This window comes from Canis lupus, chromosome 11 (assembly GCF_011100685.1).
Source record: "Canis lupus familiaris isolate Mischka breed German Shepherd chromosome 11, alternate assembly UU_Cfam_GSD_1.0, whole genome shotgun sequence".
Classification (NCBI taxonomy): domain Eukaryota; kingdom Metazoa; phylum Chordata; class Mammalia; order Carnivora; family Canidae; genus Canis; species Canis lupus.
In genome coordinates, this window is record NC_049232.1 from 57079739 (window position 1) to 57208945 (window position 129207).

At 39.9% G+C, this 129207-nt stretch overlaps 1 protein-coding gene and 1 long non-coding RNA gene across 5 annotated transcripts; one reads left to right on the forward strand and one right to left on the reverse strand.

Moving 5' to 3' along the window:
• Positions 1 to 28668: 28668 nt before the first annotated feature.
• On the reverse strand, positions 28669 to 62458 carry LOC102153773. The gene is made up of 4 exons (XR_005367051.1): positions 62358 to 62458; positions 30327 to 30446; positions 30137 to 30235; positions 28669 to 29322 (listed from the first exon to the last, which is right to left on the reverse strand). It is a non-coding gene; the product is annotated as an uncharacterized LOC102153773 (long non-coding RNA).
• A 2152-nt stretch (positions 62459 to 64610) lies between these two features.
• On the forward strand, positions 64611 to 104815 carry NR4A3 (nuclear receptor subfamily 4 group A member 3). 4 transcript variants are annotated; one of them, XM_038552931.1, is made up of 9 exons: positions 64611 to 65069; positions 68345 to 68518; positions 69424 to 69495; positions 70809 to 71863; positions 75784 to 75913; positions 76370 to 76542; positions 86648 to 86847; positions 89340 to 89518; positions 101555 to 104815. In XM_038552931.1, the coding sequence occupies exons 4-9, from the start codon at positions 70811 to 70813 to the stop codon at positions 101800 to 101802; spliced, it is 1983 nt and encodes a 660-aa protein (XP_038408859.1). In that variant the 5' UTR covers positions 64611 to 65069; positions 68345 to 68518; positions 69424 to 69495; positions 70809 to 70810; the 3' UTR covers positions 101803 to 104815. The 4 variants fall into 4 exon arrangements, with proteins under 4 accessions (XP_038408859.1, XP_038408856.1, XP_038408857.1 ...); XM_038552928.1 differs by lacking the exon at positions 69424 to 69495; XM_038552929.1 differs by lacking the exons at positions 64611 to 65069; positions 69424 to 69495 and adding an exon at positions 66626 to 66808.
• The last annotated feature ends 24392 nt before the right edge of the window (positions 104816 to 129207 follow it).

Below are 129207 nucleotides of genomic sequence, written 5' to 3' on the forward strand. Positions count from 1 at the left end.
CAGCCATGATCTGCTTCTCTCCCAAACTGCATCTCCACACTTCCTACTTTCTTCAATGTGGCTTTTTCTCTCCTTTTAGTTGTGGAGGTTGTTCTGCCAGTCTTCAGGTCAATTTCTGGGGGGTTTTAGGATGATTTGATAGTTATCTAGTTGTGTTTGTGGAACAAGGTGGGACTAGGGTCCTCTCACTCTGCTACCATCTTCCTAACTCCCCTATCTTATTTTTTTTAATGCATTTCAAAGTAACTTGCAAAGAACACTTCCCTCAAAATACTTTGTCATACACATCATTAACTAGAGCTTAATATTTGTTTACAGTTGTTTGTGAGATAAAATTTATGTAGCATAAAATGCAAAAATAATGTTATAGTTGATGAATCTGACAAATGTGTACCTGTGAAACCCAACCCCTATCAAGTTGTAGAATATTACTTTAACTCAGGGAGTGCCCTTTGTTCTTCCCCTGTTAATCCCAGCCCACACTCCCCTAGAGGCAACCATAGTTCTTTTTTTTTTTTTTTTTTTAAGTATATACTAGTTTTGCTTGTTCTGGAATTTTGTATAAATAGAATCACAAAATATTTGCTCTTTTGTATACTTCTTTCACTTAGTATAGCTTTTTTTGGTGTTTGGGAGGTTTTCATTTGTTTCATGACGTTGTGTATATGAGTATTTTGTCATTTTTTTGCCCAGTAGTATTCATTTTTTACCATACCATAGTATCTTTATCCATTCTCTTATGGATGGACTCCTAGGTTGTTTCCAGTTTTTTTAAATTATTGTACATTATCCTTGTACGAGTGATTTTGTGGTCTATTTTTCACTTTTCTTGGGTAAATACCTAAGTAGAATTTCTGGGTCATAAAGAAGTTGCATGCTTAACCATTTAAAAAACTTTCAGACTGTTTTCCAAAGTGGCGATACCATTTTACACATGCACCAACCAACAATAAATAGTTGTACTAGTTGCTCCATATTCTCTTCAACATTTGGTGATAAAAGGCTTTTAAACATTACACATTCTAGTGTGTATTAAATGTTACCTCATTGTGGTTTTAAATTGTATTTCCCTGCTGCTGAATACATTTTCATGTCTTTATTATTTAATGGCCATTTGTACATCTTCCTTTGTGAAGTATCTCTTCAAATATTTTGCTTATTTTTATTTGGTTGCTTTTATTTTTTTTGTAATTATGTCTTTGGTAAGATCCAACTTAAATGAACTCCTTTAAGTCCATAAAGCAAGATATCTGAACCATGCTGCACCAAGTCACAGTTTTGGTCATTGTATGATGACCAAAGTATAAAAACTTTAATTTCCCATTGATAAAAACTAAAACTTAATTTTTATCAGGTCCTTTTTAAAACAAATTAACATTTTCTCCTCCTCATATTGACCTTATATATACAGTAAGTAAATACAAGTGCTGAACTTCTTGATAAATGTTAAACTCCCTGGTCTATGCACACATTTCTGTAAAATGATATATACCACTCCCCCGTCCACTCTAAATCAGTGCTTATAATCTTTTTTTCTAGGTTCTCTGAACTTCTGAGTTCAAACCCTAGATCTCTGCATAACTTTCTAGACAACTGGGCAGCCCCGGTGGCTCAGCAGCTTAGTGCTGCCTTCAGCCCAGGGCATGATTCTGGAAACCCAAAACTGAGTCCCACATCAGGCTCCCTGCATGAAGTCTGCTTCTCCCTCTGCCTGTGTCTCTGCCTTTCTCTCTCTCTCTCTCTCTCTCTGTCTCTCTCTCTCTCTGTCTCTATGAATAAATAAACAAAATATTTTTTTTAAAAAGTGTAAAAAAAAACTTTCTAGACAAGTTTCTGGTCTCTTGTTTTCTAGAAAACAAATCTTGACCAACCTTAGATGTGAATCAGCCCTTCCAGACTACTCTTCTAGTTATTCTTAAATTATATATTACTTATTCTATCTGATTTCCTAATGATATTGCTTGCTTTGAATACTCAGTACACACTCAGCAAAGATACATGTCATCTAATATCTTAAGGACATTAATAAAAGAACAGTAACAAAATGAATCAAACAGTTATCTAGAGAAAAAGATGAGAAACGTGAAATGGCTAGAACTCCTTAGGTTGCAGAGTAACAGAAACCCAGCTTGAATTAGATTAGGCAAATGAGGAAATGTATTGGTTTGAGTGTTACAAGAAGGGAAGGACTACAGATGGACCTCAAAGATAGAGATTTGAATATAAGCAACTTTGAAACTAGAAATCTAGGTCCCACCAGGATTTTCTGTCTCTTCGTTGTTTTTTTCTCTGAAGGTTTATTTTTTTTTCTTTTAAACCAGTTGCAAGTATATGATGAGGAAATTGGCTCCCAACAACTACCATACTTCATCTCAGCTTTACCACCAGAGAACAGTCTATGCTCTCTGGTCCCTAATTCGAAACTTCAAATGATGAGTTCTGACCACTTTTCAGCCATCAAATGTGTCCTGGTTCAAAGTCTATCAAAGGAACATGACAGCTCACATCCAAATCAACTGTCTAAAGGGCAAGAAGGAACATTTTCCCAAAGGGGTGAATAATGTTCCCAGGAGAAAAGTCAAAACTGTAGACAGACAAAATAAGATTCACTACAAATAGCATAACCAGAGACCCAAAAGGCCTTCTCAGTGAAGGAAGAGGAAGATGCTGAAAGGAAGAGAAAGTCTAAGGGAAATACTTAATGTGGGTTGATGAGAGCAAAAAATCTATTTATGAGGGGGCACCTGGGTGGCACAGTCAGTTGAGCATCTGGCTCTTGGTATCAGCTCAGGTCATGATCGCAGGGTCCTGGTACAGGGGGCTCCATGCTCAGTGTGGAGTCTGTGTGATAGTCTCTCTCCCTCTCCCTTTGCCCTTCCCCCCACTTACACACACACTCTCTCTCACTCAAATGGATAAATTTTTTTTTAAGTTCGTGAGGAGACAGATTTCTTTCAAGTGCCTTTTGTCAGATACAATCTTTTATCTTATTTTCAAATACAATCTTTTAGATAGACATGCAATACTAATCCTAAAATGTCTAAGATCCTCACTTCCCGTATCTAATAAAAACACCCGATGTAATACAGACCAAATCCTAATCCACTTAATCCAACTATCCCCAGTGTATTTGTGTGCTGTTCTTTCCCAACTAATATGCCAAAATACTACACTAGATTTTGTGCTGTCCAATAAGCTCAATCTCCTACTTTCTGACAAAATTATAAGTAAACAAAAAGACAGAAATCAGTCACAACATTAAGATTCATTATTTGCTTAAAACAAAAATAATCGCCTTTAAGGTGGGTTGCATTTATTCTTAAACAACACCATTATATCACAGATGATTTGGAGAGAAAATTCAGGAATAGTTGAACAAACAAGAATTCGGTTGCATTTGGCTAAAGCTTAGTAATTTATCCCACTCTACATGGCTAGGTTAAATATCCAAAATAAATTTTTTTCATTTTTATTTTGTTATTAATACCCAAAACAAATGTACTCATGTGCTGAATCCAAAAGTCACTTAATTTTACTCTTATTTCTCTGTATTGCACATCCTCAGCAAATGATTGTTAAATAAGTAATACAGGATTCACAGAGGCAGAGAGAGAAACATAACTCATCCTTGAGGGAGGAGGTCGAGAAAAGCTTCATGAGTTCACTAAGGGGATAAGGCAGTTAAAGGAATAACATAGACAAACACAGAGGTCTGCACAAGCATGAGAAGCCAATTAGTTCACTGTACTGAGAAGGAAGACTACAAACAGGAGAGCAGGAAGAGAGATACAGTACAAAAAGTTGGCAGAGGTCAAATCCTAAAGGGCTTTATAAGCCATGCTAACAAATTAGATCTTCATTCAGTAAGTGATAGGAAGCCCCTTAAGATTTTTAAGTTGGGAGTGGGTGAAGGAGAAGAAAAAAATAATCATATTTTCAGTTTTCACATTTTACAAAAAATCACACTGAAAGCATTAAGGAGATAAATGGAAGAGATCTAGGCCAGCAGCTTAGGAGAGCAATTAGAGGTAAGTATTATATTAATTCATGGGGTAAATGATGAAAGGTCTAAATTGAGAGATTCCAAAAGAACTTCATCAAAAGAAATAATAGGATTTGAATCTTGGAAAGAGAATAAAGGGCAGAGACTAGAAATACTATCAAGTCCTCAGCCAAATATATGTTTGTGTCACAATCCAAGAAAAAATGCATACTAGCTTAAAAAATTGACATATGACATAAAGGGATGATTTGTTGCATGAAAAATATAAATAGCTAAGCATATATGTGTGTGTGTGTGTGTGTGTGTGTTTGTATATGTGTGAATACATATACAATAGAAGTTGTGGTTGATTCACTTGGAGGAGGATCCAACATTTGACAGAGCAAACCCCTCAAAGGACCATGAGTGGAAACCCTCTGCTATCAACTCAAGTGGGTAATGAGTATGGGAAGAGAAAGGTGGCATAACTCACATAGGGCCAAGTGAAGGCCAAGTGGTAACCTGAATACTTCTTGGTATACCACTTGGTATACCACTGGCTTTGATAACTAAAGAATGTCCTGAAGGCTTTTCTTGAAGAGCCTGCATTTTGCTCAGGTCATGAAAGACATCCATGATGCAGTGAGTCGACGGAAGGAGCAGAGCCAACAACTGCTGGTATGGAGCTGAATGCCATAGGAGAGCAGCAAGTTTTGGCATGAGAATTCTATGACAGTAAGAAAGATCCTAAAACTTACTGTGGACGAGTAGCAAAATAGCTTGAATGGCAATGTAGAATTGTTTACACTACGTAACTGTAACACTTAGGAATGGACCCATTTACTGACATATTTCTTGACTTGGCAAATCTCTGAAGAGAAAAATAAGTCTCACCCTTGGGCTCTCAAATACACATTTCTTAGAGTTGATCTAGAGATACTGCAGGAGACCTATAAAACCTATCCAAACCAGGGACTTATATGACAGTAAGTCATCAAAATATGTCATGTCATACTTTGATTCCTCAGTCCTCAGCATTCACCTAAGATGTTGTTCAACAGGTACTGGAAGATGGCCAAGGAGTGTAGACACCAAACAGTCTTAGAATATATTCAGACTTATCAAAACAGGGGCGCATAGGTGGCTCAGTGGTTGACCGTTTGCTTTTGGCTCAGGTCGTGATCCCAGGGTCCTGGGATTGAGTCCTGCATCAGGCTCCCTATGGGGAGCCTGCTTCTCCCTCTGCCTATGACTCTGCTTCTCTCTCTGTGTCTCTCATGACTAAATAAATAAAATATTTTTTTTAAAAAGAATATATTCAGACTCATCAAAAGATGCCTGGAAGGGGGCACCTGGATGGTTCAGTCAGTTAAGTATCTGACTCAGTTTTAGCTCAGGTCATAATCTCAGGGTTATGGCTCCTCTCTGGACATGAGGCTTGCTTAAGATTCTCTTTCTCCCTCTCCCTCTGCCCCAGTCCCAATCTCTCCATCTCAAAAAAAAAAAAAAAAAAGGATGCCTAGAAGGATAGTATTTGTTTGCCACTTTTTCAAGAACAAAGTTGTAAGTATCCTGGGTGTCAAATTCCATAAAGATCTCAGCTTGTGTTCAGGAAGACCAGTAGTAACAATGATGATAGCTAGCATTTATTGAGTACCTACCATGTGCCAGGCTCTATGGTAAGGACTATACACATATTAGTTCATTTAATTCTCACAACAGCCCTGTGATAAATAAAGAACACTTACAACAACTTCTCTTACAACAACTTCTATAAAGTCACATAGTAAAAAGTAGTAGAGCCAGAAGTCAAACCCAGATATTATTGGTTCCATTGATTATGTTCTTTATTTTATGCTACCTTGTCTGTTCTACTGAGAGCTTTGTATGGTTATACATGATGAGCTTACTAAAGTCACAGTTATCTTGCTAAAAAAGGTAAACACCATTCTTTTTCTTATTAAAGAAAACCAAGATAGATCCGGTGGGAGACATGGAAAATCGATCCATCCTCCACCATAAGTATTGCTGTACTTGAAAAGAATTTGAGCCTTTGGTTCTGTAGCAGTAGAAACACCAGCTTTCAGCTCCATAATACACCATCCTTGTGATAGCACAGAACATAAAGGGCCAGGGAAGCTCTTCGGCCTTCCCATTGGAGAATTCTTATCCATATATGGTAGAATTTTTCAGAATTCCTGGCAGAGGTAGAAAATGGGATAGCATATAGCCAGGTACCAAGAAAATATTGGTGGAAGAAATTTGAAGTGAACTAAAAGGTGTCTGGAACAAATTTAGGGAGAAATTAAAATAGTTTGGACATCTAGTGAAAAGCAAACCCCAGGCACTCTTGGTTTACTCTTCAGACACAATTTAAGGGGGGGCATTCTCTTTAGAATGTTGCCTTGCAAATAAGGACATCTATGGATAATGTCCAGGCTTTTGAGTCATAGAGAGCTTGGCCTGCCAAACCCAGGCTTCATCCACAGAGCTGCCAATACTTCATTGTGGAAACTGGATTCTTTGGCTAGGAATACCTCTGAAATGCAGAACACCTTTTCCTAAACTGAGACCTAAGAGGTAGTAAGGGTCAGAAGTCAGCTGTCCCTTTGTGGAGTTAAAAGTGTGGACTCCCAGCAGCAGTGAACACATATATACACACTCACACTCATACACACACATGTATACACACACCCTAGAAGAAACAGGTGTATCAGTAGCATTGCCTCTAACCAGAGGACAAGTTCTACCAATTCAGAAAAGTGATAAGGGTTTCGGTATCATTTCAGTGTGAAAGCCTCGCCTGAGGCCTCCTTGGAATTTAGCCAAGAAAACTGAGTCATTCCATTCCATCTCCTGGGCAAGAGGCCAGAATGATCACTGACCCTCACCTCACGCTGAAGCCTATGGACATCACTGATGGCATTCCCATCTGCTGTCACAGCAGGATAAAGAATAACCAACAATTACAATGCACTTTGAAAACACAAAATATCTAATAAAACTTGCATTTTTTTCTGGAATCACTTTCCATTTCAACAACCAAAAAAAGATACTCTGCCTATGTCTGTGACAATTCTGTCCGTGCAGTCTATGACTACTAAACCTGCATGTGAAAATGACACCGAAAGGCTGTGATCATTTTATTTGGCCCCTAAAGGTCACAGCTGAAATTCAATATAAAGTGCATATTTGATCCCATTCACAAAGATACATAAGAATATTATTTCACTACTACTTTTCTTAGAGTTCTGCTCAAAAATGAATCCTCAGAAATGCAAAGCTTCATCTTTAAAACGATTTATAGAAACTTGAGGGACTGTCTTGAGACCTGGAAATAAATTAAATATTTCTTAAAACATTTCAAATAATGTTCTCATTCCATTTCCAGAAATGATTGATTACTTTTGAATGTAATAATTTTCCAGACTATCTTCCACAACAATAGCTTTCACACTAAAAACTGGACCTTCATTATAGAATGAGCACAGTGACAACTGAGTTTCTATTAGATAAGTTAATTGGCAGTTATTTTGTATAAGTCAGACATTTAAATATTTACATGAAAAACCAGAATTGCTTAAAAATTTGAAAAAGCATTTCTTTTTTTAAAAGATTCAGATGGAGGGGCAGAGGAAGAGGAAGAAGCAGACTCCCTACTGAACAGGGAACCTGATGCAGGGCTCAATCTCAGTCAGCACTCTGGGATCACGACCTGAGCGGAAAGCAGACGCTTAACCAACTGAGCCACCCAGATGCCCTCAAAATTTGAAAAAATATTCTTATACACACACACTATACTATTACTGAATCATTTCCTATGACTCACTGGCCAGCTATCGTATTTATTCAACATACATAGGCACTGATCTTTGGTTGGGTCAATTTTTTATTTTCCAGATTCAGTCAAATTTCAGATTTAACCAGTTCCCTAAACTAACCTTACAATCAACTGTCACATCTCATTTCATGCAGAAAGAAGGGGGGAGGGAGACTCCAACAGATTCATGAGTAAGTTGCTTGGAATTAAACTCTTTATTTGTAAAATAGCGTGGGTGGGGGAAGGAGGAACTCTGTGAAATTCTTTTGAGTACTACTACTTGAAATAGTTTTCATTTTCTTGATTCATCTCTCACCTTCCCATCCTTATTTATCTCTATTACCACTCAAACATCCTCTTATTTACCTCTTATTAATTCCCTGTTCCATTCTCTTTAGTGGCCTTTTAAGACTTTCTCTTCCTCTATGTTCCTAAAATCCCCAATCACAAGACTTCACTTCTAGCCTGTTACTTTTCTGAGAAAATAGAAGCCATCTGAGGTATTTTTCTTTTTACTCTTCCCCTCTGAATTCCTCTGTATTGTAAATTGTATTCTTCCTTCCAATCTTTGGCTCCAGCATGAAATGTCTTTCATTCTGGTTAACATTATGCTCTTTGGCTTTACACTTAATCATAAACCCTCCTCTCCTTACATCCTTGCTTCTTCAATTCTCTTCCGTGATTTTTTTATCTTACTTTTAATCTTTTAAAATTAAAAAATTAATGAAAGACATAGAGAGAGAGGCAGAGACATAGGCAGAGGGAGAAGCAGCCTCATCTCAGGGAGCCTAATGCAGGACTCAATCCCTGGACCGGGATCACGCCCTGAGCCGAAGGCAGACACTCAACCACTGAGCCACCCAGACGTCCCTCGATTTTTTTTTCTTTTCTTATCAGCCCTTCAACACACAAATAATTAGAAGAGGAATTTACATTTGTTTCCTATATGTCTTCATTAGCCCTTTACTCACATATGCCTCTAGAATCACAATGAGCTCCATGTGAAATCCAACTTCATTCTCTCAAGCTCTTACATTATTTAACACTGCAGATGAACCTTGGTTCCCTTGGTTTTATGACCTTATAGTACACTGTTTCTCCTAAGCATGTCCTGGCCATGCCTCTTCTTGTCCTTCCTTCTCCTGCCCTATAACACCAAGTATTTCCCCATAGTTTGACCCTCAGTCCTCCTCTTTATACTCTCTCACTCTATCCTTTAATAATCTAGTTCTTTGGGGGGTTCTTTTGACATCTGGATCTCCAGTCTACAAGTTCTCTCTCAAGCTGTTCCACACATACCTCTACCGGGAAGACAACGTCATCCATAACACCAGGGACTCCTCAAAGGCACAAACCAGGTTTTATTTATTTTTGTACTTCAATCTCTCACCTCCACCATAGAAAGGCAGAAATAGGGGAGTAGGAACTCAATAAAAGCTACTTAAGCTGAACAAAATAGTTTTCCCACCTGCACCTGAAACTGAACAGACACTGACAAAACAGCTGTCCGGCCCTCTATAACCCAAAACACCCAGCCTCTTAACTTCCCTATTTCTCTTAACTTCTAACATCCAGGCCTTAAAACCTCAGCTCCAACTCTGACATGTTCCTTTTCCTTGTCTCCTATATCCAATAAATTATCATATGTCATTGATTCTTCCTTTATGATGTTTTTACATCTGTTTACTCCTTTACCTTCTTTCTGTCATACCTTCAATTCAAGGCCTTAATTACACCCTACCTATCTTATTTTAACAGATTCCCAAATCAGTTTCTTCATTTCTTCTGCATACCAATTCTAGATTACTCTTCATTTAATACACTTCTAATACTAGTCTGCATCTCAGAAATGGTTAGGATTGATCCTTTGCCCAGCAAACTACAAATGTCTTGCTCTAGCATGGAAAGTTCTTCCTAATATGATCCCAAAATACCTGTATGTTTGGAAGCACCAGAGATCTACTCAAGCTACTTTAAGAGAAGAAAACATTAAAAAAAAAAAATTTGTCTATCAACTGATAGCTGTCAGAAAACGAGAAAGATCTAAAACTGAGCCACTCTCTCTCTCTCTCCCTACCCATGTCACTGCTTCTCCTTTCAGTTTCTCTTCTCTCTATCGCCCTGCTCCCTCTGCTTATTCAGTTTCCATTCCCTCATGGTTTCAGCTAGCACACAGCACAATATGACCACTCCCAGACCTTTTCTACCTTGGCCATTCTCAACACTTCCTTGTAGTTTCTGCCCATACTGCTAATTGGTTCAGTCTTTGATTTCCCAGTTCTAAATTTTAAAGAGGCCAAAAGGCCTAGTCCATCTTTTCATGTTGACCACAGCTATGCCACAGAACAGCCTATGGACTGTCTATCCTTGGATCAGATGCCCATCCTCTTCCCATCAGCTGTGAACCAATGACATGGGGGAAGGGCAGGATAACAGGTTCAGAGAGTGGACCCTTTGGAAGCAGACCTGTGGGCAGAAATTCCTTTAAAAGGAATCCTTTTCTGCAGGGCAGGCAATGATCAACATCTCTAAGACATTACCTTTCCCTGCTCTGTTCTACATACACACCCTGATCCTATCACAGGATTTACCATTTCACACTCAATCCATAATTGTATAATTGTATCTCTTTGCTCAAGTTGTTACCTCCACTTAGAATAATCTCTGCTATCACCTTACCATCTTGAAATCTACCATCCAAAGGACACAACAGACATAAAATAAATTCACAAGTCAATACACAACAAGAAAAAGAAGCTATGAAAAATTATTTGAGCACACAAAAAAATACTCAAAATAGGTGCATTTTTTGTCAAATGAGCAAAAATAAATATTGAATGCTTAATGTACCTTATGATGACAGTTTCTTGTCTTCCAATAGAATATAGCTAAAAGGAAACACATTTAATTCCTGTCAAAATTTCACAAAGATGTCCAACTATAAATAAAAAGAAGAAAAGCACACCTAATATCAAGAATTTTAAAAATAATAGCGCTAGATGAAGTAATGTTAAGAACACAATAAAGCTGTTGGCCTTAAAAATAGCTGATGATATTGCAAAAATACTAGGACCCTCTTAGGAAACAATTGACCAACTTGATTCACTCTGGAATATACAGGAAAACTAAATTACTTTTCATTACTGTCAACTAGAGAAAAATATTTTTAATATTTTGGTTTGGGTACATATCCTTCCATACCTTAATATGTATATATTTTTCTTTTTTGAAAAGCTTTGGGTCAAACTAGATATACTGTTAGATATTCACTTTGTTTTTTCTTATATCATGAGCCTCTGTCTATGCTATTAACAGTCTTCAAAAACATTATTTTTAGGAACTCCTAGGTGGCTCAGCAATTGGGCACCTCCCTTTGGCTCAGGTCATGATCCTGGGATCTGGGATGAGGTCCTGCATTGGGCTCCCTGCATGGAATCAGCTTCTCCCTCTGCCTGTCTCTGCCTCTCTCTTTCAGTCTGTGTCTCTCATGAATAAATAAATAAATCTTTAAAACACACACACATACACACACACACACATTATTTTTAATGGTTGCATAGTAGTCCATCATATGAATAGATAAAAATAGATTTTTAACATAAAAATTCCTTAATGCTAGAATTCAGATTTTGTCTCCTTTTTCATAATTACTAATAGACTGAAATGAATATCCTTACATATAAATGTCTTGTACATTATCTCTGATATTTTCTTAAAATAAGTTCCCAGAGATATACTTGATAAGGCAAAGAATATAACCATTAAAAAGGTTTTAATAAGGGGTGCCTGAGTGGCTCAGTGGGTTAAACATCTGCTTTCAGCTGAGGTCATAATCCCAGGGTTCTGGGATGGAGCCCTGTATCAGGCTCCCTGCTCGGTGGGGAGTCTGCTTCTTCCTCCCCCTCTGCTACTCTCCCTACTTGTGCGTGCTCTCTGTCAAAAAAATAAAATCTTTTTAAAAAAAGTTTTAATAAAAGAACTTCCAAGTATCAATTTAACCAAAACTGTAATATGACAACAAGGAATGGGGGATGAGAAGGGAAGGGAAGGATGGTATAAGAGAGCTAAAGCTCCATCATCCACAGCAATAACCACTGCTACATAAAATGGGGGAAAAAAATTTAACTAGTGTAAGGGTATGATTTAGAAACAAGGAGGTAAAACAGCTAATAATGCAGAATAGTGGATAGGAATCAGATGTAAGAAAATATGACACAGAACATTGTTTTCATTATAAGTTTTGTTCTGACCTTTTAACCGTTCATTTGTATTGGTTTGATAAAAATACAAATTAAATCAAAAACATAAAACCAACAGTATAATTCAGCTGTAAAAGATGTAAAAGACAACAGATACACACTTCAGCTTCAGACCTCATGATTCTCATCATTAGGTAGAAAAAATCCTTTTTTTTTTTTTTTGAAAAAATCCTTTTATGTATATATTGTCTATAAAAACCGTAAAAGTTACAATTTTGTGAATTCTTATTCAGAACCCTCTGTAAACAAAGCATGTTGACTAGGTGCTGTGGGAGGTCCTAAGAAATACTCCATCTTTCCATTCTCTCCAGAGAGAAGACAATTATTGTCAACACTAGAAATATTCTCTCCATATGACTCAGCTATGGAATGTCAGGAAACTGCCCATACAGAAAAGATCAAGTGTTCTCCCCCAAAATTTTAAATATAGAGAAAAACTAAGATTCCAATTCCTCGAGGTAAAGTTTAAGAAAGCTATATATTTTTCTTCAGGAAAAATACTTCCATTTTTCCATATCCCAAACACAATAGGCATCCCTCACTAAAATGTGTCAGAAAAATTGGAAAAATAAAAAGGAAAATTAGGATAGTGGTAATAAATAAAGTGTTAGAAATCTTCATTCTCCGGCAACTTCCTCACAGATCTTGTCATGTATACTTGGTAAATGTTTGGTTCTTCTTAGTTCATTTCATTGTAGGGCCAGAAATTTCCTCAGAATATTAGTACCTTCAGAAGAAATCATCATAGTGTCACCACACCAGTTCCCCTTCTTGATTCAGCTGATTTGAAGAGCATGTGTGCAGTACATAAGGAATCGGATGAGTCTCCACTGTCAATGGTTATTGAGTATCTCCCTCCCTCATATTATCTCCTACTAGTACATAAAGTGGAGCTAGTAGACCAAGAGTCCTGTCCCTTGCTCCCTCCCTAAAACCTTTCTCTGCCCCTTCCCCTCTTCACTCTTCATTTCTCCTTAACTCACTTTCTGTCTCCACTTCTCTTCCTCAAGCCTCATTTCTGGGTTTTCCCTCTCTCTCTCCTACCACTCTCCCACCCTTACCTTATCCACTCCAAACAACTGAAATGAAGAAGGAGAACCTTTCTTTTTCTTCCTCTATCTCCCTAAATGAAGTAGAACCATAAATTTTATTTATAGGTGATAGAAGTCCAGTAACAAAGACATCCAACAAAATCCAGCTAATATTTTAAGTATAATTCAGACTAAATTATTTGTAGGTTTATCAGAACTGCATGAACAATTTTCTCTTTGCAATTGAATGACTACCATTTTGGCATATTTATTTTTATTTACAATGGCAAACTAAATGTGTAGCTGCATTCTCTATGCCTATAGTTAATATGCTCCCTTCAAAATGTTTTGTCTAATGACCATTATACAACATCAGCATCCACTTACATATTGCTTCCTTCCCCAACTTTTACCAAAATCTACCCCTCTCCCCCAAATAGTGGGTATTTGGAAGGGAAAAAAGTGACTGTTTCCTATCTTCATCCAAGCCTCTATACTGGTCAACATGGATCTCTGTGCCAAAGAGTAAATTATATAATGTTCATTTCTTGGGAGTAGCCACTTCCAAATATCATACTGAGTAAAGTTCAAGTTCACATACTACATGAACCTTTAAACTCTGAAAAATGTGGCTTCGCATCCCAACAAATATGACTTTTGGAATGAACATTCCATCTTCCAGACAGAATGGAGATATTACAAGAAGAGCCTGGAAGGAGAGGATGAGATTAGTCTATCTGATGAATACATCAACTAATAAATGGGAGAAGATGCCAGAAATAGTTGGCTAAAAAGTAATACATCAAGCATTTATATTGTACAAGCTAGTCTTTACAGATAATCTAAATTTCAAAAAAGTATGTTCAAAATTATATTTGAAGTATAACAAATCCCAAAAATACCACCTTGAAACAGTCCTATAAAATAGGATGGCGCCCATGGGTCTAGGACTAAGGCAAAACCCATAGCCAATATTTGTTGATACTCCAAACTGTTGAATAGACGTAGTACATAAGAGCATAAGTACCAGAATGACCGGGACAAACTGCTCCCACTTGGTTTTTCTAATTCTTTTTCAGTATTATGGGCTAATGAATTCACAATTTATGAAAAAAACTTATTACAAGTCCACTATATGCTAAGCATCATGCTAGAGAATTTAGGGCATTTCTCTGCCATAAATGATCGGACAAAATATTAAAATTCTAAGTAAAGCCAGGATTAGTATCACCTTGGGCTCCAATAGGAGTAGGCACAGTACTATTACTGATCCTATTTTTATTCAATATGTTGGCATTTCATTCATCATGGATTTTTTGCATTATTTTTTAATATTGCATTAAAATGTTATTTAATCTTGATTACTGAGTTTTTCAGTGACCCTTTAAATTTTGCACCCTGGGCAAGTGTCTCACACTCCTCATCCTAATCCTGGTCCTACCTAGAGTTTACAATCCATGCAAGGGGTTGGAAAACTTTTCTATAAAGGACCAGATAGTAAGTATTTCAGGCTCTATGGGCCATGTCGTCTTTGTTAGAACTATTCAACTGTGCTATTATAGAGCTAAAACACCACCAATGATATGTAAATTTAAAAATGTGTTTTGTTCCAATAAAAATTTATTTACAAAAACACGCTGCAGGACATATTTGTCCCACAGACTGTAGATTGCCAACCCCTAATCTACACTAAATTCTCATTTAGTAGTCAAGCAATTCTCATTAATAAATTATCTGTAAATAGCTATAGCTTACCTTGAAGAGCCAATGGTAATAATATAACCAGTTTTGATCACAATTTTCCTAAAATGAACTAAAAAACTTATTTTTAATGTTTTATAATGCAGAAAAAAATTTAAAGAAAATTGAAAGCACCCATAATGACACTATTCCACAATTATCACTATTATAATTTTGGTGAATTGTCTTCAAGTCTTTCCTAAACATATTTTAATAAAGATAAGAGTATTGAGCAGGACAGGCATGAATATGCTGTGGTGACAAATTAACCCCTAAGTCCCAGTGGCCTAACTCAATTAAGGCTTATTTTTCACTCATGTTACCTGTCTATCATGGATCAGCAGAGTCCTTAGTCCATCAAGGACACAGACTGATTAGGAAATTTCACAATCCTGTAGCTACACCTGGAACATATGACCTCTTCAGTCACCTTGGGAAACAAAACAATATAGCTGGAAGATCTCACACCAGCTCTGCTATGCTTCAGCCCAGAAGTGACACACCACTTTCACTCACAGCCCATGTTCTACAACTAGTCATGTAACTATAGGTGGAAAGATAGAAATGTCAAGGACATAAAGTGAAATGTTTGATGGCCACCATTGTCCTTGTCACATTAAAAATCACATTACAGATATATATAAAATTTTATTCCCTTCTTTGCCCTTAAAATTATATCATAAGCTTTTTCCCCACATCATTAAATCTCTTCATAAACATATAGATATAATCCTTCATTACTCAGTCAGTTTTACTATCATAGCTTCTGCACAGCAAAGGAAACAATCAACAAAACTAAAAGGCAACCTACAGAATGGGAGAAGATATTTGCAAGTGACATATCTGATGAAATACCCAAAATATATAAAGAACTTAAACAACTCCATACCCAGGGACACCTGAGTGCCTCAGTCAGTTAAGCTTCCAACTCTTGATTTCAGCTTAGGTCATGATCTAAGGGTTGTGAGATCAAGCCCCATGTAGGGCTCTACATGGGGCATGGAGCCTACTTAAGATTCTCTCTCTCCCTCTCCCTCTGTCCCTCCTCATATCTCTAAAAACAAAAACAAAAACTCAACACCCAGAAAATGAATAATCCAATTTAAAATGGGCAGAAGACATTAATAGACATTTTTCCAAAGAAGACATTCAGATGGCCAACAGACACATAAAAAGACACTCAATATCACTGATCATCAGGGAAATACAAATCAAATAAAAACTACAATGATATATCACCCCACACCGGTCACAATGGCTAAAATTAAAAACATAAGAAATAACAGGTGTTGGCCAGGTTGTGGAGAAAGGGGAATCGTCTTGTACTGTTGGTGAGAATGCAAGAAAATAGTATTTACCCAAAGTATTGACCCAAAGAATACAAAAATACTAATTCAAAGGGATGCATGCACCTTTGCTATAAACAGCATTATCTACAATAGCCAAATTATAGAAGCAGTCCAAGTGTTCATCAATTAATGAATGGATAAAGAAAAAGTGGTATATATACACAATGGAATGTTAGTCATAAAAAAAATGAAATCTTGCCATTTGCAATGACATGGATGGAACTAGAGAGTATTATACTAAGCAAAATAAGTCAGAGAAAGACAAATACCATCTGATTTCACTGATTTGTAGAATTTAGAAAATAAAACAAACAAGCAAAGGGGGAAAAGGAGAAAGAGGCAAACCAAGAGACAGACTCTTAACTATAGAGAACAAACTGATGGTTACCAGAGGGGAGATAGGCGGGGGTTGGGTAAAATAGGTGATGGGGATTAGTGAGTGCACTTCTTGTAATAAGCATTGAGTGTTGTATGGAAGTGTTGAATCACTATATTATACACCTGACACTAATATTACACTGTATGTTAACTAACTGAAAATTAAATAAAAACTTTTTAAAAACTATTATAAACATTGCTATGTGAGGTAATTTTCCTAAGTACTTTATGCAGATATTGTCATCTAATTCTTGTAAGTAGTTTATGAGGGAAGTCTAATAGTACATCTACTTTACAGTTCTGCAAATAGAGGCCTAGTGAGTTGAAGTAAATTTTCCAAGCCACAGAGCCAGTAAGGGGTAGATCTGAGGCATATATAGGACTGTCAGACTTCATAGCCCATGCTCTTAACCAATGAGTGTGAACTAAAGGGCTGAGCTACAGTTCAAGTTTGAAACACAGCACTGCTGTGCTAGGCTATTGACCAGGAGGCAGATCATCACAGAAGTGGAAAAGGGTGCGTGAGACCATAAGGATTTGTTGTTACCGGTAATGTGGACAATAGAACAATGACAGATGAAAAATGGGACCCAATAGGATACTGGTCAAATTTTCTAGTTTTCTTCCTTTCTCTGTGAGGTATTTGGAAAAATTACTGATTTCTTTGAATTCATCAAGGTCCCTGGATTCTTAAACCATTTATGAGGGAGGGGGAATAATAAAGATACAGTGGACTCCACTACTCTGGCAATTTGGAGTTTATCAGATTTTAATTAAAAAAAAAAAAGAAAAAAAAAGGAAAGCTGGCAGCCCTGATGAGATGCCACAAAGAACACAGGCAGGGCAGAAGCAGGGGAAGAAAAAGGGAAAAAAAAAACAGAAGAGTTATAAACATAAGAGTCTTCTTTAAAAATTTAACTATATCTAATCTATCTTTACTTAATGTGTGTTCTCTCCTTAAAGCAAGGATTGATATGTACAGATTTCTGTTGTACATAGTTTTTTGTATTCTTCATACATTTATGTCTTATCATAAAAATTCTAAAAATTGAGGGACTTGCTATATATAATCATGTATGTTAAAATTCTTAATGAACTGAAAGGTTTATATTTAAAAGGCACTATCAATATAATCATTTAAATATTACCACCAATAAATAAATAAGAATTAATTAATTAATTAATTAATATTACCACCACAACTGTGTCTTAAAACTAAACCACATATCAAACTTAAGCATGCTGTCTTAGCCTGCTCAGGATGCTAAAACAAATATACCATAGACTGGGTAGCTAAAACAAAAAACATTTATTTCTCACAGTTCTGGAGACTGGGAAGTCCAAGATCAAAGTGCTGGTAGGTGTGATATATGGTTAGACCTTCTTCCTGCCTGGTTTATAAGCAGTCCTCTTTGCATGGGACCTCACATGATGGAAGGAGTGAGGGAGTTCTCTGGGCTCCCTCTATAAGAGCATTAATCCCAGTCATGAAGGTGGAGCCTCCCAAAGGCCCTACCTCCTAATGCTATCACATTGGAGGTTATGATTTCAACAATAATTTTGGGGGGAACACAAACATTCAGTCCATAACACACACTAAGTTCTGTTTTAGTAATAAGTCCATTCCTAGACTTACTATAGAGCAGAAAGACACATGAGAAATTTCTATTGGTCAAGTTTTATGTACTTAGAAGGTGTATTAGATGCCCAGGGCCACCATAACAAATTACCACAAACTTGGATGGTTTAAAACAAAATTTATTGTCTCCCAGTTCTGGAGGTTAGAAGTCTAAAATCAAGAAGTCAGCAGGGCCGTGCTCTCTCCGAAGGCTCTAGGGAAGACTCTCCTTGCTTATTCCTTTGTTTGGTGCTTGCTGGTTGGCACTCCTTGTCATTCCATAGCACATAGATGCATCACCCCAATATGTGCCTCCATCATCACATAGCATTCTTCTATATGTGTCTGAATTTCTTTTTATAAGGACACCAGTCCCTGGAGTAGAGCCCATTCTAATGTACTATGTCCTCATCTTAAATTGATTACATCTGCAAAGAACTTACTTCCAAATAAGGTTATATTCAAGGGATCTGGGGTCAGAATTTCAACATGTTTTGCCTGGAGGATACAATTCAATGCACAACAGAAGTCATAAAAGTGTTGTCATGTCTTCCTTGGAAGTATAGGTGAAGATGGCAGAAAGAGAATTACTCTTCACCAACTTTAGTGGAAGGCTCTGTGTTGAGTCATGAGAAATGTTTACCAGTAGATCCATATTCAAACAGTCTATCATATGCTTAACACATAGATTTTCAATCTTGAGTGGGTTTGGGGGAGCAAAACTGGGTACTTTTATCCCATATATAACAGTGTTTACCTAACAATCAATAAAAAGAGTTCCAGGTTCAAACAAACCATCTTACAAAGGAAATTTGGCAACCAACCCATTTGAAAGTTAGGAATTGCTTAGAATTTTGGCCATTACTCATTTTTCTCTCTTTTTTCTAAGGTTACGAGCTCTGTTATTTGATAACTACTATTTGTAAATGCTACTGGAACTTATAATAATCCCTGAACTAAAGGGTTAGCGACAAATATTAACAAATAATGATGATGATAATCATAACGCTGTTGATAATGTTAGCAATAAATCTAAACAGACATTTTTATGAATGTAGTAGCCTTCTGTTTTTATCATAAGTAAATTGTTAAAAGTAGATAACTACATTCAAGTGTTTATTATTTCTTACATAATAAGTACAGATAGAGATCCGGAGCTTATGTTAAAAATAAAAAAAAAAAATTAACCAAAGCTCAAAATAAATATATTCAGTAGGGAACAATAGTCTTATAACAATGTAGCCTTTCGCAGAGCACCTTAGAGTGATGAATCATTGTACTTGATGATCTTAAACAAGTTTACATATAATTAGAGAGGCATGGAAGTTAGGGAGCTGGTATTGTTGTTTTACACAGAAACCTAGCACCAGACATCTAATAAACATTCAGACTTTGTATTTGAATTATGTAAGACTTACAACAACCTTAACAGAAAATAAAAATCCCTGGTCAAACTGTAAAATGATTTTTCACTTCCGTTTCTGAGTCACTTATTGCAAAAAGCAAGACAAAAATAAAGCACACAATCAGGAAAGGAGTCAAGCTAATTTTGTGTGATAGATAGATAGATAGATAGATAGATAGATAGATAGATAGATATTGTGTCTTAAGTGTATAATACACACATGCTTGTAATTTGAGTAATCTGGGGGAGGAATACTCACAAATATGTTGTGATATTGTAGTTTTTAAGCTTTTAATCTGCATTACTAACACTTAAAACTTTTAGAGACCAAATTTTATTTTAAATTATCCAGAAGAAAGAAAATTATCCAGGAGAGGAATCTTTGTGGTTTTAGTCATTTAATATATATTATGCTTTTCTTCTAAAAATTAAAATCTTGAATAAGATTGTTGTCTTCCAAGGTCCTGCCTTCTTATTACAAGTACCCTATCTTCATTAGGGTATTCTGCTATCTGGTTGTCCCTCCTCCACCTAAATACTGCAATCCTTACTACTTCAAACCCTTTATTTTTTAGTCTGTAACCCAGGACTCTCATCCCAATGCTTCTCTCCTAGGATGTGACACTATTAAGGCCTGATCTCAGCTTCAACGGATCACACTTCCAACAGAAGAGTGCTGACTAAGCCCTTAACAAAGGAGGAAGAACCAAACAAAACAAAAACCTTTCCTTTACCATATCAAACATGATTATAAGATTTGAACTTACAAAGTGATCCTTCAGCTGCCTCCAGCCCTCATACTTCCCCTCCCTTCAGGCTTTCTCTACCAGCCCTGAGAGCCTAATCACAGTTACATTGCTAAGACCTGGGGACCATTCTCCTGGGTTGCTAGGTTGCTACTTCTCATCCTCATGTCATTCAGCTGTGTAACAAGTTCTGTTTCCTCATCTGTCCTGAACCTACAAAAGAAAGACCTCTCATTTATAGATGAAACTATAAAAGCCTCTCTTCTTCATGAATCCTAGATAGCAAAGCTCCAGAATATGTGCCTATTTCTCCTTAAATCCTCAAACTCTCAAACAACTCTATCTCAACTATCAATTCTCACTGGTTCCTAAACTCCATAAAAATCTGCTTTTTTTCCACAGGAACCTTCTGTTGCTTTTCCTGTAACCCTGCTGGTATGAAACAGGAGGTAGAATGCTTTGATGAATTGGTCAAGTCCAGAAAAATAGGTGTACACCATGCCAGGAACCTAAGCTCAGAAAATTTAAGACATAATCAACTATTTGTGATGCTCTACTTAATAATAATAGTAGTAATAGATTGATTATGTTTCTTTGGGTCCTTCAGATGTAAAAGAACAAAACTCTAAATGGAGGCAGAAATCAGCCAGGATAGACAAATCCCAAGAAAGACATGATAGCCCTAGAGCCCTCATCTTTGAGCCTGAGCCCCCCGCCCCCTCTCCCCGCCCAGCATGATCTAATATTTACAAAACTCAAATGGAGCAGACTGGGCAGGCAGGACCTTTGCCAGAGACCAACATATTCAAATGGGTAAGGTCACTTGATAAATAATATCTGGAAAATGATTCCAATTAAAATATTCCCCCCAAAATCTAAATATGCTCTAAATACAGTTCTATATGTAGATAGACATATCACTGTTAAAATGAAGACATAAACCACATTGGTGAAACTAAGCAAGAGAAATCATTAAGTCTTTGCCATGTTCAGTCTCACATTTCTGGCCACTTGCCTTGTGATGAACGAAGCTGATAATGGAAGAATTATATCCACAACCAGGCATTATACCCATGAGCTTGATACAAGGGCAACTTTGCTCACTTGGAAAATTAAATTTGCTGAATTAACAGCCCACCAGCCCAGTTGGAATGATAGTGTAGAAGGGCATTACTTAAAATAACAAATATGACATAATAACAACTAATGGCCCTATGAATGATATAGATGCAGATTTTCTTTTTTAACTCACCTCTCCCTGCTAATGAAACTGCACATAATAGGCATTGTATCTTCTCAAAACCAGTGGTGTTGAGCTTTGGCCATATGTGGAAAGAATAATATTTATAAATAAATTTGAATGAACTATAGCACTACTTGATAATTACATTCTGAAACACTGAGTTTATACTACCATGGAATAATCATGATACACAAAAAGAAATGCCTTAGGTAAATATACAAGAGGCTCAGTATCCATGTTTCCATACCCAAAAGCACTACGAAGCAAAAATCCCTTTGACATCCTTCAAATCAACAACAGAATTTACACATGATTATACTTATTATGTATATAAGTTTAATGTATGATAAAGATCACTAATTAGTGCAGAAAAGAATACACAATAAATGATGCTGTGATAAATTTGTAGCTGTATCTCATAAATAAATTTCAGATGGATAACAGATTTAAATGCAAAAATTTAACTTTATAATGCCTAAAGGAAAATATAAAGAATTTTATGTAAAAAAATGTACATTGGAAAAAAGTAATGGGAGTCATCTTAAAAGTTGTAAAAGTTTTTAAAGTGAAAGATTGATACATCTTTTTTCTTTCCTTTTTAAAAAATTTAATTGTGGCAAAATATACATAAAATTTTCCATTTTAACCATTTTTAAGTGTATAACTCAAGAGAATTAAATAAATTTATACTGTTATAAACCATCACACTATTTTCAGAACCTTTTCATCATCCCAAACAGAAACTCTACCCATTAAGCATTAACCTTCTTTTCTCTCCCCCCTGCCTCTCAGCCCCTGGTAACCTCTATTCTACTTATTATCTCTGTGGATTTGCCTATTTCTGTCTACTTTACATATATAGAATCATGTAATATTTTTTGTCTTTAAATATTATTTAATATTATTAAATATTAAATAAAAAAATAAAATTTTTTTATTTTATTTCACTTAGAATAATGTTTTCAAGGTTCATCCATGTTGTAGCATTTCAGGGTTTTCCTATTTTTAGTGGCTAAATAATGTCCATGTTATATAAATATCATACATACAGTGTTAATCCATTCACCTGTTGATAGACACCTGAATTGTTTCCATCTTTTGGCTATGGTGAATAATGCTGCTATGAACATCAGGGCACACATACCTGTTTTTTTATTATTTCTAGTACGTAGCTGGTATTGGAATTGCTGGATCATATAATAATTCTGTTTAATTTTTGAGGAACTACCAAACTGTTTTCTATTGTAATATCTTATTGTTTAACCTTTGCATCATCTGAACATACATCCCCTATTTTGTTATTTTTTCTTTTTTAATGTGTTAATATTTTTCCAATATTTTTATTTTTTAATTTTTTCTTGCAAAATACAAATAACATAAAATTTATTTTCTTAATGATTTTTAAGTATACAGTTCAGGGGTATTAATTAAGTACATTACACTGTTGTGCAACCATTACTACCATCCATCTCCAGAACTCCTTTCATCTTGCAAAACTGAAGTTTTGTTCTCATTAAACAATATCTTTCCATGAGCCCCTCTCCCCAACCCCTGGCAATCACCATTTTACTATTTAATTTTTTTAAAGCCTCACCCTCCCTGCATGCTCCAATCATTGGTAACCACCATTCTACTCTCTGTTACTATAAGGTCAGCTTTTTTATTTGTTTTTTGTTCTTTTTCACTTAGAATAATGTCCTCCAGTTTCATCCATATTGTCACAAATGACAGAATTTCCTTCTCTCTGAAAGCTGAATAATATTCCACTCTAAATATCACATTTTGTTTATCCATTCATCAGTCAACAAACATTTAGATTATTTCCATATCCTGACTATTGTGAATAATACTGCAATGAACATGGGAATGCATATATCTTTTAGAGATACTAATTTCATTTCCTTTGGTTATATACCCAGTAGTGTAATTACTAGGCCATACGGTAGTTTTTTTTTAATTTGTTGGGGAACTTCCATACTTTTTTCCATAGTGGCTGCACCAATTTACATTCCCATCAACAGTGCATAAGGATTTTTCTCCACATCCCCACAAACACTTGTTATCTTTTGACTTTTTGAAAATAACTATCCTAACAGGTATGAGGTGATATGTCATTGTGATTTTGATTTGCATTTCCCTGATGATGAATGATGTTGATCACCTCTTCATGTACCTGTGGCCATTTGTATGTCTATTCAAGTCCTTGGCCAATTTTAGAATCAGGTTACTTGGGCAGCGCCGGTGGCTCAGTGGTCTAGTGCTGCCTGCAGCCCAGGGCGTGATCCTGGAGACCCGAGATTGAGTCCCACATCAGGCTCCCTGCATGGAGCCTGCTTCTCCCTCTGCCTGTGTCTCTGCTTCTCTCTCTCCTCCTGTGTATTCTCATGAATAAATAAATAAAATCTTTAAAAAAAAAAAAAAGAATCAGGTTACTTGTTTTTTTTACTATTGAGTTGTAAGATACTCTTGTATCTAAGTGTCCCTTATATATTTTGGATATTTGCTCCTTATCAGATATATGGGTTTGCAAATATTTTCTCACATTTCATAGGTTGCCTTTTCATTTTGTTGGTTCCATATATGCCAAAAGCACAAAATCAAAAAGTAAAAAGAAATGGAGAGAAATACAGAAATATGATGGACCAAGAGTCAATATAGCAAGAGCATACAAAGATTAAGAAAAATCCTAAAATTGTAATAAACCAATTACAAATGGCATAAGTAGATTCACAAAATTATAAATACAAACAGCTAATATATATGGTGGTGTATGTTAAACACGTATGATCAAAAATTTGAACAAGATTATTTTTGGCCTATCCAATTAGCAATAATTTTTTTAATGTTTGATTCTACTTCACCTCACCAGAGTTAGTAGAAAAGAAGGAAATGAGATCTGCTGATCACAAAGAAAAAATATTTAAAGATCCTTCTGGCAAAAAGAAAAGTGCCACAGGGAATTACCTCATCTCATACCCCAAGCAGCACTGCTGTCAGAGGCCCTGGAATGTTCCAATCCACAATCCCATGTTGCCCATCTTCTGAGATGTGTTCTAGACTTTATCTTTCAAATCCATAACTACCAAGCTTTCTTCTTGCTGAGATATGCCTAATTTTCAGTTATTTACATTCTTACTTTCACTCCTGATCTTGTATCTCCCAGTCTTTTAGATGGAGTCCCTAACTTCTGCTGTCTGTTGTCCTGAACTTGACTCCTTTTCCTGCTAACATGATAGATGCTAAACCTCCTCATATCTAGTAGAATTCCCAGCCTTTGCCTCCCCTGACCAATCTAATATCTTTTTATTCACACTGAAGTGGAATCATATAATCATATTGATAATCACTATCTATACCAAAGATAATAAAAGGAGCTAACTTTATGATATACTTCCTATGATCCAGGCATTATGTTGAATGCTTTACATACATTCTTCAATGGAGACTTCATAACCCTCTGTAATGGATAAGTAGTAGTATTTTTATTTTGCTTTGAGGAAGATGTTAAGTGACTCACCAGCCTCATATAGCTGCTGACTCTGGTCAAGTCAGCTTGATCCCTACATGTACTATACTGCCTCCCTCGGCTTTTATTACATGGAACACTTCTTGAAGACGATGGTTTGACTTACAGAAAGAAGTTCCTATTATAATAAACAATGTATATATAACATCCTACTGCATTTACAGCATCTAGCCAGGGAAATAAAATATTTTCTGGGAAACAAGTGAGTACTGAAGTAAACAGAGCCTTATATTACTTATCATAAATCATTATTTTCTATGATTTTTCTAGAAATATGAACTTGATAGATACAAAACAAAACTAAAATAAAACCATTATACCATCCCATAACAATAAAAGGCCACTAAATGACAGGAGAACATAGTCATATATAAAACCAGATATTAGTATGCCAGGATGTTGAATGGAACTTTTCCTATGGCCCCAGTACTGGCCCTAGAGTCTGCAGATGAAATCTACAGGCACTAGCCTCCCATATCTAAAGGGACAGATGCCTTTCCTCAAGGCTTAATAAGTAGTCAAAACTAAGACTATGACTAGGAGCCATCAACCCAACCCTCACACTTCTTCCCAGCTTGGGCAGGAAGAGGAGAGTGAATGGAATCCCCCAGCCTTGTTTATTATAAGGAAATTTTCTTTTCCCTCTCTTACAAAGCCAAGTTTGTTGGAGAGAGAGATGTGCTGCCCTAAAAACTCCTGGCAGACTTGGGGGCAACTACAGGAAAGGAGACCCACTATGCATCTCACCATGCTGTGAGTGGAGCACAGAAGAGCCTGGCATGTGAATTGTAGGGTGGGTTTGGCCTGAAGATGGGGACATGCACCTGTACACAGGGACTTGTGCCCACTTTTCCCTAGATTTCTGAAGGCAAGAGGCTTACTGGAGTAGCCTTGCAGAAGCACAAGGAAATACAGAGTAATAATCCTGGGAAGGGAAAGCTGTGTGGCACCTCCACCCCAGTTTCACGATAGAAGAAAACCCCAGTGGTTTCCCTTGGTCCACAGAAAGGACTATACAACAGATGATGGACAAAGAGACAAAAAGGGCTATCTGGACAGCCAGAACAAATGAGGTGACAATCTACCAGGGAGAAGGGAGGAGGTATGAACCATGGCTGAGTTGCCCCTCTCTAAGAAAGTCCTCACTGACAGTGTGGGCCAGGTTGAATAAGAAACCATCATATGGAGACCATTACATTAGCAAAGACTGCTAGAAACTGATAGAACCAGAGTGACCAGAGTATGTATGGGTACCTTTCCACAACTGGCAGGTAGTCAAGGGTGTAAGATTACTGTTACCTCCTCTATCCAAGAGCACCTTGCCCTAGTCATGAATTATCTACAGGACAGAGAGAGGGGAGGAAGTGTCTTAGGAGCTCATTGTATCTTTCTATCTATATCATCTATGTATTTATCTCTATGTCTATTTCTTAACACCTCTCTCGGTCTCAGGCTCTCTCCCCCACTCCCTCCCTCTTTTTCCAGTCCCTGCTTCCAACCCACTTTTTGGGTCCCTCGAGCAATGGGTTGGGGGAAAGTTTTAAATTGTATTGGACTGAACTTTATTCACCCAAAATGACCATTAGGTTTTGATACTTACTTAGATTCCATTAAAGGAAGGGAAAAGAAGGTTCTTTAGAGTTTAATAGAAAGAAGTCTCTGGAAAAAAGTTAAAGTGCTTAGTATTTACCACTGAGTTGTCAATCTGTAGATTATATTATACTACACTATACTGGAAGAACTCTTGCCAGAACCTTACCAAAAGTAACCCAATTTCCAGGACAATGTGCAAGAGTGACTGAGGTGAGCTCTAGTTTCTAATCTTTTTTGAAAAAAAAAAAAGTCATTTAATACAATTTCCATTCCATGGCATTCTATCACTAGAAATCAGGGCACCACAAGTAAAAAAATCAAATCAAAGACATAAGTCACATTTATGCACATCAGATAAACCTGAGATGGAACCTGCAGTCCCTCTCTGTGAGTCATCTCAATACTACAGAAAGCTGTGACCCTGTGTTTCCAGGAGGACCAGTCATACAGTTCTGCTGTGCAGATGAGTCATAAGAAACCTGGCCAACCGTACTTGACATCCTCAAAACACCTCCCTAGGAGCTGGCCATTTTCTTTCCATTCACTCTTATTCTTTTTTTTTTCCCTCATATTTCTTTCCAGAAGCCACCCTTATTTGAATTAGTATGACAAGAATATCCTACTTGCTGCCCTATGGAAAGGACAAGAAGACTTTCAAAAATCAGTACAACTACAAAATGATTCTACTATAGGATCCTTACTTATAAAAGTAAAATCGTTTTTTTTTTTTTTCTCCACCAGAAAACGGTCCAGATTCTCAACAGTCTCCAGTCTCAGCTTGGTACCATAATTGCCATAAATAAACTTCTTACGCACTAAAACCAGTTTTGCCCTTTTCCCAGGAGGCTTTTGTAAAGCTCAACATAAATTCAGCTATCTCATATGATGCAATTGTGATTTAGGAAAAGCCAAGACCATCATCAATACACAGTTCCATCCTCCCACACCAACAGCCCAATCTAACTGCTGCCAAGTCCCCAAACCCTGAAACTCCCACCCACAAGCTGCCAAACCCTCTGGTTGCCCTATCACTGGCAGATGCTACGATGCTCTGTCAGTAAAAGGTTTGTGAGAAACTGAAAAGTGTACAAAATCAAACAGAATGCAAAGACATTTTTACTGAACTCAGTATTTCAGGATTCTGGAATACTTAATGCTTAAGAATTAAGAGAGATTTGGGGATTCATAGCCCTGTGTTTCTGTCTGTCCAACTTTAAAATGGCTACTACCTGCCTACCCCAAAAGAAATCAGAGATGGCAGTTTGTAAAGACTTTCAACGTGTTCCCTGAAAAGCATCATATACATACAACTCTGTCAATGCAAAATATTTCGATCATGGGGAGACTCGGATGTGCCATAGTCATTATTTCTACAATAAAGCAATACAATGAATACTCACCAGTTGAGCCAAGTTATTCTGCTAAGGGGGAAGCCATATACCACTGTCATTTACATGTACCACATTGAGCTACGTCTAAAGACACTGACTAAAACCCAGACTCCTCGAGTCCTAGCCTTGTGCTCTTTCCATTCCTTTCTTCTGTGTCCCAGCCTCATACAAATCCACTCTCCCCACATATATCCTCCCACCCAAGTCTCACCTCTGTGCTATTACCCATGCACTTCAAGTCCCCAAACTCCTCCTCTGACTGCTTGAGCTGACCTTCTCTTTTCCTGATGTTTAACCCAATCCCTCCTTGGCATGGCACCATACTTTTAACACCATGCACCTAAAACTTGGGCTTCTCATGCTTCCCAATCACTACCTTCTGTTTCAGATTTCACTCTACCCAGCCCCAAGACTACTGTCTGATTCCTGAGCCCCAGGCCTCTCTCAGCTAATTCTCTGCCTGAAAGCTTATGTACTGCAGTAGTATGTAGGTTTTCTGTGGAATTCATTCTACTGTGCTATAAACAAATGGCTACAAAGTCAGTGGCTTGAAATGACATAAATTTATTATTTTATATTTCTGTAGGTCAGACATTTGATATAGGTCTCACTGGACTAAAACCAAGATGTGCTCCCTTCTAAAAGTTTTGGAGAGAATTAATTGACTTGCCTTTTCCAGCTTTGCAGAGGCCACCCCCGTATATTGACTCATGGCCCCTTCCTGCACCTTCAGAGCCAGCAACCTAGCATGGCTCTGAGACTGCTTCTTCATCACTTCTCTTTCCCTGACTCTCTTCTTCTGCCTCCCTCTCCAACTTTTAAGGACCTTTGTGATAACATTGAGCCCACCAGGAGATCCCAGGATCTTAAGAATATCTCAGGGCATTGAGGTCAACTGATTAGCAACCTGAATTCCATCTGCAACCTTAATTTGCTTTTGCTACATGATCTGATGTATTCACAGGTTCTGAGTATTAGGACATGGACATTTTTGGGGGTATCGTTAATCCTTCTTCCCTTCAGCATCTGCTGCTCATTCATCCCTTGACACTCTCCACCCCAACAGAAGAATGGGTTCTTGATTGACTGAATCCCCAAATGACTATTAGGCTCATCTCACCCTCTATGCCCCAGTGATCTTTTGAAGGCTCTCCAGACCTCTCCTCTTCAGAGGTCTGGGAAGGGCATCAACCAGGCCAATCCACACTCCTCTGTCTACATAGAGCCAAGTGGGGCTGAACCTAGAAATAGAGAAGAGAAAGGTGAGAACTAGCATGGAATCCAAGAACCCAGAAAGAGCAGTACATGCAGTGCTATTGCTAGGGTTGGCCTTGGTGCTGATCAAAATCAATGTAAACACATAGGACACTGAATGTGTAGGTTGAGCTTTCAAAAGGAAATTCTGGGGACCAAACCTCATACTAGAAATTATGAAAAACCACTACATTGTGAGGTAATCTACATTGTGCTTTAGGGAAAAAAAAAAAAAAAGCTCCAACTCAACTGTAGGAGACATTATGGAATCAGCCCTATGGAGTCCTGTTAACCACCTTATAAAGACTTATTTTTCAAAAAAAAAAATTTTGAAACAATTAAAGATTCACTGGAAGTTGCAAATATATAACAAAGAGATCCCATGTCCCTTTACCCAGTTCTCTCCCCAATGAATGCATCTTACGGAACTATAGTACAAAATTAAAACCAGGAAATGACATTTATATAGTACATGTGTATGGTTCTATGCCATAAGACATATATATTTTTTAAAGATTTTATTTATTTATTCATGAGAGATGAGAGACACAGGAAGAAGGCAGAGACATAGGCAGAGGGTGAAGCAGGCTCCTCGCAGAGAGCCCGACACTGGACTCAATCCCGGAGCTCCAGGATCATGCCCTGGGCTGAAAGCAGACACTCAACCGCTGAGCCACTCAGGTGTCCCAAGACTTATATTTTAAAAATCATAACTGGACAATTGAATATAGGTCTATATTCACCACTCAGTCAGAACCCTACAAAGATGGCAGTAATACTCCATGGAGCTTATGGACCTACCTTCTACCACCAGACCTGGACTGGGGAGCTTCTGGGAATCCACACAACCCCAACGTCAAGTGTGCAGTGAAGCACAGAGAACTTGACATGGGCTGACATCTGCAATGCAAAACCATAGGGAACGCTCAGTCCTTGAGACACAACCTGCTGAAAACAGGAAATGTTCTTGAAGCATTTTTGTATGGTTTACCTCAGTATATGGGGATTGTCTTAAAACTTCAAGGATGCCAGCCATCTCTCAGAAGAGGTGGGAGAGCTGACTGAAATCCCATCCAGGGTCTCTCTTCTTTCTCTCCACTCCAGGAAAGAACTTAAGAAAAATCCTCTGAGTTAGCACCACAAACTATGGCAGAATCTTAGACCTACCAGGGTCCCCAGGGACTTTATAGTTTGGTCCTATTCTTTACCTTACATATAAGGAAACTGAGACATAGAGGGGTGGAGGAGAGATTGCTCAGTCATATAGGTGGTTAGTGATTGTGCCAGGATTAGAACCTGAATCTTCTAACTCCCAAACTGGCACATTTTCTAGTATCTACATTATCTACAAATATATGTTTCAAATACATGCTCCTGAAACTTTGACATGAATTTAAGAATCATGTTATTTCCAAGAAAGGGAATAACATAATAAATGAGTAATGCTGTGTGGAATGAATTTGAGTGGGTCAGAAGTTGATACAGGAGACTGGTGAAGAGGCTGATGGAATACATTGAGGAATCTATACCATGGCTTCAACGTAAGTGATGGCAATAAAATTAGAGGAAAGCAAAAGGATTCAAGATATATGTTAGAAGGAGAGTCAGAGTTAGCCAAACTCTTTCATGTGGGTCATCAGTAGCCATTTTCTGCTTCATCCAGGGAGGCCTAAGGATCCAGACTATAAACATGAAATTGACCAAAGCTGAGTAAACTATATGGAAGCTACCCCTGAGAACCTGGCCTCATTGCCACTGTCCCTAGTAGGACTCACCAACAGGTACTCAGTTCAGATGGTTCCACTTGTCTTGGCAAGCAACACCTACTTGGTTCGCACATTTATAGACCTCACTTCCTACCACTTAGCTTCCTGCCTAGAAAACTGACACCCAAACTGTGGCCCAGAACTAGGTTCAATTGTATGCTTGGGTTTGGGTACTGACATCTTTGTCAATATCAGCTCTACCATATCTGTGGAAGTTTTTCTACTTGCAAGTTCAAGTTAGCCCAAGTTTAGTGTCGTCTTAAGAGCTTCCTACCCTGTGTGTCCCGAAAGGCAAAGCAACAGCGATCCTAATGCTGGTGTAACCATTAGATGAAACCTAAATCATCTAAGCATTCAGCATATGGCCAGCTCATGAATCTATCCCTTCTACCCAAGAGCCTCTGGTTCCCTGAAGAGCTGGAACCAATTCACCTGGGAACCTGACCTCTTATCTAATGTCTGTAAGCACTTTCCTGAGACTGGCTTTCCGCACACCTCTGTCTCCCACACTCCTCTGGGGCTTGCAACCCAGACACACACAGACACCAAAAACAACTGTCAACTCAAAACCTGTTGTTCTCTGCATGTTTCTCTCGGATTGGATGCTGGTCCACATGAGAGTTGGTTTTGCCACATTCCCCAGTCTTAGTTTGGATCTTTCCATAGGGAAAAATCTGCCTTGTTTGAAATGTACAGTGGTAAAGGGAAAAGAGAATGGGCAACTCTCAAGTATTCGTGATTTAAAAGCAAATTCATGCAACCACTTTGATGAAAAATTTGGCAAAGTCTTGAAAAGTTAAAGATGCAGATATCCAGTAACCCTACTTCTAGGCATACACCCAAGAGAAAGGGATGATATGCCCACTAAATAAAACATACAAGGTTGTACAGAGCCACTTTTTTCTTTTTGTGTGTTTGTTTTGTTCTGTTTGTTTTTTAAGTAAGTTCTATGCCCAACATGGGGCTTGAACTCACAACCCTGAGATTAAGAGTCACATGCTCTACAACTGAGCCACCAGGCACCCCCACAAGCCACTTTATTCTTAATAGCAAAAAACTGTAAATAATCCAAATCTCCAACAAAAGAATAAACAAATTGTGTGATAATCATTAAATGGTATATCACTAAGCAATTTAAAGAAAACATACTAATATATATAATATGAATGGATCTCATAAATACTATGTTAAACCAAATAATCTAGACCAAACAGGTACATACTATGTGATTCCATTTACAAGAAGCTCTAAAAAAGGCAAAAACTAATCTAATGTAGGTCAAACTAGTGGTTATCTCTAGTGGGACATGGGGAGTGGGGCTACTGACTGGCAGGGGCCATAGGGAAACTCTCTTGGGTCATAGAAATAGTCTAGATTTTTATCTGCGTGGTGGTCACATAGATGTATACATATGTGAAATGTCATCAAATTATGCACTTAAAATTTGTCATTTTACTGTTATCTAAATTATACCTCAAAGGTATAAAAACTACAACAAATAACAATAACATGTTATCACTATAAAATGTTTTAAATAAAGATAAGCAAAAGTGAATCTATCATTCACTTTGCACCACTCAGATCTGACTACTCTTAAGTGCCTTTTGTAGCCATATCTTTTTAACTTACAATTCATACTGCTTTTTAAAGCAGTTGTTTTCTATTCAAAGTATTTATAATTTAATTGTTTTATTAAGGAGTGATCTTCAAACATTGTTGTAGCAGGAACTTCTTATGGGTACCTTCAACATACAAATATTGCTCTGGTAAAAGCATATTTAGGTAGGCATGCCCTGTCTGCCAGCCCTTCACCGCCCACGTCTGGCAGCCCCTGAGTCCTCTTAGGAGTACTCATGCAGCCTCAAACCACTGTCTTGGTTTCTTTTGTGACGAATGCATCCCAGTTTGCAAATGACCCACAGTTTGTTCAACTCTGGTGGTGACAGAAGTACCAAGACCTGAGTATCCACAGCCTCTTCTCCTTTAGACCCACAAAGGAAACTCTGCAGTTATCTATTGACCCGATTCATGGAGTTCATTCACTCACTCCTCTCTCAACATCCCTCAAAAAAAGATGGCTTCATCCAACCCAGTAATAATAAGGCCATTTTGAGGTAGATAGGTGCATGAAGAAAACAAAAAGACTTGTGAGGTCTTACACTGACTGGCAAGGGAAAGAATCATCAGCTGGAAAATAAACCCAGGAAAGGGGAAAATGGGGAGGAAGAAGATAAAGCTAGGCCCAAGAAAGAATATGAGAGAAATTTTGGACAAAGAGGTAATGGAGCAAATTGGAAGTAGCTGCAGAGGATGGGGAAACTGGGAGTTAGGGGAATTTGACATTGTGAAGAGGTGGGTCAGGAAAACCCCTAAAATGCCTTTTCTAACATAAGCTTACTAGTACCCCAGCCAATGCTATTTTTTTAATAATACAGCATTTTTTCTGTTGACCTAAAATTTGTAACTTCATTATATACTAATATGTTATATATACTTGTGACTGTTTCTAGACCTTTGATTCTCTTGTTAGGATCTGATGATCTATTTCTGAACTCATTCCACACAAAACAAATCATCACAGCTCCATAATGTGCTTTAATAATTTACAGGGCAATTCTCCCTTCATTTTTTCTAAAATGTTTTTTAGAGATCTTTCAATGTTTGTAATTCCATTTAAACTTTAGAATCATGTTGTGGCATTCCCAAAACCTAATCTAATTTTGGTTAAAATTTAAAGAATAAGTTAGAGGAATTTTTATAATGTTGTAAAATTTTATAATTATAATTAGTTTTATAATTTTGAGTCTTTTCATCCAGAAATGTGGTCTGTATCCACTTATCCAAGTCTTTTCTCATCCCTTAGGAAATTTTGTTGCTTTCTTCATACAGTCCTATTTCTTGACAAATTGATTCCTAAGTCTCTGTATATTTTTATTTTAACTGTGGAAGGGATCGTTTTTTGCGATTATGTTTTAGCTGGTATATGTTGGTTCATATATACATGTGAAATTAGCATGCATATATGTACATATATGTATGCATATACATGCATGTGTATATGTCATATATGTGTATATGCACACGTACTCTAACTAGACTACTAAAAATTCATTTTAGCTCTAGAAGTTTTTCATTTGATTCATTTGTTTTCTAAGTACTTTCTAGGTAATAATAATTTATCTCTTCTGTTCCAATATTTAGCCTTAATTTATCTTTCTCTTTTTAAAACAATGGCTAGGATGGGGCATATGAGTGGCTCAGTCAATTAAACATCCAATTCCTGATTTCAGCTCAGGTCATGAATCCGGACCATGAGATCAAGCCCCAAGTCAGGCTCTGCACTGGGCATGCATAGATCCTGCTTGAGATTCTCTCTCTCCCTCTCCCTAAGCACCTTTCCTATGCCAGTGTACATGCTCTCTAAATAAATAAATAAATAAATAAATAAATAAATAAATAAATAAATAAATAAATAAATAAAGTTACCATCCATGTTGTTTGTTTGTTCTTCACTATAATTTTTGCTCAACTTCTTATTTTTAACTGTCTAGGTCACTGTTACAACAGCATATAGTTAATTAACTGTTGGTTTGGTTTTTCTTTTAAGATTTTATTCATTTATTCATGAGAGACACAGAGAGAGAGAGAGAGAGAGAGAGAGAGAGAGAGGCAGAGACACAGGCAGAAAGAGAAGCAGGCTCTATGCAGGGTGCTCGATGTGGGACTCGATCCTGGGTCTCCAGGATCATGCCCTGGGCGAAGGCGATGCTAAACCGCTGAGCCACCGGGGCTGCCCTTGGTTTGGTTTGTTTTTTTGTTTGTTTGTTTGTTTTGTTTTTTTAATTTATTTATTCATGATAGTCACACAGAGAGAGAGAGAGAGAGAGGCAGAGACACAGGCAGAGGGAGAAGCAGGCTCCATGCACCAGGAGCCCGATGTGGGATTTGATCCCGCGACTCCAGGATCGTGCCCTGGGCCAAAGGCAGGCGCCAAACCGCTGCGCCACCCAGGGATCCTTTTGGTTTGGTTTTAATAGAGGTAAAATATACATACTATGAAATGTCTAACCTTAAGTGTACAATTCAGTGAGTTTTGATAAATATACATACCCATATAACTACCGTGGTCCCAATCAAGATATCAAATACTTCCATCATTCCAGCAAGTTACTGTGTACCCCCATAGACAACCACTGTTCTTATTTCTATAAACACAAATTTTGCCCCTTCTATAATTTTATATAAATCGAATCATTCAGTACATATTATTTTGTGTCTTGTTTCTTGCACTCAAACGATGTGTTTGGGATTTGCTCATGTTGCTGTATAAATCAGTAGGTCATTCTTTTTTCTTGCTGGGTATTTAAATGACTTCTAACATAATTTATCCTTCTGTTGATGGATATTTGGGTTCTTACCAGTTTGGGGCTGGAATAAATAAAATTGCTGTGAGCATAGGTCTTCATTTCTTTTGGATAAATAGCTAGAAGTAGAATTTCTGAGCCACAGGTGTACAACTAATTTTATATGAAACTACCAGAAATTTTTCCAAAGTGACTATGTAATTTTATACTCTCACCAGCAGTTTCTCTACATCTTCACCAACAACTGGTTTTGTCTTTTTAATTTTAGCTATCGTATTAGGTATGAAATGGTATTTCATACTTTTGTGTTTTCCCTGAAGACTAATGGTACTGAGCAACTGCAGGTGCTTATACATCTTCCTTCATGAACCACCTGCTCAAGTCTTTTGACCATTTTGTATTGGGTTTCTATTAATACTGGTTTATAGATGTGTATTGTAAATATTTTTCCCAATACATGTCTTCCCTTTCTGTTCTTGCCATGGTAACTTGATCAGCAAAAATGTTTCATTCCATTTTATCAGGTTTTTTTCCTTCTGTTCAGTGCCATTTGTGCTCTCTCTAGCTTTTCCTAACCCAAGTTTGTGTTTTCTTCTAGAAGTTTCATAGTTTTTATTTTATGTTTGGATCTCTGATCCATCTCTTAAGTATTTTATGTTTGGAGGAGCTAATACAGAATTATATTCTTAATTGTGTTTCCCAATTGTTTGCTGCTGATCTATAAAAATTCATTTCACCTATGTTCTGTGTTCTTTCTAAATTCACTTATTAAATTCCCTATGGCCTTTCTAAATTACTTTGTCCTCTTAAAATTCATTTATAAGTTCTAGTAGCTTTTTTTTTTTTGCTTCCTTAAGATTTTCTATATAAAGAATCATATCCAGAAGAAATAGAGGGTTTTACTTCTTTCTTTCCAAACTTTATAGCTTTTACTTCTTTTTCTTGCGTTATTGCAATGGCAAGAACTCCAGTGCAGTATCAAATGGAAGTAGTGAGAGAGGATAGCCATACTTTATTCTCAATCATGAGGAAGGCTTTCAATATTCTAATGTTAAATATTATAGTACTATAGGCATTTTGTAAATGCTCTTCATCAAGTTAAACAAATTTCTTTCTATTTCTGATTTGCTAAGTCAAGAATTGTTGAATTTGTGAAATGCTTTTTCTGCACTTACTGAGAGGATTATATGGGCTTTTTTCCTTTATTATACTAATATGTGAAATACATTAACTAATTTTTGGATTAAACAATTTTGTATTCCTGGAATAGACTCCACTTGATTATGAGGTATTAATTTTTTTATATTGCTAGATTCAACCTCCTAATATTTCATTAAGGATTCTTCTTTCCGTCTCAGTTCACATTGCTATAACAGAATACCATAGACTTAGTGACTTTAAACAACAAACATTTATTTCTCTCAGTTCTGGAGGCTATGAAGTCCAAGATTAAGGCACCAATAGATTCGGTGTCTAGTAAGGGCCTTCTTCCAGGTTGCAGACTGTTAACTTCTCCATCACACTTGGGCATTAGGATTTGAACATATGAATTTTGTAGGGACATTCAGTATAACACAGTGGCTATAATCACAAGGAATGCTAATCAGCAATTTTCTTTTTTTTTTTTTTTTCTTTTTTTGAAATATTTTTCTCAGCTTTGGTGTCTGGGTAATGCTTACTTAAAAAAATGAGTTAGGGATTGCTCATTTCTTCACTTTTCTAAATCTGTTTAGCATTCACGTTGTTTTTTTCTTTAAATATTTGATAGTATTCATCAAAGAGACCATGTGAATCTATAATTTTCTTCATGGGAAGGCTTTTTTATCACAAACTCAATATTTTAGATAGATATCTGGATATTCAGATTTTCTATTCCATCTTGTATTAGCTTTAGTAAGTAATGTTTTAAAGTAATTTGAAAACCTCTAATTTGTTGAATTTAATATCATAAAATTTCCATATTATTTTTTCATTATTCTTTCAATGTCAGTATGATCTAGTGACATTCCTATTTCATTCATCATGTTTGCAATTTTTTTTTCATGTTGATAATTTCTGTTTTCTGTCCTTATCAATCATGGTAGAGGTATATCAATTTCCTTTTTCTAAGGACAAACTTTGTGCTTTGTCAGTTTTCTCTCTTAACTGTCTCTTTTCTATCTGGTTGATTTCTGCTCTTATCTTCAACCTTGGGTTTAATTTGGTCTTCTTTTTCTAATTTCTTAGACAGGTAAGAAAAGTAAACTTAAAGTAATATTTTTTAAGGAGGTTTGGAGACAGAGCAAGTAGTAAACAAGATTTGATGTGAAGCACACCAAATTCAAGCCTGGATAACACTTTCGCTTAAGTCTTAGAGATTACTTCCAGGTTGTAGACACATACACATACACATACACATACACATACACATACACATACACACACACACAATATGCTTGGGCTTCAGAAGATGTTCATCCTTGGACACACTGTTTCTGCATATTGCAGTAGGAGATCCAGGGCCAATCAAAGTCCTGAAGGACTAAGTTCACTGCCTTAAACATGTCTGGATAGTCTACTGGTGTGTCATCATGGCCCAGACTAAACATGAGTCTGAACTTTCAAGCAAGGATAAGATCCTAAAGTTTAAGCCTCTTTTTCACATCTCTAAATGTTTTCCTAGGAAACCAGGAAGAGGTTTGGCTCAGCACTGCCATCTACATAAATTTGAGTTCATATAGAGACCAGAATTACAAAGGTTATTTATTTTGAGCCATGGGCCCTGGATATCTTCTATTTTCCTCAGATTATTTTCTCCCAACCCTTCTCTAACAGCAATATGTCTCCTATGACTTGTCAATTTCCATGTGGACTTAAATTTGTGGAAACTTTTCTACTTGAAGTCATGCAATTGCAAAAGAATTTGGAAAAATAGCATATCCCATGAGACAGACCTGCCTCCAACCTGGAGATCTCCTCCCTCATTTGTGAGGCATCCATTCAGTTCCTTACCACCAGAGCTATATTCAGGGCAATAAATCTTGAAGTTGTGTGAGCTCTAATGTGGCAGTGGAGTTGAAGGTGGGGCCTGCTTGCTAAAAACAATCTGTTCCCATAAAATTTAAAGAAAGGCAATATTTTTGCACACTTTTCCGTAATTGAATATCATTAAGGTACTGGATATACAATGCATCTTGCCTTTCTTTTATTCTTTCAAAAACTATTTATTGAATGCCTACTATATACCAAGCATTGTGCAAAGGATAAAGGGATAAAATGGTGAGCACAAAAAAAAAAAAAAAAAGAGAGAGAGAGAAAAGAAAGCTAAAAGAGGTTATGACTGGAAAGAGTAGGAATGGAGAAGAAAAAGTGAATTGCTGGTAATCCTCTATTACCAAAGACTTTGTATGTTCTTGGGTCCTTGAATCAGAAAGAAAGTAGTTATGCTGGATCCCTCTGACATGTATGGCAAGGAGTGTGGTGTGTGTGTGTGTGTGTGTGTGTGTGTGTGTGTGGTGCCTTTTGGAGAAAATGAGGGAGCATAAGGAGAATACCTCAATTTCTGCCCAATCGAAGTGGGAGGATGGAATCACTGATGTTCCAGAAGCTAAGAAAGGAAAAATGTAAATTATTTTCTTTACGCATGTGGTTTGCACAACATCCTCCAACATAAGACTCCCACTTGGGTCCTAAAGTTGGAAAAATCTAAGGAGTATGGAGAAGAGGAACAGCTACAAAACTTGACATTGTAATACCAGGTGCCAGCACTAGCAGATAAACAACTAGAGGGAGACCTTTGTAAGACATCCTCTAGGTTCATTAGCCATGTGCATTAGGAATCTGGAATTAATATCATCTACTTAAATTAGAGAGATATACTACTCACATAAGTCCTTTATGTGCAGAAAGGGTAGCAAAGGAAGAGTTCTTTAAGTGGGGGTAATTTGAAGAGCCCTAAGAATTCCCTACCCCAAATGGTATTTCCCATGTTGACTGAAATTCTTCATTTTGTTTCACTGCTTATAACCCATCTTTACTCATCTCACTATAACTACAGAAGTAGTTATAACATAGAATAAATAGTAATTAAAGATTCTGAAATCAAATTGCCTTGTTTATCCTGGGCTTCACCACTAATGTCACCAATGTGACTTTGGGTAATATTTCTTAATAATAGCTAAGAATTATATTCACTGAGCATGTAATCACTTAGTAATGATAAGGTCAACTACTTCCCATGTATTTACATGTATCATTACTCCTCACAATACCCTATGAGGTATATCATTATCATTATCAGTTTACAGACAAGGAAACTGAGGCACATGTGTAACTTTGAGGTCCAAAGTTAGCAAGTGGAGGGGCTTAAATTTAAACCTAAGTAGACTTAACTATTATACTGCTCCCCTCACTCAAACCCTCTAAGCCACTGTACTTACCTCAGAGAGTAGTAAGGATTAGATAATTCTAAATTAATTATCAAATAAAATAATCTAAAAAGATTTAATAGAGTGCAAAAGGGTTCAATACTATTACTGTTATTATTTCAGATAAACAAATCCTTGAAAAAAATAGAGCAGCACCCAGTAAACTCAGTTCAATTTTACTGGGCTTCCAGTATTAAGCTCTGTATTAGGTGCTAAGGTGGTATCATGATGTATACTACTTGATTCCTGCCTTCAGGAAACACAGAATTCAAAGCTTCCTTACATTGTTTCCACCATAAAATCCTTCAAGGGCTCTGTATTGCTTTCAGAAAGCTCATGGCCCTAGCTTGGCACAAAAGTCCCATCACAATTCCACCATGACTTGCTTCCTTGAATGAATCTCCTGCCACCTCCCCAATCCACACTCCAGCCTGAGCTACTTATTCTTCATATATGCAAGACATTTCACACCTCAATGACTCACACTGTGCTGTTCCATTAATCTGGGAAATTCCTTTCCCTACCTCCATTTCTCCAACTTCAATAATCAACTCGAATCTCTCTGGAATTCCCCAACCCCTGCTATATTTGATGCTCCCTCTCTGTGCTCCCACAGAATCCTGCACACACTTCACTTACTACATTGCACTGAAATGGTTCTGCTCATTTGCCTCTACCACCATTTTGTAAGCTTCCTGAAGACTGTCTTTAGTGGTCTCTTAACCCAGCTCCCACAAGAATGTATGCACAGTAGACACTCAATGAATGTGTACATAATGAACAAATTAACAAATAAACTTTAATTAGTGCTCTAATGAGGATATAACGATTTAATGGAAGAATGAGCAGAGTGAAATTGACTAAGAAGGTCTGTGATGACTTCTTTGAGGAAGTGGCATCTGAATTGGCTCTTTGTGAGAAGGCAGTATTTGAATGAATGGACATATGTAGAGGACCGCTCAGTAAGAAAAGGTTTGAGGAAAGGCCCTAGAAGGACTAGAATGTAGGGGAGAAACAGAGAGAGTAAGGCAATAAAGTGGCAAGAGATTAATGGCAATAAAACTGGGACTTGGAGAGAAGCCAGACCATCAAAGCAATTCTCAAGTAATTTTCAATGAAAAAACAAAATTTACTGCTGTAAGTAATGTTATTAGTTCCTAATTCTTCTATTTGTATTTCTTCCCATTCATTCATAATTGACCCCTGATAACCATATCAGAACTACAGCTATATGTACAGGGATAGGTTGTAGCAAGAGGATAGAAACAGGAAAAGGAAAATAGTATGGAGAGAAAAATAGGAGGAAACAGATATAAATTAACATACCAAGCCCATAGGCGTGTCTCACCTGTAAAACAGGAGAGACTATGTCATCAGCAATTTGATTATTCTTAGATTTTTAACTTTATGTCATGTTTTATTATATATATTTCTGCAATCAATCCACATTAACTAATCTAAGATGCAGAGACAGAGATCTCTAGAGGCAACCAATATCATTTTAGGAAGGAAACCCTTTGGCCCATGTGCTTTGCACTGCACCTAATAAGCCCCTGGCATCACTAAAGAATGAATCTGGCACAGTATTGAATACAGGTTGCATCAGGTAACAACAAAATGCACAACCACTTTACTCATTGTGCTCCCTGCTTCAAGCACCGACTCAATATTTACTGCACACCTGTTATGAGAAAGACACTGTTCTTGGCACAGATAGGGAATCCTCCATGAATCTGGTAAGATCCAGGCCTTTAAAGAATGTACAGAGTACATTCTGGTGAGCCAAATGTGTACATGATAATGCAATCCGGCGTGTGATGAATGTATGAAAAATGTAGCATGGAAGCAAATAAGAGGCATAAGTTGAAATGGGGAAAGAGTTCATGACAGTGTTAACTTTAGGGACTACGAGGAAAATTTTTCATTGTCTTTCTTTTTAATTTTTATTCATATATTTTAATTACAAAGGTGATATACGTTCATTATAAAAAATTTCTAAATACAGATAAGCAAAAGATCACAAATAAATCACTATATTTTATATACACCATTTAAAAATTTATTTATTATAAAAATGAAACCATACTGTACATTCCTTTCAGTAAATAGCTTTTCCAGGCAACAATATATTACAACCATCTTTCCATGTAATTTACATTTTTCTACAGCTGACTTTTATATTTAAGAGGGTACATACCAAAAGGTATAAAAGAGTATACAGTAAAAACATGTCTCTCTACCATCCCATTCCATCATTATCTTTTAGTTTAAACCAGAAACAACCACTGTTACCAGTTTCTTGTGATTCTTCCACAAATATTTTACTTCTGTGTATATATTTCTTTTTAAAAAAGTGGTAGCCATACACACAAAATTTTATACCTCATTTTTCTCTCCTCAGGCAATACATATATCACTGCCTTATTCCTCTTGGTAGCTAAAGCGTTCCATTGTATGGAAATATAATAACTTGTTCATTCAGTCCCCTTCCGTGGACATTCAGAATATTTCTAATCTTTCACTACTACAATATTGTTAGATGTATCCTTAAAATGTAAATATATCTACAGGAAAAATTGCTAGAAGTGGAGTTTAACTCAAAGGATATATATTTTAAAAAATTTTAAAGATATTACCACAGTGTCCTCATTCCGGTGATCCTCCTGCCAATTACAAATGAGAATGCCTATCCCTTTCCCTTATTTGTGGTTGCCCAGTCAGAAACTATCTCCCATTCTCCCATGCTCCCCCACCCCCAACATACAAATATACCTTAGAGACAGCTGAGACCACCTATCTATCTGGCCAACCAATGGAATGTGAGAATGTGAATACAAATGATAGGCATCATGTCAAAGCCAAAGTAATCGAGAGTGTGCATCCTCCAACATATCTTTGTTTTTCTGCCAGCTGGAAAGAGATGATTTTCAAGGCCCTAGGAAATGGTAAAACCACATGCAAGGGACCTGAGTCCCTGAATCTATACAGAGAAAAACTGTCTATCAACCAAAAACATCCACATGAGACTATTACATGAGTGAAAAATAAGTTCCTCTTTTATTAAGCTGTTGAAACATTAGTGTTTGTTAAAACATCTTGCTTTATTGTAACTAATATACCAAGATATCCTTTTTCATGTAAGATCCCAGATCTCAGGGCACCTGAATGGCTCAGTCAGTTAAGCATCCAACTCTTGATTTCAGCTCAGGTCATGATCTCCGGTTCATGAGATTGAGCCCCTCATCAGACTCTGCGCTAGATATGGAGCCTGCTTGAGATTCTTTCTCTCCATCTATCCCTCACCCCCTCAAATAAATAAAATCTCCAAAATCCCAGATCCCTATGCACTAATAGTGAAGCAACAGAAAGAGAAATTAAGAAAACAATCCCATTTACAACTGCACCAAAAATAATAAAATATTTCAGAATAAACTTAACCAAAAAGGAGAAAGACCTGTACTCTGAAAACTTTTAAAATGCTGATGAAAGAAATTGAAGACAACACAAATGACTGGAAAGACATTCCATGCTCATGGATTGAAAGAACAAATATTGCTAAAATGTCTAGACTACCCAAAGCAATCTGTAGATTTAATGCAATCCCTACCTAAATGCTAATGGCATTTTTTATAGAACTAAAACAAACAATCCTAAAATTTGTATTAAACCAAAAAAACCCCAAATAGCCAAAGCAATACTGAAAAAGAAAAACAAAACTGGAGGTATCACAATTCCAGACTTCAAGAAATATTACATAGCTGCAATAACCAAAACAGATTGATACTGGCACAAAAATAGATACATACATCAATGGAACAGAATGGAAAACTCAAATATAAACCTACAATTATATGGTCAATTAATATTTGATAAAGCAGGAAAGAATATACAATGGGAAAAGACAGTCTCTTCAACAAATGGTGCCAGGAAAACTGAACAGCTACATGCAAAAGAAAGAAACCAGATCACTTTCTTAAACCATACACAAAAATAAACTCAAAATGGATCAAAGACCTAAATGAGAGACCTAAAATCATAAAAATTCTAGAAGAGGGGTACCTGGGTTGCTCAGTCAGTTAAGTGTCTGACTCTGGATCTCAGTTCAGGTCTTGATCTCAGGGATGTGAGTTCAAGCCCCACACTGAGCTCCACATTGAACATAGAGCCTACTTAAAAAAAAAAAAAAAAATCCTAGAAGAACACAAGCAAAAATTCCTCTGACATCAGCCATAGAAATATTTTTCTAGATATGTTTCCTGAAGCAAAGAAATGAAATAAAAATAAGCTATTGAAACTATATCAAAATAAAAAGCTTCTGCACAGTAAAGGAAACAATCAACAAAACTAAAAGGCAACCTACTAGAATGCAAGAAGATATTTGCAAATGACACATCTAATAAAGGGTTAGAATCCAAAATATATAAAGAACTTATACACCTCAACACCCAAAAAACAATCCAATTAAAAAATGGGCAGAAGACACAAACAGACATTTCTCCAGAGAAGACATCCAGATGGCCAACAGACACATGAAAAGATGTTCAACATCATTGATCATCAGGGAAATACAAATCAAAATTACAATGAGATATCACCTCACACCTGTCAGAATAGCTAAAATCAAAAACACAAGAAACAAAAGGTGTTGGTGAGGATATGGAGAAAAAGAAACCCTAACACACTGTTGGTGGAAATGCAAACTGGTGCAGCCACTGTGGAAAACATATGGAGGTTCCTCAAAAAGTTAAAATTGAAAAAAAAAAAATAGTTAAAATTGAACTACGCTATCATCTAATAATTGCCTTACTGGGTAATTTATCCAAAAAATACAAAAACACAAATTAAAAGGGATACATGCACCTCCCTGTTTATAGCAGCATTGTTTATAATAGCCAAATTATGGAAGCATTGCAAGTGCCCATTGACTAATGAAGGAATAAAGAAGATGTGGTGTGGGGAGATGCCTGAGTGGCTCAGTCAGTTAAGCGTCCAACTCTTGGTTTCAGCTCAGGTCATGATCTCATGGGTCATGGACTCAAGCCCCACTCAGTGGGGCATCCAGCCCGACACTCAGTGGCACAGAGTCTGCTTGAGATTCTCTGTCTCTGCTCCTCTCTCTGCTCATGCGTATGTAGGCTCTCTCCCTTTCTCTCTCAAATAAATAAATAAAATATTTTTAAAAAAATGAAATCTTGTCATTTGCAACAATATACAGGGGGCTAGAGAGTATAATGCTAAGTGAAATCAGTCAGAGAAAGAAATACCATACAATGCTCATATGTGGAATTTAAGAAACAAAACGAATGAGCAAAGGAAAAAAGAGGGAGACAAACCAAGAAACAAATTCTTAACTAAAGAGAAAAAACTGATGGTTATAGAGAGGAGGTGGGTGGGAGGATGGGTTAAATAGGTGATAGGGATTAAGGAGTGCACTTGTGATGAGCACAGGGTATTGTATGTAAGTGTTGAATCACTATATTGTACACCCAAAACTAATATAAGACTGTACATTAACTATACCGGAATTAAAATTAAAAACTTAATTTAAAAAGTATCATTTAAAATAGCAACAAAAAAATAAAATAAAATAGCAACAAAAAACGAGACAGAGCTAACAAAATATATGTAAAATATGTATGATTAAAAAACATAAAACTTAAAAGAGATAAATAAAAAAGACCTAAGTAAAAATGGCACTATATAAAATATTCTCGGATTGAAAGACTCAATATTGTTAGAATATCAAGTCTTCTCGAAACTGAAGTATATATTCAATGCAATCTCAAAAATAATTCCAGCATAGTTTTTGGTAGAATTTGGCAGGCTGATTCTAAACTTTATATGGAAAAGTGGAGGACCTAGAATGGTAGAACAAGTTTGAGAAAGAGAAATAAAGGAGGATTCACATTACTTGATTTCTATACTTAAAATAAAACTAAGCAATTGCAGGGTACCTGGGTGGCTCAGCCAGTTAAGTGTTCAACTCTTGATTTTGGCTTAGGTCTTGATGCCATGGTCATGAGATTGAGCCCCGTGTCAGGCTCCATGTCCAGCATGGAGCATACTCAAGATTCTCTCTCTCCTTCTCCCTCTGCCCCTTCTCACCCCTTACATTCATGTGCACTCTAAAAAAAACAAAAACAAAACTAAGCAATTAAGACAACATGGTATTGGTAAAATGATATACATCAATGAAATAAAACTTAAAAAAAAAAAAACTAGATCCATAGTTCAAAGGACACACTTAGAAAATGTTCCTTATGTATTTCAATGCTAAATATGACAATGGCTATTAGGAAAGTATCCTCTCCTAGATTACCAAAAACTGGTTTTTATTACTTTGCTTTATCACAAATGAATATTGATGTACAAATACTGCTATAATATCTGTAGAAATGATCCTAAAATTGTTTTCCTTCAATCTATTAAGGCAATATATTAAACTAATATTTCCTAATGTTGAAAAGGCCTTGTACATCTCAAATAAACAATGTTTACTTGGTTATGATATTTTTATATACTGTTGACTGTAAGGGGATAACCAAGAAAAAAATAATAGACTGGGAAATTCTTTAAACGATTCATAAATTTCAATTTTCAACTGAGGAACTTAAAGAGTAGAACAGACCCTTTTGAAGAATAAATCTATTATCTGGAAAAGCAAGTGAATGAGCTATCACACTATCTAGACCAAAAATAAAAGAAATGGAATTCCTGAATGAAAAGAAAAGACAACTAGAGGGCAGGTCTAGGAGGCCTAACTGCAAATAAAAGAAATTCAAGAGGGACCACATTGGAGAAAGCAATAATCAAAACACAGTGCAAGAAAACTTCCCTCACGAGAAGACTAGAGTTGTTAGATCAAAAGCACTCACTGCATGCCAGCCAGGATAAATGATAAAAGGCAAACACAGAGATATATCCTGGAAAAATTTCTCAAGTTTAATAAAGAAAAAATATAAACTTTCAAAAAGAAAGAACAGGTTACTTACAAACAAATGAGCGTGAGGCAGGCATTGGTACATGACTAAGCATGCAGGCTCTGAAGTAAGACTATCTGTCTTCAAATCTTAAACCTGAGCAAGTTGCTTAACTTTGTGCTTCTGTAAAACAGGGATGATGACAGTACTTAACTTCTAAGGTTGGCTGGAAGCAGTATTTGAGATAATCCACGGAAGATTCAGCACACAGTTAATTATAATCAGTGGACTTTGACCTGTTAATACTGAAAGCTGTATCAGAGAGTGAAAACTTCGTAGACTTTTGAGAAGGCAAGAGTCTAAACCCTCCCCAGAGCTAAACATTGAGCACTAATGATTGGAAAAGCTGTAGGATGATACTGCCTTAATGTTACCTGAGCAGAAAGAATCTCATTCATTAATTTTTATTAATGTGAACAAGGCAAGGATGACAGTTTTTTTTAGCCCGGAGCTCAAAGATTATTAGAGATGAAAAAGTTGTAGGCTCTGTCAAGAGTAAATGGACTCACAGTGGACTCTGAGTCATTGAGGACTCTCCTACAATGAATAGATCTTATTGTTATTGCCATTCAGGACCCTCCAAAAAGTGAACTAGTATGGGATTTGTGGCTGCCTGAACTAAGTGTCATAAAAATACTATTTCATTCATACCACAAGTTGTTTGAGCACATCTCTGTTACGTGTCAGGAAATATACTGGGGATCTGACTGTGAACAAGACACATCAAGTCCCTTCTCTCAAAGAGTTTACATACATGAATCTTGATTTATATGACCCAAATTAGAATGTCCATGTGATATGAGAAACCGATCATACTAAAGTCATTAAAAAAAAATTCAAAACATACATAGACTCCCTCCTCTAGCCTAATTACACAAGAAACAAAGATTAAAAGTCAGCTTTCAATAGTTAATCAGGAATAGTTGAATGTTACTTGAACTTAATTTTTCCCATTTTTTATAGTTCTGTGAATGCAAAAGCTAGCATAACAATTTGGTGGAACTCTTATATTAATTAGTTCAATTCTACTTACTAATCATGTAGCATCAACCAGAAAAAAATTTAGATGTTCCTCTCTAGGTACTAGCTAAAAATTCCCTAGTCTACCACCTATCTTCAGATGGAAGATTATTTCTTCAATCCAAAAGGAAGATATAAAATTAAGCTGCATATAATGAATGTAGGGGGCTGAATGGTAGCTGCTAAGGATATATTCATACCCTAATATCTAGAACCTGTGAATATTACCTTATTTGTATAAAGAGCCTCTGTAAAATGTAATTAAGGATCTTGAGATGAGGAAATCATCTGGCTTATCTAAGTGTGTCCTAAATCTAATGACAAGTGGAGTATTAAAGTCAGTCTTTATAGAGTTCTTTTCAGAGAAAAGTGAAAGGGAATTTTGAGACAGAAAAGGAAAAGACATGGAGCAGGAAAAAAAAGTAAGCTATGAGAACACAGAGGCAGAGCCTGGAGTGATGCAACCAAGTCAAGGAATGACAGCAGCCAGCAGAAGCTGGAAGAGGCCAAGAATCTTTCAGACTTCTGGCATCCCAAACTGTGGGAAAATATATTTCTGTTGTTTATCCCTCCCAGTCTGTGATCATTGGTTACTGCAGTCCCAGGAGGAAGTGAACAAAGGTATTTTGGTAAGGAGTCCTGGGTTCAAATCCCACACCAAGCAGTTAGTCCCTATTTGCTCCCTAGCAAGTCCCTTAGCCTCCCTGAGCCTCCACTGCCTTATTAGTAAAAATGGGATAATCAGACCTCTGCTACTATGCCCAGAGTTTTGATAAGACTAAAATGAAATGCCTGTGAAAATACTCAGAACACTAGAAAATTCTATGTGAAGATGTATTATTATTATTATACTTTATCTTGAATTTCAAATGAGGTTTCGAGCCTAGACTCTTTATTCAAACCCACTTGCTACAAATCTTTATGCAAATCAATACATGCCCAATTTTAACAATGCCAACATTTTATCAATTCTTAATATCAAATTTTATTTATAGAATTAAGCTATCACTAATATACATGGTACCTCTTTAGTGCTAGGATTTAATGAAGGTCTAATTATCACTAACCCTATCATCTATTTTATTTCCCTCCAGATATCTTCTACTACTGTCATACTAATTTAGTAAAGAGACCATCTAATTGGTTTATTGCCCCCATATATATTAAAAAATCAGTTCTAGCTGATTTGCCTTCAACAATATCTGTGAACTCACTTAACATAACCATAATTCTTTCTCTAGCTGACCTTCATTATCCCATACTGAATTTTTCTCAGCAAAGAATGAACCATTAATAACCTCTTCCTCCTATTTCTGGTTTTCCCCAATAGGTAGATCCTGATCTACTGCCAGACCTAGTTCTTCTTTCCTAAAATCAAGTATATTTATGAAGTATAACCATAAACTAAGGATATTAGTTCCACAAGTTATGCACAAAAGTTAATTTCATTTCTATAATCTTACTTTATCCATATACAAGTTTATATTTTCTAGAGAACTTTTCCATTTTTACTTCATATAAAACATCTTCAAATACACTCTAAATTATTGAGAGGTTGGTTCTACTGTAAGCTGCAAATGTCCTTCCTTCAGGGCAAGGCAGTTTGACATTAAAAATAAAAAAAAAATGGCACTTTGATAATGCAGTCTCAGAGTAGAATTTATTTTCTTGTGTCTTAATCATTCTATTCTGGATTGGAATTGAATGGCATTCAAATCTTCCTTAGATCTAACCCAGAGTACCATAAAAATTTTATTCTCTGAAATGTAGCCTCTTCAGAGATTTTTAAGTAAATGTAAAAGAATTTTTCCCAAAAACCAGCTGAATAAAAACTTCAATGGATTTTGAGATTTGTAAATATAATAATCACTTGCAATTATTATCATCAACGTACATCCTTAAAATGAAATGTCCTTTAAGAATGCTTTAGGTGTTCCTACCATGCTACTGAATTGTAATATGTTATTTTAATATACCTAACTTCACTACCTTTCCAGGGAACAATTAAATCACCTCCAAGATGCAAGCTAAACATTCAGTTCTCAGGACGGCCACTAAAAAATTTCAAATCAAAAATTATACTTAGGAAATCCACAGCCATTATTTTGTATATATAAGTGAATACTACCATATGGGATTATCCATAACTTTAAATATAGGCTTTATTCCCCCATAAATGTATTTATAAAGGTACTTACTGTGTCATCTGAGACCAATAAGAAATTTAGTAACAATAGTCTAATTTTCATGATCTCTGGCCTACAAAAAAGTAAACTGGGAGTCTCTTCCAAATGTAGCGTCTACATTTTTTGATCAATTCCACATGAAGCTGACAAAATGCTACATATTTCGTGGAATGTGTTAACTCCCCTGATAAGGAAGATCTTCTTCAAAAGTTCTAACTCTAGATCCTCTGGAGTCTTCTTGAGAAACTTAAAAAACATCCTAGGGCACCCAGCTAGCTCAGTCAGTAGAGCATGTGACTCTTGATCGCAGGGCTATAAATTGGAGCCCCTATGGTGGGTGTAGAGATTACTTAAAAATAAAATCTTTTAAAAAGAAAATAAAGAAATAAACTTTAAAAAAACACCCTAAAAAGCCATCCACGCCCCAATCTTAGCAACCGAAGTATAGAATCTGGCCCCTCGCCACTAGAGGGGGGTGTTTCTTCCATTGGTTTCTCTTTCCCCTAATTGGGCTTACCAGAATTTCTGGTTGAACTAGAAATAAGCCTCAATATAAACCTTCTGACCTTTATTTCTCCTTCATATTACATAGTCCTTTCATTTTATTTCAGACTGTAAGTAGTCACTGAAATATCAACTTCAATCCCTAATTATTTGTATTATTATGCCCCATATTACACTTTCTTCCTTTTTACAGACTAATAACAAGCTACACAGAGCTGATTCTAAGAGACTTCAACATTAGTTCACTGGAAAATAATCAGAAAATCCAACCAAGCCTGAGTACTTGTTTTTTAAAGACAGGGGTTTTTTACCTGCCATAGTCACATGATTTCATTTGAATCACAATACTATGAAAAAAAGAAAGACAATTACTAACAAATTTCAAAGAAGAAACTCCATGTTTTCAAGTGACTTGCCCAAGATTACAGGTACCAAATAGTAAAGCCACACGAAAATTCAAGTACCCTGACCTCTAGACATTTCTCGTGCTACTTAATTCATGTCATGAGTCAAAGACAGAAGATGAGAAAAATAGATCAGTTCTTTACTGCTTTCTGTGAAGAACCCTGGTCTGAGGCAGAGTCCCTTAGAGAAGACTGAGACAAGAACTGGCCAGTTAGAATCTACACGTACTTTATGAAGCCAGAAGACAGGGGAGGTCTCTGATAAAAGCAAATCTATCATAATAAAATCAAATCCATCTGACAAGAATCTGTTTGAGACAAAGTAGGTATACCATTCAGAATGTTTTTGGCTGCAAGTGACAAAATCCCAGAGTATGCTGGCTTACACAATAAGGAACTGTATTATCTAACAGAACTAGAAGTTCAGAGGTAGATCAGACCAAGTACAGTACAGTACAATCAGCAGTTCAGTAAGGTCACCAAGGGCTCAGGTTTCTTCTCTCATTCTACCACCTTCTAGAAAAGCTTCATCCAAAGCTAGTTTCTCTCACTGTCCTAAGATGGCCTGAGCAGTTCTAGCCATCATATTCACATGTAACCTCATCAGAGGAGGAAGAGGTACCATCTCTTTCTTCTGTATCTTTTTAGGCACAAGAAACTCTTTCCCAGAAGCACTCTGGCCCTCCTCCAGACTTCCTTTCACATCTCATTGGCCAGAACAGGTTACAGGCCATTCCTAACCCTTCACTGGCAAAGGAAATGGGATCAACCATAATTGCTTAGACTAATCATCTGGGGTAGAATGAATGCTGGAGAGTCAATCACCATGACCATACCATAGGCAATTTATAATGATGAGTATTACTGTGACATTGTTTTCACTCCAGAACAAAACGGTAATTTAATTATGCTGCTTCCATGATCATAACTATGAGGCATGTGCTTTGCCTGAGTCTCAGATAATTATTCCTTGCTCACATCTTATATTTATCATCATAAACTTATTCATCAGATATAAAAATTTTATTTAATTTTTTTAAACTTTAATGCAAAATTTTAGAGTAAGAATGGCAAATAGGTTTGTGTCCCAAACCTACTCCAGTAGAAACAGCTATCTAGAATCTCATTCAAGACAGATCCAAAGCTGAGTTTGGATCCAGTGAAAAATAGTGACATGACTCATTAGTGATGTCTTCCGTGGACTTGGGTTTGGGCACAATACCCTGAGTATTTCTGCCAACCCTGATTTAGAGAAAATCTCTTTAAATAATTCTCCTCCAATGATAGTAGATTTCTCTGCTGCAATGCCTCTTCATTTTTATTTTAGTGGGGACCCAATCTCTGTCCTCTCTCCACTCTCCCCATGTAATTTACATATACACACACATAATATACATCAGGCATGAACTCCAAAAATTATTTTATGTATAATAGAGTTCCACAGGAATTCCAAAAACTGACCCCTTTTGTAAGTCCATAGAAAGGCTTGGCAGAATGGCTTTACTTACAAACTGTCTCGCTTAAAGGAAGCAGAGGGTCTTTGGAGCCCAGTCTGGATATAGGCCTAGGCAGAATTGAGGGACAGAAAGAAACCAAGAATGGCCATCTATTCCAAGTCCACAGTGGCCAGACAAAAAACAGAAAGGAACTGAAACCTAATCTTAGGCACAGGTGACTAATTAGTTAAGTGAAGGATGCTTAAATAATGGCAGATTGCAAGCAATATGCAGAGTTCATGTGTATAAGATGCATTTGAAAAGACAGGGAAGGGCAAGAGTGGTTATTCTGGAATGAATTAACTTATGGCTTTTTCCTTTTGTCTTTCTATTCCTTATCTACATTTTTCTGACTGTCCTGTACTGCACATACACTGCTTTCTTAATGAGGAGGAAAGAAAAAAAGGAAATATGTTCGTATCTTATCGTTTAATGTTTTGGTTGTTCCAATTAACCTCTAAATGCCTTGTAGTTAGGATCAAGCTTGTCCAACTATTCTCCTATTCTCCTATGGTTGGGGAGCAAGCTTAACTTTTTGATATCACAATCAACCAAGTATTCTTGTAGCTAAAAATTAATTTGAAATATAAAAAAGAAAAATTAGGAAAATCCCTTAAAAATGAATCAAAAGAGTTTAATCACCCCATAATACTCTAAAATTACCACTACTCAAAAATTTTAATAACTTAGGATACTCTTTTTTTTTTTTTCTTTAACCCAAATTGCCAGTTGGGCAGTTTGCTTTCACTTAAATCGTATTTAGCCAAAATTGGTTTTGGCCAAAATAAGTTTTAAATCAAACTTGTATTTGACAAAAAACACACTACCAGCATCAGGGGAAAGTCTAAAGGCAAAGAAACACGATCCCTAAAAATGTTCAGTGCTAAAGAACAAGCAAGTTGGCATAGACAAGTATGAAAAAGGAAAATCACCTAAGGCAATGGTTCTAAAGTGAAAGGAAATTTTTTATCAAGGAACTGTAAAACTAACTAAGTAGCTTAGTAAGTGCTAGTAAGGATAACAAGTTAATTGAATTTCATCTGCCTGCTTGAATTCTCTCCTTGGGTAGACAATGCTAAGGTTTTCCCCACGTCCCGTACGAAAAAATTTAATCTGCCTGGGGTTCAAATTGAAAGTAAGTGTTCCCCAAAGCATTCCACAATCACTTCTCAGTAAATGAGGTTCTGGAGCTAGCCACTGCATGATGAGGGATCCAACCCACTGTTTTGACACAATATGGTTCCCATTCCAAACTATGCAAGGTAATATCCCATATTGTCACACAAAGTAGAGACAGCAGATGACAGGAATCGGCACAGAAAGAGCAATCCCAATTGGACTGCCTTAGGAGTGAAGGACTCGGGTAGTGGACTTCAGGTTCCATAATGTTTGGTCAATATGGCTAGAGAAAGCTAGAAGACATCTCTGATTTGAAGTCTTCAAAGGAACCTGATTATAGTTAGGATTTCTTTTTAGTCAGTTGTTGTTCAATGGAAAATCCTGGAGAGCTTTCTGACAGCCTGTATTCATTTAAATATTAAGTGGCTGCCAGGCTACTGGTGGTGTTGAGGTAAGCAGGGAGGTAGGAAGGTGAAAGACATCATTGCCATTAAAAAAGGTGTCCCAAAAGAGCAAAAACAGAGAACTGCATTTATATTCAATAGCAGCAAAGTAGGTATGAAAAAAGGGTAGATAAATCAGATTGCTTTTGGTAAGAGGCAGTATAACATTGAGATGGATTATTCACAAATGCTGTTGGGGCAACAGAGTAGCCAGCCATCTGGAGAAAAACGAAGTTGGACCCACCCATCACACCATACACCAAGAAAAATGAGCAAAAACTTAAGTGTAAAATAGAAACCGCAAAAACAGTAGAAAATAATATGGGAGAATTCTTTCATAACCTTGTGGGGGGGCAGGATTTTCTAACTATGATCCAAATTCCAGAAGTCATTAAAAAAAAAAAAAAACTAACAAATTCAATTACATTTCAGGAAAAATCTACTTAGCAAAAACACCATAAGCAAAGATGAAAGACAAATAACAAATGGGGGAAGTGGGTGGGCACGCTGCAATTCATATTACAAAGGTCAAATATTATACACATCATCTACAAGGTGGTTTTTAAACAAACCCCCTACACACCCCCCGTCCAAAAAAGGCAAAGGATTAAATATACACTTCACAGAAAGGATATACAAATGGCTCCTAAATATATGAAAAGATATTCAAACTCATTCATCAGAGAAATAGAAATTAAAACTACACCAAAATAACATTTTTCACCCATCAGATCGGGGAAAAAATACAAAAGTTCGCAAACACATTTTGTGGGCAATAATATGCATAATAAGGCACTCCCATATATTTCTGGTGGACGTGTACATTGTACCATCTCTATGGAGGGCAATTTGGTAGTACCTATAAAACTACAATGAGATATACTCTTTGGTCAGCAATTGCACTTTTAAGAATTTACCCTATAAATACATGTAAACAAGTATGAAATAATCTATGTAACAAACGTACTTATTGCAGTATTGTTTCTAATAGCAAAATACTGAAAACTTCCCAAATGCCCATCGATATGAGACTCATTTTTTTTAAAATGATGCTATATCCACACAATGATGTCAAAAAGATTTCCAAAATATATTATTAAAGTGAAATATATCTAGGGGGTACCTGGGTGGATCATTTGGCTAAGTATCCGACTTTTGATCTTGGTTTAGGTCATGATCTCAGGGTCGTGAGAACAAACCCCATGTTAGGATCCCTGGTGGGCATGGAGCCTGCTTAAGATTCTCTCTTCTCTGTCGGCCCCTCTCCCCTCAAAATGAAATATATCTGGAATATTTCCCCACTGTTATGGAAAAAACTCCAAGATACACTGTTAAGTGCAAAAGGGAGAATAACACATATAAGCTTCCATTTATATAAAAAACAGAATTTATATTTGTATTGGCTTAAATATGGATTTAAAAACCCTGAAAGGGATCCCTGGGTGGCGCAGCGGTTTGGCGCCTGCCTTTGGCCCGGGGCGCGATCCTGGAGACCCGGGATCGAATCCCACGTCGGGCTCCCTGCATGGAGCCTGCTTCTCCCTCTGCCTGTGTCTCTGCCTCTCTCTCTCTCTGTGTGACTATCATGAATAAATAAATAAAATCTTTAAAAAAAAAGAAAAAAAATAAATAAATAAAAATAAAAAAAATAAAAACCCTGAAAGGATGAGAACTGAATAGATGGGGAATGGGGTGGAAGGAAAATTGCATTTCTAAACATTCTGTTGCTTGAATCAAATAAATGTATTACCTTTTCAAAAGTTAAAACTTAAAATGCTTAATATATTAAAAAATGTTTGGTAGCTATAATTCAAGTTATATCTACTAACTACTCTGCATTTGGGTCCCTCTGTCTATGGGTGCTAAATGACAGACAAGTGACTGTGCACTTGGGAAGGGCTTCAACAGGCAGCATCCAGAACTGAAAAACAAAGTGAGGGTTACAGCTGAAAATCTGACAAATAGAAGTAAAGAACTCACTGATGAACAGGTTGCTTATGCCCAGGGCTGAGACAGTGAAGAAAAGAGAACACAATCTTGTGAAACTATCATAGTAAAAGAGGCACATCACAATAGGTAAGCCAGAGATTAATTCTTAGGGGTAGTTGAGGTCAAAAGGTGATACAATTCCTTAGGATACCTGATTTGTTCTTAGTTCAAACACAGGTAGTAAGGCAGCCCTGGTGGCTTAGAGGTTTAGCGCCGCCTTCAGCCCAGGGCATGATCCTGGAGACCTGGGATCGAGTCCCACATCAGGCTCCCTGCATGGAGCCTGCTTCTCCCTCTGCCTGTGTCTCTGCCTCTCTCTCTCTCTCTCTAATAAATAAATAAAATATTAAAAAACACACACACACAGGTAGTAGAATGGGGTAACTCAGGGCACTCAGCACTCAATACAGGCAGCTAGAAGTCTCTGTAGACGAAACTGCAACGGTAAGCCAGTGTAGTATAGTAGCAGTGGCACAGCGATGTGCAGCTGGCCTCCTCTGCTGCTCTCTTCTGCCTAAACTCTGAGTAAAACTCCCTCAGAAAACTTAGTTAAGGCCACAGGCTGGTAAAGATAAAGAAAATAGACTATTTTGAATAAAGTAACTTCTTGAAAACTGCTTTCATTCACTTATCAAATGTTTACAGAGCACCTACTCTGTGCTCAAGAACTGCTCCAAGTTTTCAATAAATTCATCCCCCAAAATAAGTATGTCCGAGATAATTTAAACAAAAAAAAAATATTTTAAAAGATTTTGAGATAACAGAAGCTTCTCTTAAATTTTTTTCTGAAATATAAAAAGGTCGGGGTGCCTGGGTGGCTAAGTCAGTTAAGCATCTGCCTTTGGCTCAGGTCATGATCTCAGGGTCCTGGAATGGAGCCCCACATCAGGCTCCCTGCTCAGCAAGGAGTCTGCTTCTCCCTCTCCCTCTGCTCCTCCCCTACACTCATGCACTCTCTCTCTCTCTCTCTCTCTCTCAAATTAAAAAAAAAAAAATCTTTACAAAATATGAAAAAGTCATTAAAAAGTCAAATGACAGTTCTAAAATGCTATGAAACTATATGGTAAATGGATTTCAATTTTTATCCAACTTTTTCTATTATCTTAAAAGAGTGAAAATAGTGACTTAATATGTGAATTTAAATTAAGACAATCATTCTCAGAAATTAGAAATAATGAAGTTTGTTTCAAATTTACTAAACTTCAATAGGATAAATCTTTAAAATGTAGCTTTCTATTCTCATCACTACAATCGATAAAACAGGAAAACATAACTGGAAAAGGGAACTAATTCAGAACAGATGTCAGGGAGGAATTTTTCCAGTAGTGAACTATAAACATGCAGAATAAATACTGGAAAATGTATTATGGTAAAAAAAAAAAAATCAGAATCAGTTACTAATTACATGATCTAAGCAGGAAACCAGATACCTAAGTATGTAGAACAGGCACTTAAAAAATAGCTCTAAATTAATGGACAAGCCATGTTTTACTTTCCAAACCTCAGATAATACATAAACCTGCAATGTGTTAAAATGCAGGTATTTCTCAAAGTCTATAAAGTTGGCTCTTATTTATCCATAAAGATGTATCCAACTGCGTATGTAACAAGTTTGCAAACATAATTTATTGTATTCTTCCTGCTTGATGTGCTAATATTTTTTCAACCTAATACCTAGCACCTACTTGGTATTTTTCTTTTGACCAGCCTTCTCAATATTTCACCCTACCTATTTACACTCTGCAAAGAGATATAAAGACTTACAACTCCACCATCACCAGTCATTCTTCAGGAAAAAAACAAAAAGGACAGTTATTCTTTGGTTGCTACATCTAAGAAGAAATGGTTTATGCCTAGCATGCAGTGAGGATCAGAAAGGAATTGAAACAAACAACACTATCCATTCCAATGAAAGTTTATTAATTTGTATGAAGTCAATTTGTTACTCATCCATATTCAAATGAATGTACAAAAACAAACTCCATAGTTAAATATAAAATGACTTTTGGGCTATCCAGGTTTCTGCTTGTTTCTACTTTATGGGTAGAAGGCTGTGATACCAGTAGGAGATTAACTCTCTCAGGCCACCAAGATCCTACTCAATAGCTACAATTAATTATCAAGCAGGCCAAAGCAGTTTAATATTACTACTATAAGCACATGTTACATACAGGCTATTGAGCCTACTGACTACAGCAACCAGGTTGCGACAGGAGACCAGAGCAGAGCTGACTCATGATTCACAATACTTAACTGGCCTAAAAATCCATTCAACTTCAGAACCTGAAAGATCCTGAAAGGTCATAAAGTGAGCCCAACAATGTCATTTTACAGATGATGATATCAAGGCTCCTAAAAAAAGCTTAATAAACTTACCCAGCATTGGACAGCTTCATGGCAGCAAAGCGAGACCCAGGCCTCTGAGAAGCAATCTAGTGCTCAGTGAAATACAGCATCTAACTCTTGGAAAATATGCTGAAGCAACTGAAGTACATGTGAGGCAATCTTTTTTTTTTTTTTTTCAGAGTTGAGTAATAAGAAAAAGGGTGATGTGGTTATATTTGGAAAGAAATATTAACTTCATCTATCATTTCTAGCTAAAATGAAGATCTTATTTTATAGGTATACATGATATCCTGAAGTGATTGATCACACAGGAGTAGTAACTTTTCTCCCCCAAAACACTGTGGTCTTTCAGAGTTTACCAGCAACTGGGGGCTAACATGACTAAGAAGTAAACACTCTTTTAAAACTCACTGCAAGTCTGTTGTTAACTAACAGGCAAAAAAAAAAGTCAATGATATTTTAAAATATTATCAGCACTTATACTATTAAATAATCTTCCTCAGTTTTTACTCTTTCTAAAATCTTCCATAACTTAGAAAGTCTTCCCTGATCTATTATATTACTTTTTCCTTTTAAATTTTAATATTCTAAGTCACACAGGCCTCTCTCTAAAACTTCCAACAAATATGATTCCAAAATCTCTTTGTCTAATTTACTTCTGCATATATATGATGACACACAAATCTAGTTAAATATATTTTTGAAGAGGTAGGAAATTAACAAATTTTTATATTTAACATTATACACAGATTTTTTTTTACACAGATGTTAAGAGTTCTCAATTTTCTAAACTTTAAGAAATTTTTCCGAAAGACGACATTACATTTCCTAGCCTAGAACATCCAGTTCATCACTGAGAAAAAGCAGTATAAGATAAAGGGCAAACAGAAGAATAGAAAGGGTAGAATAAGAATCAAACCAAAGTCTAGCAGGAAAAAAAAATTCATAGCAAATCTTCCTACACAGATATAACAGGTACAAGCTAAACTGTAGTTTCCTTTTATCACCATGCAACTAACTGTCTGGGCTTGTAGCAGGCACCTTGAAAAGGTATCTTCAATCAGGACAAGTCAAAAGTTGAGGTTAAAAAAAAAAAAACAACTAACATATGATCTCATTTATATCCATTCACGCCAAGAATCTCCTAATCCATATAATTTGTTACCTATATTATGGTTGCTCTCTATTATATTCAAATTTATAAGGGGGAAATATTTTTTGGAGATATATTATCTATGTTAAACTTAGGTGCCACAGAAATTTCAAAGACGTATGAAGCATGTTTCTGAGCTTATAGCTTGACAGGGGAATAAACTATGGACACAAAAGCACAAAAGGAAAGCAGTAAAAATAAGAACTCTATAGAAGACTAAATAAAGCATAATCTGAGTTCATTTCTTGAGCCAGTTTTACAGAAAAGATAAGATTTCAATAAGCAGGGGAAAAGGAAAGACGGGAATGCCATACAAAGGAAAACCATGAACAAACGTGAGAGGGTGAAAAGATGTTTGAAGAACAGTAAAGATACCATAAAACAGGGAAATTCTGTGGAAATAAAGAAGCCAAGATGTGAAGAGCTTGGGGTTTTACTTTGAAGACAATATCCAGCTGCTGAAGACTTCTGAGCAATGACAGACTTGATAGGAAAGACATGGTATGCAGGCAGATTAGACATAGTACTACAGTAGTCCCATGTTCCTGAGCCCAGAACACTTAAGTTTGTAAGTCAATGTCAGCTTGCAGTTACCAAACTTCATGTATATATTTATTTATATATACTTATGTGTTTAAATATATATTTATATTATACATTATATTTATATTATATATGTACATACATGTATACATAACATAGAACTTCTACAGTGATTCTAGAGACTTGGACTTACACAATTCTTTCATTTTTCCTTCCTATTTTCACCTTAGGTAACAACTTCTGGCTTGGAATTTTTATTTCACCTTTCCCTGCCCAATCTTTGCATTAGTAAGACTCATCCTCATTCTTTGTGTATTAGCAAGATCAACAACATTATATATTATTGCTTAATCAGAAGAGCATTTAAAGCAATTTTTTAAATCCCATTTTGTTAAAGCAATTGTTTTCTATCACACACAATAAACTTCCCTCAAATTTCATATTTTATTTTCCAAGAGAAAGAGCACTTTTTCTTTTCTTGCAGACTACACCTAGGAAACCGAAACAAAATGAAAGGTTATTTATTATCCAGTGAATCTGTAATAGTTACTTCATAGAGTTTTTAACAGATTGGCTGCCATAAGTATCATGAAAACAGAAACTAACTGCTTTCTTTGCTTTGTGTGTGTAAACTAGGCCACATGTGAATGCCCCTCTTCTAGAAAAAAGACCAAACCAGGTAAGTTTTCAACATTTCATAGATTAAGGTCGTCTTATTCTGTTTGATTTCCCAAAAGAAGAGCTCTCATTATAAAGTATTAAGTTTCATTTAATACAAAATAGTCATCGGAAAGGTAACTTAGATTGCTGAAAGTCCTATTACATATGCCTTACAGAATATTAATGTGTGATCCCCAGTAGATCAAACTTATGAAAAGGTACAGAACAATAGATGGTAACTAAAAAAAAAAAAAAAAAAAGAGAAGAAAGAAGAGAAGAATTCATTTTGTTTCAAGAATTGCACAGGTTTAGGGACCCAGGATTAAGGAGAGGATGGTGTCCCAGTTTGCAAGAGAGCCTTGTCTCTGCTTCCATGACTCTCCATTTGAGTGCAAAAATGTTGCCACTTATCAGTGACCACTGGAACCTCTCCAACAGGCAGTCCAGCTTCCTACCCAGAGGAGCACTAAGCCAGCTGATTGGCTCAGGGCAATCAGACAACAGCCCTCAGCCCAGCAGCAGTCAAGGAACAAAGATTGGCGACCCGATACTCAGGAAGGAAAGGATGCAAACGAGGCGAGGGGTGGGGGAAAAGCACAGAATCAACCAATAGAGATGTCCTGAAAGACTCACCCACTCAAATAAAGAAATGCTTATACCTGGAGATATTTGGCCAGGGATGGATTTTTCTTTTTTTCTTTTTTAAAGTTAAACAAGGATAAAGGTTTAAAACCGTCACTGGAGGAGCCTAATTCGTATGAAAACACTTGGTAGCTGCTTCACAACTACCTTGAGTGGGCAAGGGACCTTTTTATATATATAACGTTTGGAAAATGGAGTTTATTCAATAAATCCATCAAAAGATATCCTGTTTCCTACAAACTGTACCTAATTTTAGGGTTCCTGCTTCACAGTGATTCCAGTTCTGCGTGAGATTTCAAACTGAAGAGGTACCGGGAGGGGTGCAGAGCCCATGAAATTTTTACAGCATGGAAATAAAAAGTATTTTTAAACCTTCTAAGGGGTGAAGAATTAGACAAGAAGCAATACGTGGAAACTGTCAAGTGCTTCTCTACACACACACACCCACCCACCCACCAGATACCATCGCAGCCGGGTAGGGGAGTCTCCCTCTCCTTGCCTGACAGCTTCACTTTCTTTGAGGTCTCGAGCTGGTGATCACACTGGCCCGTCATGGTATTTTCAGTTAACAAAGCAGTTACTCAACAGGGGAAAAAGCCACAAAGGAGCAGAGCAGCTGCTGCTGCACCCGTGATGCAAGTGCAGGATGAGCCCCGGGCCGCCACCGCCGCCTCGGCTCCTCCGTGACGTCCGGGAGGGGTATCCCCGGCTCTCAGGAAGCGGTGGCCGCGGGCGGCTCCGCCCCCACGCGACTCGGGCTGGCCGGGCCGCCGCGCGCCAGGGCTGCCCCGCGAGCTGGCAGGCGGCGGCGGCGGCGGCGGCGGCGGCGGCGGCGGCGGCGGCGGCGGCGGCGGCGGCGGCGGCGGCCGCGGCCGGCCGGCACCTGCGCGCGCACCCCGCGGGCCGCGCACCCCGCCGCCGCGCCCGCGCCTCGCCCTCTGCGCCCGGCCCGGCCCGGCCCGGCCCGCGCCCCCTCGCTCCCGAGGCTCTCACCCACTCACCCCGACCCCCTGCGCGGAGCCTGGCCCAGCGCCGCCGGTCACCAGACGGGGTCGAGCCGGGTCCAAGATGGCGACTCCGCCCCCGCCCCCGCCCCCTCCGCACCCCCGGCGGGGTCAGGGCGCCCCCTCACGCGGCGCGCTCGCGCCCGGGGCCCGGCTAAAAATACCCGGGCTCCACTATATTTGGTTCGGCCGGATCCCGGCGCGGCCGCGCGCACTCGGCCCCGCCCCCGCGCCGCGCCCCGCCCCCCGCGCCGCGCCCCGCCCCCTGCGCTCCGCCCCGCCCCGCGCAGCACTGAATGGAGAAAGGGGCGGGGGTGACCGAGGGGAACCTACTCCGCTATCTGCGGCGCGCGCCGGCGGCGAGGCCCGGCCAACCGCCCAATTTAGTAACATCGCCTGCGTCAATCACGCGCCTCCTGTGCGTCAGCGCCGCGCGGCTCCAGGTCCTGCTCCCCTCCACCCCCCCACCCCCCCCCCCCCCCCCCCCGCCACCACCAGCCTTTGAATGGATACAATGTAGCAGCGCCCTCCTTCCTTCCGAGACTGGATTGGAACCCGCGGCGGTGCACGGGCTCGGCTCCCCTCCGCGGGGTCAGCTCTCTCAGCATCCTCCCTCCCACGGTCTTCTCTCCACACCACCCTGCCTGAAGTGGAAGTGGGAGTCGAAGAAATATATCCGTGTCGTATATAGAAATAAAATTAGTTTTGTTTTCAAGTTTCTGGTGCTAATAACTCGAACCTTCTTCCATTCTGAACCGCATGCTGTCGACAATAGGATCCTCTCCCACCCACCCCCCACTGCAAAACACACACACACACACACACACATGCAAACACTGGGACGTGTCAAAGAAATAGAATATCACGTGTGATTTAAGCGGACCGCATGGAGACCATGCCTGTCTGCGACGTTGCACTCAACTATTTTATCCCCCTTAAGAATTCATATCTGAGAGAGGTTGCTTTTCACTCAGCTGCACTTTGGAACTAAGAGACAGACTTTAACTTTGATAAATTTTTGTTTCTGTTTGCAGCAAGAAATTCACACTTAAATTCATCATTTCCAGGAAGAAATTGCTCTCCTTCACACAGTCGCCCAAGCTTTCAGCACACCATTTCATGACAAATGTGTCCCAGTAGAAGAGAGCAAATCCCATGGCGAGGAACTGACTAATAAATCCTGTTGATTGATTTCGAAATGTTTAATTTGGGAGATTGGAGGGGGGGGCAACCATGAAAAAGTGAAAGTGCGAGCTGAGATTTCCATTTCTGCGGGGTGGGGGTGGGGGGAATGATTTGCAACAGTCAGACCCGGTCAGCTGTTCAACACGTGTGTGTTTGTTTTACACACATTAAGTAGTTTCTGCGGCAGCGCGCACGTGGATGATGGATGTGCACTCAGTTGGCTTATTGTGGGTCCAGTTAGGAAATCCACACCTTAGCATAAAGAAATAAAACCTTATCTTCCCGGAGGCATCTGCATCCCTGTGCGAAACACGCACTCAGCAAATGATGCGAGGAGGAGCTGGATTAGCCTAGACGCTGCGGGCCAGCGAGACTTAAACAGCCTTGGAACTGTTGCTTGAGGAAAGCGCAGCTGCATGCACCTCGGAGAGTCTTCGGGCCGGTGCCTGACTCCTGCACCGGCTGCCAGGTCACTCGGAGAAGCTGGCTGGCGGAGCCTTCCCTTTCGGAAGAGCTGTCCTCTCCCTTACCCCCTCTCCCTGGCTCCGTGCCTCGGGGCAGCCTCGGAGGCGCGCCAGCCGCACTCCTCCAACACTACTCCACCCGAGCCTGACAGCTGGGCGGTCCCGCCTGACCCGCCGGCGGGCCGCTGCACCCTCCGGCAGACTCGCGCCCTGGCGAGCAGCGCCGCTGCAGAGGGGTTGGCGGCTCGGCTCCCAAAGGCCCCCCTGCCGGGCTTGGCCGCGCGGCGCAGTTTCCATTGTGCAGCCCGGAGAATGGTCCGGGAACGCGCGCGCGCACACACATGCACACACACACGCACACACACACACACACACACCCTCCCTCGCACACGCGGAACCGGCTGGGCCAGGGGAGGGAGGGGGAGGGTGACGTAGCGTCCCATGGCGTCACATTGACGTCTCGCATTCCAGGCACTCTATGGAGAGGCCGCTAGGGCTCCTGTGGCATAAATGACGTGCCGAGAGAGCGAGCGAACGCGCAGCCGGGAGAGCGGAGTCTCCTGCCTCCCGCCCCCCACCCCTCCAGCTCCTGCTCCTCCTCCGCTCCCCACACACAGACAGGCTCACACCCGCTCCCTCACTCGCACACACAGACACGCGCGCACACAAGCTCCGCACACACACTCCACTCTCTCCCGCGCGCTCACACCCCTCTCGCCCTGCGCCCTTGCCGGTGCAGAGCCGCGCGGCAGCCGGACGCCCCTCCCGGACTCACTTTGCAACGCTGACAGCGCCGGCGGCGGCCTCGGAGGTGGGAACTGCGGCGGCATCCTGCCCCCGGGCCGTGGCCGCAGCCAGGACGCCCGCGGAACCCCTCGCCGGCACTCTCCCATGAGTCGGGATCGCAGCATCCCCTGCCAGACGCTCACCGCCTCTGGGAGCCGCTGGGCTGGTTCACGGCAGCCCTTCCGGGACAGCAGCTGTGACTCCCCCCCCAGTGCAGATTTCGGGGCAGCTCTCTAGAAACTCGCTCTAAAGACGGAACCGCCACAGCACTCAAGTACGTATGAGATTCGCCCAGTGAATTGGGGGACTTGCTAAAAAGTTGGCGCGCTGGGAAGCGTCGCTCCTGAATTGACAACTTTGAGTGTGGGTTTTTTTTTTTTTTCCCCCTCGCCTCCTCGCTCCGGCTTCGCTCGCCGAGCGGCCCGGGGGGTTCTGATCTGAAACTTTTCCCCTGTAGCGGGCCCGCGGGGACCTCTGGAGCTCGTGGGATTCCTCCCCCAACCCGAAGAGGCGAAAAGCCTCTAACAAAGAGGAGGACCGGGATTTGTTCAGTAGCAGCTCCAGCGATGTAATTCAGGGTATTTCGGCTCTAGTTGTCATGGTAATGATGCTCTCGGCGGCGGCGGCGGCGGCGGCGGCGGCGGCAGGGAGTTGCAGCTCCGCTGATGAACGGCAGTAATTTTCCTGCCTTTTAACTAGGATTGAAAACAGGGGCTCCGGTGGGTCCAAGTTAATATACCTAATGGTGACTCCCAGCCGGTTGACTCGGGGGAAGCTGGAGAGGGAAGGGGCCTGGGCAGCGGTGGTTGGAGTTTGCAAAGGCGCTCGGATGATCTCTGGAAAGAGGGCGTAATTGTAGGAATGTGGCTTTATTGTATTGAAATGAGCCTGGGGCTCCACTAGGCACGTCTGCCTGGCGTAGCCTACTTGCCCGTGTGCACTTTTCCCTTCAGAGGTAATAGGCTGTAATTGCTGACTCCCGAGCCCGGCCACGCGTGGGGATCGTGTTCCTTTCCTTCGGGCCTTGGCTTGGTGTGGGAATGTTTTACTCTTAAGTGACGGAACTCGCGCTTTTGGAGAAGTTGCTCCGAGTGTTTTACTCTTAATAAGAATAAATGAAAGTTCTCAGTGCTGCGGGGAGAGCGGTTATGAGAGCGCAGCCTGCGGACAATGACTTCCAAAGGCACCTCCCGAGCCGGTTGGAAGCTTGGGTCAGGACTAAGAGAGAAAGCGTTTGTCCCTTGATTCTAAAGGACGTTCCTGGAGATTGCCTTTTATTTAATGCCTTCGGATTCGTGAGAGGGAAGAGCGGCAAGGAGTTTGGTAATCAGAAATGTCGGGCTGTCATCCCAGAGCCTTAGGGTGCCAGGAGACAGAGGTAAAGGGCAAATCCGTCCTGGATCTTCTATTCCCACGATGGAGAAATATTTTACAGAACTGAGTTGGGGAAGCAAAAAGCTGCCCAACGCGGCTACCGGGCACAATGAATGAAGTCAGAGTTCCCTTGACTTATCTTACCTGTGCGAGGTGCTCCTAGCGTGAATATCAAAGACTCCTCCTCGGGCCAAGCCACCTCCACGCCGGCTCCCTCCCCAGCCCCCACCCCCCGCACCCACCCACTCCCTTCCCCGCGACCGCGCGCGCTCGCAGAAATTCTCCCCCGCGGTTTGTCTCCTCTCCCTCGGTCTTTCTGAGAATCTCTGTCTTTCCCTTTCTGTCGGTCTCTCCTTCACTCCTACGGCCCCCGCCCAACCTCCGCCCCCGCTCCCCAGGGTTGGAAACTCCGCGGAGGAGCCCCGGTCACAATGGTGCGTTTCACGGTTTCCTCCACACACTTCACCACGGGGAGGGGAACATGGGGGTGTTCCTTTCGTCTGCCCACGAGAAAGAAAGGAGCTTTGACAGAGGTGGTTATTTCTACCTAATTTACAACCCCAAGGCTCGGTGCTCCGGCCCCGGCGGCCGCGAGCGGGAGCGGCGGAACGTGTTTCCAGGCGCGGAGGCTTTGCCTAGGTAACCGGCCATGGGAGTGGGCGGGGGGGGGGGGGGCGTGGGGCTCTTGGCTCGGCTGTAGGAAACGTGGTGTGGCTCTTTCCCGCGAACACCCGGCGCTCGAGGGGAGCCCTTTCCTAGAGGAGACTCAACCCTCACCCGGCGGAGTCAGAGGCCGAACCTCGGAGAAAGGACCCAGGGGAGGGCAGGAGTGAGGGCACCTACTGCAGGAGGTGGTGGCAGGGTGCTGGAGACCTGTATTGAAAATTCGGGGCGGACGGGAAGCTCCTGCCACAGCCGTGGGAAGATCCGCGCGTGCTTGCGCTACAGCGAGCGCAAGATTTCCGTAGGATCATCTGGGGCAGGGCAGGGGCTGGGGGTGACAAGGGAATCCCCCGTTTCCTGGCTTTCGAGGGCTTACCGGACCTGGGGGTTCCGATGTCCCCTCCCTCTCTTCCTTCGGGCAAGCCCCTGGCGCAGGGGCGGAGGGGGACGAAACTTACACGCCCCTCTCGGCCCGCGCACCCCCGCGATTTTGGGGGGTTGTGTTTTGTTTTTTGGGTTGGTTTTGTGTTTTGTTTTGTTTTTGTTTTTTTTTTTCGGTTTCATGTTCCCAAGCCTCAAGATATGAACGGGTCCAGGCAAAGAGGGCGCTGTAGGCCAGAGTTTGGGGCAGCGGATCCTTTCCCCCGAGGCCCGCCGAGCTGCGCTTCCAGCTACAAAGTTTCGCTGAGCCTGGGCGCGGAGACGCTCGCCCCGGAGCCGCGCTCGGCGCCCTCCGGAATGTGCCCCCTCGGGGCCGCGGGATGGCCCCGAGCCTCGAAGTCGCCCACCCTCAGGGATACCTCCTGCTGGGTGCAAGGGGCCTCCCTCCGCCCACCCTACCAGCCTGGAACTCCAACTGCCTTGTCCCCTTGTCTCCAGCGCCGGCCTATTTCTACTGTGCCCTTTTGTTTGCTTGACCCCTGGCCCCCGAAACTCGCGGCTAATAGAAGCGAAGCTCCATTAGCATTTAGAATGAAAAGCGCAGACTTTCTTAATTCCTCGGGGCATTCACACATTCGTTCCGGACCTGGTGCATTTCCTATGCAACGTGTAAATTCTGTATTTGGGGAGGAGGGGGGACGGGCAGTGGAGTTGGAAAATGCGCCCTCACTGACCACACGAATTCCGTCGAAACTCTTCCTCAGGTGCCCCTTCTGTGGTTTTCCTGACTTAGCGAGCTCAGAGCCAATTGTGGGGACAGAGAGATCAATTGCTGGGCGATGACAGGATGCACGTATTTTTAGCCTAGGTTTGGGTGCCACAAAACGGTGGTGAGCGCAGTGGGTGCCTGACAACCTTTCTGTGGCTCCCCCCAAGGCGGCTGGTCGCTTCTGCCCAGGGACTCCGTTCACCTTAAGAACTGCTTCCTTACCCTTTTAATTCTTTGTAATCAACGTAGCATTCATAGAGACCCCCTACCAAACCACCCTCTCCTGATACGCCCAGCCCAGGCCACGACGACCACCAGCCTGGTCTCACTTTGAGCTCTGTCCTCTCTCCCGGTGCCCGCAGAGCCTACTGCGGAAGAGCGCAGTCCGGCAAGCCCTAGCCCTGAGCCTGGACCCTCCGCGGAGCCAGGCAGCACTGCCACCGCTTCCCCTCGCCGGACGTCTCCGCCTCCTACCCTCTCAGCCTCCGCTGGAGAGACCCACAGCCCCACCATTCAGCGCGCAAGATATCCTCCAGGTAGGTCTAAAGGCGCGACCCCTTATTCCTTCCAGGTTGGGAGAGGTGGGGGTTGGGGGGAGCCACGCACCCAGCAGGCAGGCTGTTCAACTTGCGCAGGGCCAGGACAGTGACTGCTGGCCACGTATTTCACAGCACAGGTGGCTTCTTTGCACGAAGCTCCTCTGGATACCACACCCTGTTGCTACCTAGTGGAGCAGCCAGATTAAATTACGCGTTGCATTTCTCAAAAATAGGTTTCCTAAGAAAAAAAATGTAATACGCCAAGAGATTAGGATCTTTCTATACATTTTAATGTCTTCATTTTTGCTCTCCTTTTATATCCAGTTCATAAATGTAAAAGTTATGGGATCGCTTTGAGCAATACAGGGCATTTATGTTTGTATAGAACCTAAATCATTTGATGCAGAAGTTTGGATTGTTGAAGCTCAGAGGAAAAGAGAAAAAGCATTTAAGCTGAAAACCAAGGAGTAAATTCGAGTTGGGCAAAAAGAGAGGATTGCAGGTTTGGCTTGTAACACCTCTTTATGCATTTCTTAAACAGATACCAAGTGCCTGGACTGTGTAGTCGCCAAAGATATGCATCTAAATAGAACTTAGTACCAAGCAAACTCATATTCTAGCTGGAAACCTAAGAAAGACACAAGGAAGAGTAATACATAGGGATTGGCAAGGAAAGATGACAGAAGACTGATGGAGAAATCCTAGAGGGGCTGAAGGAAGGAGAATAGATGGAACATTGGGCTGGGCCGTGTTCTTTCTTTTAAATATTTAGCCTTTCATTTCACCCCAACAACAGGACAGCAGGATAACTAATCCTTGACCTTCAAACTAGTGTTTTTAAGGCCCTTCTTGGAAAGTGAAGGCTTGAACTGGCCTCTCCTTATCACTGCTTCTTCCAACAGGCCCTCATCACCTTTTTTCAAGTCAAGATTTCATCCCATACACGCATGACTCAATCAGATTTGGAAATGTGGGTAAGAGAAAGATGTCAAAGGAAATGTGAAGTACACACTTTTTTTTTTTTTTATTAGTCACATCTTCTATACCATAGACTCCAAACAGAGGTTAAGCACCTGCTGTTCCTTTGGTTCAGAAAAACCAACCACTAGCAACTGCCCATTTTATCATTTCTAGTTAGCCATAGAGAAAGGGAAATAATTAGATAAAATCAGATCCAATAATTCTCAAAGCCTTCTCATCCAACTCAACCTCTCTGAACAATAATAAGCATCCTGGATACTAGCCCCTTTTGGTGGCTCAACATACAGTCAACTGGAAGAAAAACTAAACCTATTAAGGAACTGCTTTCTTTTGTAGAGGTACTAATTCTTCTGTCATAAGAAAAATTGTAGGCTAACTCACCTATTACAGTAGCTGTAAACTGTTGTCTTAAAACAGCCACTGATATATTTGATTAGTCAGAATTAGAATATATATATATATATATATATATATATATATATATATATATATACTGTATATGGCAGAGACCACGTTTGGTGGGTGTTTTGTTGCAGCTGCTGATCTTTTTCTTTGCAGATGGCACAAACTCCCCCGAGTCCATTTCCTGGGCCTGTGTTCCCACCCCTCCACCTAGCTGGCTGAAGTCATCAACAGGGGTCCAGTTTGTGTAGGCTGTTAGCTGTGTTTGGAGAAATGGGGAGGGGGTGGGAGAAAGCGACCACAACGTGTGTGGGTGGGCTCAGTTGGCACTCATAAAATGTTAGAATGTCAGACTCCCTTGGCCGGTTAGTCCCACGTAGGACATCCTTTTCTTTTCTTTTCTTTTCTTCTTTTTTAACTAACTCATAGATTGCTAAATCAGTGTGTGTGAGTTGGGGCACCAGTGGCCTCTTTCCCCCAAAAAATAAACTAACGGAGCATTCCCTGGCATCTTTTTGTCCTCCCAACTTGTGGCTGAGACCATCCCCAATTAGTTTACAGGGCTCAAAACCGCTCTGTCAAAACATCACCGGGCTCATGAAGGAAGGGATCCAATTTCCCCAGATCTGGTGAAGAACAAGGGCAAGGGAAGGAAGGTGGGCAGAGGCCCCCAGGAAGCCTGCTTTTGGCATCTGTGGCCCCTTTGACAGTCTGTCAGGGATTCTGCTTTCCTCCCAGGGAAGACAAGGAGTATGAAGCTTTTCAATCTAAGCCACCAGGAGGAGGGGAAAGATGTCACTTCCTCTCCCATTTTCCAGATCAGGGAGCAATGAATCCAGTGCTACCTGTCCGCTAGGAGAGAGTGCTGACTTGACTCTGAGAGACCCTGTTCCCTGTCCTGCAGATATGCCCTGCGTGCAAGCCCAGTATAGCCCTTCGCCTCCAGGTTCCAGTTATGCGGTGCAGACCTACGGCTCGGAATACACCACGGAGATCATGAACCCCGACTACGCCAAGCTGACCATGGACCTGGGCAGTACTGAGATCACGGCCACCGCCACCACGTCCCTGCCCAGCTTCAGTACTTTCATGGAGGGCTACTCGAGCAACTACGATCTCAAGCCCTCCTGCTTGTACCAAATGCAGCCGTCGGGGCCGCGGCCCCTGATCAAGATGGAGGAGGGCCGGGCGCACGACTACCACCACCACCACCACCACCACCACCACCATCACCACCACCAGCCGCCGCAGCCGCAGCCGCCGCCGCCGCCGCCGCAGGCGCAGCCGCAGCCGCCGCCGCCGCCGCCGCCGCCGCAGCCGTCCATCCCGCCGCCGTCCGGCCCGGAGGACGACGTGCTGCCCAGCACCTCCATGTACTTCAAGCAGTCCCCGCCGTCCACCCCCAGCACGCCGGGCTTCCCCGCGCAGGCGGGGGCGCTGTGGGACGACGCGCTGCCCGCCGCGCAGGGCTGCATCGCCCCGGGGCCGCTGCTCGACCCGCCCATGAAGGCGGTGCCCGCGGTGCCCGCGGTGGCCGGCGCGCGCTTCCCGCTCTTCCACTTCAAGCCGTCGCCGCCGCACCCGCCCGCGCCCAGCCCGGCCGGCGGCCACCACCTGGGCTACGACCCGACGGCCGCCGCCGCGCTCAGCCTGCCGCTGGGGGCCGCCGCCGCCGCCGCCGCAGCCGCCGCCGCCGCCGCCAGCAGCCAGGCCGCCGCGCTCGAGGGCCACGCGTACGGGCTGCCGCTGCCCAAGAGGGCGGCCGCGCTGGCCTTCCCGCCGCTCGGCCTCACCGCCTCCCCCACCGCGTCCAGCCTGCTGGGCGAGAGCCCCAGCCTGCCGTCGCCGCCCAACAGGAGCTCGTCGTCCGGCGAGGGCACGTGCGCCGTGTGCGGGGACAACGCCGCCTGCCAGCACTACGGCGTGCGCACCTGCGAGGGCTGCAAGGGCTTCTTCAAGGTGAGCGCGCGCCTCCGCCTGGCGCCCCCGCCCCCCGGCCACCGGCCTCCTCCGCCCCGAGGGCGTCCCACCCCTTCCCCTTCCAGGACCAGCAGCCTTGTTTTCCTGTGCGTTCCTGCAGCCCTTCCTAAACACCTTCACATCCACCCTCCCAGGGGCCCGCTAACCAGGCCAGCATGGACTTCAGGGAGCCGTGAACTTCCTGACTTGGCTTCCTTTATTTTGCCAGACAGAGCAGATTCTCAAAAAGGATCCCTGCCCCCCACCCCCACATTGTATTCCTTCCCTGTCCATGCAGGGTATCTGAGGGCATGGGGGTCTGTGTGCCACGTCCTGGATATTTGTATCTCATTCAATCCTCATACAAGAGCTGGGACGCTAGAATCAGATCTGAGATGGAACTCTGGCCACACGTGAGCTCTTCTTAGTAGTAGTATATTGAAGGTAGCTATTAATTATCCTTGTTTCACAGATGAGGAAGTGGAGGCTCAGAGAGGTTATTCAAGTTACACCGAGACGCACTCAGAGTGCGATGGAGGCAGGATGCCAACTCATGTTTGCACGATCCCGAAGTCTAGACCCTCTTCACAGGTCTGCAACTGCAGAATAGACAGGAGCAACTGGCTGGGTGCCGTTTGAGGCGGCTCGCTCTGTAGAAGATAGAAGCTGGGGTCTCACCAGTTTGCTCCAACTCTGTGCCACACACAGTGAGGTGTAGACGCGGTTCCTTATATCATAGACGCAAAGGAGAATTTTACAGTGGGAGGGTCTTCAGCCTCCCCAATATCTTATCCCTCAAGGTGAAGCCTAGGAAGAGAAGCCTTGTGCATTCTAGAAATGGTGATTTAGTGGCATGTTTGGCAGTTCCAGCTGGTTACTTTCAACATTTGAGGTCAGTGCTCCTTCTTTCTACTGTTTTTGCTTTTTTTAAAAAAAAAAAAGATTTTATTTATTTATTCATGAGAGACAGAGGGGTGGGGCACAGAAACAGGCAGAGGGAGAAGCAGGCTCCACGCAGGGAGCCCAACATGGGACTCGATCCCGGTTCCCCAGGATCACGCCCTGGGCCGAAGGCGGCGCTAAACCACTGAGCCACCTGGGATGCCCTCTTTCTTTCTACTGTTGAGGTGGAAGAGGCCTTGTTCTCTTGCTGCTCTACTTTTGCTATTGACTTCCAGAATTCTAAAGACACTTAATTCTGTGCCACCCTCCCCACTCCCTTGGCCATTATCTCTGGCATTTGCAAACCCACAAATGTTCTCCCACTAGACTCTAGGGCTGGGCAGGGTGGAGGGAAAGGGGAAGCTAGGTGCTGATTGGGTAACTGGTATTTGGGAGACCAATAGGATACATCTGGGAATGTGCTAAAATTGGACTCAGAACACTCAAACAGGAGTCCTTTGATCTGTCACCTACCAATCTATGAGGTTGAACATGATCTGTCTTTCTAGGCTTCCGTTTTTCAATCCGATGAATAAAATTCAGAGAAGGGCTATGAGTATTAAATTAGACAAGACAGATATGAATGCACTTTATAATCTTTAAAGGGCCATAAAACAGTCGTTCATTATTAAATGAAAACTACAAAGTATTTACTAAAATGCACATGTATGTGGATTGGTATACCTACCAGCAAGCATCAATTATTTTTGATCTGGGATTAGGAATCATGCCATTAATTAACTTCTGCAGATAAAGGAGAAAAATGCTTGTGGAGAGACTTTGCAATATGTCTAGTGCCATATAGGAGTTATGCAGAAGTATGATGTTTTAAATGCAGAACCCTCAGTTTAGCCATTTTTTTTCTGTCTGAACTGCTCAAGCTTTACCAGGGTTCTTTCCAAGTTAACCGCATTCCCGTAGCAGATTTCATTTTCACAGTATTTCAGTGGAAATGCTGAAGGGCAATGAAACAGGCAGCCAAAAAGGGGTAAAAGAAAGAAAAACAATTAAGAGAAGTACGATTAACCCACAAATATAATCACCTCTGAATAATTGAGAGTTAACCAAAATACAGGACTGGTAATACATTCCTAGTCTAGAAATGTCAATTAAGTGTTCCCCAACAGCATCCCTTTTCTGCAGCAATGCCTTGAAAACAAATCTATACTTGAAAGGGTGGGGGTAGGATGGGGGAGAACCACCCCACAGATCTGTTAATTAAAGGAACAGGAGCAGGTTTTACCCAGTGGCTTTCTACCATTAAATTGAATTCTTTAAAAATGTGACATGAGGTGCAGTTAATGATGGGAATTCAGTGATTGAACCATAACGATCTCTCCCTGTCCTTAAACTGTGCAGGCACACACAACTGTGGGGAAGGCTTCAGGTTATTGGGAAAATGTATACCTGAAGCAAAATGCCACCAGCACTCAAATTGGCATATAGCCTTGAGGATGATGGCAAGAAACAGAGTTTTAGAAATTACTGCATGTCCAATGAAAGAAAGCTTCATTCAGGAAACATAAGTTTCCTACCCTTACAGACTGTTGAGAATTTAAATGCTGGAAACTCAGAGATATGTTTGTGTTTGGGAATTTTGCATTTTAAACTAAATGAATCTGGCTTTGGTAGATTTTTAAAGTCATAGAAGCAGTTTAGAAACCGTTTCCTAAAATGAAATTAAAAGGTGATAAGGTGAAAATGAATACATGGGGGTTGAGAATTGCTAAAAGTAAAAGACTAAAAGTAAATCTAGAATTTTGGATACAAAACAGATCACCAACCCAAATTATGTGGATTTCTTTCTTTTCTCTTTCTTTCTTTCTTTCTTTCTTTCTTTCTTTCTTTCTTTCTTTCTTTCTTTCTTTCTTTCTTTCTTAATGCAGCCCAGGCTTACCAAATAAATTCCAACTTTCTGCTCTATTTGGAGTTGTATAGATTCAGGTAATTTCTGAATAATTTCACCCTAAGTGGTGAATACACATCCATTTGCACAAATGTCTTTAATTTTTTTTAAAAAATCATTTTTTAAAATCTTGAGCATAAAATATGCTTCATTATTTCTCCATGTGTCATTTTAAAATTATATGTGATTCTGAAGAATAAAACATCAATTTATATCCAAGTCTAAGGTTTATGATGTGTTGTTTACAATATGGCTATTTTGATATCTGTCTCAATAGTCGTTTATGAAATAACCTGTTAATGGGAATTTTTATTGAAAATTTATGGCTCTCATACTTCCTCCTTTCTTTCCTCTTTTTGTTTATTTGTTTTCAGTTGTTATAGCAGCTTTTAGTAACCAATTTTAAGATGTTGCTTTCAAAACTCAGAAATAACCAGTTGACCATACGTATTCTCTTAAGAAAATATTCTCTTAATACATTTTATCTTAATATCTTAAAGATAAAATAAATGATATAGGCAGATTAAGGATAGTGATTTTTTTTTTTTTGCATAAAGGCATTTCCTATATGCTTTAACTAGTCAAGTCCTGATTTTGCTTTTTATGATTTCATCTCTATTGGGGAACAAAGCCAGTTACTGTGATATTTGACTTATAATAGTGATAGCCAACAAAGTACATCCCAGATAATTTTGATTTTATTTTAATAAGGTCAGCAATAATCAGGGGAGTGGAACAAGTAGAAAATTGTTCCCAAAGGGATATTAAAAGTGGAGATAATCTAATCCTCCAAGGTATGATATGTTGACCTGGTAATTTCAGATATGATTTTATCATTCAGACTTGGGTGTCTCCTGAGACTTGCTTCAGAACAATCCGAGATGATTTTCATTGTCAGCAGCTAACACTAATAAAATTGTTTTTCCTGCAGGCTAGCGTGTTAGGAAATTAAATTTATCTAATTATACGAATTGCACTGTCGCTTTTCACATTGTAATTAAAATACATCTTGTCAGGTCCTACCTCTTTCCAGAAACTATTAGTTGACTATCTCTGTATTGTGTTTTCTCAGAGAACGGTTCAGAAAAATGCAAAATATGTTTGCCTGGCAAATAAAAACTGCCCTGTAGACAAGAGACGTCGAAACCGTTGTCAGTATTGTCGATTTCAGAAGTGTCTCAGTGTTGGCATGGTTAAAGAAGGTATGGATATAATGCTTTTTATTCAGCTTGCTTATATATATATTTTCAGATATCACTGAGAAAAATGTTAATATTGACGTTGGGGTGGTGAATTTTCCTACTTTCCAAGATTTTACTTTTATGGTGTATATTACCACTTAAAAATAGCTGAGGACTACTTATTCTAATTTCTCAAAATCAATAGAGAGCTTGTGTACATACATCTCTGTTCTATTTAAGAAGGAGACTTTTAGGGCTAATTCATTACTAGATGTAAGTACGGGTGACTTTTATGCTGCTTGTTTCAACTCTCATTAAATCATTGTGTGGATATAATTCCAAACTTACTGCCACTTTTAAATGGTTGGTCTTGTTAATGATTGCTCAACTGTAATGTGTTTTGATTGCTTTTTGTGATTTATGGCTCTTCATGAATATCTTTGGAGACATTTTTTTCTTTTTTTCTTTTGGCATCAGTTGTCCGTACAGATAGTCTGAAAGGGAGGAGAGGTCGGCTGCCTTCCAAACCAAAGAGCCCATTACAGCAGGAACCTTCTCAGCCCTCTCCACCTTCTCCTCCGATCTGTATGATGAACGCCCTTGTCCGAGCTTTAACAGACTCAACACCCAGAGATCTTGATTACTCCAGAGTAAGTTTTATGATGTCCTGTTTTCAAATGATGAGGTCTCTGTTCATGATATTAGGAACAAGAGTTGATTGAATGACTTTGCGCCTTTCACTGTACTAAACAGTTTTCATACCTTCTCTATATTTCTCACTTCATTTAGCAATCCCAGTGCATCCATTGCACCAAATCATTTTTGCCTTATTGGATCTCTAAATGCCTTAACAAATTATCCTGACAGTGCTGCACCTGTCATACCATTGTTGCAGGACTCCTGGTGGTTGTGCCAATGAAAATGTGCACAGGTGAATTATAGTGTGTAGATTTCTTTCGTGGTTTAGAGGTAGTAACTACCGTTTTTTTCATATTGTGATCAAACCATCTGGGTGAGCCTCAAGTTATCCTTCAGCAGTTTATCCAGTTGTATCAGCACTGATTGACCTGCTGCTTATTCAGAGGGACTCGACCACTGATGGAGAGGAGGGAGCTCTGGCCTTGACATTGGGAGGTGTCAGGGGGACCAGGATGGAACACTGCCTGTGCTGATTCCTGCCTGTGTCACCTGGCTCCCACTCTTGGCTTTCTCGTCCCTACAGTGGAGATGATTATAATATTTAACCCCGGAGGGATGTTTGGAACATCAGTCACACAGGAATGATTGTTTTGAAAAGCATAAGTGAGTATTGTTATTTAAATGAAACAAAGCATATCAATATTTTTATTTATTGTGAGATAAACTAAAATATCATCAGTCTGAATTCTGAAAAGTCCCCACACAGGAAAACCATAAGAAGGGATTTTCTGAGCAAATGTATAAACAGTACTGGAAGGCAGTTTTGAAAAAGACTTAGAAAAGCAAAATTCTAGTAAGACAGGGTCTTACCAGAGAGAGAAAGAAAGGAAAAGGATTACAATTACTGAGCTATTTCTGCATGCTAGACATTGTTGTCTGTTGTCTCATTTCATCATTTAAAGAACCATGAGGGATGCCTGGATGGCTCAGGGGTTGAGTGTCTGCCTTCAGCCCAGGGCGTGATCCTGGGAGCCCCAGGATCTAGTCCCATGTCAGGCTCCCTGCATGGAGCCTGCTTCTCTCTCTGCCTGTGTCTCTGCCTCCCTCTCTCTCTCTCTCTCTCTCTCTCTCTGTCTCATGAATAAATAAATAAATAATCTTTTTTAAAAAAGATAAAGAACCATGAACTGTGAGGCTAGTCACCCCCTCTCTGATATAAGAAAACTTAGAAACATAGTGTGCACACCGATGAGAGAGAGAGACCAGTCCAGGGATCTCCGGTTGGTTGATCTGGCTTGGCAGCTACTACCAGATTGCCCTACCCAGGCCTAATCAGTATTTCAGACTTCTGACAGAAGGGGTGATTAATATACCCACTGGGATCCTCCTTCCCTCTGTACCCTCATTATAGGCTGTGAAGCCTCCTCTCCACACCTAATCACAAAACTTCAAATGAGAAGCATGGTAGACCCTTAGCACCAAAGGTTGAGGACTCTTACTCTGATTACAAGTAGCATCTCTTAACTAAAGTCAAGTCTCAAATAATAGTCTAATGAAATAATGCAGTGGTTAAGGGCTTAGGCTTTGGAACCACACCAGCTTAGATGAAAATCCAAATCCATCATTTAGTAGATAGGTGACCTTGAGCAACTGATGAAACCTTGCAACACCTCAGTTTCCTCACCTGTGTTGTGGAGTAATAACAATAATATCTACTTCCTGTGGTGGTTTGTGAAGAAGATTCAGTAAGGTGATAACTTGTCAAAGTTTTGACCCAGTGCCCTGTACGTTATGTCCTTGACCAGCCTTTCTCACTTTACCATTTATTGAAGGTACTGAGAAGTATGAACACTACCTATGTCAGAGGCCATGTAGCAATGCCATTAAGGTAAATGTTATCATGTGTTTCGAAGATGAGGCCATGAAAACCAGGAAACGTTAAAGGAGTGACTTGCCCAAGGTTACATAGCTGATATTTATCAAAGAGAGAATTGGAAGCCAGGTGCACCGGACCCCAAAGTCTGTGTTTCTAAATACCGTGCTTCACTGTGTCTTTGGCTTCAATGATAGTGGGTACTGGAAAAGCATTCGGGAATAAGGGTGTCCCCTTCCTGAAGCAAACTTTGCCTCCCTTTATGCAATTTGTCTGAATTAATGAAGCTGCTCCACATAGCCTCTGCCGAGCCCATAGCACAAGGTTTGACGTTGGTCTGGGGCATTGGAAATCACTACCGATGGTCAGTCCAGAGAACTAAGGCCCCCAAAGTGATTTTTTGGCCCCAAATTATCCAACTATTGGTCTATATGGCCTAATTAGTCATTCAGTGGCAAACCTTCGCCAGCACTTTGAGTTGTCCCAGCTGGGAACTGTGTCCACACTGAAAAATCAATCCAGTGTGTTTGCTTGCCTCTGCACTATTCAGTGTGTTAGACTAGAGTCATCATCCTCATCAACAAACATTTATCCAATTTAATTGTTAGCTTTGTCCAAAATAGCAGATTGACCATACCAGAGTCCGGGTCACATTCATACTACCTTTGGGGCCCCCGCTCAATTTTGTAAAGCACATTTATTTTAATTGCATTGTTTTGGAATCAGGTTGAGCCTCATAGCTTGGATTCTCCTGCTTTTAGATAGCTTTACAAAATTATCTAAACTTGGACCAAAATCAATTAAATTAAAAGACTTTTTAAAAATACAGTGAGTTTTCATCAAAAACTTGGATGAAGGCATAGAAGGCATGCTGATCACATTTGCAGATGACAGAAATCTGGGAGGGATCGCTAATATGATGGATGTCAGTATCAACATTCAGAGTGATTTCGACAGGTTGGAACAGGATGGGCTGAAGCCATCATGAAGAAAGTTAACAAAAATAAATGTTCAGCTCAGCATTTAGAATTTCAAAACATGGGAGAGCCTTGGCCCATCAGTAGTTCCTGTTAAGAAGATCTTGGGACTTTATTCAATACACAGTCAATATGAACCAACAAAGTATACGTGTGGTGGAAGGAAGGGATGCTGAACTACCTTAGGGCTGCGGTAGTAGAAATATAGGACCAGAACCAAGTTGGTGGTGGTCTCACAGGCTCCGTCCTGTGAGACCACACTTCAAGGGTGAAGTCCCTTCCCAAACCGGGGTTTAAGGGGGATGTGGACATACTGTTTCTGGAAACTTGTAAGGGATGGTTGGAGGAAATGAAAATATCTAAACAGGAAGGCAGAAGGTTTGGCAGGATTAGGTCACTCTTTTACCCTGTGGAAAGAGGACTGTTGCTCCCAAGAGCAGATCTGAAGGGAGAAGAAGAGGGGGGCCCTTCCAGCTCATTCTGAAGATAAGGATGAGCTCTCTCTTAGCTACAAGAGCTGCTGTGGAAGCGTGAGTTCATCAACACAAGAAGTAACTAAGGAGAACACATAACAGGATTTCTCACAAGCAGAGAAGTTATTTTGAATATTGAATTCCTTCCAATTCTAAGATTTTATGATTCTGGGGTTTGCCTTATTGTTCCTAAATGCAAGTGATTTTATATTTATGTGATATTTTATTTATATATATATATGTGTGTGTGTGTGTGTATACATATATATGTGTGTGTGTGTTAAGTAACTTGTTATTTAACAAGATTGAACCTGCTTTGTTCTCTAAAAAACATTACCATAAAACGAATGAAGCAAACTGAATTTATTGAGTGCCTACTTTGAGCTAGGCACCATCACATATGTTCTTACATAATTTCCCTTAAGCCACAGACTTATGTGCTATAATTTATGGTTTCCGTCATTTTTTTAGGAATGTCATTCGTTAAAACTCAGTTTTCATCATACCTTCTCCTGATATATATGCAAATGTTAGAACTGGAGGGGACCTTGAGATCATCTAATCCACCCCCATACTTTCAGAGGAGTAAATTGAGGCTTCTAGGGGTTAAGTGTCTTGCCTGAGGTCAGGAGCAAAGCTAGGACTAGATCTGAATCTCATCCCTCAAGGTATTAAGTTTCTATTTCACCATACTGCCACTTCCCTGTAATGAAAAGTTACTAGTTTTTTCTAATAGAAGCTTTATGAGGCTTTTAAAAATAATAATAATTATTATTACATATATATATACATATACCCATTCGGTTTTGTTAAAAGGCAAACCATTTAGAAGAGGACAGAGTGAAAAAAATCAAAGTCTCCTCTTTATTGCTGATTAATCCCACTCTTCAGTGGTAACAAATGTCACCATTTCAGTGTGTGTCCATAATTTACTATATTTTAAGTAAGAATTTGTCCTGTTGGATTTGAGTCAGACAGTTGATTTGACCAAGGCAATTTATTGACAATGCCAGTTTCCCCCATGAATCTGGTAAATAGAGAAATGAGATGATGTTTGCCAGATAGGTATGTTCTAACCTTCTTGTACCCGCCTGTATGCCTCTAAGGTCCTAAACGAGTGGTTTTCCTCATTGTGAGAGAGGGAGGAGGAAAGAGTTGCGTTCCAAGTCACAGAGGGAATGCATGCATGTTTTAGAGGCCAGAAAGAGAGCTCCTCGCACTGTGAAGTGTTCCTGGCTCCGGGACCTTCACTTCTCCTTTGGGCCAAACTTCTCTCCTTCAAAAGTGAGCTCAGATCATTGTATATCAGTGCAGTCAAAACATGTCACGTTTGATTTGTTTCTTCTCGAAATGTAGCTATCCTCTGTCCCACAGTTGCTTTTAATTTAGCAATACAAGTATATATAGATACTGGGCTTGGCTTCAGAGCCTGCACAATTACTAATGAGAAAATATATTTAACGTCCTCATTAATTGGTCATTTCTAGTATTTTTCAGCAAACGGGGATGTTTCTTGGTAATTGGTGTCATTCAGTGTAGTAACAGACTCCAAATACCACTCGGAGATGCCACTCGGATAAAACCAGGCACCAGCAAATGGCATTTAAATATGTTAACAAGATAGCCTGAGAAACATCGTGGCGAACACATGTTAGACTAGAGAGTAAACAGCCTAAAGACTCGGCAAAGAGAAAGGTTGACTGAAGCTACTCAGAAGACCCTCTCAAATTGCCATCAATACCCTAGGTGACTTCAAGTCCGTTCCTGGGCCACAGTGGGTCGCAGCTTCCCTGTCTGAATGCTGGGGAGACTGGGCTAAAGGCACCACCATGATCCCTCCCAGCCTTCTCATTCTCTGACCCTCTAACCATTACACCTGCCATAAATCCACTGTGGGGAGAGCTCAGCATCTCCCAGAGTGTGGTACCCAGAAAGACCCAGGGTGTTTGCTTAAAAATTCAGATTCCTGGGCCATACCCAGACCAATTAAATCCGAACTAGGAGAGGGGGAGGAGGCAGACAGGAATCTGCATGTTAACAAATGCCTTGGATGACTTGTTGCCACACGAAGATTTGCGAACCATCAATATAGTTTAATAAGAACAATCCAATTTTACCTCAAATCTCCCGTCTCCCAGCTTTGTTTTTGAGGCCGAGAAGGAATGAATGATAGACATATATATACATTTTCAAAAAGTCACCAAGTCATTTAATAAATATTTATCCAATGGCTGCTGGGCGTCAGGTGCTGTTCTACAGCAGTGGACACGTTGTGGAAGAGCAGCTCCTGCCCTCAGGCAGCTGACATGGTGTGAAGGAGAGAGAAAGTAAGCAAATGTATAATGCAGTGATGCCATTAGTGGGGGCAGGCGAGGGTTTTGTTTTTTAGCAGGGGAGGCAGTTAGAAGAGAATTGGGAGGAAAACATATTTGTTGCCAATTTGTTTTAAAGTGTAAGAACTTAGGAATATGTATACATAGTTTGGCTCATGTCATGATGACATCTAAAATGTATAAAGAAATAGAAAGGCCCAGGGAAAACTAGCATTCTGAGGGGAGACAAAATGTTCTTAGGACATTTTACATACTCAGCCTGGACTGGCAGTGAGGTAGAGTAAATAGCAGGTTCCATTCTTTTATGAAAACATCACATTGCTAATGTGGTAGGGCTGGTAGTCACTGAGGGTCTCACTTAATTCCCAAACAACTTATTTGAGGCCTGGGTTGTTGATGAAGTCTGACCTGCACAGCCATAGTATTGCCATATGCAAAATGGAGCCTCATTTAAGTAACTTCTGTTGATAATTTCAGCTCTAGATTCTCAGTCTAGATTACTCAGAGAAACTTATATCAGGCATTAGCTGTAGCCTCTTCTAACTGGTTAGTAAATATGGTATTGTCTTTGACTAGACATAAAGCCAGACTTTGGATGAATCAATTTATTCACATAGGCTGGAATAAAAAGCCTAAACAGGAAAAAAGATTCGTTATTTAAAGTCTTCCTCTATTTGGCCTGAATTTGATTAGAATGATCAATAAACATTTCCAGATTTTCTCCAGTGAACCACAAACCTGCTTATCCCAGAGATAGAGTGATATAGGGGACCCTAGAAGCAGAGAATGGGGATTTGATTCTTGCAATTTCAGATGGTTTTATAAAAAGTGCCAGACCAGGTGAGAAAGGATCTAAAATGTTTTGTTTTGTTTCTTTAAATCTTATGTTCAATAGAGGGGACACTTGGTTTGTCTTTTCCCCTAGCATTGGAGGCTAACCCACCAGTCACCCCCGAGTTACTGGTGGCTCACGCTGAATTCATTTTGGCTCCAGAATTTTGGAACGTGGGCCAGAATCAATGCAGGTGAAGCCCAGAGGGGCTGGCTGGAGTCTGGCATGCTGGGCCTGCTGGCTTTTCTCCTTGCTGGACTCCATCAGAGACAACTGCACATGCAGGGTAGGCAGGGTTTGCACCTCCCTGTGTGCAGGATGCATGAAATGTGAGCCCAGCAGGGACGGAGGCCTGCAGAGGATGCTGGGTGGAAGCTAAGCACTCTGGAGGGTTCTGAGCAAATATTGAAAGCAGAGAGATTATTGAGTTGTGAGCCATGGTTTCAGGGAGGTCAGTGCAGAAGGGAGCTATTAGGTCCCATTCCCAGGAAAAAGTTTATAACCTTTGGTCTTTTTATCTCCATTTACCATCCTATTTTAAGACAAAATAATGCTGAATCAGTGTCAAATTCTAGGCAGTAACATCATACCTGGTATGATTAGCAACATTTAGAATCATTGAGTGCAAGAATCCATCATATGGAACATTCGCCAGGATAGTTGATAGTCTGGGCCATAAAACACACCTTAACAAATTTAAAAGAATAGAAAACACACAATGTCTGCCGCCAAACCACAATGGAATTAAATTAGAAATCAGTAACAGAAAGACAGCTGAGTGCAAAGAGCCAGAAGGAATCTTAAAAATCAGGTAGCCAGTCACTTCCTTCTCCAGAAAAGTTAAGTAACTTGGCTAGGGCTGCATAGCAAGTCCATGCCAGAGCCTGGAGGAGGACCCCATAACCTGCAGCCTGGTCCAACATTCTTTTCTCTACCCCAGGTACCACTCGGGAGTTTCACAAGTAGTGCTGTCAGCTTTTTAAAGGGGGTTCTACTCTAATTTTCCTCCTATCCTTGGAGAGTATTTGGAAAGAGATGCACAGAAGAGAAAGTTTTTTTTTTTAAAAAGTTAAATAAAATCCCTTTCTCCACTCCCTTTCAGTTAGTAGTGTATGTGCTAAAAGGAGGTGGGGGGAATTATCGTGACACCAGGATCATGCCACCATCCTTGACCATCTGTGGGAAGGAGGACTGCTTGCTTCTCCCGGACTTTGCTCCCAAGAAGTCCCATCACATCACAGAAACATCCAGGACTTCATTGAATCCAGGCCCTGGGTGGAATTATTGAGAACAGAAGAGCCAGGACTGAACTGGACCTGATGTTACAGGATCCTAGAAAATCAGGGCTGAGAATTAGAAACCTTCCAATTCAACCCCTTTCCCCATTTTATAAATATGCAAGTGGTGGAACAGTGTTCATTCCATCATCATTATCAGTACCATCGCTGTCATCATTTGTTAAATATCCTTATGTTGGGCCCTTCAAATATATTATCATATATAATCCTTACAACAGAATCTTGAGGAGGGTATTATCCCCATTTTACAGAGGGGAAAACCGAGGTTCAGAAAAGTGAAGTAATATATCCCAGATAACTACAGGCAGAGCTCCATTATTTCACAAATTAGGGGCTAGGATTAGAGCAGCTGGTCTCCTTGTCTGATGGTGTCTTTTGTTATTTCATGATGCCTCGTGGGAAAGCATAAAGGGAGAAAAAAAGAGACCCAATTAAGACAAGTGCTTCATTTCCTCGTATCTAAGTAGTTCCTCAGTGAGCACCTGGTGTTTATTGGCTGTCCCTCCTCCAGCCAGATTAGGGCATTGTGACAAACTTAGGCGCTCCCCTGACTACTCTTTCACTAAACAATACTCAACAACAATTTATTGGGGGTCATTTATGCGCTAGTCACTGTGCTGCCGACAAAACATGGGACCAAATGAGTACACACACAGAGACCTCCAATTAGAGCAAAGCAAAATGCTTTAGTTTTAGTTTTAGAAAAAAAACTATTCCAAAGGCTACCAACTAGGAACATCAGACATATTACCAGCCAGGAAGTGCAAGAGTGGAAGTCACAGGGCCATGTTTAAGTTTTGGCTGGACCACTGTTAGTTGTGAACCTTGGGAAAGTCCCTTAGCCTTCCTGAGTCCCTCTGAGCTTCCTTTTTCTCATCTGTAAAATAAGGATTAAAATCCATACCCCGGGGGAACTGAGAGAAAGGACACAAACGCACTCAAGGCTGTGTTGTGTTAGGGCAAAGGAAATGATGCACATATTTACATGAGTATTTCTGCAGATCTCAAATCTCCGTGTTGTTGGTTGTGCCTTGATTATTATCTTGCTATATCAGTCTTTCTGCTGAAACCAAGAGGACTTTTTCCCCCAGTGACTCGAGCAAAACCCTGACTCTACCAAAATATCCAAGAGTAGAACAGGGGCTTTATTCCTACCTGTACCTTTCTTCTCCTGGGATCCTTTAGATCAGAGCCGTCCAATAGAATATTCTGCAGTGAGGGAACTGTTGCCCATCACACGTGGCTTTGGAGCCCTTGAAATACAGCCAGTGCGACTAAGAAACTGGACTTTATGTTTTATTTAATTTTCATTAATTTAAGTACCCACAAGTCCTGAGTCTGAGGGCACACGACTGCCTGGGTCCTGCTTAAGGAAACACCCTCCCGGGATCCCTGGGTGGCGCAGTGGTTTGGCGCCTGCCTTTGGCCCAGGGCGCGATCCTGGAGGAGACCCGGGATCGAATCCCATGTCGGGCTCCCAGTGCATGGAGCCTGCTTCTCCCTCTGCCTGTGTCTCTGCCCTCTCTCTCTCTCTCTCTCTCTCTCTCTGTGTGACTATCATAAAGAAATCAAAATTAAAAAAAAAAAAAAGGAAACACCCTCCCCTCCCCTGCCTGGTTTGTTTTTACCTCACAAAAGTCCACCTGCAGGAAGCAAAAATCATTCTCTTCTCCTGTTGATTAATTCTGTGGTTCCCAGACTCCAGTATGCATGAGAATCAGCTGGAGATCTTGATAAAGCAGTTTCTTGGGCCTACCCTCAGAGATTCCACTCCGGTAGGTCTGGGATGGGACCCAAGATGTTCATTCCTGGCACATTCCCAGGTGTTGCTGATGCTGCTGGCCCAAGGACTACACTTTGAGAACTGTGGCTTAATTAACATCTTAGAGACAGCTGTGCTGTAATGGAATCAGTAGACCCTGGCGGCCTGCTTGGACCCAAACCTCTGGGGTAATGGTTCTTCTCAGCAATAGCTGCTCTTTGGAATCACCTGGGGAGCCTTTGAAATTCTTGGTGACCAGTCCCCACTCCAGACCAGTTAAATTCGAATCTCTGTGTGTATGAGCTAGACACAGTGCTTTTTAAGCTTGATTTCCATCTTGCATCAAGATTAAAAACCACTGCACTAAAGAGACTTAGCCAGATTTCTTTTGTCTGTTAAGAGGTAACAGAATTTGCTGTTTACATCGTGAGAATCAGAAGAGACCAAATGCCAAAAAAAAAAAAAAAAAAGTTTCGGGCACTGACAGTCTTGCAAGAGCCAATTTGCAAATAATGTTGCCATCCCTGTTGAACTAAGATAATGCTGCTCTCTGTGGTTTGCATTCCAGTACTGTCCCACCGAACAGGCCGCTGCAGGCACCGATGCTGAGCACGTGCAACAGTTCTACAACCTCCTGACAGCCTCCATCGATGTGTCCAGAAGCTGGGCAGAAAAGATTCCCGGATTTACTGATCTCCCCAAAGAAGATCAGACATTACTTATAGAATCAGCCTTTTTGGAGCTGTTTGTTCTCAGACTTTCCATCAGGTAATTACTATGATTTTATCTTTTCTTTAGTTCTCCCCTTACTTCGAAGAAGTTGGAAACCTGCTGTGTTCATAATGGAGTCATCCATGAAGAGTTTGCTCAGGAAATGAAATAGGAAATATGGTCAGGCATTAATAAAAATGGGCAGTGGCTAAGAGCACTGGCCTGGAAGCCAGGACTCGTGGGTTCTAGTGTCAGTTCCAACATGAACTTGCTGTGAAACTCTGAGAAGGTCACTGGCTTCACCTGAAATTCACTTTCCTTTGTGCAATGAGGAGGTTAGATCTGTTGATCTCTGAAGCCCATTGCAGTTCCAACATTCTATGATTCTAGGAAGATTCTCTCATGGTGCATAAGGTATTTCCTGGCAGGCGAGTATTTATTTTGAACATTGCATTTACCTCATGGGTTTCTATTTAACAAGTTACTGTTCTAGTACGCCAGATGGGGCTCTAAAGAGTTCCCACAGCTTCTCAACCCCCAGTGTTTACTCCAAGCGAATAGCTTCTGGATCAAAAGATGTGCTTCAACCTATCCTACTCGGTGACACCAAAGACAAAGAGGCAGTGATTTTTCAAAAAGCTGGAACCTCAGATCTAAGCTTCTCTCTAAGCTTTTCATACTGTGTTACCAGAAGCTCTAGTGTAAAGTGCAGATTCCCGTGCCTGATTCCCAGCCATTTTGGTTTAGAACTATCTTGAAAGAAGTCCAGAAATCTGCCTTTTTAACTCATGCTCCAGTGATTCTGATGCCAGTGGCCTGAGGTCCAGGTTTTAAACTCTGAGGCTGAACCATGCTGTCTGTGTGTGCCTCTGTGGCAGGATCTGTAGGAGAGACAGAGGTGAAATTACAGCTAAGGAGTCAGTAATTAGCATAATTATAGCCAATCTGCTGTGCACAGGATCCAAGGCAGCAATGGGACTGTCCTCTATTAGGCAGGCAGCAAAGGATTAAGTAAGGAATAAGCTCCATGCAGGCAGGTGCCATCTATACACTTTTCACCAAGTTTTCTCCAGTGCCTGGCTCCAAGAATGGCACATACTTGGTTCTAAGGAAAGACTTGCTAAGTGAATGAATGAATAAAGCTACTCATCCAAGAAGTACAAATAAAGAGATATTAACTTGTTAATGCAGTAGGCCGAAAGAGAGAAATATGTAGCAAGGGACTTGAAAATTAAAGGAAAGGTAAGATTCAAGGAAGGACCATAGAGAATTCAGAACTAGCTACACCTAATACTGGTTGAGCTCCTCTTGTGTCCCAGGTAGTGTGCATGGGCTCTCAGAGCCTTCATTTAATTCCCACAGCAATCTTAGGAGGTAGTAATCAGAATTCCTGTTTTATAGATAAGGAAAAGGAGAGATGAAAGGAGTGCCCTCAGCCCCACAGCTAAGTGGTGATGTCTAGATGTTCCAGGACAGCTTCCATGAGAGAGAAACGAGATGATGATGGACATAATATGAACTATCAGGCAGTTTTAGAAATAGCCCTCCACAGATCCACTGTTGAAAGTACAGAGGGATACAAAAAAATGACTATTTTTTACTTGGGTCACTTTTTATTTTTGTGATTGACTTCTGGCAGTTGCAAGGACCGGGTGTTCTTGGAGTCTGCACAATGGAATTGTAGTGTCTAGTCTCAGGTCTTATCAGTTTTTGACATTTAAGAATAAGAGGGAGAAGTCCTGGCCAAGGAGCCCTGAAGAGAACAGAATCGTGTTCACCACAGAAAGAGGCGGCTGCCTGGGGTTTCACTTCCATACTTCCTGAGTGCCTCTCCTCTGTCTCCCATCCTTGGTGGGACAGTAACTGATTCTGGTAATAAGAGAGCAGGTGCTCCATCCCCAGCTCCCCAGAGCTGATGCTCACTGAGAAAGTTAGCACAGACAAGTGGCGGTGGTTGTTGATCCCAGGAGCACAGTCTTTTTTTTTTTTTTTTTAAGATTTTATTTATTTATTCATGAGAGACACAGAGAGAGAGAGAGGCAGAGACACAGGCAGAGGGAGAAGCAGGCTCCATGCAGGGAGCCTGACGTGGGACTCGATCCTGGGTCTCCAGGATCACGCCCTGGTCAGAAAGCAGGTACTAAACCACTGAGATACCCAGGGATCCCCCAGGAGCACAGTCTTGTTCATCAAGACGATCTGGGTAGAGGGCACCTGGATGGTTCTGTGGTTGAGTGCTGCCTTCGGCTCATGTCGTGATCCCAGGGTCCTGGGATCCAGTTCCACATCGGGCTCCCCACAGGGAGCCTGCTTCTCCCTCTGCCTGTGTCTCTGCCTCTCTCTCTGTTTCTCTCATGAATAAATAAATAAAATCTTTTTTAAAAAAAAGAGTATCTGGGCAAGTTCCATGACACCACACCGGGTTCTGAACACTGCCCAATGGCTGTTTAGGTACCTTTGTGTTCTGATGTTGGACAGATTGAATACACCTATTTGATGTGTCTCTGTCTTCCACCCCTGCCCCTCCCCCCCATGACTTTGTCTTGTAGGTCGAACACTGCTGAAGATAAGTTTGTGTTCTGCAATGGACTTGTCCTGCATCGACTTCAGTGCCTTCGTGGATTTGGGGAGTGGCTCGACTCCATTAAAGACTTTTCCTTAAGTTTGCAGAGCCTGAACCTTGATATCCAAGCCTTAGCATGCCTGTCAGCGCTGAGCATGATCACAGGTAAGCACCACCCCGGTCACTGAAGTGACTGTGTCCTCCTCCCTCTCCTCTCCTGTGTTAAAGGTGGATTCTGGCTTTGGCTGTGACACACACACACATCCCAGAAATTAAGGAAAACGACTGCTACTTTTCTAAAATCTGTTAAGTTTAACCTAGTTTAAACAAAGAAACATATTTTTTGCAACTTATTGTCATGAACCTTCAGGAAAAATCTAAATTTCCACAGAAGCTCGTTGCCAATTGGAGCACCTGCTTCAGGGTTATTTTTACATGAGGTTTTTGAAGGAAGTTTACCTTAAGCAGCCTGTTCCTATGAGGCAGAGGGGCGAGTTCTCCCCGCTCCCTAGTCCTTGGCAGGTGACCCAAAGTAAAAGCAAAACACTGCACATGTATAAAACATACCTTTACTTATTTGTTTAGGACTTGATTTAACAACTTTGGTTGGCAGAGAAGTGAGAAAAATGGATATTTGTAAAAAGCAAAAATGACTCAACAACTGTTTTTAAAAGTTAAGAACCAGAAGCATAAAACATATTCAATTAGTGTATTATGCGTTCCTCCACCTAGATGCCTCTCCCTTTCTATCTTTTGGGAGATAGAGGTTCCCAGGGCAGAATGAGAAAGAGAAAGGCACTCGGTTGAGAGAAACTGTGGCATCTCCCCAGGGCTGCCCTCAGGGCCCCAGGCCCCAGCTTCCTTTGCCCCCTCACACTTGCAGAGTTTCCTGCTCAGTCTCATCCTTCTCATCAGACTGGGACCTGGTGAGCCAGTGACAGCGGATGGAGGCTTCAGGAGAGGCTCATCCCACCTGGGGCTCACCTGCCCAGGGAGGAGGGCTCACTTCCTTTTCATCAGAGCCAAGCATGAGCTAGGCTGTTGGGACTAGGTTCAGATTTGCTACACTCTTAGCTGCAGAAAACATGTTTTTCAGGCAGGTGATGAACTTCTCAGAGGACCAAACAGATCCTTTGAGACCAGTGGGCCCTTTTTTCTCATGCATCAGAAATGGACATTACTTACATGTACCTTCTTGGGACATCTGTTAACTAAAGTGAGATGTATCTGAGGACCTTCAGAGGCTAGCCTGGGTCATCATTTAATGGTTTCCATGCAGGCAAAGAAAATGTATGGTAGGAATCAGACACTAGCATGTTCTTTCAGTATTCCAGGTGGGACCCCACTTCCTCCTGGGCTTTGGTCCTAGATAAGAAATTCCCTTCTTTTGATGGGGCCTGCCAGAGATTTCCACGGGAGCCATTAATAAAGCAAAAACAAGGCTACCTCCCAGAGTATGAATTCCATTGAGAGGGCTCTCCCATGGCTCACGGGAGCACCTGAAGTAAAGAGGCACGGTTCATGCACAAGTGTGACAGTCCCCACCTGGAGATATTGGGCAGCTCAGTGCAGAGAATATGGAAAAGGGATTAGGAGAAGGTGATATGAGTCCCACCTCTGCCTCCAGTCTGCTGTGTGTCCTGCCATTACAGTTGCTAAGCCCACCGTCCTTGATGTGGGGATTGCTCATAGAGAAGGCAGTTGGGCTTAGCAGAAACAGCATGGACTGCAGAATCCTGCACCCCCAGGTTGCAGTCTAGGGTCCTGGATTGAATAAGTGTGTGTTATTCAGCAATGCATCTCATTTCTCTGGACTGCAGTTACCCCATCTTAAAATGGGGATCCACAACACTTAGTCTGTGAGGCAGCAGTAAGGATTATGGGAAAGTAGGTTTGTGATGTAGCCAAAGTGGATTCAGAATAGGCACTCAGTCCGCGTGCATTCCCTCCTGGAATGTTAGTGACAGAGACCCCCTCAAAGTAGGCACATGCCTGTCCCTTCCCCTTGGAAGCCCCAGGGAGTCCAGAATCAAACTTGGTGGCATAAAGACACGGATGGGAGCTTTAGGAGGTATTATGTTTGGTGAATATATTCTTGGATGCTCGAGAAGCTCCAAGGAGGACATGATGTGGAAAAAATGAAGCTGCACTCACCAAGAGCAGGGGCACAGCAAGCCATATCCTTCATGGGGCAGTTCTACGTCCCACCAGCCTGTTGTCCTTGCTAGGGTTAATACCCACAGGAAAAACAAGCTCCTCTTCTCTCATTTCTGGACCTTGCAGTACTTTGTGATTTGCTCTTGGGAGGGGGGTGGAAATGTGCAAAAGCATCAGGAAATGGCATAAAAAGTGACGTCTGGAAAACAGCAGCATGCCTTGTTGCAGATACTAATTTCCATTTGAATATGGGCTCCCATGAAATCCCAACTTTGGAATAAGCTCCACTGATTATACAGACTGATGGCAAGACTGTGATCAGGTGGGCTAGTGGCATCACAAACCTCATCCCAAAATTGTCTGCTCCTAAACCCACAGGGAAGAACTCATGACAAGGAAATGAGCTGTTAGAAGTTTAACCAGTCTCTTTTCCAGGAAAATTATTAAGAATCTGGGCAGTATTAGAAGTTTCATACACAAGGCTTTTATTTTCTACTTCTTTTTTTCTGCTTCTTCTACTTCTCTCTAGGCCTCCTTGTGAAAAACTAGGTGATTAGGTGGGGCAGGAAATGGTTTCTTTCAGATCACTCTCCTTCTCCACAGTTGTGGTTGTCAAATGTTTTTAAGTCCCCAGTTTATCTGCCCTAACTGTCTTCTTTCACCGGTGCCCCATCCCTGACATGGGAGCAACAGAAATGCTTTGCTTCTGATGGGATACCAGGGAGGTGATGTGTGGTAACTTAATTATGTTTAATACATAAGAAGACCCCCAAACAGAAAGTTAGTGTAGAATTATGGTTTTATAAGTATCCATTCATTAAATAAATATTGAGGACCTAGTATAGGCCAGGCTTGGTGTCAGTCTCTCAAGATGCAAAGATAAGCCATCCATCAATTCTACTGTCAGAAAGGGTATGGCCTTCTAGGAAGTCATATGTGATTATGATACAATGAACTCAATGTGTGGTGGTTAGTGTCCAAGTCCTTAAAAGCAATAGATTCGGTGCAGGGGACGTCCGGATTACTGCTCACTTGTTTTTTTCAGAGAAAGGTGGAGGTGCTGGTCATGAATGGCTTCCCAAGGAGGTGGCATGTAGCCATGGGAAGATACAGAGGCAGGACATTCCAGATCAAGGAAATAGCATCACAAGGGCTTCAGCACCTGTAGGGAAAAGCAAGTGCAGTGGCATTGCATTGCACATGTGTTAAATCACACATATAATCTCGATAGAAAGAAGAACCAAAAGAGTGCAGGCTAAATACTCCAAGTGTGTCTATCCTGGAGTGAGCATGAGAGAGAAGACCTGAATCCACAGTGGGTCCTGAGCTTGGGCTCTCTGTTTCCAGTGGTTAGAGCTGCACTTTGAGGAAATTTAAAGCATTTCCAGGGAAAAGATTGATTCAATGCGATATTTATCTTATGGCCTGCTTTTATGCTCTAGCCTCAGAGTAAAATACCTCTCCCATATAGTGAAAAGGGAAATAAGATCAGGAAGGACGTTTTAGACCAGATGGTGGAAGGAATCTTGAGTGCCCAAATGCCATTTGGCATTGCTACACTAAAAGAATGTTCTCCATGGCTTTCTTTTCCCTCTCAGGTCTTCTGTCAAGTGAGAAAATGACTCCTTTCTCTTATCCCTGTAGTCTTTTTTCCTGATCTTATTGGAACATGAATTCTAAGGTTGAGGAGCAGGAAGGAAGGATGGACCAATGGGCAGAAAGCAATGAACAATGACATAGAAGAACCAGGCAGGTGGTTGGTCCTGCCATGCCCTCTACCACCTGTCTTCCCAGAGCTGCCCTGCTCATTCTAAATGGTTACCTGGTTACCCCTTTTTTATATCATATATAGCCATCAGCTACATTGCAGAAGAAAACTAAGGACAGTATCATTTTTTTTTTAAAGTAGAGATTATCTTGGGATTTGGAGATTGGAGATCTTCACTCTGCTACTGCCTGCCTATGTAGTCTTGGACTAATTCCTTATGCAATCTCTCTCTCTTTTTTTTTTCTTACACTCTCTGAATCTCAGTTTTCTCATTTTTCACAGAGATAATTATGTCTACTTGTAAATTTCCTATAAAGATTAAATGAGCTAATGTGTACTTTGAAGAGAAAAAGATATTAGACAAATCTTCATTATGATTATCCTAAATGTTATTTTCTTACCTCAGGAAGAGCTAACTATTCTCCTGAGAATCCATAACAATTTCCTGTGTCCCTACAATTCCACATACACATTATATTAAGTAATTTATTTGTGTCTCTTCTTTTCTAACTAGACTGTGGGTTTCTTTAAGGCCAGGGAGAGTCTTATTCATCTTTATAATTACTTTGGCATTTAAAAGTGTTTGGCACATGGCAAATATTGGTTAAATGAATGGGTTATAAATTTCGGGAAGTCTCCCAAATTAGGAAAATTAATTATTTTTAGCCTACCACTTTGTTATTAGAAAATAGTCTGAATTCCTGAGGACTACCGTATTTCAATTCAGATTAATTCAATAATATTTATTGAGCATCTGCTATGTGCCAGGCACACAATCCCTTATCCTCAAAGAGTTTGTGGTCTCCTTGGGGAGACAGACACATACTCTAATAAACCAAAGACAGACAGACTGGAAAGCATATTACAGCCTCAGCTCAGAGTGCCGACCAGCTCAGTGTCCCTGGGGACTGTCCAGCAATAAAGGATGTTCCATGTGCAATAAGAGGTAGCAGTGAGATGACTTCCCCAAGAAAGAAATGGAGCCCAGAGCAGAGCAGGAAGGTCCTGTCTGTTGGTTGGTGTTAGCTTTCCTCTTTGGCTGGAACTGTATTACTGTTGTCCTCGTGTTGGCCTGTGCCCTGAGACCTGCTCAAAAAGAGAAAGAATTGCTTTTCCTTATTGGATCTCCTGACAGCTACCCTCACCCTGTCCTCATCTCCGCTACTTGCCGTGAGAAAGAGAATCTGTTTCTTGTATGTGCCCAAGAGACAGAACTGGGAACTGTAAAATTCAGCTCAACATAAGAAAAACTTTGTAGTAGAAATGATTTGATTCTGGAACAAGCGGCATCGGGGAGTTAGGTGTACAGAGACTGGGTGACTGGTAGGTGCAGACTGGCTCAGGCATCTCGTGGGGACCAGGACTGGCTAGAGCAGAGCTTCCCTAGCTTTCATGTGCATCAACCCACGAAGCATCTTGTTAAATTGCACTTATGATGAGGCAGATCCAGGGCAGGGCCTGAAATTCTGCATTACTACCAAGCTGCCGGGTGATGTTGATGCTGCTGAGGTAGTGACGACGTCTGAACAGAAAGGAACAATGAAAGCTATTGGTAATTAGAATTCCAGGAAGTTAATAATTTTCAAATACCCTGTGCCAGGCACTGTGCCAAGGGCTTTACATGTGCTATTTTGTTTAATGTTGTCTAGTTAGTAGATCTGGAAGGACCTGGCATGGATTACAACAGAGATGGGAAGCAGATGGACAAGCCAAGAGCTATTGAAACAGTGTAGGTAGCAGTTACTGAAGACCTAGGCCAGAGGGATTGCAGGGAGGAGCTAGATGCAAGGAACATCACAGAGATGTTCACCAGTGTTCTTACAATGGATTAACTATGATGGCCAGGGAGGAAGAATTGTTAGACATGGTGTGGGAGCGATGGGGAGGACGGTGAAATCCTTAACAGGCAAATTCAGAGAAGCAGCCGATTTGAAGGGGGTATTAATGAGTTGAGCTGTAGACATAGAGGATACTTGCTAATATTTTTTAAGTAGTTACTATATGCGGGCATTGTCCCAAACACTTCACATGTGTCAACTCATTTACTTCTCCCCACAACCCAGGAGGCAGGTATCCTCATCAGCCCTGTTTTTACAAATGGGGAAACAGACCCAATAAGTGGCAGAGCTAGGTTTTACATCCAGGAAGTCTGACTCCAAAGCTTGTAATGTGGTAGGTTTTAGAGTTTGTGAATGTTGTCTACTGCTCATTAACTACCAACTTCTATATTTATTCTGAGCAGCTTATGTGTTTAGTATTCATTTAATCATATTTTACAGGTCATTGTTCCTCTGTGTACATATTCACTGAACAGATAGTTATTGGTGTCTCCTCTGTACTCAGGAGGTGTAATGATGGGCAAACACAGCCCACGCCCCTGTGGAGCTTACATTTAATGGAGAAGGCAGGCAAGAGTTAGATAGATATCTGATTCTAACCTGTTATATCCTTGAAAGGGAAAAAAAATAGAATGCCATAGGAGAGCATGATCTAACTGGGAGTATTACTCAGCCTTTAGAAATGACAAATACCCACCATTTGCTTCGACGTGGATGGAACTGGAGGGTATTATGCTGAATGAAGTAAGTCAATCGGAGAAGGACAATCATTATATGGTTTCATTCATTTGGGAATATAAATAATAGTGAAAGGGAATAGAGGGGAAGGGAGAAGAAATGGGTAGGAAATATCAGAAAGGGAGACAGAACGTGGAAGACTCCTAACTCTGGGAAACGAACTAGGGGTGGTGGAAGGGGAGGAGGGCGGAGGGTAGGGGTGACTGGGTGACGGGCACTGAGGGGGGCACTTGACTGGGTGAGCACTGGGTGTTATTCTGTATGTTGGCAAATTGAACACCAATAAAAAACAAATTTATTATTTAAAAAAATAAATAAATAAACTGGGAGTAAAAAGGAAAGTTGCCTTGAAGAAATATTTGATCCGTAATCTAAAGGACAAGTAGCTCTTAACGAGGTGAAAAGGGAAAAACATGAGCACAGATCTTAGTAGCTCTATTATTTCACTGGATCTCTCCCTCTTCCCACCCTCTTTGCTTTCTCCCATTCCTTCCCTTTCCCCCTCCCACTCTCCCTCCCTCCTCTCTCTCCACCTCCCACCTGCTTCCGTTCCTCTCTCAGCAGAGAGGTCTGTGGCATGGATAGCTAAAATTGCATAGGAATTCAGCAGTTTCTTTGGATACTAACACCACACAGGTCAGTGTTGTCCATCTGTTTTGTTCACTGCTCTTCCCCAATGGCTATAATATTGCTAGGCACAGAATGGGCACTTGGTACGTATTTGTTGAAAGAAGTAATTAATCAGTTAGTTAAATAGGTACACAGAAAGTCAGGAGTTATAGGGAGGCTGAAATCATCTCAGGATAAAGAAGAACATCCTAATATGACGTTCAAGGCATCCCAGTATAATAGAAACATGCCTGGACTTTGAGCAAAAGAAATTAGCCATTTGCTAATTTTGACTGTGCCTTCTTATCTATTAAGTAAAGATCATCTTTGTCCTACCTGATTCACAAGCATATTGAGAGAGTGTGATAAAATAATCTAAGTAGAAGAGTATAATATAAAGTGCTACTAAGTCTATTGTTATTTTCCAGTGGTCGGGCACTTTCTTTGTGACCTCTCATGGTAGGGATTCTTGTTTTGGGTGGGAGTGTGAACTAAATGATTCAAATCCTTTCCAACACATATGTTCTATGATTGTGACACGTAAATTCATTACTTAACCATTTCTATAAGATGCATTTTAAAGTTTTGGATACAGAAAGCTGAGTTAAATACTGACGTATTAGATAAAAATGATGTAGATCAAAGAGCAAGAAATGCCGAAGGGCTTGTTTTGTTTAATGGTGGACAAAGATCATACACTAAAATCTGTGTGTGATTCTCTAGGAAGGGGGAAATCCAAATGTCCAATTTCCCCCAGAATTGATGAGGTCTCTGTATATCAGCATTGCAACCATGTTTACCAGACACCGAAAAGAAAAGAAGTCCTTAAATGAAAACGTCAGTGATTGGGGTTTTAAGGAATTTCAGATTACTAGGAAGGTCCCAGCCACTTAGTGACTCCCTAGTGATTTGGAAATCTTGCTGGCTGCTGGCAGTAGTTTGCATGGAGACTGAATTTTATCTCAGCCCTTTTGAAAAAGTAAAGAAACCACAAATCCAGTAGCTGTTCAAAACAACAAAGAAGGTGCCTTTGGCTTCTAACAGGAGTGTCTCTGAATTCCTCAAGGAATTCCAGGCCTAGGGTTGATCCAGCTGGCAGGGAGGTATCGATCTCCACTTGAATTCACTGAATAAATAATGGTTGCCATAGTTATTGAGCAGTCACAACTGGTTGGAGAGCAGGGAAAACTCTGAGGCACCTTCTGTGAGTTTGGCCATGAGAAAGTCTAGTTATAAGGTTCTGTAATCAACCCCCTCCCCAAATCCAGCCAATACCATTCTCTGTTTCTTTATCCTGAAAACGAATATGGGATCTTGAATGCAACACAAGACATGGGCACTGAAAAGAAGGCACATGTTAAATCAATAGATTGGTTATTTTATTCTGGGAAAAAGCATCCCTCCCTAGGTTCGGAACCTAATTTGCCATAGCTCAGTATTAATAGACATTATTATCAGCAAGATGACTGTTTGAGCATGTTACAGCTACTAGAGAGACCAAATCCCAGGTTGTTTTATGTTAACAGTTTAATATACAAATACTGCTAACTTGGGAATTTTAAAAGAAAGAAAAGAGTTATCTGACAATCTCATAAATATTCTCACTTTTCTGTTTCTGTTCACCCTTCTTTATATGCAGAAATAAATTTTGCATAGATGTCATCCCAGCTTAGATGCCATTTTATATTCTGTTCTTTCTTTTATGCGATATATGTTTTTCCATGTTGCTTGACAGCCTTCATATCTGTCCTTTCTGATGCCTACATTTATGTGCATATACCATTTTTGACTTAATAGTTCCCTTTTCTTCCACCCCTTATCTTTTTCCCAGTTTTTTAAATAGATACTGCAACCCTAAATGTCTTCATGCATACAGTTTATTCTTCTGCTGAATTTTTCCTTCAGATAAATTCCCAAGAGTGGGATTACTTGGGCAGAGGCTATGAACATTTTACAGTTCTTGAAGTTTACTGCCAAACTTGCAGTCTGCTTTTCTGTTTTGGTGGCAGGGGCAAAGGGGAGAGGGAGGTGGAATAAGAGTTTAGAAGGAACACCGTTGCAGGCAAAATTTCCCTTGAAGGTCACTCCTGGGTGTGTCTTTTGAGACTAAACAGAGAGACTACGTATATAGTAAAGATAAACATAGAGGACAGGTTTGCACCTAGGCTGATTAGCTAATAGTTCCTGGGAAGCAAAATCATGCACTGCAAAGCTTGAGAAGTAGGGGACTTTGTTGCCTTTTGTTTGACCTGTGGTTGCCAACCATTTGCTGTTTGTCAGGCATTGTTGCAGGTGCTGACTGTACCATGCATGGAGCACTCTGCAGTTGGTAGAAAGTTGGTAGCATCATCTTAGTTGAGCCTGTCAATACCCATGGAAGTAGGTTTTATTATAACTATACTTCTTCTTTCAATGTTTTGTGTAGTATGTAGGGCACAAAGAAAAGAGGAACCTGGCAGGCTTAGCCCATAGAGTATGCAACTCTTGATCTCAGGGTTGTGAGTCTGAGCCCTACATTGGGTGTACAGATTCCTTAAAAATAAAATCTTGGGGAGAGGAGCTGGGTGGCTTAGTTGCTTAAATGTCCGACTCTTGATTTCAGCTCAGGTTGTGATCTCAGAGTTGTGAGATGGAGCCCAGAGTCAGACTCAAAGCCAGGCATGGAGCCTACCTAAGATTCTCTCTTCCCCTCTGCCCTTCCCCCACCAGCCTCCCTCCTCACGCGCACTCTCACACACATGTGTACATATACACGTGCATACTCTTCTTTAAAAAAAATTAAAAATTAAAATTAAATAAAATATTTTTTAAAAAGAGGTACACAGAAAGGAATAAAGAAGAATACAATAAAGACTTGTGTATCTACCACCCACCCTGTAATCCCCATTTTCCTACAAAGACATGGTCCTAAGAGATTAAGTCACATGGCTAGTAGTAAGTAACAGAACCAAAACTGGAACCCAGCTCCGTCTGACTACACATCCAGTGCCCTTTTCTCCATATTATGGTGCATCAAGATGAGACACCCACAAGTTACAGCCAACTGAGATGCCACTGGCAATTTTCATGGTTGTAATTTAATGTAATTATAACACATCAGAGCTAGAAGGGACCTTAGAGGTCATTAAATCCAACCTCCTCCTTTTAAGATAAGCCTTAAACCTATGGAAGAATGCAGATCTCCTGGTCCCTGGGCCTCCTTTGATTTAGGACAAGAGGGGAAAAAAAATGTCTGGATATTGCTCCATTTTGCTAATTGACTTTTTTTGTTTTAAGGAAACAACTTCCCTAACAAAAATATCCCCAAGAGGATTAAGAGTACACTTATCTTGATGAGCACAGAGTTATGTATAGAATTGTTGAATCACTGAACACTTTTGTACACCTGAAACTAATATAATGCTGCACATTAATTATACTGGAATTTTAAAAAATGAGAAAGCATATATCCCCAACTGAAAAAATAAACGTGGGAAAAATTAGACACTGTTGCTTGATTTCCCTTTGGAAGGATGTCTTCGATCTCATGAGAATTATTGTTTTACGTGTAAATATACTTAGAGATACAAACCCTGACTAACTAGGGCCAAGACCTTCTCTCAGGAAAGAGACTTTGGTATCTAAATGTTGAGGGAGAGCAGAGTGGTTTATACTGGATGTGATGCTCCTTTCTGATTAGAGATGCAACATTGCTCTGTGGCAGGAGGACAAAATGTGCCTCAGGAAACTGAGTTCAGATCAGTTTAGCAGCTTTTAGCAGCCAAAATTTAGACTTTGGGAAAATCACTTAACATTAAAATAAAATGGGAGATCATAATATTTAACATGTGGATCACTTTGTATATTGTTTTATAAAATATCAGATACAGGTGTTCATGTCTTGCTACATTGTAAAGTCCCTGCAGTGCCTCTTTCAGGGCCTCTTCCCTTCTCTTTGACTTTTCCATCTCCACAGCAGGAAGACACGTGTATTTTGTACAGAGTGCCAGGTGTAGGACAATAGGTGTTTCAAGGGGGAGTGAAAAACAGGGAAAAGAAAAGCTGGATTCTTCTCAGTGCTGGTTAGCATGAAAACATAAGAATGTGCTTTGTGCTGGGTCTTGTGGGGCAGCCCCTGCATTAGCAAATGGAACTTACAGATCCCCCTTCCCCATCTTAACAGATGGGGACATTAATTCACTTTCCTCGATGTGTTTCTTTGTCACTCTGAAAAAAGAGTTGCTTTCTGATAGGACTTTTATAGGATAATGTATGCAAAGTAATAACCACTCTGTCATTCATTCAATGTGACTATGTGCCAGGAACTGTGTGCTTCACCTAAGTTGGTCCTCCCAGAAACCCTAAATTAGGGACAGTTATTATCTTCACTTTATAAGGAACCTGGGGCGCAGAAAGTCAGAGGCTAACTCAGGAGCACACAGTGAGGAAGTGGTAGGACTGGGATTCGAACCCTGATGCCATTTGATAACAAAGGCTATGAGTTACCTCTAAGATGGAGGCACTTGGATTCTAAAATGCCATCCCAACTGGTAGAAGACACAGACCTCAATTTGGGATTCGAAGTCTCTTAAGATGAGGCTGTCTACTGGGTGTTATATAAGACCAATGAATCACTGACCTCTACCTCTGAAACCAATAATACATTATATGTTAATTAATAAAATTTAAATTTTAAAAAAATTTGCTAAAATGAGAAATTAAAAAGAAGATGGGGATGCCTAGGGCCCCTGAGTGGCTCAGTCAGCTCAGTGTCTGCCTTTGGTTCAGGTCATGATCTCAGGGTCCTGCGTAAAGCTCCCTCCTCAGCAAGGAGTCTGTTTCTCTCTCTCTCTCTCCTCCTCCTCTCTCTCTCTTTCTTTCTCAAATAAATAAATAAAATCTTAAAAAAAAAAAAAAAAGATGGGGTACCTGGTTGGCTCAAGCAGTAGAGAGCATCCAACTCTTGATCTCAGGGTCATGAGTTCAAGCCCCATGTTGGGCGTGGAGCCTACTTAAAATTAAAAAAAAAAAAAAAAAGCAAAAATAAAGAAAACTCAAAGTCTCTTAAGATGTAACATCCTCCTAAACTTGCCCTTTTGTATCCCTCTACAGAACGACATGGGTTAAAAGAACCAAAGAGAGTGGAGGAGCTATGCAACAAGATCACAAGCAGCTTGAAAGACCACCAGAGTAAGGGACAGGCTTTGGAGCCCAGCGAGCCCAAGGTCCTGGGCGCCTTGGTAGAACTGCGCAAGATCTGCACCCTGGGCCTCCAGCGCATCTTCTACCTGAAGCTGGAAGACTTGGTGTCTCCACCTTCCATCATCGACAAGCTCTTCCTGGACACCCTGCCTTTCTGAACGGGAGCCGCCTGGCACCTACTTGCTAAGCAGCAAAGGAATGGGTCTGGACACCTATCATTTTCTGTCCTTCCTTAAGAGAAAAAGCAGCTCCTGTAGAAAAGACTTTTTTTTTTTCTGGCACTTTTCCTTACAACCTAAAGCCAGAAAACTTGCAGAGTATTGTGTTGGGGTTGTGTTTTATATTTAGGCTTTGGGGTTGGTGTGGGAGGGGAGGGTAGAGTTCATGAGGGTTTTCTAAGAAATTGCTAACAAAGCACTTTTGGACAATGCTATCCGAGCAGGAAAAAAAAAAAAGGATAATATAACTGTTTTAAAACTCTTTCTGGGGAATACAATTATAGTTGCTTTGTATTTAAAAACAAGAACAGCCAACGGTTGTTCGCCAGGGTAGGATGTGTCTTGAGGTTGATCTTTAGAATACACTTCCTGTATCAAGGGTATGTATGTGGTGCAAAGAAGGCAGAAATTCTCTCTTTTAATTTCTTTCTTCCTTTATTTTATTTTAACAAATGGTGAAAGATGAGGATTACCTATAAATCAGACATAGCAAAATGATAATGGCTGTTCGCTTCCATATACAAGTGCAATTTTTAAAGTGCTGTCTTACTAAGTCTTGTTTATGAACTCTCCTTTCTTTTATATGGAAATAAAAAGGAGGCAGTCATATTGGCAAATGACACGTGTTCATTTTCCTAGCAGAGGCTTTGTCCACCTGCCCTGTAGAGCGCTTCTGAGGAATGGTCCATCCAAGATTTTAGGCCACTCTTAGTGGATCCAGAGCTCTGCCCTGATGCCCAGCTGTCCTGAAAGGGGCTCAGATTATAAAATGGATTGCATACAGCTGTGTTGGTTGTGTTCCATCAACTGAGACAGAGTTCCCTAAAGTTGCTTCAGTTAATAGCAACTGACTGGCACATTCATTCAGAAGCCCCAGGAGCATCCAGTGAGTCTCAAGGGTTTGATTCCTAAATAAGAACATACAAATAAGTAGGAACTGATCATACAGGGTAAACACCAGAGGTAATAAGATTTTTGAAATATATATAATTTAATTTTTGTTATTGGTGACAAGGACAATTTTGGAGAGCAAGCGAGTCTTATTTTAAAAAATAATAGTATGAATGTGACTACTAGACAGGATTAGTGGGCTGCGTTTCAACATTCCGTGTTCGTACTCCCTTTTGTATGTTTATACTGTCGATGCCATATTACTATGAGATAATTTGTTGCATAGTGTCCTTATTTGTATAAACATTTGTATGCACGTTATATTGTAATAGCTTTGCCTGTATTTATTGCAAGACCACCAGCTCCTGGAAGCTGAGTTACAAAGTACTTAAATGGGGTGTTCACAGTAACTTGGATACACCAATTAGAAATTAAATAAACAAATATATATATATAAATATAGCAGGTTACATATATATATTTATAATGTGTCTTTTTATTAACCATTTGTACAATAAATGTTACTTCCCATGCAGTTATTTTATGATTCATTTGCAGTGACTTTTAAGGCAGTACTGTTTAGCACTTTGATATTAAAATTTTGCTTATGTTTTGCTAAATTCGAATAATGTTTGAAGATTTTTAGGTCTAAAAGTCTTTATATTATATACTCTGTATCAATCAAAATATCTTTGGCCATTTTGCTAAGAAACAAACTTTGAATGTCAAAATGATGTCACAGTAGTTTTTGTTAGCTTTAAATCATTTTTGCTTTAGTGTTTTTAAAGAAAAAAATAACAAAACTATGCTGTTTATATTGTCATTAAATTATACAATCAAACAAATGCCAAATGAATTGCCTAATTGCTGCAAAGGATAACCCAGATAGCAAAGCATATATGGTTTGGTTCCCCCCTGCCCCAAGAGTCATTCTGATATTTGATCATGTATTATGTTTGTGTGAGCTTTTATGGAAGATTATTATTTTTATATCCAGGTGATAGGGTCTGCAATGTTAGGCCCTTGGAACATTAGACTTTGCAGGGGCCTGACTTGTCAACTGGTCCCCCATACCTCTGAAACTCATAGAGGAGACAACCGGGACCCAGCGATAAGTAAAAATTGCCCAAGGTCCAACAGGCCAATACCAGAATCAAGACCTAGGACCTACTTCTCCTTTCTATAGTGTTTTTACTCAACTTATTGCATCTATAGGAAAACAGGCTTTTAAAAATAACCACTAATATTTACATTTTACCTGATAACCGTGAGTAAAGTAGTACTTTTGCATTAATTTTTTGAGCTTATATGCAAACATAATAAACATTATTAAATATCAGGAAAGCTAACATTTCATACAAGGTAGCTTCAGACCAAATTCAAATTGAATTTGAATAAATTAGAAATACTGTGCATACATAACCCTTTGGTGCACCATTAGTATTGGAAAGTTAATCCTTGTTTTTTGTCATGTCCATAAAAGAAAAACAAAACAAACAGAAAAACCAGAGCCCTGGAGAAATGCTGTTACTTTTTATTTTTACACCCATCAGATTTAAGGAAAAGACTTTTTAGCTGTGATATTGATTGGTTGGTTGGAAAGAATGAAGGTTTTTAGTTTTAGGTCCAGACACTAGTGTTGAAAATAAAGGTGATAGCCAGTGTTCTTCTGTCTTCCATAGTTGTAAGAACTATGAGAGCCTCCCACGTAATCCATCAACTCAACTCTCTTTTTTTGTCTTGATGTTGACACACAAGTTTATACAGAGTGGATGACCAAACTAGCTCAGAAGAGGACAGCAAGAATTAAAGCAGGTGATTCTTCCCTTGTGGGAGAGCTCTCTCAGTGCGAACATGCCTTCTGTGGGCGGAAATCAGGAATCCACCAGCTGTTAATGGAGAGTGCCTTGCTTTCATTTCAGACAGCAGAGTTTTCCAAAGTTTCTCTGCTCTTCTAACAGCATTGCTCTTTAGTGTGTGTTAACCTGTGGTTTGAAAGAAATGCTCTTGTACATTAACAATGTAAATTTAAATGATTAAATTAAATTACATTTTATCAATGGCTACCGGTGTGTTAAATAAGCATGCTTCATTTTAACAGTATTCTCTTCATCATGTATATGATAGTATTTGCTGTGATCTCTTAAACACATCCCCAAATGGATTTTTTCTGAAGGCTTACTAATGCTGAAAAATTAATAGGCATTCTGAATTGGAAATATATTAAACCTCACTGATTGGGAAGAAGGACATTCTAAATTCGATAACCATGTATTGACTACTTCCTGTGGACAAAGCACTGCTGCGTGCTTTGAGGAGATGCAAACATGCACAGTGTTGAAGCTATTTTTCTTTCAATCATAAATTATTAAATATAGTATATATTTATATGTTTTACACATATATATTAAATTAAGCTAATAATTGATTGCCTAAAAGTATTCTTTAAGGGCTTTAAGGACTTACCTTTATTAAGATAATGGGATATCAGTTGTTTATGAACCAGAATTTACAAGAATCAGGATAAGAGTTCTCCAAGATTGATCAGTACTCTCTGCCTTTTTGCTGACACCACTACTCTATATTGCCTAGAAACCTCTCTCCGTGGGCAGTGCAAATGCAACTTTCATTCAACTCTACCCCAAATATCATTTATTCTGGATTAGGGCAAATCTATTTTGTGTGTGTGTATATTGAAGGCTCAAAACAATGTGGAGCTCTCCCAATTTAATTCAACAGTTCATGTACAAAGAATTTTCTATGCCATCTAAGTGCTGTGTTTAGTCTAGGGGACAAACCTTCTTCCTGCTTCTCAGCAGTGCCTCCATTTCCTCGACCATACAGTGTGATTAGTAAGAAAAGAATGAGAGAGAGGGTGGAATGAATTTAAACATAGGTACTTGGGCAAAGGAGGAAAAAACAGAGGGTTAATAAGCTTCTTCTCTGGGGACTCCAGAGGCAAAAGTCTGGTTTGAACAAGGAGAGAGGCAGGAAGTTCAAGACTGCATAAGGGGCAGGTGCTTATAGTTGAAATTTCCATAAGTTAAATGCACAAAGACAACAAAGGAAGCTAACTGTTGACTTTTTTTTTTTTTTAACTGGGGTAAAATCCACATAAAACTTACATTCTTAACCATTTTTAGTGCACAGTTCAGTGATGTTAAGTACATCCACATTGTTGTTTTACCAATGGCCTTTCATCTTACACAACTCAAACTCTATAGCCTTTAAAAAGTAACTCCCCATTCACTCCTCCTGCAGGTCTGGTAACCACCATTCTTTTTGTGTCTACAAATTTGACTACTATAGAAACCTCATATAAGGGAAATCATACAGTATTTGTCCTTTTGTGTCTGGCTTATTTCACTTAGTCCCATGCCCCCAAGATTCATCCATGTTGTAGTATGTCTCCTTTTTAAGGCTGAATACTATACCATTGTAGGTACATACTACACTTTCCTTATCCATGTGTTGGTGGACCCTTGCGTTTCTTCCTCCTTTACACTATTGTGAATAATGCTGCTATGAACATGCGTGTATAAATATCTTTGCGGGACTCTGCTTTCAATTCTCTGAGCTACCTGTTACTGACGTTTGAGCTTAAAGTATGGTATACATGCTTTTCAAGTACAAGTCATTTTTTTTCTCAGGCACCAATATCAGACCATCCCCATTTCTCTCTCAGAAGAGAAGGCACCTGAGGTGATTTCGTGAGCAAGCTGTTTGTAAACCTTTGTTCTAAGACTTTGCTACAAATGGAAAGGACTAAAATCTAAGAGTATCAAATGGTCTATCATCTCACCCAAATACATTTTGAAAAATGCCATCTTTTGTCCAACAGGTTGAAAATTCCATCAAATTTCAAAGAAGATTTTTGCACCTTTTGTTATCTGACACCTTTTACCACGAACAAAATTTCTTCAAAAAATGCCTCAGAAATTTCTTCCTCAGGGCTATCTCTGAGTTGCACTGTGGCACTAACAGATGATATTTCTTGCTTGGGTGTTCTGTTTTGCTAGTGTTGCAAGGACAGTATCATTCTTGCTTTATTTTTATTTTGTCTCTGCCCATCTCATGGTTCCATCAATGAGCCCAATGATCATGGCCCCTTCTCCATTTACCTGCTATGATGCTGGCCGTCCTTCAGGCTGGGGTTCTAAGGGCATTTGATTTGAGGGGAAGAGAAGAGAGGTCTAATATTTATTAGACATCCACTGTGTGTATCAGACATTCTGGTAAATACTTTCATACATGATCTCATTTAATATTTACTACTTCTGAGATGGTGGTGTTATCCCAGCCTGAAAATGGGGAGAGGCTGGGAAGGGTTAAGTACCTTGTCCAAGATCCTATTAGATTTGAACACATGTCAATATATCTCTACAACCCCTGGCGACCTTTCTTTAGCTTCGTCTTTTAGAGTCCTGCTCCTCTCTGAAGCACAGGGATCATTTACCCTCATCATTTACTGCTCATCAACAAGTGCTGAGGAATTCTTCACAGATACCAGAGCTAATACCCTAGACTCAGACTCAACCTAATTTCCCTTCCTGTCAAATTTGTCACCTGTCCTACTCATCCCTCAGAATTTTTGACTCAAGGCCTCTACCATTTGTCTCTAGGTCTCTAACTTTGGCCTATACCAGGCCTATAACCAAAAAGTCTTTTTTTTTTTTTTTTAAGATTTTATCTATTTATTCTTGAGAGACCCAGAGAGAGAGACAGAGACATAGGCAGAGGGAGAAGCAGGTCCCTGCAGGGAGCCCTAGGTGAGACTCAATCCCAGAACCCAGGGGTCACAACTTGAGTCAAAGGCAGACCAGACATTCAACTAGTGAACCAACCAGGTGCCCCCCAAAGAATCCTATAGTAATGAAACCCTACTCCCCTTCTGGGATCATTTCTCTTTATGCTCTTTACATTTGTAAAGAGCTCTTTATACTCAGAGCAAACTTCAATCATTTGAACCCTCCCAACTCTTTCTTCTTCCTTTTTAAGTATATAGAAAAAACACATATGTTAGTATACTACCTAACAAAGCTGCTTGCATATGTTTCATTGTCCATTTATCCATACTTAGGGTTTTTATTTAAAAAATTAAAAAGTACATCCTTTACATTTGTGATTTTACTTTTTATATTGCCAAGATTCTATGGAAAATTAAAATAATATAAAATTGGAAAAATAAAGCTGATTAAAAAGAATAAAGTACAATATATACACAAAAATGGAAATGATTTAAAGCCAAAAAATAATTATAAAAATTATTTTTAAAGTGACTTTTTTATTTTATTGCCTCTTTTTTTTTTAAATCATTTTGTTAATTTTTTTTCAACGTGATAAGTTGCATTTCTAGCAAGTTCCCAAGTAATGCTTATGCCACAGTCCTGGGACCACACTTTGAAAACCACTAGTCTAGAGAGATTCTTGCCTATGTTTATCAGGAAATGTGTACAAAAATGTTCATCTCCTATTGTCACCCCCGCACCCACTCCCCTCTGGTAACCATCAGTTCGTTCTCTGTTGTTAAGAGTCTATTTCTTGGTTTGTCCTTCTCTCTCCCCCACCTTTACTCATTTTCTTTGTTTGTTAAATTCCACATATGAGTGAAATCATATGGCATTTGTCTTTCTCTGACTGACTTATTTTGCTTAGTATTATAAATCATAAAATTGTTTAAACATATAAATTAATATTATAAAAAACTATGAACATACCTTTTGGCAAAAGAACAGTTGGAGTCTCTGTGCTCCTCCAGTTGTATTTCTCTCTTCTCCCCATCAGCCTGAATTTTGGTTGATTGTTTCATATGTATACATTCCTGATCAACTTACTGTTTAGAATTACATTTTTAAAAATTTCTATTAGTGGTATCATGAAGTATATATTCTTCTGCGACTTGTTAGTTACTTTGCTCAAAATTGTATTTGCAGTTTATCTATGCTGTCATATAGCTCTAATTTATTTTCACTGCTCTATAGTACTTCTTCTAGTACATTATAATTTGGTTCATTTTCTTGTCAATGGATATCTAAGTTGTTTCCACGTTCTTGATATTAAAAGCTATAAAAATAAAAATAAATAAAAAAAATAAATAAAAGCTATAAAACTATGAACATTGTCTGTACACATCTCCTGATAAACATAGGCAAGAATCTCTCTAGACTAATGATTTTCAAAGTGTGGTCCCAGGACCAACCGCATCAGCATCACCTGGGAACCTGCTAGAAATACAAATTTTCAGGGGTGCCTGGGTGGTTGAGTCAGTTAAGCATCTGCTTCAGCTCAGGTCATGATCCCAGGGTCCTGGGATGGAGCTCCACATCAGGTTCCCTGCTCAGTGGGGAGTCTGCTTCTCCCTCTCCCTCTATGATCTCTCTTATTCTTACTCTCTCTCAAACAAATAAATATAATTCAAAAAAAGAAAGAGAAAGAAAAAGACAAAGAAAGAAAGAGAGAGAGAGAAAGAAAGAAAGAGAAAGAAAGAAAGAAAAAGAGAAAGAAGAAAGAAAGAAAGAAAGAAAGAAAGAAAGAAAGAAAGAAAGAAAGAAAGAAAGAAAGAAAGAAAGAAAGAAAGAAAGAAAGAAAGAAAGAAAGAAAGAAAGAAAGAAAGAAATGTGGGACGCCTGGGTGGCTCAGTGGTTGAATGCCTGCCTTCGGCCCAGGGTGTGATCCTGGGGTCCAGGGATCGAGTCCCACATCTGGCTCCCTGCATGGAGCCTGCTTCTCTCACTGCCTATGTCTCTGCCTCTTTCTGTGTGTGTCTTTCATGAATAAAGAAATAAAATCTTTTAAAAAAATGCGTATTTTCAGGCCTCACCCCAAACCTACTGAATCAGAAATTCTAGGGGTAGGGCTCAGCAATCTGTTTCAACAAGCCCTCCACATGATTGTGATGTATATGAAAGTTTGAATCACTGCTTTGGGCTTACCAAGAAGTAGAGCTGCAAGGCTATGGGGTATACAGATCTCTTTTACTATATATACCATTTTGCTTCAAAAGCGTTGTACCAGTTTACACTCTCAACGATGTATGAGAATTCCTACTGTTCTAGATCTTCCCCGATGCTTGTATTCATCAGAATTTTTCATTTTAGCTAATCTAGTGGTTATAAAATGGCATCTTGTTGTGCTTTATACAATTATGGATGGAATTCCCATAAGCATTTATCTATAGGTCTTTGTGTGAACCATGTCTTATTTCTCTCGAGAGAAAACTAGGAGTGGAATTACTGGGTAGGTTTAAGCTTATAAGAAGCTGCCAAACCTTTCTATGTAGAAATAGAATATCTAACCAGGTTCATAGTTGCTCAGGATAAACACACTTCTCAGACTTCCTTGTAGCGAGACATGGTCTTGGCCCATGTAGGTGGATGTAAGTCAATTGATGTAAGTAAAAGTGTCATCTGGTTACTATCTCTATATGTCACTCTCTCGTTCCAGATGGCATTTGACAATGGCCTTCTGAGACATTATTATTGTCTGGCCCCAGAACATGGCCCTATAGGGTGGAAATTTCAAGTTGGAGAAGAATCAAGAGTAGTATCTTGATAGGTAATATTTTAGGATAGCTTATACATACTACCAGTCTTAGAATATATCTGATATGTATTGTAACCCACATATTAGCTGGGGCCTCTTCTGCTTAGGATCTAGAAGAGATTGTTTCAAACTCACTAATCTATGAATAGAAAAAGCCAAATACTTCAGATACCTGCAAATTCTGACAATTTTTACATTAGTTCCAGCTTCAGAGTTCCATTTCTGTTTATTTAGCTCTTTTAATGGACTGTCTTGCTGTACTTCTGGTGTCATCTCTATATCTTGTGTCACTCCAGAAGTGGAACTTAGATGTTTTTCTTACTTTCCACCACAAATCACATAGAGGACTTTCCCGGGTTCTAGAAAACTGTCTTAAGCAACAACTGGTATCTTTTGCCCTTTGTTTATTCCCCTTTCTATCTTCCATCTGGAACATGGATGCTACCTTAGATTATGGAGATAAGGGTACCTCCTAGGGATTGGAGAAAAGTAAGTTGGAAGGAGAAAGGCTCTCAGAGGGTTTTTGTTTTTTGGGTTTTTGTTTTGTTTTGTTTTTTAGGGTTTTTTTTGTTGTTGTTGTTTGGTTGGTTGGTTTGGGTTTTGTTTTGTTTTACTTTGTTTGAGAAGAGATACCCTCTTAGCCCTGGGTTGCTTGTGTCTAAACTTGGCATAAAGGAAATAAATTCCCCATTTAAACCATTGTTTTTTTGAGTTTTTTCATTACTCAAAGCTGAACTATCTCCCAAATAAGACATATAAGATGCAAGAAACATAGTCCATCTGCAGTATAGTTTAAGAAAAAAAAAAGTCAAGAATAATAAGAATAGTGACTCAGTATGAATCATTCATATTTTGAGGCTACCGAATAAGCCAAATATATCTTAAGTCACAAGTATTTGTTTATTTATTAATTCTTTGATTCATTAAGCTTTGAACTAGGTCCTGTATTTCTAGTTCTTCATAACCTTGTAGAACTAATGCTGCCTGCCCCCTCATGGTCTTAATTCTTTTCTTATGGTTTCTCTCTTATCACCTATTAATTTCACTTTTGCTGCTAACCAATCTTATTCAGCATTTTCCAATTCCTAGTCCTGAAAGAGAAAATCTAATAGGTTTAGCTCAACTTTTCTTCCTAGGCCAACTGTAGGTCCCTGAACAATCTGTGAATAAAGTGACCTTGAGACATCTCTGGTCCAATCAACTGTGGTTGAAGAAGAATATGCATTGACCCTTCAAAAATATTGTGACTTGGGGTGTCTGGGTAGCTCAGTCAGTTAAGCATTCGATTCTTGATTTCAGCTCAGGTCATGATCTCAGGGTCATGGGATTGAGCCCCACAATGGGCTCCTTACTCAGTAGGGAGTCTGTCAGAGATTCTCTCTCCCTCTGCCCCTCCCCCTCCTGCTCTCTCTCTCTCTCTCTAAAATAAATAAGTCTTTAAAAAAAAAGAAGATACTGTCTTGAATAGTCTCACTCTAAAGGGGCTGTAAATAGAGTGAACTGTGACTGTCATATCTAGTATAGTAGGATGCTTGACTTGGCTCATGGGGCCATTTGTGGAGAGCAGCTCTGATAGAATTATTCCTTATCTCCTTAGTGCCTAGCACAATGTCTGCTTCCCTAGAAACCCTTAAAAAATGCTTCTTGAGTGAATTCAAGGTAGATATTCATTCAGTAAGAGATGGAAAACATATCAAATTCCCAATTCCATATGTCATTTCAAAGTTGGTATCTAGAGCCAAAGGTCTAGTTTCATATTTTTCTGAACTTCATTGTAAAAAAAAAAAAAAAAAAAGAAAGAAAAGAAAAGAAAGAGAGAGAGAAAATTAACACAATCCCAGGGAAGGTTTGTTTTTTCCTTCCCTTTAGAAAGCAGCTGTCAGTTTAACTTATCCCAAAATACTGTCAGTGATGAGCATGACTGAAAATGCATTTTATCTGTAATTAGAGAGATTACATTAAACACTATTATTTGCAGACACACATTGAATTAACCCTAATCGAGGCTAGCAAATAGTAGAGCCTGCCTATTTTTTGCCCCAAAATTTTTAGAAAATTGTGACAGTTGACACACGAGGGACAATGCTGACTAGATTTCTTTCCATCAAATACCAGACAGTAATTGTAATTGCCTTTAAAAATGTTTTAAGCAGTTTTGTTAGTAAATCAGAAGTTGCCACAAATCACGCTGAATAGTTTCTAAACATGGGGGTTGTTGACTGTGCATTCCAGTATGAGTTTAATGAATTGATTTTCTAAGGAATTTAACTTTGCATCTGTTTTCAGGTGTAATTAATTCACTCTGATTAATGTGATTAGCATGGATATCAGTGGATTACGCATGATGCCCTTTATTTATTCACTTATTTTTAATCTGCCACACTGTCCATCGGGAAATTATATAAGAGTTTTTTGGGAAACATCTTGCTGGTGACCCTGATCACATTGGATTACTGCAAAGCAGAGCTCTGGTAGGAATTTACTAATTATTCACAGGCTGTGCAGCAATGTACTTTTGTTTGAGGGACCTATTAAAGTTTACACAGTCCTTGCTTTTAAAGAGCTTATAATTCAAAGGGGAAGATTAGATGAATGGTCCAATGCAAGTCACTCAAAAGGAAGAATGTCCTCAGATTTTCCTTTGTCTGAGCACCTCTTCCCTACTCTCCCTAAATAATGCTATTCCTTAGGGTATGTCAATGGCCCCCCTCTTCTCTAAGGCCTCCTATCTTGAGCAGTCTTATTCATACCTCAACTACAACTCCCATATTTATTTACCTAGCTCAGTCCTTCCCTATAAGCTCCAGACCTAGAGGATCCAAATGTCTCCAGATATCTTCACTTGGGTATCCCATAGGTACTTCAAATTTAACAAACCCAGATTCATGATTTCCAACCAAACTTGTCCCTCCTGTCTTCCCAATTCTATAAATGGCTTCTCCATCCATGCAATCATCCAACCTAAACTATTAGTGTGAGAACAGGGAGGAATTCATTTATTCTCTGAGTTTCTCAAAATTTAATGTTCATCTTTAGCGCTTATTGGAATCATCTGGAAAGCTTATCAAAACACAGTTTCCTGAGACTCATGCCCAGAAATTCTGATTTAGCCGTCTGGAGTGGGGTTCTGTGAGTTTGCATTTGTAACAAGCCATGGGTGACATCAACGCTGTTGGTCTAGGGACTACATTTTGAGAACAATTGCCCTAGAGAATGAAAAGAATGCAGGCACATTTCCATGATCCATCACCACTATGAAGGACTCATTGTTGGAGAATAGAAGCTCAGAATGAAAATCTCCTCTTTTACCCAAGGGATACAAAAATGCTGATTTGAAGGGACAGGTGCACCCCAATGTTTATAGCAGCATTATTGACAATAACCCAATTATGGAAGGAGCCCAAATAAATAAAGAAGATGCAGTATATATACAATGGAATATTACTCAGCCATAAAAAGAGCAAAATCTTGCCATTTGCAATGATATGGATGGAGCTAAAGAGTATTTATGCTAAGCAAAATAAGTCAGTGAGAGAATGACAAATACCGTATGATTTCACTCATATATGAAATTTAAGAAACAAAACATTGAGCAGAGGGGGGAAAAGAAAGGCAAAACACAAGACAGATTCTTAACTATAGGGAACAAACAGGATTGCTGAAGGAGAGGTAGGGGGGATGGGTTAAATGCATGATGGATATTAAGGAGGGCACTTGTGATGAGCGCTGGTTATTGTATGTAAGTGATCAATCACTAAATCCTACACCTGAAACTAATACTATACTGTATGTTAACTAACTGGAATTTAAATAAAAACTTGGAAGAAAAAATAGAAGAAAGAAAATCTCCTCTGAGGAGGACATTTCTGCATTAGTCAGAGGCAGTATGAATTAATGAAATGACATGTGATTTAATATTCCTCCATCCACCAACTAAGTACTGACTGCCTTCTCTCTAGTAGGCAGAGTGCAAGGCACTGAGATAGGCTCTGAGATATAATGCTGAGTAAAACCATGATATGATGATTTTTTACTTCTTTTTTAAAATATTTTATTTATTTATTCATTACAGAGAGTGTGTGTGTGTGTGTGTGTGTGTGTGTGCACAAGCAGAGGGAGTAGCTGACAGAGGGAGAAGGAGAAGTAGGCTCCTGATGCAGGACTCAATCCCAGGACCCTAGGATCACGACTCAAGCAAAGGTAGACACCTAACTAACTGAGCCACCCAGGCACCCTTTGTTTCTTATATAAACACCGCATCTTCTTCATCCATTCATCAGTTGATACACAGTTGAGTTGCTTGGCTATCATAGATAATGCTGCTATAAACATCAGAGTCCATGTATCCCTTTGAATTAGTATTTTTGTGCCCTTTGGTAAATACCTGCTGGATTGCAGGGCAGTTTTATTTTTAACTTTTTGAGGAACCTCCATACTGTTTTCCACAGTGACTGCACCAGTTTGCATTCCCACTAACAGTGCCAGAGAGCTCCCCTTTCTCCATATCCTCACCAATACCTGTTGTTACCAGTGTTGTTAATTTTAGCCGTTCTAACTGGTATGAGGTGATATCTCAGATACAGGGAAGTTTTAAAATGTGAATTCAGGCAATCCATTGAGATTTAGGATGTCTCATCTGTAAAACGGAGATAGTGATGCCATTGTATAGACCTCACAAAAGATATCAAATAGTACACTATACATACTGTCTAGTTCAGTGCCTGACACATTGATTCTCAAAAGGCATATTTAACAAATGGTAAATTAGTTTTTATTTTTATGTTAGAATTAGCTACTCTAAAGTGCTATGCAAATGCTAGTTGTAATTATTTTTAGCATTATTTCACAGACTCCTCATTGAACTTACCCAAGTAGTTGGCTAGGCTTTCACAATTTGAGAAAAGACCCCAAACAATTGAAGACGTGATAGAACTTCTGGGGTTGTAGAGCACAAAGTTTCTTTAAGATATTGGGGTTTAAGTGTTAATAATCATTTCCAAATTTCTCTCCAAAAAAACTTTTCCATTATGGCATACTATTTGATTAATTATAATTCTTCCAGACAAATTGGAATTGGCTCAGAAACCAAAAGACACAAGAAAATTTTTTTCATTCTTATGATATTCTAAGATTTCAAGTGTCACATTATCTGAAAGGAAGGGGACATGGAGATAAAAAGAAAAGTTCTGTTTGTTCTTAAAGTCTAAATGAGACACCACAAAACAATAGAATGCTGTAAGTCCTATGGCAATGGTATAAATTTGAATTTATTGATATGAAGAAATGACAAAGACAATAGTATGTATATAATTTTGATTTTTAAAAAGCTTATTTATGTGTCTCCACACAGATAAAAGTCTGAAAAGATACACAACAAATTGTTAACAGTATGTATTCCTCTGTGAAATAATTATGATACTAATCCAAAGATTAGTCTGCAGTTTCTAGATTTTTATCTGATGACTATATATGATTAGCATAATAAGCATTTAGAAGTGAGAAAGAGAGAATGCATCCACAAATCTTAAATCTGTGGAAGCCCTCAGGCAATATTTCTCAATATTGGCTGCGTATTAGTATTACCTGGAGACTTTTTAAACACCTCAGCTGCCAGGCAGCCCCCAAGACCAATTAAATAAAAGTCTCAGGGGGTAAAACCCAGGTTTCAGTATTTTGTTAAAGCTCCCCAGGTGTAGCCAAGGTTGAGGAGCCCTCAGGTGACTTTCTCCTGCATCTCCTTGCTCTTAGTGGGCTCTGGCTTGGGGAGAAAGGGGGATGAAGCTAGTCTCCAGGAGGGACCTCAGTGCTCCTTGGCTCCCAATATCAACACAGTTTTACTGAAACTTCAGAATAATTTTGGAATGGGGCAGAACTAGAAATGACTTCGGCCACTGGATGGATGCAGAGAGCAGCAGTGGAAAGAGGATGTGAGTTACAACAGGATATCTGGGTTACTGGTGAGGTGGGCTGTCTAACAGCTGTGTGAACTTTGCCAAGTGGCTTCTCTTAGCCTCAGATTCCTCATAGCTCTGCCTCTCTGGGTTGCTACTAGGATTTTTTTTTTTAAAGATTTTATTTATTTATTCATTGAAGACACACAGAGAGAGAGAGAGAGGCAGAGACACAGGCAGAGGGAGAAGCAGGCTCCCTGCAAGGAACCTGACGTGGGACTCGATCCTGGGTTTCCTGGATCACATCCTGGGCTGAAGGCGGCGCTAAACCGCTGAGCCACCCAGGCTGCCCTGCTACTACGATTAAGTGAACTAAAACCCATTAAAAGTTTTGCAAAGTGTAAAATACTCTAAAAGTATTATTCTTTTTTATAATTTTATAGCTAATACTATGAAGAACATACCCAGGGAAAGATGATATTGGAGAAAGACACGAGAAAGGTTGACTTCCTCTTCCATGGAAGACCGGGGCCCCTGGATGGACAGGGAAACCTAAATTCAAAGACAATTAAATAGGGGGCAAATCCATGAACTGAAATTAAAAGCATTTGACAGGCCAAACATGAAACATTTCTTTCTGAGAAATCCAGAGTAGAGACTCTGAGAAAGATCTTTGCTTTGCTTTTCTGATGACTTCCAGGAATTTTTCCCAAAGTGGTGATGTCCCAGAATAAATAGGTTTTCTTCTCATAATTAAGCCAGAGGTTCTGGGAATAGGCTGAGCACAAGACTGAATTCATTACTGAGATTGCTCACAATTTAATTCAGGTCCCAAGGAGGTGGTCCCTATGTGTCACCAGAAAAGAGTCCTCGCATCTAGACAACAGTCTACATGTCTTGATACTTTCTTTTTCTCTGCACTTAAGTTATTCTCTGAAAACTAATAGGCCCTAGAAAGAACTTTACTACTGCAACACTGTCTGTGAGAGGAGCTCAGCAGTGGATGGGGCCATTTGAGATATCATTCGACATCATGAGTAACTTGAGAAAGTTGAGAGTCCCTTAAGAATAGGGAAGATGACTTTTTCATCCTTGTATTCCCTGCAAGTCACATAGTGCAGGGCCTAGGATAAAGCATACAGTGAATCAATGCCTTGCAAACTTCTCCTGTGTCTTCCTAGCAGTTTCCTCCACAGTTCCTATGATAGAAAGTTAGTAAATATTTATGGAATGAACAATATTTCCAACACATCTGACACGCTGAAAATGCCCACTGTTACGTAAGCATGTTTCCTTTTGCCCATCTTAGCTCACTATTGGCTGCAACCTCTCATAAATGAATTTATTGCCCCACATCTTCAGGGTTAATATGGATCTATACTGAAGATAACCCTAGCATGTATAATGGTACATTCTAGTTGTGTAATTTACTTAGATCTTCACAACTTTGAGAAGCGTGACTGTTGTAGTAATCCAGGCAAAAGATAAAGGAAACCCAAACAAGGAGGAAGAAAAGTGGGAAGCTTTCTGGCTTGAACACCTGAGTGTATGATGGTGCTCTTTAGAGATATGAAGGAGGTATAGTTTTGAGGGAAAATACTATTAAGATTAGTTATGTAAAAAAAAAACATGATTAGTTAGTTATGTACATGCTGATTTGTCTGTACCTGTCTATCATCCAGGTGGCACTCTTGAATAGACCATTGGATATGCAGAGGAATCATCTAGATAGATCTATTCTTGAGCACAATCAGCATATAATAGTAATAGAAACCCGCAAGAATGAGTAATGGAAGAAGAACAGTGAAAGCAGTTTTAAGGAGAAGGATGTGCCAGACCAGTAGCAGAGAATTGAAGAGAAGGTAAAAATGGATACAGCCAGCAGTAAAGAAGACGGGGTAGATTGGAAGGGGGCATGAGGTCAAGGGAGAGATTTTTAAAGATGGCAAAGACACATTTAAATGCCAATGGGAAAGCATAAGATGGGCCCACTAAGCACCTCTGTAACTGTCCATCACCACACCTGGCCACAGTAACCCTCAGAGACTATTGGTCACTGCTTCACTTCTGACTTTGAAACCTACCACAGATTCTTCATTTAGCCAATTCTAACTCAGAATACCAAAAAATGGAAATCTAGGAAATACAGTTCTCAGTTTATCCAAGTTGGCATATCACAATCCAGCACAGTCCTGTCAACTTGGTATCCACAGACACTTCTTTAACCATATTTAATTTCCTAATAAAAACATCAACAAGACCATGCTTCTGTATAACATGATTGAATTATCCTTCTAATAAAAGGGTACACAAAAATCTACTTCATCTTTCCTTTTTTAAATTTTTTAAAAAGATTTTTATTTATTTATTCATGAGAGACAGAGAGAGAGGCACAGACATAGGCAGAGGGAGAAGCAGGAGCCCAATGTGGGACTCGATCCTGGACCCTGGGATCAGGTCCTGAGTCAAAGGCGGAATTGAATTGAGTAGACACTCAACTGCTGAGCCACCCAGGTATCCTCCAAAGTAAGTATTCTAGTAAGAACAATACATTTCTCTTCTATGGTGGAAATGGTCCAATGTAATCAGCCTGATGGCAGGTGACCCGAGAAATAGTGGCATATCTCCAGTTGGTGTTGGTCTTTGCTGTTGGCAGATGGGTACTCCGGAATGGAAATAACCATACTGGCTTTGGTGAGAGAAAGTCCATGTTGCTGAATGACCTCTATCCCTGCAGCTACCGCCACTTTACTTATTAGTGCATTGGGCAAGGACAGAATTGACTGGGAAAAGACGCTTACTGACATCCATAAAATAGATCTTCTTGTCTACCTGATTATTAAGATCCTTCTCTGGTAAGATTGGTCTTTGGTGAGCATTCACCTGGGACACATGTATCATACTCTGAGTTCACTCAAAGAGGTCTATCTTCATATCTCTTCTCCAAAACTCATTGCCTCTGATTCTTCAATCATCTTCCTTCCATGTCCATAACCAATCAATCAAACTGATAGCCATTGCTCATGAATTAATGCAGATCCATACCTCTGGTCATTTTTTTTCCTTCCTGGAAAATGAATTGATCAAGTGCACTGTTTGGAGTTTTGCCCACTGAGAGAAGGTCTCTTCAACACTGTCCTCCATGGCCACACTTAAGTGGGGCTGTAGTGCTGCAGGCATAGAACTTCAACGTCAGCTTGCATTTTTGATAGAAACATCTATAAGTCCAACCCATTATTTTCCTTCCTTAATCCACTGATCATAAAAAACACCCCATGAAGCCATAGATGCACACTGAGGGAGAAAAGGTAATGTAACAAAAGTGGGTTTCTCAGGTATCTGTGCCACTACTGATGCAATTACTTATGTCTTCAGGACCTGATCTCTTACATAGTACTCCCACTTGTTGATGACATGATGCTGTGCACACCCAACATTATAGCATATTGGGTCAGATACCACTCATTTTGTGATGAGCAGCTCAGGCAGCCTGGTGTCCCATAGGCAAGTATAGTCCCTAGTAGGGCCTGGTATTACACCAGAAGATGTTTCTCAAAAGAATAGTAATTGGGAGAGGATGACATAATTTCATTTCAAAACCTCAGGAAATCTGTTCTATGATTCACCCACAAAGACTTGACAAATTCTCTACGACGCATCTCTATCTGTAAAGACACTTCAAGAACCTTTGGATCTGCTGTCAGGCAACTGCTTCTGATGGTCTTACTAATGGGCATTGAGAAAAAAGCATTAGCTATACCAATAGCTGCCAGAGTGTATGTTGTTTTGCTTCAGTGAAGAAACCACATCTGGAATGGTAGCCGGGCAAGCAGTTAGAAAGAAGAGCTATCGGCAGAGTGAATGAGAGGAAGGGCAAGCTAGAACTCGCTGGGAACCGTCTGTTACCACATCTGACTACAATCACCTCCAGAGAATAATGGCTGCACCTCTACTTCCACCTTCCATATTTGTGCAAGTTTCCCTTTACGCCAACTCTAACTATGAGTCACAGAGAAAAGGGAATATTGGGACACAGCTCCCAGTTTAAGCAAGTTGACCCAGCATAATCCAGTACACTGGATTTTATCATTGTTATTATTTTTTATTCTTTAGCATGCATATATACTTCATGTTTATTTGTTCGCATCTATGGTTTAGTTCATAATTTTAAAAAGATGTTAAAATCCATTTAAAAATTGATGTGTAGAAGCTCTTGATATGGAGATATTTGTAAAGAAAATCATTTGTGAATGAGAAAAATTACATTTTTTTGTACATCACACTCTTCCCTTTCCTACAGAACAGAGTCCTTTTTCTGAGCATTGAAATTAATCTAAGGGTGCAAATTGGAGAGGGAACTATGAGATGGGGGTAAGGTGACAGTTTGGGATGAGAGGCCGAAGGATTTGGAGAACAATTCTGAAGGGAGAGGGAAGCTTTTTGAAGAGTAAAGAAAATTGCTATCCACTATGGAAACCTAGGAAAAGAGCAGAGATCTTGAAAGAGGATTTAATTGAGGTTTAAAACATGATTTTGCAATACAAAACCTCTCCCTTTAATCCCACGGAACTCTCAGCAAAATATCCATTCTCATCCATGTATGGAAGGGGTAGATCTATACTGGGAATATGTCAAAATGCAATCTTAGTAGCAGATCTACAGCCAAAGCTATGATTGCTCCCAGGAAGCCTGCTATGTTCCTGTTATAGTGGTAAAAAAAAAAAAAAGCAAAACACTGTTATAGAATTGCCGTAAGCAGTTTCTGCCCTGCACGAAGACACTTTGAGGCAGATATAAAACAAGTTTCTACATATTTTCTTGGGAAGATCTGTGATATAACCTGGAGGCAGATATTTTAGCCAAAAAAGCCAAGTGACTATGGTATAAGTTGTCCTGGCTATCTTTTAGTAGCCAAAAGTATGCATCTGCAGACTTTGTTGCTTCTTTGGGAGAAATGTGTGTTTTCTCTGTATAGAATTAAACTAGGTGTTCTTCACTTAGAAGCAGTTGCTTATTCTTGTAGAGGTATGTGTGCCTTTATGTGCAGGAAGAGGCAGCTGTGAGGAAGTGAAAAGTAGGAGGGACCTGTAAACAAGATCTTCACCTCATCCTGGAATAGTCTTTTAAAAAGTTGGGCTCAGGGATCCCTTGGTGGCGCAGCGGTTTAGTGCCTGCCTTTGGCCCGGGGCGCAATCCTGGAGACCCGGGATCGAATCCCACATCAGGCTCCCGGTGCATGGAGCCTGCTTCTCCCTCTGCCTATGTTTCTGCCTCTCTCTCTCTGTGTATGTGACTATCATAAATAATAAAAATTAAAAAAAAAAACAAAAACAAAATAAAAAAAAAAAGTTGGGCTCAGTTTGGTGCATTCCAGTTGTTTAATGTCTCTGCATGGGACGTGGTTAAGAGCATGGGCTCTGCAGTTAGACTACCTTCTTTTGAATCCCCCTCTACCATTTATAAGCTGTGTTGCCTTGAGCAAATTACCTAACTGCTCTATTCTTCATTTTCTTTATTTTAAAATGGGAGAAATGGGATGTCTGGGTGGCTCAGCATTTGAGCATCTGCCTTTGGCTCACAACGTGATCCCAAATTCCCGGGTTCGAGTCCCACATCAGGCTCCTTGCATGGAGCCTGCTTCTCCCTCTGGCTGTGTCTCTGCCTCTCTCTGTGTGTGTCTCTCATGAATAAATAAAAATCTTTAATAAAATAAATAAAATAAAATAAAATAAAATAAAATAAAATAAAATAAAATAAAATAAAAAAATAAGGGAATCCCTGAGTGGCTCAGCGGTTTGGTGCCTGCCTTCAGCCCAGGGTGTGATCCTGGAGTCCCAGGATCGAGTCCTGCATCGGGCTCCCTCATGGGGTCTGCTTCTCCCTCTGCCTGTGTCTCTGCCCTCCTCCTTGTGTGTCTTTCATGAATAAATAAAATAAAATAAAATAAAATAAAATAAAGTAAGGGAATCCCTGGGTGGCTCAGCGGTTTGGTGCCTGCCTTTGGACCAGGGTGTGATCCTGGAGTCCCAGGATCGAATCCCACATCGGGCTCCCTGCATGGAGCCTGCTTCTCCCTCTGCCTGTGTCTCTGCCTCTCTCTCTCTCTCTCTCTCTCTCTCTCTGTGACTATCATGAATAAATAAATAAATAAATCTTTAAAAAAAAAAAGAAAGAATTGTATAGAGAGTTAGGCACAATTTGTGGCATATAGTAATAACACAATAAATTTTAGAACAATCAAGGAAATGCTGATATTGGGCTGTCAATGATATAATTGCCAAGTAGGAACCAGCAGGTGAAGTCATACTCCTATGAGTAGGTTGGAGTCTCCTTGGAAGTATAATTCCCATTGGTACTCAACCCAAGAAGCTGTGGATCACAGGAGTGGATGATGGAACAAGAAACCAAGAATAGACAATGTGAGAAATGAGCCAGAAATGAGTGAGACAGAAATATTTACAATGAAGTCCCAGATCTCCTAGAAGAAATAAAGAAAGTGTCTCTGAAATTAAGGGGGAGGCATCTGAGATGCCAGAAGCAAGACTCTGAAACCTAGATGAGATAAAGGCTGCTCCAGGTCTGGTTAAGGGAGACATTGCAGGATGACAAGCAACTTATGCATCTACCCTCATCTCAGGGGACTTGCTCACCATTTGTGAGGAACACATTGAATAGGATACTGCTTCTATCAGGATCGCTGTGTAACAACTCCCCCCAGTCTCACACACAAACTCAGTGGCAACAAACAGCAATTTTCTCATACTCATGGCATCTGTGGGTCAGGAATTTGGACAAAGCATAGCAGGGAGGGCTTGTTTCTGCTCTCTGATGTCTGGGGTCTCATCTAAGAGTTTGGAATCATCTATAGGGATCTTCACAGTTGATGCTGGATGTGACTTCGACCTCTGTACGGCTGGCAGCTGGAAAAAGTACGAGTGACCTCCCCATGTGGTTATCTCTGTGGGAGATAGCTTGCACTTCCTCATCTTGGTGGCGGAGTTCCAAAAAGTGAGTATCCCAAGAGGGCCAGGCAGAGACTTAATCACTTTCTTTAATCTAATCTTAGAAGTCACACTGTGTCACTTCTTCCAAAGTCACAAAACCACTCAGCTTCTAGTGAAAGGCACATAGATTCCACTTCTCCATGGAAGGAGTGTCAAAGTCCCATCGCGAAGAGGAACACGCAGGACGGAAGTTATTCTTATGGTCATCTTTGGAAAATAAAATCTGCCACATGTGGATGACACTACTGAACCACTCTTCTTGCCTAGGTTTGGGGGAGTTCTTTTTACATCCCTCTACACCTGGGACTCTAAAGCTAAAAGAGCAAAGTATTGCTCTATGGGGGGAAGGGGGGCATCCACTAGCACAGAATTTCTTTCAAACTCAGATGAGGAAAGATGGCTGCATAATGTGTTATCACCTGGAAGGCAAAATCTCTTCCAACACAGTGAGTGGAAGAATGTAGACAAAACATGATTTTGGAAAAGCCAGAAGCAATAGGGAAGCCAGTGGTGATTAGTGGCGGGATAAAGAACAGGGAGAAGGCCATAAAAGGAAAAATATTTTCTGTGAAATAGAAATAAATCTTGGATGGGGCATTTGGCCGGCTCAGCTGGTAGAGCATGAGAGTCTTGATCTTGGAGTTGTGAGTTCAAGCCCCACGTTGGGTGTAGAGATTGCTTAAAAATAAAATACCGAAAGAAAGAAAGAAAGAAAGAAAGAAAGAAAGAAAGAAAGAAAGAAAGAAAGAAAGAAAGAAAGAAAGAAACCTTGGACAGAATTAGCCAACCTTAACTTATAAGGAGTAGGTGGCAAACTGTTTTTAATTGGGAGCCAGGGGACATTAACTGAGAGAAATTATTGACTGTTAATGAGCATCAGGACCATACTTCTAAGAGGTGGTGATATCTTAGAATTACATAGTACTTTACTATTATTATTTCTTATAAATTTGTTGCAACAGGTATACCACATTTATTTCCTACTATATTGTTGTTTTGTAATGTTATATCTTTTATTTATTACATGAAGTATCTAGCATCCTAATTTGTGTTATCTCTGAATCTAGGTTATCCTTTCTGGAGTCTGTCAAACTATTTAGTCATCACTACCTGGAACATTTTAGCACCAGGTGGCAGCAAAATCTGAGAGCTGAGATAAAATTCTTGGCAGGAAAGTGAACACCTAATTAAGAATTTACGTCAAACCTCGGGATAGTTAATGAGGAGTAGCAAATCCATTACCTTCCAACTTCCCTTGTTTCTATTTAGATTAACTTAGAGAGTGATTATCCGAATTGCATATATACCCTATCCCTGGCCCCCATACACTCACATATAGTCTTGCAGACACAGAGAACAGCCAGCCAGCCAGCCAAGTGTTCTGTGCTGCAGGTTTGCTTCAGAAGGGCGAGCATTGGCATAGCCCAGAGCATAGATAGCCAGCGGAATAAACCCAGTTGGAATCTGTTAGGGAAATCCAGGGTCTAAAAAACCAAAAGACTTGGTCTAAAAGACCAAGTTCAAATACCAGTTCCAAAGCGCCAGCAGCAGACCCAACGTCAGGTACCTGAATGAGGCGAAAAAGAAATATAGAGCAAAAGCAAGTATGAAACATAAGAATAACTCATCTTTAGAGGTCAGTGAGGGCAGGTACTTGGTTATTTTGAGCTGGCCTAAAGAGACAGAGAAGAAACTAGAGAGCCATGTGCTCTTCCTCAGGGTATCCAAGTGTTGACCACATCGCCTTGATAAGATTCTCCTAGTATATGGGCTAGCCAAAGAGCAGAGTTCTGGGACCCTTTTCTGGTTTTATCCTGTACTTGATGGGTGATTCAAACTGGTTGTTTCCAAGTTTGAGATGACTCCCTCAGAATTGGTACATATCTAATCTTGCCAGGAGGGATGGTAGTGATTTGGGATGGCAGTTCCAATTTGCTCTTATTTAAGAAGCATTGCCTTTGTCACTTAAGATTTTATCTGACTGGGGCCTGGTACTTAAGCTGTCAAACTGGATAGAGGTGCATACTTTTGAAACACAAATACAAAATCATCTTAAAGTCCATTAAACAGATTTTTTTGGTGGGAGAGTAATTCAAAACTGCCATGCAACTTTATTTTCAGAGGCCTCCTTAATCATGATAAAGTTCCAGGTAGTACTTTTTCAATAATTATATTTTGCAAACATTTTTAAAAAGAAGGTGTTAGAGCTTTTAGGCAGTTTCGATCCTTTTTCCTCCTTGTTGTAAAGGTTCACAGTCAATCCTTGGAACATGTATCAAGCTCTCAAATTAGACACCATCATTTGATGAATCTCTATAAGATTTGAAAGTGAATATTTTATAATTTTTCTTTATTCCTGAAGATTTCCATATAACTCCATGTTTCACTATATGTCTGTAAAGATGGATTTTTTCACATCATATGTCTAAAGGAAAAACAACAGTGTTTGTTCCATAGAGCATTTTGGAAGATGCTTTAACAGGTGGTAGGATAGCAGCTTTTGCTCTTAGGAAGAAAAGATCTAATATAGTCAATAACTGGCTCCTGAGAAGTCGCTATGTTTATTTCTGTTCTTACAAACTAAGAGGTGGACTGTCTTCACAGAGCAGGTGTTTGTGGACAGCCAGCAGCGAGATGAAATCAAAGTATCTCTCAGTGTATAGTTGCCAGGTGCCCAGAGAGGCCTCAAAAGGGCCATATCCCTAGTGTGATCTCCATGTTTCAGAAGCTACACACCTCAGGAATCTGATTTAGCAGCATGGTGAGAGTGTATCTTTCTCTCTCTCTCTTAGATGGACCCCAAATAACAAGGTCTGATGTGTAAACCAGAAAGCTCATTTATTTTTATTTATTGTTTGTTTTTGGAAGCTCACTTATTAACTTATAGCTAGGAAATAGTATATTCCCTATAGACAGGTCTATACAGAAAAACAAATTATTATTAAAAGTCTGCTGCACATAAGCATAGATTCAAAACGAGGGGACTTAGCCCATGATTGAAGTGGTCAATAGCATTAGCTTTGATGTAGCCCAATGTACTTATCTCCATAAGGAAAAAGACAGATTAAATCCCGCACTTGTTCCTTTATCTGGACTTGATCTAATAGCTTTTCTAGTTCTGACATTTTATATTCAATTTCAACTTGATTTACATTTTCTTCTGGTGTAAATGGAAGCATAATATGAGCTCAAAAGGGTCAGACAAAGCACAACAGTAGAGAACTGTGGCTCAAGACATATGAGGAAGAAAGAGTGCTCTTAACCACTCCATATGACTTCGAATCTCTAGACCCAGATAAATTCTATCCCATAATGTACAAGAAACAGACACTGTTTGTCATCCTATGAGACATTTTGAGCCATCACAGAAGTGAGAAGAGGTGCTTATGCACTAGAAACAAGTACATGTTTTGCATTTCTAAAGAGAGAAATGATTTGAGCCTGAAGAGAAAGAGCAAGTAAGTCTACTGTAAAGCTCTGGAAAAGTTTAGGCGGATTATTGAGCATTGAAAAGAATGAAGTGATGACTAGGAAGCAACATGAATTCACTACACATGAATCACCATTCATCCAGTTCATCCTTTATATTCTAGCCTGGGTTATTAGCAAACATATTTGTTTATTGGTGTATCAGATTTAAATGTAAATCATATTTAAATCAACCAAAACAAATCTAAATTTAAATCATAGAAGCACCTGGGTGGCTCAGTCAGTTAAGCCTCTATCTTCAGCTCAGGTCATGATCCCAGAGTCCTGGGATCAAGCCCCGCATCATCACATTGGGCTCCCTGCTCAGCAGGGAGTCTGCTTCTCCCTCTCCTGTTGCCCTCCCCCCCCCAACTTGTGCTCTCTTATTTAAATAAAATTTTTAAAAATTAAATTTAAACCATAAAATCAACTGGATGGCATTTAATTTTCTGTCTATGTTCCAAATGTAGCAGCAATTATTTGTTCATGAGAAGTCCTTTTTTTCTTTTAAGATTTTGTATTTATTTATTTATGAGAGAGAGAGAGAGAGAGAGAGTACAGAGGGGGGGAACAGAGGGAGAGGTTCAAGTAGACACCATGCAAAGTGCAAAGCCTCATGTAGGGCTCAATCTCCGGACCCCAAGATCATGACCTGAGCAGAAATTAGAGTCTGATGTCCAACCAACTGAGCCACCATTAAAAACAAAACAAAACAAAACAAAAACCACCTCATTTATTGCAAGGAAAAGTTTAACACATGATCCATGTACAGAACCCAAAACAAATTCTTCTAAGAGCTCCTGCATGATCTATATCTCTACACATGCCATGTGAGAAAAAGACATCCATGTAGGCACATACACAGTATAACATACATGGTACTATCTGGTTACCAAGACCTGGGAATGGTAGTTTCTCATATTCATCTTATTCTCACATTCATTGACATGGTTTACATTCGATATGGTTTATATTAAAATGAAACAGCTTCTGGGTCACCTGGGTGGTTCAGAGGCTGAGCATCTGCCTTTGGTTCAGGTCATGATCCTGGGGTCCTGGGATTAAGTCCTGCATCAGGCTCCCTGGGGGGAGCCTGCTTCTCCCCCTGCCTATGTCTCTGCCTCTCTCTGTGTGCATCAATCAATAAATAAATTCTTTAAAAAAATAAAAAACCAGCTTCCCCAGCATCAACTTTGTTTAAACAAAAGAACACGGCTTAAAACAGGCACCCTTTGCCCTCATCCCCCACCTGCCCTCTGGCACCCCTCAAGAGAAGTCTTAGTAAAAAAAAAAAAAAAAAAAAGAGAGAGAGAGAGAGAGAGAGAGAAGTCTTAGTAAAACTGTGTAGTGAGTCCATCCTGACCATGTGCTCATTCTACCTCCTGTAGTCACCCCAGAGGCAACATTTGAGTTCTAACACTATTGCCTCTATTTAAAACATCTCTAAATTCCTCTTTCAGAATTCCCTTCTGAAGTTTACTTTCTGTCTTCCCAGGTAGAAAGTCATTGCTCTTTAGAGAATTTTTTTTTTTTTTAGCTTTTTCAGAAATGGTCAAGTCTATTAGAAACAAAGAAGGATGAACTTTGATCACCTAGGTAGTCACTTAGATGAGGGGGCAGGGAAGTGAAGAAGGTAAAGAGGAAGAGTATATGCAGTAACCAAGGGAATTGATTTAGTTGGGGGTCTTATAAATTAGTCCAGAAAGCAATCTTTAGACAGGAATTTTTTAATGGAAGAAAATGTCCTTAACACTTTCAAATTCTTAAAGATCATCTTGCTTTCAAATGTTTAAAAAATGTATGCTTAAAATGATAAGGGAGATTGAATATAGGAAGACTATACTTTCCTTTTTTCTGATACAGCATTGTAACCTGAGCATTACAAATATCTTCTAGTAACAGAACAGATTTCATTCCACTTCAAATGCATTTTTATATGTACAGTTTTAAAAACTGGATAACAGATGTTATCTTCTGAGGCTCTCATAGGCTATAAATCTTAGTTCCTTTATTTAGACTTAAATAGAATTTTTAAAACACATAGGAACAAAAATTTAGGTAGCTTTAAGTTTGTATCTCTGCTTAAATTCTTTTCAAAACAAAATTCAAAGTTTAACTCTAAATGCAAAAATTTTCAGTTACCAATAGACTCACTTTATATTTATAACAATGTTTTACATGACTTTAACCAATTTTTAAAAGCTAGGAGCTCAGCAGTAGTGTCAGAAAGTAACTCCTGTAATCTTACTTTCCCAATATGCTTCATCCATGCAAAGTCCCCCAGTGGACATTTCAAATAATTGCCACCAGAAGTTAATTGAATAAGAAATTTTTTAAAATAAGAAATTTATTTATGACTTAACCTTATCCAGGAGGATTAAAGACTTGCAAAACTATATATACTTCAACAGGATTTTTTTTAAAGCAAGGGAAGGATTAAAAATAAAATCAATGTGGAGAAAGTAAGCCAGGACTAAAGTGAATTTTCATGGAGTGCCTAGCTGGCTCAGTTGGTAGAACATGTGACTCTTGATCTCAAGGTTGTGAGT

Bases quoted from the DNA above. Each gene is read 5' to 3' on its own strand.
- NR4A3 (XM_038552931.1), top strand. From the start codon at position 70,811: ATGCCCTGCGTGCAAGCCCAGTATAGCCCTTCGCCTCCAGGTTCCAGT. The intron at 76,543-86,647 runs GTAAGTTTTATG...TTTGCATTCCAG, and splicing joins GAGATCTTGATTACTCCAGA to TACTGTCCCACCGAACAGGC. The intron at 86,848-89,339 runs GTAATTACTATG...TTTGTCTTGTAG, and splicing joins GTTCTCAGACTTTCCATCAG to GTCGAACACTGCTGAAGATA.